The 105,280-nt window shown below is 36.6% G+C and overlaps 3 protein-coding genes across 4 annotated transcripts; 1 reads left to right on the top strand and 2 right to left on the bottom strand.

Annotated features, from left to right (window-relative positions):
* Positions 1-7,634: 7,634 nt before the first annotated feature.
* On the bottom strand, positions 7,635-35,655 carry kuz (zinc-dependent metalloprotease kuz). The gene is made up of 14 exons (XM_089237697.1): positions 35,365-35,655; positions 28,004-28,142; positions 26,748-26,869; positions 23,586-23,866; positions 23,166-23,474; positions 22,830-23,022; positions 21,570-21,754; positions 21,181-21,358; positions 19,705-19,879; positions 17,496-17,594; positions 16,019-16,212; positions 13,250-13,464; positions 11,165-11,329; positions 7,635-9,866 (listed from the first exon to the last, which is right to left on the bottom strand). The coding sequence occupies exons 1-14, from the start codon at positions 35,426-35,428 to the stop codon at positions 9,564-9,566; spliced, it is 2,622 nt and encodes an 873-aa protein (XP_089093823.1). The 5' UTR covers positions 35,429-35,655; the 3' UTR covers positions 7,635-9,563.
* A 10,820-nt stretch (positions 35,656-46,475) lies between these two features.
* eff (ubiquitin-conjugating enzyme E2 eff) lies at positions 46,476-69,717 on the top strand. Of its 2 annotated transcripts, XM_089237696.1 has the most exons (7): positions 46,488-46,766; positions 46,866-46,934; positions 58,470-58,533; positions 62,835-62,866; positions 64,048-64,125; positions 66,572-66,677; positions 68,853-69,717. In XM_089237696.1, the coding sequence occupies exons 2-7, from the start codon at positions 46,911-46,913 to the stop codon at positions 68,990-68,992; spliced, it is 444 nt and encodes a 147-aa protein (XP_089093822.1). In that variant the 5' UTR covers positions 46,488-46,766; positions 46,866-46,910; the 3' UTR covers positions 68,993-69,717. The 2 variants fall into 2 exon arrangements, with proteins under 2 accessions (XP_089093821.1, XP_089093822.1); XM_089237695.1 differs by having other exon boundaries at positions 46,476-46,934.
* An 8,182-nt stretch (positions 69,718-77,899) lies between these two features.
* On the bottom strand, positions 77,900-84,052 carry LOC149080973 (uncharacterized). The gene is made up of 3 exons (XM_089237694.1): positions 83,847-84,052; positions 83,009-83,235; positions 77,900-81,826 (listed from the first exon to the last, which is right to left on the bottom strand). The coding sequence occupies exons 1-3, from the start codon at positions 83,869-83,871 to the stop codon at positions 81,101-81,103; spliced, it is 978 nt and encodes a 325-aa protein (XP_089093820.1). The 5' UTR covers positions 83,872-84,052; the 3' UTR covers positions 77,900-81,100.
* Between the last annotated feature and the right edge of the window lie 21,228 nt (positions 84,053-105,280).

The following is a 105,280-nucleotide window of genomic DNA, read 5'->3' as shown; positions in this document are numbered from 1 at the left end:
GGTTACCATGGGGACTAAAAAATTAAAATTGCCGCCTAATGTTTTATGTATGATAGCTTAATTGAAGTCGAAGGACAGCATAAAATTATTGGAAATCATGCCAGTGTGTGTGAGCTAGCATGTAAAGGGGTCCCTAATTCCTTGGACAAGTCAAAAAATATACTAATTTGGATTTTGTCTAGAAAAAAACTGCTTGGCGCCTTAATTTTTTTTTTATTTGTCAAGCCCTGAATATATTATTAGTTTCTTCTTTTACTATAGTAATACCGACTTACGTCATCCCACATTTACATTGTCTCGTCCTAAAAAAAATTTTTAATTAGATGCATTTTGAGAACAGCTTAAAGGCTTTTTCACATTTTCAGGGAAAAATGTTTCAGAGAGGTAGAGTCCCATAAAAAAAAAAGACGAGTAGATAATAAAAAAAGAAAATCTTCAAATTCACCTCCTAGGGGGTATCAACGTTGATTGGGTCTTCCAGCCACAAGGTGAGACTTGGCCATGGCATGCCATGTCAGCCGATTAAATTCTTTTCTAAAAGGACATGCCAAAAATAAAAGTTCAGTTGCTGACAAGCTATTCTTGATGCGTAATTGTTTCAGCAAAAATAATTGAATATAATCCTCTGACGTGATGTGGCATAAAGTAACCAAGTCTCATCTCGTGGTTGGAGAAAGAAATAGTTGAACTAACATCTTCATTTGCATAGTTGAAGGATTGAAGAATCAATTTCTATTAATCACATTTTTGACGCACAACATGGATCCTGAGTTGACCACACCCATTACTCCAGTTCAGCGGACCAGAGGAGACTTATTCGAGCGTTGTAATTGATTTTGATAACACCCATACTAGTTCAAATAAAATTATACCTCCACCATGTATCAGAGACGAATGTGGGAAATTACAATCTTAAATACGGAATATCACTAAATTTTACCAAAAATTTTAATTTATTGCTTTAAATGCAATTTGCTAAATATTGCTGAAGGGTGTGGAAATAAGGGGCTGCTACAAATCGCAGAAAACAAAAATGTATTTCACGAAAAAAATATTCAAATAATCCGATGATTTCTCAATACATACAGAGGAAAACTTCACCAATAAGCGATTCAACAGCCAACCAACATGTTAAATGACAGGAACCATTTAGAGTTAATCAGTGCAATCAGATTTTTGTGAGTCTCGATAGCCTGGTTAGGAAGCGCTAGACTTGCAATAGGTGTAAACGAGACAGGAAAACACATTACATCGTTTAAATATATATGAAACCTATCAATTAAATGCAATTATAGAAAGTTTTGAGATATACCAAAAAAATTTTTGTGAGCGAAATTGTAAAAATTTACACATGCACATTGATACCCAGAGATATCATCACACACACATTTGGTTTTTTCTCCATGAAATTAATGCGATTCATACAAAAGACGATATTGGGGATTATTTATACACATTCGCTACAAAGAATTTACATACATAATAAATATACGAGATTTTTCACAAGGTATGTTTTTCCGGGTAGTTGAGTGCAAAAAGAAATACAGCTCCATGAGCAATAGGATGGCCCTTAGCTATTGGTAACTTTCAGAATGTTAAAATTTTGCTGCTTCCACCCTTTAGTGCACTTGGGTATTTTTTAGTCTTTGGCAATAATTTGTTTCACAGATTGTTGCCAAAGACAAATTTTTCAGAGAAATTGGATTCAGAATGTTTTTAAACAATAGCTGGGGTTTGGATGTGCCCTCATAAATTTCCGTAAAAAGAAAAAAATAGTCGAGATAGGGCACAGAGTCTGCCGCTTTTGAACAGAATATAAATCATTAAGTATAGGAAATTAACATTGCTTGCTTTGTTGAACTTTAAAGCAAAGCAGTTGAGGGCGCAGTTTTTTTGTTGTTGATTGGAAGAAGATAGAAGGGTAGGCAACATATATTTCTGCACTGACTCTCGAACAAAGACTGTTGCTTTTATAACATGTTTTCAATAATCAAACAAATCGGAGACAAATATAACAGAAAAGTTAAATTCGTTCAACAGTTACAAAAATTTGTCACTGATTATATTGAATGCAGAAGATTCTAAATTTATCATATACGTTCGATTTATATTCATTTTTTTTTAAGTATACCAAAGATTTTTTAAGTTAAGTATTGTCTTATGACTTAACATGATTGCTACTGCAACTGATGCTAATTTCGATTTTCTGATAATTTTTATGCAAATAAATCTGTTGATAATTTATAGCGGCTATTAAAAGATTTTATGAGCCCCCACCCAAAAGCCAAATAAATCAAATGCATACAGTACGTAATCACTTAAAAATTATTCAGAACACTCAATGCTCAATAGTAAGAAAAGCAAAACACTATTTCGGCCTATGCCATCGTTCAATCAAAACAAATTAGTCTTCCGTGTGCACAGTACTGACAGATACCCAAGGCTGCAGCATCACTTAGACAATATCTGCCAGTATTGTGCACCAAAGACTCGAAATTCAAAATAAAAGAACTGTACCCTCTTGGTGTGTTTGTGTTTCACTAACTGTCCAATCCAGAGGGAGGGGCAACATTAAAGTGGTGTTACGTTATATAAGCCATTGTTTGCTTAACTTTTGGAAGCCAGTGTATATTTCATTGATGCTTCCATGAAGCAATTTTAATTGGTTGAATTTTTTTTTTCAAATGTGACGAAAATAAAAATAGAGGGGAAAAAAAATTATTCTTAAAAATAAACTTGTTTCTTTCCAATTACTTGGGACGAATTTAATCCTGACTATAGTTACGCCGCAATTTATTTTTATGATGCAATTTCATTTCGAGGCAATCTCACATAAATTGAAAACATATTATCTGAATGTACAGGGTGGGCAAAAAGTTTGTAAAAACTCATAAAAACCGAAGCAAAAAACGGTTTGCAAGGTTAGGTCACTGGAATTTTTTTAAGGTAAGAAATAAAATAAACTGATAGGTGGCACTGATATACACAAGTCAAAGAAAAGATACGCAAATAACAAACAGAATGCCTCCAAATCGTTTATTTGGACATTACATACACAGTATGTGTTCCACATGACCACCACCACAGGGGATAACACATTTCAGGTGAGTCACAGCAACAGCAGAGTGCAGCAGGTCCGGATGTATACATGACACTTCTTGGCAGATTTATGCAAATGCATTCCCCAAACGTGACAGTGTGGTGCAGGTTCACAGGTTCATTCATCATACAACCCTTATTCTTTGAAACACAGTGCCCAGTAAAAAGGTGGAAAATGGCTAAAGTGAACGCACAGTGTTATTTAATGCTTCTACGCGAGAAGGTCACACCATGTTTGCATGAGAGATAAGCTTTCTACCGTCACGTTTGTGCAAGATGGAGCAACTATACACACTATATATATATTCAACTATATATAACACTGCTATTCCCGTCAAGGCATTCCTGATACAGACATTCAGGGAAGACAAAATAATCAGCAGGTTCTCATGGCTTCCTAGATCTCTAGATTTGACACCGGCAGAATTCTGGTTATGGGGATATTTGAAATCTCTGGTGTATCGATCTGGTCCATTCAATCTGCAGAACTGAAAAATGCGATCTGCTGAGAGGTGTCATGTATACATCCGAACCTGCTGCACTCTGCCGATGCTGGATTTGTGACTCACCTGCAATGTGTTATCCCCTGTGGTATGTGGATCACATACTGCTGTAATAAATTATTTGGAAGCATTCTGTTCGTTATTTGCCTATCTCTTTTTTTTACTTATGTACATCAGTGCCACCAATCGGGTGTTTTTTAGTCATTTTTTTCCGGTCTTAAAAAAATTCCAGAGACCTAGCGATGCTAACCCTGCAAACCATTTTTATTTTGGTTATTTTTCCGGTTTTTATAAATTTTTAAAGTTTCTACGGACTTTTTACCCACTGTGTATATGATACATTATTGCAAGTGCCACTGAACCCTACCCTCATAAATAAAGATGGAAACATAAAATACAGAGAGAAAAAAAAATATTCAGGCGGTTTTAAAAATGACGAAAGTATGAACCTTAAAATAAGATAATTACATTTTTGGTGCTCATCGTGCAAGAGAAAGAGATAGCATTGGTGCAGAAATTATGAGAGAAATCTGTCAAAGCCAACGAAGCACTTCAATCGAAAAAAATTCAGACATTTCTTTAAATAGACAAATATATGAATATATATATATAACACTTTTCATCTTATTTGATCGTAGAAGCACCACACTATTTCCTTTACTCTGCAAATTCATTCGTTTACCATAATTTACAATACTCTCCTCTTACGATACTAGAATTTCTACAAAATCGTCCTTAAAAACAGATCGTATATGTACATATAATGTTCAAGTATATCACACACACACACACACATAATTAAATACAATCAAATAAGAATTATAGGTTATGAATGCCTGGGGGGAAGGGGTTAACTGATAACAAACGAGAGCTATATGCAAATTCAAAATACACACGCAAATGCCCGAGAAACCTTGCCGCTTCAACCAGAACATTCAATCGTTAGAGATGGATCTAGTGATTGAGGTTTAAAACAAGTTGATTTCATCTAGCAAGGCATCTTTGGCATGTCAGTACTGCAATCGAAGCAAATAAAATGCACCACACGTACATTTTTATTCAATCACGAGACATGTTTTGTTCAGCGTTCCAGATTCAATAACAATTATGATACTTCTGTGATCAGTGTTAGAGATTCGAAGAGGGGAGAAAATAATCATTCATGAACTAAATCAAGCATCAACTAACAGAACTATATTGAATTCATTGTTTACTCTTATTGTGTGAAATTACGGGCAAACAAAGAATGAGGAAATGAAATCAAACAAATTTGTTCAGCAACTCAATCACATACAAGAGGCTGCCACTTGCGATGTTTTGTTCTAGCTCACACAAATATAATGTTAACACATTGCGAATGGTATAGTGCAAAACGATCCTTCTTACACATTTCTTCTTACCTCAGTTCTTACACATTTTCTGCATATCGTAGAATTACAACATTTCGAAATAAAATATATTGTGTATTTCATTATTTTATTGAAAAAATACAAACATTTTCATATTATCCCATTATATTAAATTATTACTTGGGGGCAGTGTCGTCTAAAGGCATGGCCCAGGGACCTGAAGTGCAGAGGCGGCCTCACGAAAATTCAATCTGGTTAAAATTTTTTGGATTGAGCATGTAAATTGATAGGCAGGCATTTTTAACAAGTAGGGACCCCATAATGCTCTTGAGACAGCTCTGGTGGAGGGTAAACCATGCCATCACCCGCTTGCACCATCTTCTGTGAATGAGAAATAGAAAAACGATTTTTCCCATTCGAACATGTGTTAACAATTGATCTATATATTCAATTTTAGAAGTAAACCCGATATTTCATTTTGTAATATCATATACATTTTTTATATTTTGTTCATGCGTTCTCTGATTTATGGAACTGAAAAAAAATATATAACACAAGCTAGCATGTAACATTCTTCCGTTCTGAACAGGTGAAGCAAATTTTTGATTCAAATTCCAACTACAAAGGATTTTATTTTGGGGCATAGTCAGACAACGATAAATATACCAATTAAGTATGAAATCATTTTATAATGTGTAAATTAGTTGTTCGCCGCATTTACAGTCGACTTCAAATTATCCGCAATGGTTTATCCACATTACTGATTATCTGCAAGTTCTGTAGATTTTCTTCCTGATTATATTATTTTATTTTAAAGAACCTTAATAAACAGGATGTTAATAATTAAATTTGTCATGTTCTCAGCTGTCTGAAGCCTAAACCATGCAAAAAATGACACTTTATGAACATCTTAATGACGGAATAGGGGAGACTTTTCAAACCTGAAAATCATGACATAGGTTTTTGATGCAGAATCACCATGTGTGTGTTTGGAAAAAGAGTTTCAACAGCAAAATGTTCTTGTGAGTTGAACGTCATATGCTTTAGTGAAGAAATAAGAATGGAAATTGTGTTGCTGTGGGAGATGTTTCGATACCCTACCATAAAGCTTGAGAAGTTTGGTCACATGTTTGCAAAAAATTTCTATGTGCACTACAATTGGCAAAGAAAAACCCTCTAGTCCAGGTTTCTTAACCTATTGTGCTCCATGACCAATAAGACGAGATAAAGGCTGATTTTTATGACATCATATTTTGAGCATTTCTGAGCGATCTGTCATAAAATAATAATACTTAAAATAGTATTTCTGAGCAACTGGTAATATTTTAGTAATTTTCAAATAGATCATATTTCGGTCATTGATCATCAAAAATTTGAATCTGTGGGTGTTTTCCTTCTGAAATATAGTACACGTTTACAATGAATTCTTGTCTTTCCTTTCTTTTTGGGAAAAACGTATACATTCCCAGCAGCCATCACTTTGTTCTTGGAGGATCCTCTTGCTACGAGTCTGATAGGAAACTCTGAATAGCATGGCATGCGTGAAAAAGATCATATTCATTCAGACACTCAAAATCTTCGCATTCAATGCATTTTCATCATGCCTAACCAGAGGGTTTTTTGTCAGGAGGGGCAGAATTGGTTTTGCCGCTACTCTCTGTCACTGTAAAACACCAAAGCTCTATAAAAAATTTTTGCATCATTTTTGGAAGCACAAATTTTTTCAATCCCTGAAATTCCCCCTCCCTCAAGTTTAGTAGTTGCACCCGCCCCTTGTCTCTTTCTGTAATTCTGGTGCTGTCTAAAGTTAAATGTTTAGAGTAAAAAGTTACAGAATTTTTTCAAGGACATTGGTGAGAATATTTTCGGCGACGATAGTAGCTGCTGTGTGGTCATGTGGGCATTGTGAGGGATTCTCATCATGAAGACCTGGATTCAAATCCTACCGGTGTCATAGTGGTGGTTGTCTGAAGTTGGTTTTCTGTTGTGTTTTAGCTTTAAGGTACAAAATGTGAGTTGATCTCCCTGTTAAAAAGTCTCCAGACTAATTCTACAACCGGGGCCGCAACCAAAAACAAAAACTGACACTGTGTCTCAGGGAAAGTACCTATTTTAATGCCCCTGTTTGTAATTTTGAAAAAACAAAAAAGCAAACTTGGTGCCATTGGTACATTTCACCAATAAGATAAAAGCCAGGACAACGCAAAACAATATCAAGCACATAGTAGTGTAAAAACAATAGGTTGATTCTCATAAAAACTCATGGATTCCCCTCCCATGAAACCCCACAAAGGACCCCTGGTGAGTCAATAATCATTTCTCTATATCAGTGATTCCCAATGTGGGAGTTAACGCCCCCTGGGGGGGGGGGGCGGTAGAAGCTACGGGTATAACATAGGATCCTATGGGTTGGATTGCGTGGGGGGGGGGGATGGGAGAAAATAATTTCTGAAGAAGGGGGGGATGGGAGAAAATAATTTCTGAAGAAGGGGGCAATGGGACAAAAAAGGTTGGGAAACTATGCTCTATATATAGTTTCCTAACCTTTTTGTCCCATCACCCCCCCCCCTTTCAGAATTTGTTTTTCTCATTGCCCCCCCCCCCCAACGCAATCTAACCCATAGGATCCTATGTTATACCTGTAGCTTCTACCCCCCCCCCCCCGGAACATTCCATCTCCCCCCCCCCCAAGGGGTATTAACACCCACGTTGGGAATCACTGATCTTATATATATATAGTCAAAATCTCTTCCTTTTCTCTCTCATCCCTTCACTAAAATGCTCCCTCGGTTTCATAGCTTTCTGGTGGGTAGTTAAGGCTGTAGAAAGCTCAGAGAACGCAAATGTATAGACACACACCCTTTATTAAAACATTTAAATGAATAAAAATCTTTTTAAATTATTAAGTGAGCAAAGGGAAAAAAATTTGACATCTATCTAAACGAATCTGCAGATTACCCACAGCCCTCAAGCCATCCAACTGCACAGATAACTGTACGGCTGTCTACTGTATTTAGATCCCAAAATATGCAACTAAATAAATATACAAGGGAGAAAAATATTGAGAATAAATTCACAATTAATATAAGCTGATATTTTCTTTGGTTTCGAGATCATGAACCTGTATGTGTGTGAGGGGAAGATAACTCCTTGATTTCACATGGTAAAACAGTGACAGCTATTCCATTAATATAATCAAATGATAGTTTCTTTTAATTTTTCACGAAGTTTCGACATTTTAAATGACTTTCTGCCCATTCTTTCAAACCAAGTAATCCCAACCAATCAAATTTTGCAGAATTAAAAAAATAGAGGGGGAAAAATGTGAATTTCCGTTGATTACTTTTGCAATTGCTCCCATGGTTTTTACAAATATTAGTTTCACTTTGATTGATAATGTGATTGATAGACCAGATATCCGTACGTAAATGCTCCAAGTCAGATGCCTCTCTCTTACCTTACAACGCATAAAATTCTATGATGTATATAGCATAATTAATAGCATATCATCGATAATTGCCAAAGTTATTAAACTGGTTATCGAATCAACATTTAACAAATAATTTTACTTAAACTGTGATTAACAATGGAAAAAATTCTAAAAAAGGAATTTTAAAAATAAACTGTGTGTGATTCCCACTATATAAATATTTCGGGAGGAGGAGGTGGGGGGAAGCCTGATGAAACTTTTTGAGAATCTTTGGATTATTTCATTTTCCAAACATGATATTTGTTCACGTATTTATACCATAGAAGAAATGTAAACATTCATTTTTTTTCTGTTAGACACACGACACAATTCTTTGAAAATATCTGCCATATATGTACACATTCATTACAAAAATTCAATTTCCAATGCAGCTATATGTAACCAAGTCTTTTTTTTTTGTTTACGCTTCTCGATTTCAAAAGTCGCAAATTATATAGGGGTTTGCTTTTTGAACATAGAGAGAAATTTTTAAAAAATATAAAATTTCAAGATGAATGACCTTGATAAAAAAAAACATTTTCACCGATTTAAGACATAAAAACGAAAGCGTTGTCTACGCATTTTCCCCCATCGTACAATCCACATAAAAAACCAAAATGGAAGAACCAGTCACCGCCAGAACAAATAGAATACACATGAAATCAAGAACCGCTTGCGAAAACCAAACGAAAATCTAAAAAAAAAAAAAACGCTATCACATCATAAAATTTCGAAACATCAATTATTAAAAACAAAGCGTGCATAGTTTTCTTTTCCTCTCCACCTTTGCTACCATAGAGGGAAATAAAATTAAAATTTTCTCTCTCTCTCTCTATATATATATATATATAAGTAATTATAATGTTATGTATACATATATATACGTATGCACAAGTGTACATGGTTATAAAAAAATGTCGAAAACTGTCAATACCACATAGATCTCCTTTGTTCACTAGCCTCGCAACAGTTAGTTTTTAACCCATTCTCTCTTAATTTTTAGTTTTTTTTGTGACTAGATAAACCTCGGAGATATAAAGTTCAGTTAGTTTTTTTCACCCACTTTAAGCATTCATGCTGTATACCTCGCTGTTCCATTTACGTCTCTCGAACAGTTCATAAACAGACTAATAACTACATAGGTCAGGCACGAGTATGGTTTTTCATTTCGAAGTCAGTTTTTCGATTGCCGCGGTATGCTCGCGATCTATCGTCCTGACGAGATTTGTTCCTAATAGGTGGCAGTTGCTGCTGCTGTTGTTGTTGTTGCTGCTGCTGCAGTTGCTGTTGCTGCATCCTGTTGTAGTGGCCCCGGCCCTCGCCGTAACCATGGGAAGGTCCCGCGATCGGTGCCACTGGCATGGGTGCAGGCGGAGCCGATGGCCTTGGTCCTGGGTAAGGGGGCGGAGGTCCCGAAGGTGGCCTCTGCTGATGCTGGCGGTGTCGCTGAAATCATATTCATAAGACAGGTATTTTAAAATACGGATTTGAAGTTGTACAGAAAAAATAACGAAAACAATATGGAACAACATATTTGAAATCAGCAGAGATTAGACATCTTTATGAAAAAAAGCAAGGATTCAGCCAGAAATTTCATCAGATAAAGATATATATAGTAAGACCTATTTATAATGAGCCCATATTTACTTACGGCAGTGTGGGTATAACAAGGAAATACTGTATTTTATTTGGTGCATTATTGATTGTATCAAAATGTTTTTGAATTCTTATGAAGGGATTTAACAGGGAAACACTAATTAGCAAAAAATACAGGAAATAAGATAAAGCAAGAAGTAAGTTTAAATTTCTTTTACAATTCTCACAATAAAGATATAATGCACTTGAATAAGGATAAAAGCAGGGTACGATCTGCGTGATCAAATAAGAAAATTTCTCAGGATCCTAAAATTTAATCAACATGGACTATATCTATTTTACTAGCTAAAAATAACGTTCAAACTAAAACACTGAACCCAATCCCAGACTCCAGCTAGATAGCAGGTTACTGATCAAAAAATGACCCAAGTCATAGGCATAAGTAAACATTCATGCCTTCCCTGACTACAATGACCATAAGACCCCCTCCCCCGATCATAAGCGGATACAGGCCCATTTGAGGAGCCTGTATACATTTATGGTCATAGGGATCCCCCACTTTAAAGTAAATTGTAAATATCTTGGGTTAATGCAAAATAACAGCTTCTCACACCTTGACTATTGTTGTAAATTGAGCAGAAACAGTGGGAGGTTCAAGCAAAAGGTTGCACTTCATCCAGAAAAGGGAGAGAGATGAGCACAGCATAAGGAATTTGGCAGGTCCCATGGTAATATTTTTCACCGGCCCCTATCTAGCAAATTTTTTTTGTAAAAAAAAAAAAATCAAGGACTCAATGCAAGCATCCTGTCAGCTTACACTATGTGTGGGCAGTGCTATATAGTAAGAGCTGTTCCATCTCTTTGATGTTGCGCTTGCCGCCTAGGCTCAGTAGGTGAGGTCTCGGAGCTGCTGTGCGATGTTACATCCCTACTACTTTTTCCTGTAGATAACATCAGCTTACAAAATATGCTATATTGAAGAGGATTACTTTAAATTTTACTTGCTTATTTTGCTGGTTTTCAAGTGAGTGATCTCTCATTCATAGTGTTGCTTTAGTTAACTCAAACTGGTACACTCTATATATAACCACAATATTAAATTACCCTCTTTAAATTAAAAAAAAAATTTAACATGACAGACTCCTTACCTTCCTTCTAAGGGTGTCTGCTGGATGCCGTAATGTGTCCTGTATGCGGAGTGGTGGCGCTTTTCTAGGATTACTGCTGGGAGTATGGACGGCAAAGCATTTGATGAAGAGTCCCATGAAGATCGCAAGACCTACCAGCGAAAGCATCACACCCCACCAGCAACTCTACATTAAGAGAACAACTTTTTGAAATTCTATCATAAAGAAAGCAATACTGCACAAAAAATTGTTTCACTAAATATCTGACATTATTTTTGAACTGATTTAATAAACATTGTTTTTAATTACAAAATAATGCTAACGACCTTTCTCAATTCAGAAAATTCACCAATTGGCTCATATTCGATAAATAAGTGAGTAAATCGGGAAAATTTCAGCTGTATATGATGGATAAGGTATAGTAGTTACATGAAATAAAAAAAGGTGTTTATAACACTGGAAAATATTGAAATTACATCCAACATTTGATCATTTTTGTCACACTACTGCCATTTTTGCACATGCAAGCTAATTACACAGGGACCTACAATTTATTGCACATTCCAAACAGCAGCCTTTTTTATACCCACCGAAAGGTTGGTGCACTAACCCCCTCAATGTGGAACTTCCTGTAGTAGCAATATTTTTCATGTCACCGTTTCTGTTGTATTTCTGTGTCACAAAAGTTTCTGACACGGATGTGAACCATGTATCAAACTCGCAACATCTCTAAACATCTTTTGCTACTTTAGGCAAGTATCTTATTGACCTGGGCTACCCCACCATACGTCTGACATGAAAATATACAATTTCAAATGATTTTGGCATGCTGAACACGAATACCACCATGAAAAAGTTTTATTGGTTCTTGTTTTGGAGAGATTACCATGTTAACCCTTTAAGTGGCGTTGATGAGATATCTTGCCTCTTATTTTAGCATTGACAAGTCCAGATATTTTATAAAGTTGACTTCTTAATGGAACACTTTCAGTTCCCTGAATTGAAAAAGTGTTCTATTTCCAGGGAGAACCATATAACAATCGAACTTTTTTTATGGTCAAATTCGTGTTCAGCACATTAAATTATGTAAGAAATTACTATTTTTGTTTCAGATGTAAAAAAATTTGTTGTTCAGTGTAATTAAAGCAGTCTACAGCCTTAAATGTCCATCAGAAAGCTACAAAACTTGGAAACGTCTCTATGAAAAGGTGGAAAAGAAATTAAAAGCTTAAAAATTGAGTTCTACCATACTGACTTTGGTATCATTTGATAAAACAAAAAAGTTTAAATCGGTAAATATCAAATTTGGGAAAGCAATTAAACCTCAGTAGGTGAACTTATTTGAATTATTTGAACCCAGTCGAATAGTGTGTGAGTGTAAACTTTATTACATTTTTTTTTCTTTCTAGAAACACTTGCAGATTATTTCGCTTTTGGCAATGTGGAACTACCACCATTTTGCAGATTATTCCATGCTTGGTGATGATGAAGAATATAAATCTGCAGATTATTACATTTCCATATGGAAATGAGTTGGAGGGACTTATTGATAACATTAAACATTGATTTTTCAAAAGTTGTTTTTTTTAGATAATGGTATATGATTTAGATGTTGTGATCTCACACAATGCTTCTTTGTATATTCACTATGGGATACCAATCTGGATTCTTATACATGAATAGTAAAACTTTATGCAAATAAAGTTTATGTATATTAAATTGGATTAATGATACTCTATTAATGAAAAGAACTGTTGGTTTATGGAATGTCACGTCGAAAACAGTCATAAAGATGATTTGTAGTATAGATGAAAAAATGTCCCATTATTTTCAACAAAGTTTGAAGATTCTCCCTGATCTTTCATCAAGGCATTCCCAAAATTTCAGAACTTCCCTCAAGGGTAGTTAAGACTGTATACAGCTCAGAGCACGCCAATTTCAGTTACAGACCCTTATAAGTTATGATTTGACATCCTGCAATGCTCACTGTTCTAGTAAGTGGCATACTCCATTAGATGAGAAATTGTTCTGTTTTTAATTACTCGCCAATACACTTATGTTTCCCATCAGGGGGGACAGAAGAGTAAATTTCATTTAGAAACATACCGTGATCCACTGTTTGATGGTGAGCAAAGTCTTCTGATTGAACAGAAGATTTTTGAGGCGTGCCAGGGGACCCTCTGCATCAACGGCCCTACATTTTTGAAAGACGTCACAGTATCCCTTGAAATCATTACACGGCGATCCAGGTCGAAGCTTTATACCACTGATGTTCTTCATTTTTGAGATCTCGTAAGTGCTTCTACAGGTTTTTTCCAACCCTGAAACAGACAACATACAAAATAAATATAAACACACATTATAAGAAGGTTGCCACATTGATACTACAAAACTCTGATTTCATGTTTGTCACGGCTCGGAATAGCTTGTCTGTCCATGTTGCTCAAATTGAAAGCTTTGCTGCAAAGCTGATACCACTTTTATACAGGTCATTTTGACTGCTTCAATCCTATTAGCCTACTGAAGATTGTTTTTTATTCCTCCTACTCTAAAGATTGAAAACAGTTTTCTTACCACTTATTGTTTTCAAATTAAAAATATCCATGTCGAAATCATAATATACACATGCTTCATCCAGCGTAGCTCACTGAAGTCATCTTGCAAAATTATCGCAACTGCACTTTTCTGATACTTTTTATGTATGGCTTTCTACGATGGGCAGTTACGATAAGATTGCAGCAATGTACACTTCCACACAGACATATGAAATCCTTGTTTCTCATCAAAAGTTTCCATGGTTTTTTGCATTCCATTGAGAAACTTATGATTATCAATATTTATTATGTTATTGGATCGCAATTTATGCCTCGATTTTCTTTTCAAGGGGGAAAAATTTGTTTTTCTTTATTACTTTTTGCTTTCAATCAGATGGCAATTGTTTTTCTAGGTTCGTTGTTAGAAATTTTCAGGCTTTACAACAGAAATGGGCTATTTTCCCTGACTTTTATTTAATAAAAAAATTTTCCCCCCGACATGTATGAATCTTGCAATAATTTTCGAATATTAACTAACACAGCTTGTCATGCAGAAGGATACCAAATTAATATAAGACAATAATGAAAAATTTTATAAATAACTCCGAGGCACAAGCAGAAATATACTTGAACGGCCGGGAGGTCTGCTGGCAATGCAATGTCAACACATACATATTAGATTGGTCTGTCCCATCACTGATGTTCAGGACACTGCCCCCCGCCCGCCTGAGGCAGCTGCACAAGTGCCTTTTCTATAGATACAATTGTGTGTTATGCCCCATTTTTCACCTAAAATTTTGTCAAGATAATAGAATAATTTTTAATAGAAGAAGAAATTTTGTCAAGATTCTCAAATTAATAGAAGATTGAAAATATAAAACATGCTTATTTACTAATAAAATGCTCAGACTAAAATCCCTGTTCAAAAAAGTATTAGTCTGTTATCGTCTTTAACAACCATTAAGGTGCCAACAAACTATATGTGCTGAATTCCTCAAAAGGGGTAATTAAATAAATATGCCTATATATATATATTTTTTTTTTTTCTCTACCCATGCAAAAAAAACCAGTCATAACCACATCACCAAAGTCTTCCTGGCCTCATAATAGTACTGTCTTGTAAAAAATTTATATCATAAGGTCTTGTACACATTACCCAGAAGTTCAGAAAATAACTCAAAGCATGTGAAGTGTGGATGCACTTTTAGAAATATCCTGCAGTAAATATCCTTTTTAATTTGAATGAATACAAATATTCATATGTAATGTTTTTAATTGAAAGTGTTCATTTGTTAAAGCTGATGCATATCACTTCAGTGTAACCTCTTGATAATGAACACCATGGGACAAAGTTTTATCAGCTAATGGAGAGTGTCTAGTAATACGTATACAGATGTGCCAACTTTTGAAATCCAGAAATCCGGAGATTCTCCCGAGGGGGGTACACCCCCCCACTCATAGACTCGATCAAAAAAAAATTCATAACATTTTTTTTCGAAATTTTTTTTTTTTTAATAAATTAAGAAAAAGTTACATTCTCCCCCCCCCCCAAGGCACGTTCTGCATTGCCCCTGAGAAGAATATAATTCTATGCCAGTCTTTCCATGTAGAATAGAGAAATCACATCTACATACTGTTTATAAAGTATGTGTTTCCTTTCGTGGATGCTATCAGTGATTGATAATCTTGGGTATATGAATTCTTAAAAGCTTTATATTTAGCTGTATATAGCTTAAAGTTTTATATTTTCTTTCTGAAGATGTTTAATCGGAAGAAACGATTTAAAAAATTCAAATTACAAAGCTGCGGACGAAAAAACGTGTTTACCGCGCGGCTGTTAATGGAATACGATAACGATTATACAGGAATTTCAGCAACGAAGGTCATGCCCATGATAAATGATTGCCAATAAATGCTACAAAAACAAAGTCGCATCTTTGCCAGTTGCTTAAATGCGGTCACAAAGACTTTTTTTACGGCTGCTCGATGAAAATGACTACGGCTGTCCTCTACAGGTGTTTTCCCTAACGACGACAGTAATTATTGACGCCACGACAACGTGAAATCTAATTTTCTGCCAAAATCCGGAGAAATTTTAACAAATCCGGAGAGCAGGAGGAAGGATGAAAAATCGGGAGAGTTGGCAGGTCTGCGTATAGCAAAATACATTGAAGTCCTATTTCACAGACTTCAAAAGTGCCCCTTAACAGGAGGTGAACCCAACTCCATTATGGACGTTCCACTGTATACATAAATTTTTTTTATACTTGATACTAAGAGTAAAAAAACACTCTACAAAATAAAATAAAAAAATCAATTTCACAAGAGGGAAAAGACTCACCAGGATTCTGACAAGCAACTTCACACATTTGTTCGGGTTTGGCATTCTGTTCTTCTGTCAAGAAACATTCTTCCATGTCATATCTTTGACAAATGGACCCGCTGCATTCGCCATTCCAACAAACCTGTGTTCCTTCATTGCATATGGTCTTGTTTTTCTTTGAAGCCGGAGATGGACATTCTGCTCGATGGCCACTGAATACAGAGTTAAGGTTTCTTTGCAAACATGATTTTTTTTTAATCTATCGACTAATATATTTTTTTTAATCTATATTTCCACTGAAGATATCTTCTTTCTTTTTCAAAAACTGAAGAACAATAATAATGTGTTCTTTCTTTATTGCCTGATTTGCTACAATCAAACATTCAGAGAAATGGTAGGGTTTTTTCCTCCCAATTTTAAGCTTTGGAAAGTTGCTCTTACAAATGACATGTTTCTTACTAAGTATAATAAAAAACAAAAATTAAAATCTGCAGAAGACTCACAAATTGTGTCTTGAGTAAAAAGAAAATTTACCTGCACAAATAATGATCTTTGCTTTATTTTAATTACCATTAAAAAAAGAGGACATGCCTTTTGGCTTTGTTCTTTTGCTTCTTAGTCATGATACGGCAGAAAAAATAGTATTAGAAAGAATGTATGTTTTTACAATCTGTGTCCTAGCAAAAAGATTCTAGTCCAATGAACCATATAACAGAAATTTAGTTGGATTTTCTTTTGGGGAAAACCATTTTATAAGAAAATAAAACAAGTACAGTATAGGGTAGAGATGACCAACCCTTTTCTAGCCTTTGTCAATATTAAGATCATGAATCACTCCAGCACAAATTTTTTCATATGTTACTCTTTTTCCATCATTTCCTCTTATTTATAGTTGCCAGACTTCCTTTTTCTTGAAGGAATGTCCCAGTGTCCCGAAAAATTCCAATTAAATTAAAAATGTGAACAATTCTGTTTGCTGTTAAAAATTATATTTTTGAGGCTTAGAAGATTGTCACTGATTCATTGGAAACTTTAAACTTGAATACAATGGTCTGCACCATAGTGACATTGGAAAAATTGTCATTTCGTCACAACCAAATATTTTTCTTATAGAGAATGATTCAAAACATTATCTCTCTATCTTCAATTACTTTTTTAACATTTCATAAGTTTTTATGGCAAATCTTTACATCCAGGATTGCAACTCCTGGTCTACGCTATTTGATACACAATCATCTAACCTAGAGCTGCACAAGTGGTTATTTGTTGATATAACTTAGTGTATATGACATAGGTGAAACATGATTCAACAAATTTCACTAAAATATTTTGTTATGCAGTTTTTGCTATTGTATGGAAAAAAAATGTAAACATAAAACAAAAACAAGATGAATAAAATTAAAAGAAATCTATTTATGATTATACATATATGGGTATTTATATATAAAAATTACACTAACGTTACCAACCGATACACCTTCATATAAAAGGATACTTGCAATAAGAACGTTCTGTGCAATCTGACTCTGATTTACACAGTGTTCCTCTTCTGACATAATGACATGACTGATTGCAGCATGGTCCTCGGCTCGGGCTGTAATTAAATGATAAGCATTAGTTACACACACACACACACTAAAATTAATGATTAAAAATGCAGGGGGGAAAAGACTCAAATTGCTGATGCAACAAAATAAAAAAAGAAAAGCCCATGCTACCACCAGCTGAAGAAATTTTACAATTTGTTCTTGACAATAATTTTATGTAATTGTAGTGAAAACGTAGAAATTCTCTCTATCTGTTATTTTATTCACTTTAAAGAAAAAAAAATTAAACTTCTCAAAACTCAACATTCAGCTAGTCTTTATAATTGGCTGAGGTTGGTTTTCAGTGGTTCCAAACTTTAAGGTGCAAATGCGAACCAATATCCCATTAAAAAGTCGCACATAGAGAGCAACGGCGCAATTATTCAATCATTACACTTCACTCATAGTTAGAAAAATTGATGGTAGCACTGCACATAAAACATTATACAGAAACAAAGTTTATGGTTAGGTTCACAACACGTACACACACATTCCAACATGCACCAATTCATTAGAAGTTCCGCAGAGGAATATGGACGAGGTCATTGTTGATTTAGTAGTAGCTATTCCTTATGGTGCTAAGTTTAGATAGAGGTTCGAACTTTTTGTTCAAACTTCTCTGATTGTGTCAGTAACAGGGTTGGGTTTTGAAAAACCAGTTCTTGATGTGACAAGCAAGAAAAACAGGTTTAAACTGTCAAAAACCTGTAATCAATGTGTTAAAATATTCTTTTGCCAAGTTGTTGAACAACCATAAACAATTTTTATGCAGATTGCAGTTTGAAATTTATCATAATTATTAAGTAAAAATATTTTCATATTCTAAATTTTTTGGTCTACGCACAAAAGTGTATTCCATAATAAAACTAAATTGCTGCACAACATCCTATAAGAGCAATACATAAGTAATTTTACTCATTTATTCACGCACGTAAGATATCTTGCTATAAATCAAAAAATTGAAAATAATCTCGATTGAAAGTGAGCTAGCGGGACTCGTTAACACAAACATTAATAGTTTTGCAAGTTGAGATACATCATCAATTGGACAAACTATTGCATTCAAGGATTCCCTTCCACTAAATCATAGCAGTAGATATTGTTGCACTAAGAATGAAAAGTGAGAGGGGGAAAGTAGTTTTGTCAGCTTCACATTCAATCAGTACTAACGAGCCTGTGTTAATTTTTCATGTTGCCCAATTTAGAGCCAAATAGTTTTGCATGTTAGTGAGGCTATCAATTTGTATTTGGTTGCAATGTTATGTCCAGTAAGAATATTGTTTTAAAGTATCAAAAATTTTCAACAAAATTTAATAACAAAAATTAACATTCTTTATATAAAGTAAAAGATTATTCTATACACATAATTAGTTTAAAAAAAGAAATGTAAATTATAATGATAATTATATTGCTTAAATAATGCTGTTGAAAGAGTTAATTAATAATTATATTAAGTATTTATTATTGGTATAATATTGTCCTTTTAAACATTATTATGCAACTAGTGTATTTGTTTTCAATGGGAATATATATATTGAAATGCACTATTGAGGATTTTGACAAAAGTTTTTTGACGTGACAGTTTAAACCATCAAAAACCTACCAACCCTGGGTCAGTAATGATTATTATTGTATCAAAGTAAAAATTACGTTAAACCAAAAAAAAAGATTCAATTAGCTTCAAAGATTGGCTTACAGCACCACGATTCATTTACTCTTCACTTGAACAGAACTAAATAACAATCACTAAGAAGAATAACAAGAGATGATTTTAAATCTAGGAAAAACTTGGAGATAAGATGACTAAACTAGAAAAATGAAAAATATCTAATACCTACCTTCCAAAAGTTGAAGTATTTATATTTTTTTCTATCAACATTTTTTAACATTTAGTAGATGTCTTCAAAATAGCCAAAAACACTATTTTTATCATGCCATCTTTTTAGGTAAATTATGACTTCCAAACCCATCATTCATGACCTCATGCTACTATTTCGGTTGGTGATAAGGGACAATACAAATTTGCGGATTATTCAGGTTGTGTATATGAAGAAGTTAATACAAAGCTGATAATACAGAGTTTTAGATAAAAACAAACACAAATATGTGAAACTTTACCTGCACTCATTGCCTTCTCGCAACCTACAAGCAAGTGCAGGTTCTCCTCTTGCAATGAATGTTTCAACTTCTTTCGGGTAACAGCAGTCTTCGGTACATTCTTTCTCATCATAACCACAATCACATTCCTCGCCTTCTTCCACAATTTTATTGCCACAGAATGCACCATCATCTTCTGTATTACAAAAATCGCCATATTATACATATATCTCACCTTTTTTTTTTCAAATCTATAAAATCTAGATAAAGTAAATGAACAGGTTTATCTGTTATATTTTTCTTAGATAAATAGTTTTTCCCCCTTTGCATAGAAATGCTAAGGCATGAACACATAAGTATCACACATACTCATTAAACACTGGTCAAATACTAAATCAGTGATAGCAAACAAATGCAGGCATACACAGACTTAAGCGAACTTGGACTTTCAGTTTTTTGTGAATAATGACCAGTGATTGAATTCAAGTGTGATGCAACAGGGATTATTGCAGAGATAGACAGGATTATGGTGCGGTAATATATTATTAATTGTCTAGTCAATCAGAACACCTTATATAACCAAGTTAAGCTAATTTTGATAGACTAAAAAGTAGAAGCTGGGGAAGTGGTTAGAGAGGATTTTCCTAATAAATAATTTGGAAATGGAATCTTAAAGCTTGGGTGACATCTATTTGTGGAAGACTGGCCAAAACTTCATACTTGAACTCAAAATGTTATTGTCAGTAGCAGAAAATTCTGTCCAAAGTTAGGCTAACCAGACATTTGAGAGTAGAGACTGAGATTTTTTTTGCTCTAGTTGCTACCAACTGTAGTAACTGTAAAAAATGACAGGAATATTTCTTAATTTTTAGCTCTAATTATTGACATCACCCACCTCTGACATAACCAGCTTACTTTTGATTAGCCAAGGCAATGATCTTGTTGATCCAATCAAGCAGTGTCTTCTAAAGAAACACTCAGAAGCATTGCTGTTGCATATTTGCAACTGTAAATATTTTTGCCTGCAATTATATCTTTATTTTCATGGGAGGATTTCAGACTTAAGGATATTTGAGATGATATTGGAAATAGGTTTTATTATCATAATTGTGACAAACAAGTAACACATAATTTGTGTTGACATGTTGAGATTCGAACCTAGGTATCCAGGATGAGAGAGTCAGATATATATCTTGACCACTGGACTACATGGGACGTCCAAGTAATTCCTCTTATTGAAAAAAATTATCACTGAGGAAATCAATGTGGGCCAGATAATCAAGCGAATTCAATTTGTAATTCAAAATAATCATTGCGCAAACTTAATTTTCACCATTAGTGTCATTTTTTTTTAGCTTTAAAATGCAATATTTTTTTTATCAGAATTTTTGGCTATACGAGATAAGTTTGGTCCACATTAGCTTGAATAGTTGAAGCTCTACTATACTTTATAATAGAAAAAAATAAAATAAGCTTCATAATGAAAATCGTGCTTACTTTCAAAGCAGTTTTCTTTTCCTTCATTATTGAAAACAACTCTCAATACAGAGCTTATGTTGTGAACACTGCATTCTGAAAACTTATTATTATGTGGTCTGTCACCAGAAGTTGCACTCGCGTACATTATGTAATTTCCTTTTGGACCACCTGGTCGACATTCCTTTGGATAGTCATGCTGGAAACAAAGATTCAAGAGTTAGACATAGTAATTCAACTGACTTCAAAAATAATCTGGATTTGACATTTAATTGACGGATATTATTCTAATAATTCAAATGTTTTTTGTCTCATATAATATGTATTTCTACCCACACATAAAACGGGAGATGAATCATCAAACTAAACATCTTTTGCATTATGCACACAAAATTAACAATCATACTTACAGGAGAGCCAAAATTATGGCCGATCTCATGAGCCAAAGTCAACTCGGACACTTTAGGAGGAACTCTGCTGTTGTAGTTCACAAAAGTTATCACTCCTGTATTAAGGCTCCTTTTGGTTTGCACCTGACGACCAGCGACATTTTCAGTGTATGACTTGTACTTCTCACATATACCACCCGATGCACCTACAGAACCACAAAATAAGTTCTTTTAAATTGATTCACAAATAATTACTGTAATCTGAATTCCAAAGAAAAAACAAGAGAGGAAATGGTGTATGAAACAAGAAATACCAAATACGGAGATATTTAAACCCCCTAACTATTTGTATATGGGTTATCAAATACAGACAAAAGGTATTCCTTGGCCTAAAAACAATGTTGGAAGGAATGCAATTTTTTTTCGGGGGGGGGGGGGTGTTTTTCATCGCACCACTTGTCACAGCAAGGATCCAGGGAGGGGGCGACCACTCTTCCCAAGAACTGAATAATATGGAAAAAATTGTCATGTCAAGATATTTTTACAGAGCAATCAAACCAATCTACACAATAAATCTCCTACCAAATTTTTGTGGATCCGGCTTGTCAATGTTTGGCACCGCATGACCTTGATGGACTACGCAGGAATAAAAACCAAACTTTGGTTTTACTAGAGTTTAGTTTTTATTAGTGCATATGCACATTTGGATTGGAATTTGGTTTTTATTTGTGTGAGGACCATCAAGGATATGCTGTACCAAACAATGACAAATGGTATAATGTCTTGTGGTAACTTTTGTATTACTCAGGTTTGCAGCATGAGAAGGCCTACCACATTACAATACCCTGCATTTTTGAATGGTTGGTTGCACATCATGGTTTAAGCTACGGTCGCATTTTTCGCAAAATGCAAAAGAAAATTGTAGAATGCTTATCCAGCTTAAACCCTGTTGCACATATTATGGCAAATATGCCAGAAAATATGTTATTTTCTTTGAGTGAAATGTTGTTCTGTACTCCCTGAAAACACCCTCTACCACCTGCTATTGCAATTTGACTACACATTCTATGACCAAAAATGTTTGCTTAGGTGTCATATTACCTTTTAAAGGTTGTCCCATGAATTTAGAATCACCCTGTATGTGTCCAAAGAAATTGATAAATACGCAAAATAAAAATTTGAAATAATGGAAATGCTGTAGATTTTGTGTTTGTTTCCCCATTACATCACAAAATAAATCAACAAAAACATTCAAATAGAAATTTAAAAAAATAACTTTACCTGAGGCAGAAGCCACCCATGCTAAACCCAATGTTCCACCAGAAAAATCTCTGTAGGTGAAAATGTACGCTAAACAAAAATCATCATGATTGAACTGGGAGTTCAGATTTAAAAAATTAGAAACATCAATATTTGGAGAGCAGAATGGATTGTTTCTTTTATGTCTAGGTTCACATGCTCTTGTATCGTTTATCTGAAAGATAACATGTAAATGTTTTGATGAGTTATTTTCATAATCAGATAGCTATAAGAAAGAAAACAAAGTATTTAGAAATATAAACAAATGCCAATCTTATGCTAGATAAAAGTACATACTTCAAGCTACAGTTCACTTACTTTTATCCTTTGAACAACAAATTTGATGCCACGGAAACCATCAAAATCTGTGTTTTCGTAGATATGGTTGACAGCTTTAATATGCTGGGAAACAAGGGAAGTGATTTCCTCCCGAATGTTTGTATCGGAAAGTTCATAATTTCTTATATGGTCCCATAAAAAAGTATCTGTTTGGATGTATAGAGAACAGGCCCGCTTCTCTAGTGATGAATCCTTGGAAGAGTATGAATACTGTTGAGCTTCTTTGGAATAGATGTCATGATAGCCCCATCCCATAGATCTCTTCCGACGACTAGCATCCTGTTGCTCCTGCACATAACATGTAAAATAAGTTATTACATAAAAAATTGCTTAGCTTCATAAAAACCTTGAATATTATATATGACGATATGAGCACAAAATGTGATATCGTGAATTCACCTCTTTAGGTTCTTGGCTCTTTTCCTCGGGAAGAGCAGAACTGCTCACATCTTGCATCCATCGCAGAACATTCCCGGTTGCTCCACAACCACCCACAGCCTCTCTTTTTTTAGAATAAGGATCACGGACATCGTCTTCAGAATAAATTATAGAATGGTAGCTTGGGTCATGCACATTATACTTATGAGGTCGCTCAACAAAATATGTTTTGTTCTTCGTGTGAATTTTCCCCTCGAATATGCCATTTCGCACAGAACCATACACATGGGTTCCTGACTCACCTATTCAAAGACAAAATCAATACATTATTTGCAGGTCACATAAAATTACATTTTTCATAAACTATTACAAAAGCAGGATCAGCTAAAATTACAATCTTACATGCTAACATTGTGTTTGAAAGTTTTTATCATTTTTCATGTTATTTATTTTACCGGTATTCAATACAAAAATAAATACAAGATGCGTACCATAAACACTTGAAGCAAAATCATAAAAAAATCAAGAAATATAGGTAAAGCAAAATATAATTAATTCTTAGCTTTTTTAAAGCATCTTCCTTTAGATGATATGCAATATGATCCCATCACATTCAATCCACTTTTCAAATCTAGTAGAGAAGGCTTTTTCCCAGAAGTTGCCTCAGTGAACCCTACATGCAGATCATACACATTCCTCTGTAGAATTTTTAACAAATTTGTACATCAGAATGTGTTGTGTGAGTGTATGAATACGTATCTGTTCCTAACATGTTCATGTTGTCAGAGTTGTGTTTATTTTATGCTCTTGCTAGTGCTGCCATCTTTCTTTCATATTTTAAAGTGGATATAGTAAATGCTTGAATTTTCCTGTTATGTATCATGTTCAGGGTCTGCTTGCTACTTGCAGAGAGATTTTTTTGAATGGAATACTGACTCGTATTCATGCCTCAAAGTTGGAAAACTGACCTCAGCCAACTACCACTGTGCTGCCAATGTGATTTGAACCTGGATCGCCATAATAAGAGTTCAAAAGACTGCAAGCAGCAGCCCTCAGTGAACCCTGTAAATTTCTACAAGTTCACAACATTTTGTCGATACATGTTGCCGCAAACTTCCAAAGATGCATTACAAAAATCATGCCTACCTTCCCCCCCCCCCTTCAACAGTCCATGCAATTTCCGGCTGTTTCTGACGTTGAAAGAGAAGCTCTGTGGGAGAATTAAGTTATTTCAGTTGCGTAGAGTTCACTGAGGCAACTTACAGAAAACTGCTTTCTTCTGCAACTTCTATACTTGCTTTGAATGGATTGAACGATGGGATATATTTTTTGCTGTACCTGTATTTCCTGATTTCTTTGATTTTACTCCGAGTTCTTATGGAATGCACCTTGTATTACAATATTCTTACAATGGTTTTAGTCAAGCATAGCCGTAGAGTTTGACTGCAATAACTGAACTTTTTCCCCCAAAAATGAATGAGAAAGTTAATTAAAAAAAGCTGTTCAATTAAAAAAATATACATATACACTGCTGGCCACCGTAAATGCAACACCCTGAAGGAAGCATGCAAATAATATGAAATTTACAACATGCATTAGCGGAGGTGAGATATGTAAATGATTAGAATTTCAGCGCAGACGCACATCACGCGCGCCTGTGGCGCCACTTCAAAGCGCTATTTAAGGCTTGGAGATTTCGACGATTTGAAGTACGGCAATTGTGTTTTTCTTGTGGTTTTTTCAAAAAAACGATCAATTATGCCTTGTAGAAAACAGCGATCATCTTTTGATCAAGTATCCGAGTTCGACAGAGGAAGGATAGTGGCCTACCGAGATTGTGGATTATCTTTCAGGGAAATCGGTAGTCGTGTTGGACGAAACCAAACATCTGTAATGCGGATATGTGATCGTTGGATGCAGGAGGGTACGACGGACCGACGTGTTCGATCGCATCCACCTCAGTGCACCACTTCACGTGATGACAGGCGTATTGTGCGTATGGCAGTGACGGATCGCTCAGCCACATCACGAACCATAGCACAGCACATTCAGTCTGTACCGCATCATCCAGTGTCTGCGCGTACCATTCGACGCCGTTTACAGCAGAGTGGTCTGTCCGCAAGACGTCCATTGCTTCGTCTACCCTTGACGCAGAACCACAGACGTCTCCGCCGCCAATGGTGCGATGAAAGAAGGATGTGGACGGCACAATGGAATGAAATTGTCTTTACTGACGAGCCACGCTTCTGTCTGCAGCACCACGATGGTCGGATTCGAGTCTGGAGACACCGTGGAGAGAGGATGCTGAACAGCTGCGTTATGCACCGCCACACTGGCCCTGCACCGGGTATTATGGTATGGGGCGGTATTGGATATCACTCTCTCACTCCTCTAGTACGCATTGCCGGTACTTTAAAAAGCCAGCGCTACATCTCTGAGGTGTTGGAGCCAGTTGTCCTTCCTTACCATCAGGACTTCCCCACAGCCATATTTCAACAGGATAATGCGCGACCACACGTGGCACGCATTGTCCAAAGGTTCTTCGTCAATCGCCAGATTGAATTGCTTCCCTGGCCAGCTCGCTCTCCGGATCTTTCGCCGATAGAAAACATGTGGTCCATGGTTGCTCAACGATTGACCCAGATTACATCCCCAGCTGCCACACCAGATCAACTTTGGCAACGCGTGGAAGCTGCTTGGTCTGCTGTACCCCAAGAACACAACCAAAGTCTCTTTGAATCAATGCCGAGGCGTGTGGCAGCGGTGATCTCCAACAATGGCGGCTACTCTGGCTACTGATTTTGGCAGGAACCACACTTCACAGAAGTCTATAAATTTAATCATTTGATGCTTGGTCAACATGTTATCTACAAAATAAATATTGTTGCGATATCTCTTGTCTTTCTTGGTGTTGCAATTTGGGTGGCCAGCAGTGTACATGAAGCAGAGAATACCACTTTTGAAAAGGGTATGTCCTGACAGGGTCGAAACTAGGAGGAAGGGCATTAGAGGCAATCACCCCATTAAGCAATCTTGTTCAGGGGCACTTGTAAAACTTCTACCTTTACAAGTGAAAAGGGTGGCAAAACTATGTTTGCTACGATATCGCTCTACATTTCACAAATTCTAATCTATAAATTTTCACACAGTAAAAATTGAGCAAAAAAAATGTGAAACATGTACCTGGAATGTGACCAGAATAAATATGAGATGTGTCAAAATCGGTTATTTCACCATCTGGTGTATCTACGATGAGTTTCTTGGAAAACACTGATGTATCACGCTTTAATCGGATGTTGAAATGCCTGGGGAAAAAGAAATATTTTCATGAATACAGAATACCCATCAATAATGCTCAATTCACATTCATATTTTATTCTTAAAAACATATCAATAAATAAAGTTTTTGTTGTATCACTATGTGTTGAAGCGGGGCAGATCCGATCTTTTAATGTTCAATGCATCAATGTGTCTAGAAAGATTCTGGCAAGGCCTGATCTAGCAAACTTGCAAAAGGGTTGATCCATGTGAAATCATTGAAAAACAAAATCACTTTTTGATTTGTAAATTTTTTGTGATAAACTTTCACATGCCACTCGCAAATTTCAATAATATACTTCTGAGAAAATTTGTGAGCCATGAATAGATGTTTCAATAATATAGACCTATCGCTGAAAAACTTGCCATATTCTACCTAAAAATCAAAATTTCACAGCATCATATGCAATGGGTAATTAATTGAAGCAAAAATTGGTCCAAAACCGAAATTCCCATTGCACAAATCAGCATTACAACAAATCTGAACAAAATGTTTCGATTGGTGAAACATTTACTGACCCTTTGTGATTGATGATTTTGCTAACCCTTTCTCCAAGATTCAGCTAAAAATATTATTTTATACAAAAATTACCACGTTTTTAAGACAAATAAATTCAATTGGTTGAATGGTCGACGCGTTTCGGCTCTTCAATGGAGAGCCGTCATCAGGACCTCGTGGTAAGAAATTCACACGAATGAGTCGTGGAGGAGTGATGTTTACGTCTGGTCGTCCGAAGAGTTCGCCTTTGTATTTGCTGCGTCCGAGTGGTCTTTGGATGCGAATTGGGGAGCCATCTGTTGTAAAGTGTTGAAAGTTTTGTCACGACTGAGGTTAATAAAGCCTGTCCAAGCTGACGAAATAGGTGGTGTGTTTCTTCCATCATTAACGTGGCAATTTTTGTATAAATTAAAACCAGGCAAAGTTTCTCATTTTTTGTGATAAAAAATATTATTGTCAGATTAACGGAAATGACAAGCCTGAGGGAACCCTGGTTGCAACTATTAAAAAAAATAATACTGATGGAGAACTCCGTTTAAAAGACAGCATAAATCCAGGTAAGTAAAAACATAAGAAAATTCAATAGTACAAGCAAAGTTGCCATAAAAATTCTCTAACTTACCTTTGTTGAGCAGAAAAATTTATGTACACATATGGATTGGTCGGAGCTGAACGTTTGGCACGTAAGTGATTATCGTGAACTTTTTTGGTGTTGTAGTTCAATTTCTCATAATGAAGGATGTATTCATTGAATTTTTGAGCTGTAAAAAACATTAAAAAACAATGTCTCGATCAAAACCAACTCAAATTATAATTATACAGTATTATTCCATATTGCCTAGTAATACAGTTCAAACCAACTTGTAGCTCACATGGATAAGCCTATATGAATTTTTTTTTTGTCTTTCCATTTTATAATACTCACTTATATAGATTATAATTAACATAATTTCTGCATATAACCTGTGGAAGTGGATGATCCTTACATGCGAATTCTACAATCCACAGTGGCATAAAACCTAATCATAGCACTCCTATCCCCCTACCGATGTCACACCAAATCTGCTAGAAATTTTCAGGGAACAAATTCTTCTATTTATAGGATTTACACATGTTAAACAGTGATTCGATAAAATGCCAAACTCGCTATAATGTTCTGCGAAATGAATGGTGGGGTTAAATCAAGGGTTACTACATACTCAAATTTAATTTACCAATAATGAAATCTCAAGAAATAAAAAAAATATCCAACAAATATTCACAACTGATTCTTATACTTGCACTCTTAAGCCAGAGTTTGACGAATCTGAAAAAAATTATGGAGTCTGATTTCTTAGGAGTCAATCATGTTTTTTTTCATCCTCAAGAGAAACAGCCCAGAATAATGTTTATTCAATTTTTCCAAGACCTAATGACAAATTTGCCATGTTAGAAGACACACTGCCATGGAATCAGAAAATTTTATTTCATCCTTAAACTAAGTTAGCAATTACACATAGAAAATTTCAGGGGTCAATACAGATTTTCTAGTCACCATGACACTTGGGGTTTTTCAAAAGCCCTGCTAAACCTTTTTTTAATTATTTTATTCTAATTTTTAAAAATAATAATAAGCAAAATAAAATGCAGAGATCTATATGCACTGAGAAATACATATGTTTCTTTAAATTTTTGTCATTATCGTGTGAATCACATGTTATATGCAAAAACATATAGTTATAAAAATTCTGGCATTATTCACGTAAATCAATGTGCATCAAAGTTCTCTGCTGAGTGTTTTAATATAAGCCGTTTTTAACTGTATTTTTTATTTCTTTTCGTAAACCTGAAAACACACATAACTGATAACGTACTTCATCTCTAAATCATTTTTAGGGGTCTTTTTTGTATATGCTATTTATTCCCTCCCCCCCTAAAGTTCCCCAATAAAAATGGGAATCAAGCAAGGATTATCTGCGGATGATAGACACATGAGGTCAAATGAAAGATAGATTCTGACTAAGTTGAGGGCATTTAATATATATAGGATACATAAGAATTTTAAAGATGTCGAAAAAAGTCAAAACTCAAATGAAAATGATGAACTGATTTCATGTCTGATGTTAATACAATGAAACCTGTCTAAGACGGACACTGTGAGAGACAGAAACCTGTTTTTAACGGAATCAAAAGACAGTCCCATCAATAATTAGTGCTTTGATATGCACCCTTATAAAATGGAAACCTGTCTAAGCCAGAATATTATTTCAGTCTCTTGGTGTTCTGTTTCATACAGATTTCACTGGATATAGAATATTGCATTACTAAAAAATAACTTATCTTTGAGCCTTAATTTAGCTAATCATCAGTTGAAACTTTTTTTTTTGGGTTAGATTGGATACATTGAAAGTTAATTTTAAGCTCTCGTGACCAATTCAAAACCAGGACTTTCTCATCTAATTTCCCCCTCCCTTAATAGTCCTATTGTGAGGAAATTCGAACCAATATGTTTTACTCTATAATGTTTAATGTTTTATCAATTATATTATAAAATGCACAAAGAAAACAGAAGGTAAGTTTGATATAAAAAATTGAATTCTATTAAAACTTTTGTATTTTTTATTTCTTGCATGAAAACTATGTGAAGCTTCTAAAACGCTATGGCATGTAAAATGCTGCTGCATTTTTATGAAAACATTTTCTTCTGCCATTTTTTATAAATGCAGTTTATACATCTGAATGGCTTCACCAAAAAATATATTAAGTGGAATTGGGTAAAGAAAATAAAAACAAATAATACTGTTTTCTACCTGTTTAAATGTGCTTTGTCACAGGATTTGATAAAAATAATGGAAACTGAACATTTAATATCATTATTTTTACTTACCTATTGCATTCATTTAATAGTACATACATACAATAAAACTTTTACTGTATTATCTTTCTTTGCCAGTTAAGCCCACTACACATGTTCAGGCTTGTCCGTGCAGGTATGCCTGTGTCAGGTAAACCTGAATGAGTGTAGCAACCTTAAGGCACGATTTGTTTGTTCTCTTTGTTACCAGGACCTTTTCATTTTCTTATTTTTACCAAAAATCAGCAAAAATTCTCTCAAGCCGCCTTCACCTATTGAGTTATTATTAATTGTGAAAAATATTGATATATTTTCTGAATTTAGTTAAATCTTTTATCAGTTTTTCAAGCCATGATTCGCTCCATAAATGTTCTCAGTTCCACTAAGCATTTGTTTCCCAATTGTTTTCAATATTTCATCAGCCCTGTATAGTTTTATTTTAAAATTATTTTATTACTTTTTTTGTCCAATTTGTATTTTAAAACACAGTGAATTTTTGAATCCTAATCACTGAAAATACTTACTATTTGACTCTCTGTAAAAATAAAAATGCCAAATATTAGAATTTCTTTGGTAAGCCTACCTAATCATTGATTGCACATTTACTTTGAAAGACTAAAACACATTATTGCTACACACTAGAACCATGCTAATCCAAACATCACCAAAAGGGTGAATGAAAAAGAATGGGGGATATGGTGTATTTCTTATAGGCAAATGAACTCTATTGGATCTCGATTATTGTTAAATGCAGTGATGTCTTGAACCCCTACCAAATGGGTAAATGATGTCAAACAGGAAGTTCCAAATAATTTTGTTTTCTCACAATTTTTCCAGCTTACATTCAATAATATTTTATTTCAATAAAGTTATCTGTTATTTCACACTCAGTGCTTTAATCATCAAAAAACATTTTTGACGAAGTTGGAAAAAGAACCCAAAAAATATTTTAGGCCAGTTTTCCAACACCATGAACTCTTTCAGATGGCCTTGGTTAAATGGAATTGTCAGGTGTGCAAAGCAGATACCAATTGTCATCAAGGGTTTCTAACAGTTTAGGTAATCCGAATGGGTCCCAGTCAGTTCATATATCAGCTGGGTTCTACTGTAAGTGGTCAACATTTTAAGACATGAATAGCCTATATCCAAATTAATAAGCAACTATGGACATTCTTAAGTGGCCAGGGACATACACAGATCCTACTTTTGAGGGAAGGCACACCTTTTAGATTGGACACAGGGAACCTGTTCCAGAGAAATTTTCAAATTATTAACTTTAAAAAAGTAACATTTAAATTTTTTTTTTAATAGCATGATATTTTCTTTTGAAATTTTTAATTTTCTTTATTGCTTTAGGCCATGAGGAGCAAAATGCCTTCCCTTCATTTTTCTTCAATATATTAAAATACTCAGGGCCGACGCTTGGGCAGTGCAGGCGGGTCTGGTGCCCCGGGCACCGGACTAGAGAGGATGCAAATTTCACTCATTAACCTCTCCTTCAACATTATGAGGGCCGCCAAAATGAGTGCTTGCCCCGGCTGACCAAACATGTAGTCGCGGCCCTGCAAATACTTTTATGCCTGCATTGTCCAACTCAATCACAAAAATATTTTTAAAACATTTACACCCACAATAGACCAGACCAGATAAAGACACAGAAAAGTTTTAGGCTTCTTTTCGTCCTTCTTGTTTCAGTTTGAGATACATTTTCAGTAAGGGAAAATAATTTCTTTTATCTCATCCTGTATAATCCATACCAATAACAATACTGAACAACAAATTCAGACAAAGTTCCTACGTCCGAATATAATTTGGTATGCTGAACATGAATTTAAACATAAAAAGGCGGAATTGCTATGGTTTCCTGGGAAATCACATATACAATGATACAATACATTGAAACAAAGTGTAATTGTAAGCCTAGAGAAAACAAAATAAACATACAGAAAAAAATCTCAAATATACAGAAATTGCACCAAATATATAAAGGCACAAAATTGATATACACAAAAATACATAGAAACAACAAAAGTATTACAGCATAATAGATCATTTATCAGCATCTGACATGTTGCTTCCTTTTGCAGTATGCTTGAACCAGCCGCGAGGACCATTTCTTACAATTGTCCAACAATTTTCAGTCAACATCCAGAGATTGACCATTTTCCTTGGTAATGGTCTAAGGTCCTTACCATTTTTTCACTATACAATAATGCTTTTAAAGCACTTTTTCAACTGCTAACAGGTTATATTATCTCAAAAGCAAGAGCCAAAAAACTTTTCCGTGGTCATATTCGTGTTCAGCAGGTCAAAATCATTCGGAATGGTGTATATTGTCAGACACAGTTTCATTGTTGTCTAGTGATACTACTCGGAAAACACTTCAACTGAAAACAAGGACCTGACGGGCTGTTTGGCCGTGATTTTCTAATCATTTCTAACATTTAACCTGCAGCTGTGGCAAGCATCCCCAAAGCAGAATGTTCTGAATTGTTCTATAGCAAGCCCTTGGCATCTTTCTGTGGTAAAAATTCCCATGTTCTCTACACTTTTCTAAATACTCTTTCAGATTGTTCTGCAGTAGCACTGATTGTTCAGTGGTATACATAACAGATTTTGGCATATTCTTCTTTGAGGGAAGCATCTTCAGGGATGACAGAACAAGGTGTCCTCCTTATCAGCTTTTACACCCCTGCTCATTGTAGTTTGTTACAATTGGCTGGATCCCTCCAAAGCAGAATGTTCTGCAACAAACTCTCAGCTTACTGAAAATGTTCTGCAATAAAAATTCCCACAATAGTATTTTCTACACTTTTCTTAAAATTCTTCCAGATTGCCCTGTGATGTACAACACTGTTTGCAGCATATTCTGCTTGGGGACTTGGATTTTTCATGTTCATTTGGGATTAGATGAGAACAGTTATTATTTCGTGATCAGTAGAAGACCCATAGCCATACAGCCTGGTAAGTCCTTGTTCTCTGTGAAAGTCTACATCATGATGTCTTAAACTTTTTGTTTCATTGCCCCCTTCCTCAGAATTTTTTTTTTTTAATCTCATGGTCCCAGACTCAAGGGAAACCTATAGAATCTTATGTTATACTCGTAGCATTTATCGCCGTCCCTCCCCGGACAATTCCATTGCCTACCAGGGGGGCGATCTTGCCCCCCTGGTAGGGAATTACTTTGGGAAACATTGGTTTACATCAACCATGGGAATCTGTCCAAAGCGAGAGCCAATAAAGGTTTTCCATAGTGATATGGGCGTTCGTCGCTTTACACGATTAATTGGCTCTGCAAACTAGTCTCGTACAACGAAATCACGTAAAGTGAGTTGAATTTAACATAGGAAAGATAAGGATAGGGGGGTTGGTTTTCTTTAGAAGGATTTAAAAAAATTTAACAGAATGGCAAAGGAACTTTTTTAATGAATGAATCATTCAAACTTATGGATAAATCTCATCAATTTAGGGAATATGAATGAATTAAATCAATACTTTTTCTGCCTTCGCTACTTCTGATTCTAGTGAGTATGGATGTTTCCTTTTGTGCAGAGCCTTGTATGATAACTAATGAAACAGTTGAGATGCGGCTGACATGCAACATTTTTCGTTCTCTTTATAAAAACTTTAGCAGCAAAGCCAGAGAATTACACACATTTCGCGCAAATGTGAAAATTCTAGTTTCACTTACACCGCTTTTCAGATTAAATTTCTCCTGGAAATGCCAATGCGCTACCAAACGTTCATCAGTGAGATCTGGTGAGTTGTATCTGAGAATTTCTCTCATATCTGTCTCAACTACATCATCAAATCCAACGTACTTCGTCATCAGAGGATTCAACTATGTTATATATCTTCAATTTATAAGACTGTTTCCAAGATTTAAAGTTATAAACTCAAATCCAAAATTTTACAGGTTGCATTTCTAACATCAACTTGTAAGAACTGCGTTATAGTGAAAACGCTTAAAGCAAAACCGCGCAAAGCGAATGATACCTGTATTCATATTCAGCAGGTCAAATTCATGTGAAACTATCCATTTTCATGTCAGACGTAATTTCATTGTTGTTCAGTGTAATGAATGATACCTACCCCCCACCAATTACTCTATTCAGGAACTCCCTTGAGATCAAAGTTGCACTCCGAATATGTTTGAACAGGACCAGACTTAGGCAGGTGCGAAGGGTGCGGCCGCTAAATTTTTGGTCAGCAAAAGGGAATAAAAATGTTTTGATTATTTTGACTTCAACTTTTTAGCAAAGCAATAGCTTAAAATTCAGTCCAAGATAGAGAACCTCTAAAGTTGAGAGCCTAGGTAGATAATTGGTTTTCTAGCCCAGAGAGCCCCAAATCTTCGAGTGCCTGTGGGCGCACTTGCAATTTTTTCACTGGGAAGCGGACACTTTTGTCCATATTAATTGCAAAGTGGCATTTTTTGACTAAGAAGGAGTTTTACAGTCGTTTTCGGGCTACAGAGTACCCATGGACACCCTGGGGTATTAGAAAACCCCTGTTCAGAGGGGCCGCAAATTTTTTTTGCACCGAGACGCAAAATACTTAAGCTCGTCCCTGTGTTTGAATAAAAACCAAAACAAGAAATTGCATTTGCCCAGGGCTTAAAATGTGCACATATTACCCACCTACAAAGCAAACTCCCCCTTCCCCCCCCCAAATCAAAATCGGGCTCTGCATACATGCAAACAATAATAATCTACAAAGATCTCAAAACGAATTGATTCATCCATAGGGAGTGAGTGGGCTAACACGGAATCGCGCCTACACATTCAACCCACCATGCATGTCCTAGCATGTTGTGCACACACACACACACACACAATCACCAACCCATTTCAAAATCGAGTTCAACGTCCAAACTTATAATAATAGAAAATTCAACTGTTTGATAAGCGTTATCTCCGCAACTAATTTAATTTCCCAAAGAGCGATCCGATGCTCACAAACACACAATCAACAAACAAATCTCCGCGAGGTCAACAAACAAACAAATCAAAATGCATTTTCCATGTTTTGCAACAATGCGATGAGTCATATCGCAATAATGGGATCGTTGTAGCTTTCACAACGTTAAACAATATCAAAAAAAACAAAAACAAAAGAGGACGGTAAACACAAAAGTAAATATCACCCACCATTCTGAATTGCACTGCTCCTCGCAACAAAGAACAACAGAAAGAAAAACTTTAAAGATGTCATCTCCTCATGGATGATTTAATATAAAATCGCGACTCCGGAGACGCTTTCCTTTACGAAATAATTGGTCAGGATTCCATTTTTGTGAAATTTAAATTTCGATGATTGCGATTCAAAAATTAAAAAAATGAATACAAAATGCTATTGTTGTTGTGATGCGTTTTTTTTTTCTTCTCAATTCCGTAATTTAAATGGAGGAAATCCGCACCACTGGTTGCAGGCAAGGCATCGAGGAGTTAATACACCTTTCGCCTCAGCGGGTTGCTTTTGTTGATAAGAGGAATCCAGATATGGCGTGTGTTCGCTGTCAGGAAAATAGTATCACGTTGCCAAAGTTTTGTGACTGTGGTTGGAAACAGTCGCCAAATCAGTTACATTGCGATTTTATCAATTTTTGTGTGAGAAGTTGAAAATGATTTCCCATGCTTTTTTAAAATCTGTTGTTTTTGTGTTTGTCATTTTTCAATTTTCTTTTAGTGTTTGTGTTTTTTTTTTCCTTTGAAACTTGACAAAAACAAAGACTTCCGCGCCGCCTGGCGGTCAAATGTTTGGCTCGTCACTTTCCGTTCGTTTGGATTTCAGCTGGAGCACGCATGGTTTTTGCCCAGCTGAGATGCAGTGTCATCATGCCCCCCCCCCCCCACACAAGGGTGGGGCTTACAAGGGCTCCAATCGTAGGACGATTTTCATTTTTTTTTCACGCTATAAATTCAAATATCTCAGCTTAGGGCCCTGCTCCAGGATGTGGGGGGGGGGGGGGCATGAGTGTCGTCTTAAGGCATGGTGCTCACTCACGCACATCGAGAGAAGAGGGGGTGGGGAGCCTCACAAAAATGAGATCTGATTGAAATTTTCGAGAATTTGTCTCGTAGGACCTCAGAAAAATCACTTGGCTCGTGATGCTCTTTAGACGGCCCTGCTGAGATGAAAGATTTCTCCAAAATTTTACAAAATTTTTTTTACAAGGAGATTTTCCTGTTTTTATTTTTGCATAACTAAGGTTTCCTTGATAACCTTGATTGACCTGCATACATAAACAGGTTTTCCTGTTTTAATTTTTTATGTGCATAAAATTTGCATTATAATATTTCAAGAAGAAAAAAAAAGGGAAGACGAAAATAACTGCGCAATCGGCATTAGGCTGATCACATAGTACACATGTGTCAATAATTACGTTTCTTGCGTCAAATATTTATACAAATAAGGCTATTCGAGCCATCGAGGAGAATATTTCTCCTCTAAGTATTCGAGCGGGGGAAAATTTTTCACTTCTACCCTTCCGCCTATGCTACTAATGCAAATTTAAACGGTAGAGGGGCTTTGATAAACTAGATATTTCTCTCAATTTTTTATTCATAAATTTAATAGAAAATTAGAAAATATAACTTATTTTATTTTTTGAAAAGTACTCGCGCTCAAGTGCGAGGAGAAAAGCGACCAAACCATGAGTGGAATATTTCCGTAGCGACCAAAATATGAGGAATATTTCCGTAGTTATATTTAAAAATAACGATATTCACACAACACTATTATTTCCAAACTGTTGTCTGAGCAATGGTTTTTATAATTATGAAATTTTTAAGCATTCTTTAATTAAAAAAAAAACTAAGCTGATTGTGAGTTTCTATTCGATACTCTGCTATATTAAACGCCCCCACTATGTGTGCTATGTTCCTTGCTCGCAGCTACAGTCGGCCCCCCGTATTCGCGGTTTTTTCCCTTTATTGGAATTTTTTTCTGAAATACTCAGCAATCGTCGTTCACGTGTTTTGTTTACAAAATTTGAGTTGTGCTTGTTTAGGATGGACCATTCTTCTAATGTTACTGATAATGCTTTGAAAAGGTGAATAAAAGTAAAAACTTGACAAGAAAAATTTGATATATTGACTGCTTGGCGAAGTCAATACCTTCTGTGGTCCGCCATTACGGAATCAACGAATGTTCGGTGAGATATATCAAGAAAATGGAATCTGAAATTCGTTCAGCCGTAGCTGACCTGTGGCAGTCAAAACTTTGCAGCTCCTATGGGATCCGTGTGTTTCACATACAGAAAATGCTGTTTTTTGTGGGTACAAGACTGACACAAAAAGGTATTTCAATTGATCGTAATATTATAACAGAAAATGCGAAAAAATTTGACTCTTCCATAAGGAAAGGGCTGGTGAAACGCCTATTTCATAAGAATCTTATGCAAGTAAAGGTTGTTTCATAGGTTTAAGAAACGATTCGGATTGCGAAATCCGAATCGTTTGGCGATCACTGGCGATCAAGCCTCTTTCGACCAGGAGGCAGCTAGAAAATTTCGAAAGACTTTGTAGAAAATTATTGAAGAGAAATGTTATGCACCTCACCAGGTATTTAACGCTGACGAAACTACACTATTTTGGAAGAAAATGCCACAAAGAAGTTAAGCAAGAGAAAAAAAGCGAGCTCTTGGTTTTAAGGCAAGTAGAGATGGACTAACTATGTTGTTTTGCGCAAATGCGTATGAGTACCTGTGGCAGTCAAAACTTTGCAGCTCCTATGGGATCCGTGTTACATGATAAAGCCCAAGGGCGTAGCCAGGGGGGGGGGACTTGGGGGTCTGGTCCCCCCCCCCGAAATGTGAGAAAATGACCGAAAAAAGGGAAAAAGATGGCCAAATCCATTGTTCTGTCACTTTGGTCCCCCCCCCGAAATGAAAGTGGTTCCCCCCCCAAACGAAATTTCTGGCTACGCCCCTGATAAAGCCCACCATCATTTTCAAATCTGCGAATCCGCGAGCGTTGAAGGGAAGGATAAGCCAAAGTTCCCAGTATTTTGGACGAACAATAAAAAGGCTTGGACTATGAAAACACTTTTCCTGGATTGGTTTAAACGGTTTTTTGTTTCGGAAGTCAGGAGGTACCTTGAGAGTGAATACATGCAATTCTCAAAGTTCTTTTGATATTGGGTTGACCGAGGAGTATTTAATGCAGCTAACTGGTACTGAAACTGAAGCAGTACCAGATGAAGAAGATCGAGATAAAGAAGTAGAAGACAAGTTCATCACAAGTAACATAGCGGAAGAGATTCGCAAGCTGAAATCAGCAATAGATTATTTTCATTACATATATCCCTCTATTTTACGTTCTTCACACGTAGAAAAATTGGTAGAGGAAGCCTTGTCAACATATTCTAGCATATTTGATGATATGAAGAAGACACGGCAAACAGAAAAATCACAACGTTCCTTCAGAAAACACCGCCAACAATCTTTCTCTCGCTGCAACCTCTTTTACATTCGCTTCTACCTCTGCGTCACCCTGCTCTTTCTCATGGTATTCAATAAACGAGGTATACAATAAAAAACCTATGGTTTCTGTTATTCGCAGATTTCCGTATTCGCGGTCACTCCCGGAACGTAACCCCTGCGAATACGGGGGGCCGACTGTATATATATATTCTCATCTCGCTTCTCTTCCTTTTCATTCGTCGCTTTGCTCGCCGCTCCGAGATCCGAGCAGCGAAATCGAACACACTGATTCTAATGCGCCTGCGTATAGTGGCGCGCACCGCATCAGGGTGGGAACTCCGCGACAAGCGATAAGAGCAACGCAATCAAGATATTTTGTTTTCGCTGCTCTGTCAACACCTTCTAGAACAGAAAGTACCTTCTGCTAGAAGGTGGCTTGTTTTCGCTATTAAAAAAGCGGTAGTGAGGTCAAAAATGTCACCAGAATCGTTGATGTTGAGCGCTCGACCTACTTCAAAATGGTGTCGTCGATCAAATAGAAACATCAAGTACCGAATAATTTTCACGTATTCCCCGTCAAACTTTTTTCGTGCGCACGTGCTTAACCAAACCTGAAAATGATTTATATTTTGAGTTTATAATATTTATATTTTAAATTTTAAGCTAATTTATCATGCACCGTGTGTGAGAAAATGTATTTGAGTAGTCTGAATTAAAAATCACATGTATGTTTCTACGGAAAAATTGGGTTTTATTTGTTTGTTTATTTTCTGTGTACCCAGGGCCGCAACTAGGGGGGAGCAGGTGGGTCTCGTGCCCCGGGCGCTGGACCCGAGGGGGCGCAAATTTCATTCTGAAACCTCTCCTTCAACATTACAATGGGGTCTCAAAATGCGAGCTTGCCCCGCGTGACCAAGCATCTAGTTGCGGCCCTGTGTGTACCATCAACATTTACATACTCGGACCTGTCAACCTGAAAAACGCACAGGTCTTGTAATTTTCTGCAAAAATCCCATAATTTCCTGCAACCATACCGTAATTTACCGTGAATAACCTTACCTAGCCCTTCCCAGTGAACCCGATTAAAAAAAAAATTGCGGTTTTTTAATCAATTGAGAAAAAGTACACCTCCCCCTTCTTCCCTAAGCAGGTCCTACGTAGCCCCTAAGCAGAATATAATAATCTTGGATGCTATTAGTGATGGATAGAGCCCAGATTATATTTATTTGTCCTTTTTTAGCATTAACGCATATCAATGCATAAAATCAAAGAATTTTCAGTATAAGTGCATATTTTTGAAGGTTTATTTATGCTCACTCAATTTTTTTATAATTTTTTAAAGAAATATTGTTCATAATATTTTCACAGCATCGGTTTTTTTTCTCGCAGGGGAAATTTAGTGAATTAATACATATTTATAAAGTATTTTACGAATATTAACCGTTTTATTGTAAGGCTATTTCTAGAGATATGTCAGTGTTAATTTTTATTTTTAGAAATAGCGTCGAAATTCTTTTGTTGCTGATATTTTCGTTATTGAGCAGCTACAACAAACTGAAAATTAAAAAAATTCCTGAATAAAAAATATGTATAAGTTATTTGCATATGCGGTATATAATGTATATATATATATATGAGGGGATATTTTTATTTAAATGAATACGTATGCACTAAGAAATAGAAGAGATGCCTTTTAAAAAACACATTCTGTTTTTCACATGTTTTGTGCATATTTCGGAATTTTTGACTTTTCAAGATCTCATATATACATATTTTTGCATTTTTAAGGGCATATTTTGGATTAATAAGTGCATATTTGCATATTTTGCCACTTTTTTAGTGCATATAATCCGGGCTCTAGTGATTGATAATCTTTGGCATACGAAGTCATTGATGTCATGACATCCTGAAAGCTCAGGGAAAATCTAAAAAAAATCCGATCTAAATGAAATCGAAAACAATTTTCTTCCAAATCTGATTTAAAATTCGGAGAAATTTTAAAGAAATCCGGAGGAAGGGCAAAATACCCGGAGTCTCCGGCTTTTAATCCGGAGAGTTGGCAGGTCTGCATACTGGAAGCGTACCGAATGTTTTATACGCTGGATTTTTGTGTGTCAATAATTACGTTTCTTGTGTAAAAAAAATTAAACCAACAAATATTTATACAAATAAAGCTATTCGAGCGGGGGGATTTCATACTTCTACCCTCCTGCCTATGATAATAATACAAATTTAAACGGCAGGGGATGGGGGGGGGGGGACTTTGATAAACTTGATATTTTTCTCAATTTTTTACTCATAAATTTAGTAGAAAATATCATTGATCTTCCGAGAAGTGATCGCAAAATCAAGTGCCGCGGGAAAAGATGTAGTGAGAAAAGCGACCAAAATATGAGAAATATTTCCGTAGTTATATTTAAAAATAGCGATATTCACACAACACTATTATTTCCAAACTGTTGTCTGAGCAATGCGCCGCTTTGCTCGCCGCTCCCATTTTGTCCTTAGCCTTAACAATAACGGAGAAAATTAATACGTCATTGCTTGTAAACTCGTTAAAATAGCGCCATATTTGCTATGCTAGAGTGTTTAGTATAGGCGTTAATCGCGGACGAGCCCTTTGAACGACTCAATGGATTAGAGGAGGTATAGGGAGGACTTTAATACCTCCTCTAAGGGAGAACCCCCTCCCACAAGGGCGAGGCTAACAGGGCTCTAGCCTTGTGGTCCAGGACAATTATCATCATTTTCTGCTTTTTCACGTTATGAATTAACTATAGAAGGTCCCGTGGAAAGTCTGACAGGGGATGGGGGTGCGCAGAAGATCCCAGCCTAGGGCCTTGCTCCATGCCCATCCTGCCTGGGTTCGAATCTGAATAGCACGGCAGAATTCATGCTTTTCTCTCTCGTAGAGTAGCGCTATCTATGTTCTCCGAAAGTCGAAGTACAGTCAACCCTCGGTTTACGGCAACGGAAGCGATTCGGTTTACGAACACTAAAAAAGGACTTTCTTTCACACAACCAACAGGACTATTGTTGGCACAACTCAGGTCTATCACCATCTATGGGCAATTTACTACCCAGTGAGTCGTGCTGGAAATGTAAGTGTGTGTACCTAACAGTCCGAGTGAGTATCTAGTATCTGATTTTTCAGTGCTGCCATCTACATTTCAGAAGTGAAGTGAAATTATTGAATACATTTGTATCGTTTGTTTCTCTCTGTGGCGAGACTTTCTAAAGGGGAGATCGGCTCGCATTCACTCCTCGAAGTTGGGAACCACAGTAAACAAACTGCAGCCGACCACCACTGTGGGGACAGAGGGGTTCGAATCCGGTACCTCAGGGCAGGCGAGCATTTTGACGCCCCCTTGTAATGTTGGAGGAGAGGTTTCAGAATGAAATTTGTGCCCCCTCGGGTCCAGCGCCCGGGCACGAGACCCGCCTGCTGCCCCCTAGTTGTGGCCTGCGGTACCTTGCGATGTGAATCGTCACCATGACCACTCCAGTGGCACAAAAAAATGACTAAATCTCAAGGAAGAGAGATGATAAACTAAATTTTTATTTTGAGCATCTCGAGTTAACTGTAACGAAGAGTTACAGTTAACTCGAGTCCAGTTGCGAAGTTTGTTGAATTGTGTTTCATAAAGTTTAAAACGCTTATTTTTAATAGGGCGTATCTACAAACTATAATAGAACCTCGTTCATACGTCGCTCAGTTATATGACTTTCACGTTTATACGATGCTTTGCTTCAGTTGCAATATTGGTTCCTATAAATTTTAATGTTAAAATAATTCACATTCATTTATTCAACTCAAAACCTCAATTATTCGACTTTTCACGTCGATTCGAGCTCGGAATCTTTTGAAAAAAAAACCCCGTCATTTATATCCATCGAATGCGCACAAAATTTTTTTGTATGCAGTGAAAACGCACTGGTGAAACAGTTCTTCTTGAATATTGTCAACGCAAAAGTCATAAATTTTAGGGTGATTTCTGACGTACGCAAAAGTTGCCAGTGAGATGGCAGATGACCATTTAGAGTGGACACTTAAGTGATTTGTTTATTGCTCGTTTCTGAGAATACACAGATGTGGCGATTCCCGAAGAAATGGGTTTCAATTGTTTTGACGGCCATATATCCTTTCAGAATCTTTTTCTCCCAATGTTTTCAGCATTATCCCGAGAGGGTAAGGAAGTCCTTTGGAGGGTACAAGTTTGCCGAAAAGAGACATATACGGTACACGTGCACGGTAAGTTCCTTCGATGATTTCCTGTAGAATCTTCTTTCGATGTAGTGCTTTGCTTGCTGTTTGCTGACTGTCAAATCCGCCATTCGTAATGTCGAAAAAACAAAAAACGCTCTTTCTTTAAAAAAACTGGAAATTTTTGAACAATTAAACAAGAATTTTAAATTAATAAAGCTCCTGGTCGAAAATCACCTACTGCCAAAAAAAAAGAAAAAAAAAGCGAGTCTAAGGCCAGTATTACACTGTAAAAGTTTTGTAAAAGTGCTTTGATAAAACTTGAAAAATACAACCAATAAACTGATCGGTTGGATAAGCTTGAATGTAACCCATCAGCTTATTCGTTGTATTTTTCAAGTTTTATACAAGCACTTTTATAAAACTTGTATAGTGCAATACCGGCCCAAGAGAAAGAATTTTTTTCAAGTCGAAAATATTTTGTTGCAATTTTGTACCCAATGTCGTGCCCAAAGGTAATATACTAAATTTTATTTCTTAATGTGATTTGAAATGCGATTTAATTTCTTCTCAAGTATGAAATGATATTTTTTAGAACAGAATTGAAATGCAATATCAAACACATTAAATTTTATAACATTTTATATGTGGGGAGGGGGAATCGTTTTTTTTAAAAGTTTCAGTTATTCGACTTCGAAATTTATACGACGTTTTGACTCGGTCTCTTGAACGTCGTATACGACTGTGACAGAATTGGCAAGTTGCTCAGTTGAATAGTTGGAGTGAACATAAATACACTGTACACGTCGGTTAATGAACTTAATTCGTTCCACCAACGTGCTCATATACGAATCGCTCGTTATTCGAATCAAACTTCTCCATAGAAAATAATGGAAACTCGCATAATTCGTTCCAAAATTATTCATCCACATAAAAGTGACTAATGAAAATGGCTTCATTCAATAATACAACACAATAATAATATAATACAGGGGGTGGCCAACTTTTTTCTGTTCGCAGGCCAATATAACGGTCAGCTATAGCGTCGCGGGCCGCATCATTGGTGCAACTTCGGTGTATAAGCCACTCCATTATTAATTGAATTAATTAGTTAGTTATTAAGTTAATTTCGTCACTAGAAATAAGAAGTTTGTAAGCAATTTGTTAATCAAGAAATCTGCTGTTGGAATCGATAGTTCTAATAATGATCACAAATTATCAATCAAAGCCGCCTGGCAGTCGAGTGGTTAGGGAACTAGCCTCTCATTGTGCAGGTCTGGGTTCGGGCATGGATGTTTACTAACACTAACAAATTCCCTGGACGGATCATGCTGATCCCTTTGGAATACGTGAGGATCACGTTATGATTATTTATAAATTTAATTTTTTCACGATACTTTTTACCTTGTCGCGGGCCGCACAAAATTACTTAACGGGCCAACCGCGGGCCATCTGTTGGCCACCCCTGTTATAATAAATAATACAATAACATGTATATGTGTTATAACAACGCCATAGATAAACATGCAATGCGATAATGTTTACAAAACTTACTATAAACGATGAGAGAGATGAGGAAGTGTTTTGGGCGACTTAGAGACCCACTTTTTTCTGCAAACTTATCCTCTTTGTCCGACTTTGAAAAAAAAGTATCTAATGACACTTGCTTTTGCCTTCTTTTTAGGATTTCTCAAAAATGGAGAATTTGCATTTTTCTTGGACGGATTCATTTCTCGCACACTGCTACAGCTTTATTTGATTGGTTCTTTTCTATAGAATTTTGAGCAGATTCCAACATTTTACACATCTCTCTCATCTATCTTATTTGAAGTGAGACACTTTTCTCTTCCTTAAAAAAGATACCCTCCATAAGATCTTGCTGTTGCAGGAAATGGAGGTCCATCAGTTTGTCTAGTCACCTCCTGGCCAAGCGGAATTTATATTTAAAAAAACAACAACTCTAAGCTCTCATACGCGGGCACGCTGACTGGAGACTGTTGGGGAGATTATTATCCACAATTCCACAGTACACGTGGGGGGGGGGCCGCGAAAAATCCTGGCCCGGGAACCAGGCACTACCATGTGGGGGCCATAGCTACATTACATATTGCATTAGCTATCATTGGCAAAGCTTAGCCGCAAATATTTTACAGAACTATTAATTCGGCTTGAAGGATATGGGCCAGATTGTGTTAAGCGAGTAGAGATTTCGAGGGTTTTAATTCTGAGATTATTGATGATATTGATGAAACCAGACATTGTTTACATTTCGTCATACTGTAGTTATTTATTTAGTATTATTCAAATAATTTTCTCATTAGTTTCACATTATGCACAGGAGCTGCTGCGAAAATACACACGAGAAAACTTTGTGGTGCCAGAAACGAATTAAATCATTTCACAATGATTCTTATGAAGAAAAATGTTTAAAATGTTTCGGTTTACGAACGGACTTCAGGAACGAATTAACGTTCGTAAACCAAGAGTTGACTACTTTTTGTCCCTCTCGTGTAGCACGTCTATCTTCCGGAAGTCGAAGTAATTTGCATATGGTAAATTTTTGACGAAGTGGACATAATGACCACTTTTAAGACAATTTATGATTTACCAAAAACTTTTTTTATTGACGTCAGGCGCAACGTGGGGATTAAATTTGTTTTCATTTGAAAGGAACTAGTCTCAATTGAGCAAATACCTCTCTTGCCCATGTGAAAATCAGGCAGTCTCACACGCACACACAGCCAACATCCCCCTATCCCCCTTTAAAGATTACACGCCCTACCATATCTATGAGGGGGGGGGGGTTGTATCAGCCCAAGTTGTCGTCTGACGCCCTAATTTGTCTCAAAATTGACGTGATAAAAATGGTCATTACGTTTTTTTTTAAAACGTCAACTGGACGTTAAAAAATGACCACATACAAGTCGAGGAGAAATAAAAAAAATTGTAGACATTTGCGATAGGGATTTGAACCCGCACTCTAAACACATAGCCCCCGCAATCTGACGGATTTACCAAACACGCTACCGCAGTAATACTGGTATCGCTGAAATTATCAAAATCATATCGATTATCAAAATCATATCAACAAAATTTTTTTAACTGAATGAAGTATCAATGCTCATCACATTCACGAATTCATATCCTTAAAGTATTCAAGTCATTTTATAACCAAAAAATGACGTCCTGAAATATTAAACATCATTTTATGGTGTAAAAAACACGTGAAACATATATTTATGACATTGCGATTTATCAAAATAACGTAACTTTTTTTCGACCGACAGTAGTAGGACAGAAATTTTCACGTCAGATGTCACCTTAGAGAAGTATGGATATCACCCCAGGTGACCTAGAGTCGGGGAACCCTAAAGTTCCGCGGCACCTCAGTTGAGAAACTTTGCTTCAGGGTGTAGTTAACACACCGGAAATATCACATGACATTAATTTCGAAGGGGGAAAAAAAAAATTCTCAAAATAACAAAAAAAAGTAATAATAATTCAAGAATTGATTACCAATTAAAATTTCAATTTTTTTTTTTGTTGCAAATTGCAATTACCTCATGGGTATTGACCTTGATTGCATGAATAATACATCTCTTGAATGTTATTGGGCAGAAAAACTTGCTTGGAAACCATATAACATATACAAGTAGTATTCGTGTTCGGCAACACTCGCGCAAAAATATAGTGCGGCTCGAAATAACGCTATAAATCAATTTAAAACCGCTCGATAGGCCCTGAATACTAAATTCTTGGACGAAATAAAATCAAACACTAACATTAGGCGCTAAAAATTCCATATAATAGGCTTAACTCTTAGGCGATCGCGGTGCACGTATTAGTGCGCGGTGACACAGTTTACTATCTCTTTTCCAGCTCATTTCGGCTCTCTTCGCAAGGCACTCAATGCAATACCTCTTGTTCGTTGTGTATCATTTGTATAATAATTCCTAGAATTGCCTTTTTAGTTGGGGGTTGTTTTTTTTAATTCTAAAAGTATTATCTTTATTCTAATTTAGCCTTAAGTACAACTCGCCTTAGTTCATCCTAATCAAAGCCCAGTTATGGCCTTGAAACGAATCAATAAGGCAAGTATTATTATTATTTCTCTCCCCCCCCCCTATTTTTCAGGCTTCATTTGTCGCGAAATGTAATAGTAGTTATAATCTCTATGTATTATTGTTATACTTCCCTGTTGAGCTTGTGAAAAAACACACTTCGGGGTAGTTCATTATAATTATAGTATTCGAATTTTCAGTGTTAGTGTTTGAAGCATTTTAGCCTAACTAACCCATTGTGTGTTGTAATGTGTGTGTGTGTGTGTGTAATATACCGAAATGCCCGTCACGTACACGTGAGTGTATGCGTTTTAATAATTGTTTCTTTTAATTGTCCGTTTTGGGGAGGTGGTGTGAAATTCGGGGGGCGGGTGGGGGCGATGAGATTCCGACGTATTTAAATACACTCGTCCCTCCCCCCCATGCAGTGGTTGGGACTGGAACCTGTAGGTACTGGAATTGGTGTATTAACCCTTCATTTTTATTTTCCAGACCTAATGAAGGATGATTTTTATTTATATATTTTTTATTATAGATGGTGTTGTAGGAGAGGACAATGAAAAATCAATTGTTGAACCTATTGTATATCGGGTATATGCAGATTGAGAAAAAAAAATTAATGTATAGAAACAGTTGTAACAATTACCAGTTGCAAGGTTGTTGCTCTGGCCGGGCCAAATTTTAAGAGAAACAAAAACACTTATAAATATATAGTGGTTTCATGGAGGAGGAGGGGGGGAAAAGGACTTTCAAATTGTTTGTCCCCCTCTCCCAAATTCTGTATCAATCGAGTTGTATATACAGTAGAGCCTCGATAATCTGATGATTCGGATGGGACTGAATCCACCTCGTATTACCGAAAAACTCGAATTGTTTGAAAAACAATGAAAAATGTTTTAAGTGCTGGTTTTATTTTAAAAAAAGGCCAAGCAAAAAAAAAAAAACAATAGTACCAGCATACTTACTGTATTTTTTATTCTTGAATAGGATATAAATGCTGTGCTATGCTTTTTAAAAAAGGAATGTGAAAAGGGTGTGAAGATGAGAGAAGAGTTTGTGGGGATGGGATTGATAGTGAAATGACGCTGATGGCTTCCAACTGCCCTTCCAATGATTTTATCTGAACAATTGGGGGACAATGCTGCAATGCCATACATGAAGAAAACAGTCAAACTTGCCTTTTTCTGTGATTTTCCTAAAAGTTAAAAAGTTCTACGTTCATTTGAGTTTAATTTGTTACACCAATTGTACCCATTTGGTTGAGTGCTGCCGTTTCTTTCAAACTGAAATTACTGTACATTATATATGTACTACATATTATTACTGGGGAAAAAATGAAGTTGAGTTCTTGGAAGGGAAAAACCAAGAAAATATTGTCTTGATAAAGAAATTCTAAAATTTCCCATGTCTTGAGAACGAACTTTCGGGGTTCTGATTTTTAAGACTAATGTAACGTGACAATATTTCTCTGATCTTTATAACCCAGAGTTTTTGAAGAATCTTGAGTCCGTTGAAGTACTCGGCAAGTAAAATTATACCAGTTAAGTAGGTGTTTCCAGCATTTTAGCCCAACTAACCCATTGTGTGTATGTTGTATAACGTGTGTAAAATATCAAAATTCCTGTCATGTGTGCTTTATAAATATTACTTTTAATTTTTCTTTAATGGGGTCCCATTAGAATTGGGGGGGGGGGCAGGGTGTAGTCATTGGGACTTAGAGCCATAGATACTGGGATCTGTGCATTTACCCTTTTTATTTTTGGTGACAGATCTGTGGAATATGATTAAAAAAGGTGTAAAGAATTTATTGCACGTTCATCCTGGATTGATCTTTGGGGGGTTACGGAGGTAAACTTTAGGAGAAACAAAAAATGCTTATGAAGTCATTGACTTTTACTGTGGAAGGGACTTCAAAAGTATGCTTGTGCTTCATACAGTAATCTTGACCATGGCTTGATCATCAACACAATCATGACATCTTCAGCCCACGATGATTCTCGTCACTTTTTGTTTTTTCACACTATAAATTCATTTTATAGGGGCCTAGTTAAAAGATTGGCCTAGGGTCCTGTTCTAGGAGGGGGGGGGGAGACATGATCTTGACTGATAAAGCCACACCTAATGTTTCTTGTGTGTAAGCTATATTGAAATTTTTAATACATTGTATATGGTAGTACATTTTTTTTATCCTGCAGAAATACATGGGGTTTAGGGGCAGGGGGTGTACCAATGTCTTCTAATATCTAAGATGTGATTGTGACCTAATGTACATGTGTATATATATTGACATTGTCACCTTCCCCCCCCAGACCTTATTCTATCTCTGCTAATGCACTGATAAATTCTGTGGGCAGAGTAACAAGTGGGTGCAGGTTAGGGACAGGCAAAAAGACATCACTTGGGTTACAATAATGTCATGTTGGCTTTTAAAGTTGGCTTCACGCGTGGTTAAACGAAAAAGATTGAAAACAATGTGAAATTGTTTTGGTGACGTTACATATAACGAGCTGATAGCATGTCTTGGGTCCTTGGAACCCAGTTTTGAAGAACCTCAATCTTTTTCAATAAAGTAAAAATACACAGGGGTTCATGAATTTTACATTTATGAGTCTTTTTCTCTGAAAATTTGGTTATTTTATGTGCTATGCGATGGTCCATTGTTTTATAAATTTCTTGTCACACTGGTGCCTAAAATTTTATGAGCATGTGAAATCTGAGTACGAGGACAATAATTGTTTGATTGAAATTTAACACATGACGAATATAGACTTACAGATACAAACACATATTATACTCTGATATCAACCGAAGGGATCATCTGATCCATCCAAAGTTTAGAAATTATATCCTCAATGTTCTCCGAGATAAGGTAGATTTATATTCCCATGATGAGATTATAAGGGAAAAAACACTTTGGGGGGTAATAAAATATAATGTTGGTATCATTTGAGTTTTCAGTGTTTGTGTTTGAAGCATTTTAGTCTGATCTATTGTGTGTGGGTTGAAATGAAATGTGTGTAACACATCGAATTGCCTGTCATGTAAACGTGAGTATGCATTTTTTAATTATTTTCAGTTGTAATTCGTTTTAAGGATCCCATTAGAAATTCGAGGGGGGTGCAATTCTGGTGTATTACATTCTCCCCTCTATATGTAGTCGGACCCATAGATACTGGAATTGGTGTATTATTTTTTGGTGCACCCTTTAATTTTTTTTTAATTTTTGGTGATATCTATGAAGGATGATTTGAATCATTTGATATTTTTATCATCAGGTGGTGTGAGATAATAAAAGATCAATTGTAGAAACTATCGCACATCTTGGGGTAAATTTAAAAATGGTCTTAAGAATTTGTTGCCCTGGGTGAATCGAGGGGGATTTAGGCAAAACATGAAACACAGGCATTGACTTTTATTACTATTATTAAACCAGACTTGTACCTCCTACACATTCTTTTGTGGAACTTCTAACAAATTGGTAAATGTTGGAATGTACATGTTGTGAACCTATGAAGTTTGTGTAATATTTGTTATGTGTAAGTGCTTTCATCGGCCAACAATTTTTCGGATTAAGTGAAGTGTAATGATTGAATAATTGTAACATTGTAGGTGTGTTGCTCTCTGTGGTGAGATTTTAACAAGAAGATTGGCTTGCCATTGATTTTTATTGCAGAAGGGCTTCAAAATTAAGTTTGTTATTCACAATCTTTACTATTAAACATCAGACATGCACCTTGTCCATATTTGTCTAATAATCTTGACCGCTAGTTACTGTTAATGTTCTCTCTAAGCTGTATCAAAATTCAGTACATGGTAGGCTGTTTTGTCATCTTGCACTGATGCATGGGTGGATATGTCTTGACAAGCAAAGAATGGCTGGTCATCTGAAAGTGTTTTTTCAGTTAGCGAAAAAATGACAATTTCAACAGAAGTTAATAAAATGTTAGACTTATCAAGCAATTTTTTCATCATCCAGATTTTATTAAGTTTGTATCTTTTTTTTTTTTTTTCAACTGTCAAATAACTTATAACAGCAACCCCAAAGTAAGTAGCTTTTTAAAATTTGCAGTTTTGTTTGTGTTTGATTGAGTTGACCCCCAATTTAACAAATAAAACTTACTGTTTCTTCCTATTCGTGAAATCAGGTTGTGACTGTATTAACATAATATATTGCATCCTCTTCCCCTGCAGACCTCAAGTTTCGCAAATGCACAGATAAATTCTGTGGGTAGAGTGACAAGACAGCACAGAGTACGGACAGGTAAAAAGATGACAGCCCTGTCATTTTGGCTTTTTAAGTTGCCTTGCAGGCACTGTTAAATGAGGAAGGTTGAAACAGTTTAAAATTATGTATCCGTGACAATGCATGTAATGTAACAGCATCCTTCTTAGGTCCTTGGAACCTAGTGTTGCTGGCGATCCTTAGTAAGTAAAAAATATAGGTGTATTCGTGAATTCTACTTTCGTTAGTTTTTCTGAAAATTTGGTTATTTATTGTACTATGGTATGTCTGATATCCAGTGTTTTACAAATTCCAGGTCACTAAGGTGACTGAAGAACTGGCATTGCTGCCGAAAATTTTATAACTGCATGATTATAAAATTTGAATGAGGTCTTAAAAAATACATATATTTTTATTACATGAAGATGGTATTTTGAAATTTGAAACATTCAAAAAAGTTATTTCATCTTACCCAGTTGCTTTATCTTTGTTCTCCCATAAAATAATCTAGTTCAGAATATTTTTTGGCTTGGGAAATTTTCTATTGCATAAATGACCCAAAGCAGAATGTCAAAATCTGACATACGTTAGAATAATAAGTATTACTACAGAACAATTGGGAAGAATTTCAAGAAAAGTGTAGTGAAGAAACATTGTTCCGGATAATTTCTCACACGTCATTGAAATGAGCAGAGGACAAAACAATTTGCAAGACGTCAGATTTATTCACTGAAACAGCTATTTACAAAAGCAGATATCTTCATGAAATGCGACGATGTAAATCTCATCTTCAGACTCTAATTTCAACAACTGTTTTTAGTTCTAGAAGTGTCTTCAAGATTTTTCTCCATTTGTACAAAAAAAAGAAGTTTCTGGAAAGGTCTCTTATGGACATGACATCGTCAACTTATTGGAGCTCACGCTTAATTTGCCAAATTTGTCGTAATTTTGAGGGATTTACAACAGATGAATTATAGATTATTTACATGTGGAAGATGACATAATTTTCGTAACATGGGAATTTTTACACCAAACATTTCTACTCAGCCAAGGGCTCGTTGCAGAACAATGCAAAACATTCTGCTTTGGGGTATAAATGCACATTAAATAATTTTGTCTACGTCTGTCTGTCTGTCAATTTTTCTTTTATCTGAAGTCCTGATCTGCGAAGTCACAAAGCTGGCAACATGAGGGGTCAAAACTTTGAAATGAGGCTTATTTTTATTTTATTGATTTTAAAACAAAGCAAGATGTTAAAATCCAGTTACAGCTTGCAGTAAAAATAAAAATTAGCACAATATGAATTACGAATAAATAAAATACATAAAATGCTAATAAAGTAAAGTAAGATGTCGATTAAGCTCATATAATTCAGAAAATCTGTTTACATCACAGTATTTACCAATATTAGGATTGAATGATTTGACGGCAAATAAACGATTTGATCTGCAACAAGAGCAAGTAATCTCTGCATTTTTGTAAACTAATACATTGAAACTTGTGTAGATGAGGGGCAGATAAAATATTGTAAGAACCATGTTTTTTGAAATATATATACCTTAGAAAATTGTTTTGAATAATTTCCACACTCGTAATATGATAAGTGTGAAATGAGTTTCAGATTGAAACCTATTTCAGTTTAGATCTTATAAGGGTATTGAAAAGGGTTATTAAAGTGTTAATATCAAGTTTTTTTGATTGAAAAAAAAATAATATTTTGATGCGATCAGAAATTAAAATTATTACTATAACACCCAAATCATTCAGAGGTTCTAAGCAATTGGCTATTATTGCTATACGTATAAAAGATTGGATTCTTTTTGTGAGTGAATGAAAGGAAACATTTATCAATGTTAAGATTAAACACCATTCATAAAGTAAAGACAATTCATTTTGTAGGCAGTAACATACATCAAGTCAGTACAATTAATACTTTTAAGTCTTTAAATCATTAGCAAAAAGCAGATAATGTTTGAAAAGTGTGGAAAGATCATTGATAAAAATGATAAAAAATAATGAGCATAGGACATCCTTGGAGGTACAACAGAACTAGTACAAAAACGACTTAAATTGGATTCATACAATACATTGTCTTGTAAGATGCTTTAGTGTATTTGTTAACTATTCTGTTTTTTTGGCAATCCTATGTTAAACATTTTTATTTCTGGTAAATTGGTAGCAGAACCTTTTTTAATTTTTCATTCGTTTGGCAAACTTTACTTATCCAGTTATGGGAGGTGTTATTATATTAAGTGCTGAAAAAATGAGTGGAGTCAAACCCTTGCTACAGTAGTCTAATATTTAAAAAAAAAAAAAAATTGTATTTTGAAGCAGGGGGATTGATAAATATGAAAATTTGCTATGCCTAAATATTACTAGGTACCGAATATTCATTTTCCTTTCAAAATAGTGTTATCAGACATAGGAAGCTAATTTTTTTGTTGTTAATTTTTCAGCTTGCCTTTTCGTTGAGTTCTGGCTTTAACCCCCTTCATGTACAGGCTTTTGAAACAAATTTGAATGATCTATATTTGAGGTATTGGCAAAAAAAATTTTTCCTTGTTCTCGTGATAAAAATAGAAGATGAATGAGATTTCTTTCGTGATCTGCCATATCCTTCATCCTACCCCTGTGTTCTCTCCCTCTTTTATATATATATATATAAATAAAGTAGACATACATTTATGTATGGGAAAAAATTAACTTTCGTTTATCGGGTTAGAATGAGTTTTTGTGATGAGAAAGATGAAAACTGCTTGAATGTATTTCTTCTATTTGCATTGGGATAACATCTCATCCCTGATTGTTGAGTCAAGAGTGGCTATGCATACAATGTTTATAAGGTTGATGTAATAACCTTAAATATCTGATATTACAAATTTTATCGCTTGCAGGAAAATTTTATATTTTCCCTCAAGTTTTTCTTTTATTCAAACTGAGCATTGTTCTAGTCTGAATCATTGGTGGTCTGCTGGGCTGAGACCACTGAGAAAAAAATTAGTGTTCTGGGGGATGGAGTAACATTGAAAATCCCTTCCCCTTTGATGCATTGATCACAGAATAATTTCTTATGGGAGACTTGACGATCCTGATTCGTTTCACATTATCTCAGCCAGTTAGATGTCGGATGATAATCGTTTATTTGCTGTAAAAAAATATTTAGAAAATTGCGTCTGCTGAAATTCAAAAATTTATGAGCAAAACTTTGATATTCTGTGCATTGTACAGTATATGTGAATCCCTTAGAATCCATTTGATGAATCAATATTTTCCGGCATTTGCATGTCATCCTAATCTCTTATGCTGTCATCAATTAAATTGAAATTTCATTGAATTTTTGTCTAAAAATAGCCTTCTACTAGAATATCACTGAGTTGTGAATATCGGTTAATTCTCAATCCTTTAGGATTCATCTAATTTTTTATCTTTTTGTTTGACGAAAGTGTGGGTGGTTCCCTTTCGCCCCTTATTTCTGATGGTTCAGAGATTACATTCCAGGGTCCTTTTTTTTTTGTCTTGTCAGCCCAGACACCTGAAAATGTATTTTTTGCTGAATATATTCACAAATGCACGTCTCATTTTAATTTTTGAGATTTCGTTTTAATTACTACTTAACCTTTTAATGACCAATGTCCCGAATTGGAAACATTGATCATTAAAAGGTTATAAAGGTCATTAAGGTCAAAAAAGAATATTTTTCTAATTAATAAAACCAATGTTTACATGAAAACCACTTTTTTTCCCTGAACTCATGAGATTCCAAACTTAATTTACAAAACAAATTTAATTTCAGCACTTATGCCATAAATTTAATTTTTTTTAATCGCCTATTTTTAAGGGAGAATAAAATTTCTTTTTTTAAATTTTAATATTTTCTATGGACATAGGCAAGTCCAAAAACGTACAAAATTTGTTTTATGAATTTTATGGGTGATACCTCTAAATTAAATGATCAGAAGAGGAAATAATAGAAGAAAAAAAAAAGTCAATTTAAATCTTAATTTGGCCAGTAAAAGGTTGTTTTCGTTTGAATCTTAGCAAACAATTTAGTGTATATCTTAGAAGAGAATATCTTCTGCAGAATGTTTTCTGAAAATGTAATTTAAAAAAGAATGTCCTTTTTTTTAAACCTCCACATTTGTTTTTCGATAGAACCGCAGCACAAAATCAACAGTCGTGGTTCATCAGACCAGTCATGATGTCTGTAATTTTATATATAGTGTACTAATACCTTTTATGTTGGAGGAATATGTTCTATTTCTTTTGTCATGGATGACTCTTACTGCATGAAAAATTCATCTTGGAAAACACTTAACAATAGATTTTTAGCAAAGAGATATTGGTGGGTGAAACCTCCTTAATAAACAGTTGATGGTAAATTTAATCATGACTTCACCTACATCATAATATGTTTAGACTCTACCATGAAGCTGGGCTGGAAGAGATCTTGGCAACACAATAAGTCTGGCTTCCGAGTTCTGGCGTTCATTCAGCATAGTATGTTTTAACTTTGTGTATGCAGGAGGTTGTCCCTTCCTCAAGTTCCACTTGGAGCAGGGAGATAACCTATGTTTCTTGGGCTTCTTGTGCCAATAGAATGGAGGCAACGCCTTTTTTAAATATTCGGCATGTAACAGGGCTTGTCAATTTTTTTTTAATTTGTCATCAGCAGAATTTCCTGGGAGCCAAAAACATTTTTTTCCCAAGAAAACTGCCTAAAATTTTTGAGGTTTTTCTGGATTTGGGTGATTTTTCCCATGTAGGTAGAAATTCTCATATGAATTCCAAAATTTGTTCAGTCTTCAGATTTCAAGTTAGTCATCACACAAAAGTTTTAGGTGCCAAAGCCGATCTTTTAGTATGTGCATTGCGACCTAGCACTTGTCGACCCGTGGCTTATATAAGTTTGGAAATTTCCTCGTTGAATTCAAATTTAGCTATCAAACAGAATTTTAGGGGAGCAACAGTGATTTTTTTTTAGTTACCATGGCAACCTGGATGTCGGCAAGCCCTGGTGTATAATACTAAAATCAGTTAGCCTAATTATTTTCTTATTAAATTTTCATTTAGAACAGTTTTCCTCAAAGAAAAACCTTGATTCGACCTTGATACATTCTCATCAGGTTATTTTTCTTAAAACTTATATTTAATGCTATTAATAATTAAAATGTATAATATAATTATATTACTATTGATGTCTCACTTATATGTTGAAATATCTTTATATCACTTTATGTGTAACATGAGAATTTTCCTTTCCTGGTGCAAATGTGTCTATAAAATCTTAGGCCCCATGAAGTTTTTGTTATAATGGATTTTTTTACTGTAATTGAGAAGGTTATGTTAATTTAAATCATAATATTTTAGGTTATAGGTTTTGTATTTAGGTTTTGTTTTTTCTTTACATTACTTCAATGATATTGAAGTAAAAGTAAACAGGTATGGTACAGGGTGATCAGCGAATAAGCCCTTATTTCAAAATTAAATATCTCTACAACAAAGATCAATAGAATTATGCGGTAAACGGTACGTTTATTAGCAAAACTGTAAGAATGTTGCACAGAAATTTTGAAATTTAGTTTTTTTTAAAAATTAAATTAAATTTAATAATTAAAATTTAAATTAAATTTAAATTAAATTAAAATTAAAAAAAAACAAAACTGGAGATTTTGGGGTTCCAAAAATCCTTATTTGTGTGAAGAGAAACCACTGTATTCGCCTAAAGTTACTGCATGGGCTGCTGTATGCGCCAGAGGCATTATCGGCCCCTTCTTCGTGTGAGAAACGATTACTACTGAATGTTACGTTACAATTTTGGAACAATTTGTCAGCACACATGGCGCATACCGCAGCCCACGCAGTAACTTTAGGCGAATACAGTGGTTTCTCTTCACACGAATAAGGATTTTTGGAACCCCAAAATCTCCAGGTTTTTTTTTTTTTAAATTTTAAAAAATTAAAAAAACTAAATTTTCGAAATTTCTGTACAACATTCTTAGTTTTGTTAATAAACGTACCGTTTACCGCATAATTCTATTGATCTTTGTTGTAGATATATTTAATTTTGAAATGAGGGTTTATTCTCTGATCACCCTGTATATATGATGTAAAGTTTATGATTAAAAGAAGTATGTGGAAGATCTTTCTGGTATATATAGACTTGAACTTAGAACAGCTTTCTTTTTGAGCTGTATCTAGGAACTATTTCTCGATTTTTGTGCATGGTCAAAATTGCAGAAAAATATAGGGAGTTAAACTTAGCGCTTATTTAAATTGCACAAGTATTTTCAATGCATTACAATGTGGCAGGGTTTCCCTGATTAAAAAAAAACACACTATTTTTTGTATGAAGCCTTGAATTCTATGTCCTAATTGCAGAATCAAAATAATAGATGTTGTGCCAACATAAATATCGTTAGGCTTTCAACTTTTCGTGTTAAAATTTAGAGTTCACTCATTTTTTAACCAAAACTCTTTAAATCTGTGAAAGAATAAAAATGTGTTGCTTCTCAGCAACATCATGCAAGTCGGAAACACATCCATCAATTGTGCAAGAAACAATCTTGTCAATAGAATGTTTTTTTAGTTGGGGTGTGTGTGTGCGCCGAGTGACCCTTTGGTTGTACATTGAGTGTTTCGACTGATCTGCACCATATGTGTGATACTGAGTTGCCATTACGCATTCATTTTAATGGGAGAGCCCCCATGAATTAAAAACACTTTTCTCTAAGAAAAATATTAATCTGAAGTTTATTTGGACTCAATAACCTTTGTTACATAAACAGATTTTTGGTGTTCATGTTTTTTGATCGTAGTTAGTTTGTTCATTAATGCTTAATTAAATTGGCAAGATTAGAAAAGCAGATATGAAAATATGCATTCTTAATTATTGAAAAGATTAGTTTTATTTAACAAGCAGTCAGATGATTTAAATCGGATTCTTTTGATTTTAATTGAATTTGATTTTAATTTTAATTAGTATTGCCATGTCTATAAGCAAAGAAATGTCTTGCAAATGCTATTAGATCTTAATTTGTCATTTTGTATAATTGTTTCAGTAATACCATAGCTTAAAACCTTGTAAAGCTGCTGAAATTTCAGCAAAACTGTCTTTGTATACAATAAAATTAAGGAGACTAGAGAGATGTGAAATGGTTTACAACTGGAGAATTGTGACAATAGTACCCTGCGTTTTTTTCTGTTAGGAAATTGAATGTGATTAGTTAATTGTAGAAAATATTGCTTATGAATTACCTTACTATAAAGTTGAACATTTTTTTTTTAGTATTTTTTTTAAACAGATCTGCATGTTTGTGTAAATTAACTTTGTGTGTATGTTGCAGGAACTACAAGATCTAGGAAGGGATCCACCTGCACAGTGCTCAGCTGGACCTGTTGGAGATGATTGTAAGTCACGTTTTTTTTTATCGTTCTTAAACGCTTTGGGAATAATATGAGTCAGTGATTGTAGTGTATTTTATCTTGAATGCAGTTCTGAACCAGTGAAGATTGAAAATACCTTTACTTTGCAAAGTTGCTTGCACTACTGCGATTTCTGAGATTTTTAAGTATAATCTTATTTAAATCAGTAAGAATCATTTGCAATTTTTGTATAAGTGCTACTCAGACTTCTGTTAGTAACTGTTAACTGAGACTTCTGTTAGTAACTGTTACGAGGAAGTGAGGTGAAGTAAAATTTCTACTGATTTATTTAATGAGTCAACTGAAAAAGAGAAAGCGGTGAAAATCCAGAAAAGTGCAAGAAATAAGGATCTCAAATACAAGAAAGTGCTTTAAGTCATAAATTCTTGCCAAAAAAGTAACTAACTGTGAAAAAATTGTCTTTGGCAGGCGTCGTAGGTGCTAAATGCTTCCGATTTACCTAGAAAACCTCTGATTTTGTGTAGCCTTATTAAAATCGTACGATCAGAAACTGGAGTGTTCTAATTTTTTCTCGTAATTTTACAGAAAAGTCCTGAAGTTTTACAAAAACAAAAATCTGATTAAAAAAAATCCCTCTATCCTTGAAATCCTAGGCTGAAAATGTTTAAGGAAAATACAGGCTATTAAGATTTCTAATATAGGAAATCACCAATTGTCAAATAGGATTCCAAAAGTGAGCAATGTTGTCAATTATTTGAGATCACTGAAAATTTCCAATAGCAGGAATTGGAGCTCTACTGCAGATCAGTGAACTGCAGATTAAAATTAATTCTCCAAAAATGAAGTTAAATATGACAAATATGCAAGCCAAAATATTTATAGCTATAACACCCGACGCTGCCCGGGTTTTCTTCAATTACTGAAAGGATTGGAAAAGTGGCAAACCATTGTAAAGGCATATGTACGTCCGAAAACCATTGCTAAGAAACCTTGGTAACCAAAGTAACTAGAGATGGGCAAAATAGTTCTTTTTATAGATCTTTTTATTGAACTAATTCAAGTGAACTACATATTCATTTTGAATGTGAAGCTACCAATAAATCAATTTAATTGGCTACGAAAATCAAATGGTCTTCACTCTGGGAATAAACCCAGTGGGGGGGGGGGGACCTTTTTAATTTTCTAAGAACAGATTTTTTTTACGGCATGTAGAATCTTTTTAGAGGATTGGCTGAGGGCTTTTTATTTTCACCCAAGCCTTTCATCTCTGGGTAGTGAGCACCGTTAAAAATGGGTTTAGTCCTATTGTCATCAAGAGCGTTTAACTACTTCTTAACAAGTAAGGTCTAGGAAAAACCAATTCTTATTTGATAGTTCATTGAAATTAATTATGAGACGAGAGACAAAAATATATGGATCAGGTTAAGGTGTGAAAAAAAAAGTTTTTGTGAACAAACATATAAGGGGTGATCAAATGAAAAGGTACGAAACGACACGGTGGGTACAAATGTAGACTTTATTCAAAATATGCACCATAGGCCTGAGCACAACGATCCCACTGATGAACAAGCCGCAGGATTCCTTGTTCCCAGAATTCCTGTGGCCGTGACGAGACCCAGTCCTTCACAGCATCCTTGAGTACGTCGTCCGAGTTGAAGCGCTTCCCTTTCAGGTGTTTCTTCAGTGGACCAAACACATGGAAATCGCAGGGCGACATGTCCGGACTGTAGGGTGGATGGTCCAACGGCTCCCACTTGAACTTGGCCAGTTCCATGTGTGTGACTTTGGAGACGTGTGGACGCGCGTTATCATGGAGCAGAACCACACCCTTGGTGAGCAGCCCCGGTCTTTTGTTCTTGATGGACCTGCGTAGGTGTCGGAGTGTCTCACAGTACACATCGGAGTTAATGGTTTTTCTGTGCTTGAGGAATTCCACAAATAGCGGACCTTGAACGTCAAAAAAGACGGTGAGCAACACCTTGCCTGCTGATGGCACGGCTTTGAACTTTTTAGGGGGAGGTGATGACGCATGCTTCCACTGCATGCTGTCCCGCTTTGTCTCTGGCTTGTAGTGATGGCACCAGGTCTCATCACCTGTGACGATCCGCTCCATGAAAGCGGGGTCTTCCTGATACCGAAACAGATGTTGCAGTGCTAGCCCCATACGCAGTTCCTTTTGCTGGTCGGTGAGCTGCTTCGGAACCCAAGCGGCACACACCTTCCGATATCGCAACCTGTCGTGAACAATTGTCCACACTGTTCCATAGCTGACATACACCTTCACCGCCAACATTCGCACTGTGACACGCCGATCACTTCTCACTAGGTCATCCACCTTGTCGATGAGATCGCTCGTGATGACAGTGTTTGCCTGGCCTGGTCTCGGTTCATCACCCACACTCTCACGGCCTGCACGAAAACGGGCAGATTTTCTGACAGACTTGTCAGAGACACATTTCTCCCCGTAAACTGTCACCATCCGGCGATGAATAGCTGCCGGTTTCTCACCTTCTGCTGTCAGAAATCGGATAACACCTCGCTGCTCCTCAATCGTCGAATTTTGCAACACGAACGCCATCTTGTCCTCATACGGACTGCCGCATCATTTGGACGCCGCTTTTGATAAGAGCCTCTGCTCTCTCCTGCGCATGCGGGCGCATGCTCCAATCCCAGTCAGAGACTCCAATCGCATCCCGAGATGTCTCGCTATGTTCTCCCATGGCGGAATATGCAATATTTAACTGTTACGTTTTTACGTCGTTTCGTACCTTTTTCATTTGATCATCCCTTGTATATATTAAAAATACTGAGAAATTGAATTTTCTAGATGTTATGCCGAAATTGATATTTAAATATCAATTTCGGCATAATATCCAGAAAATTTAAATTTCTCTTGGTATTTTTTTGGCCTGAAATATACATCTCTTCATTTATTAAAAATGTTATAATATGAATTTTACATCACTAATTACTAAAATGATTTAAACTATTTTACACTTACACACTTTCAAACTGTAAGAAGTATATTGGACAAAAAGTATTTTAGTTAGTTTGTAATTTTTTTCTCGGTCATTATTTGACCCACTTTAGAAAAAATGCTTTCCCGAGGAACTGAGATGGCTGGTATGCAAAGCCTTTTCATTGTTATTTTGTACAAATGGGGGTATATTAACTTTATTTGATCCCACCATAAAGGGTCAGACAGAACCTGGGTAAAAGTGGTTCAGATAAGTATTTATTTCCACGATACTAGCCGCTTTAGGGTTTTGTCTTGCCGTTAGAACTGTTTTTTCATCGAATTTCGCCCAAATTTTCGAGCTTGGGGAACCAGAGACAAAGGAAATTTTGAGGTTGAGCGGAAAAGGGGGGGAGATTGTTATGGCCTATGGGTGATTAATGTTTGGATTTTTTTGACTAACCCTTCGTAAACTGTATCAAATTTCCTTGCATTTTTAAACGCAGGCTTTTTTAAAGTGGGTGTCAAACAATGCTGATTCAGGGATTAATTCATGCTCCTTTGATATCAGCTTGTTACCGATTTCTTTTAGCAGCTTATCATACATTTTTTTTTCAATACAATAGAAAAATTTGGCGTTATTGACATGTCTTTGACAAAGTCATACAAATTCTTGGACAAAACCATTGTTTTAGACAAAGTTACTTATAGCAGCATTCAATTCCTTGGTTACATCAAAATTTCTAGAGTATTAATGCTATGTTCAATAATCCAATCACTATATGAAAGTGTTGTTTCGTCATACTGTAAAAGTGGAAGAGTGGATAATATCGGGTCATTATGACTAATAATCTCTAACATTGCATAAGTGGAGTTCTCCAATGTGTTGGTACAGCTTAAATTAATTTTACTCTGGCGATTTAATTTGCTTTTGGGTTTCATGAAGGTTGTACATTGAGTGTTTTGACTGAGCAAATATATGTGGCGTGAATATTTGTATTCATAGTCAGTTATCATAATGCAATTTGTAAGCAATAAAAAATCATTTTCTTTCAGGATTTAAGATTGTAAATTTAAGCTTTGTTGAAAAAGACATTTTGTATAAATAAAGATGGTCAAAATTACGGGGAAAAGTGGTCATCCCATTCTTTATTCATCTTTGATATTTTAATGCTTGCGCAGAAATATAAAGGATCAAATTTTTTTTTTTTGCCTGATGTCTGGTTAAACTTCAACATGTAGCAAGAAAGTGTCTCTAGCGCAATGCAATACGCATTAGCAATGCTTTGAATATTTACTGCTGTTATATATAATTTTTATTCATGCTTAAGGTAAAATCAGTTTTTATATTTCTACATTTTTCTTATAGTATTTCACTGGCAAGCAACCATCATGGGTCCGGTAAGCAATCTTATTCATTGTTGCTGAGTAAAATATGTAATTGCAATTTAAATTAGTGATACGAATTGTTTTTCAAATACTCTTATTTATATCAATATTGAATCACTGCCATATTTTCCATCATTTTATAGACAGTGTACAATGCAGTGTGCCTGCAGCTTGTGATCATATTGGGGGGGGGGGGTTCCTAGGTTTTTGATGACAGTAACAGATTGATAACTATTTGAAACAAACCCAGATGTAAATTTGATGGCGTTGTTTAATGTGAAGGATGGTTAGGAAAAGACAGATTATACTATATCTCTTCATATATTGATCTGTTTTAAAAAAAATGACAGAAAATATACTGCATAAAATATTTCATGCAACATTTTTTTGTCAAGATTGTTTCGTTGAATTATGTACGAAGATTGACAAATAAAAAAAAAAATTCAGCTGGCCTCTAGATTTTAAGAGCCAAACCTGATCGTTTTTTCTGGAATTGTGTTTTTTTTAACTTTTCCTGGACTTTTTGAAACCTTTCCATGTTGGAAGATACTTATAAAATCAAGCTCTAATGTCGTTTCAGGCGCTAATGTCAATTTTCTAGTCAACCAGTTAAATTTTCATTGCCACCTGGGATTTGCCAAGCCCTGATTATGTACGCCTACGATTCATACCAGAATGAATAATTAAATGGAAGTTGTGCTGCAACATATCTAGATATTGAAACAATGCTGTTTTTTTGGGATTTGCCCTGTTTCTTTGATTTTTATTTAATTTTTACATTATATTTGCTTGTGCCCTTAAAGCAGAATATATCAAAAACTGATGTATATATTGCAATCAATACTGGTGCAGAACAATCTAGGAAAGAATCCTCAAGAAAATATTTTTGTGTATAAAACGTTATTACAGGAATTTTTATCTTTGAAAATTGAATCTAACCCTGACATATCGCTAAAGAGTTATATCTGTAAATATTAAGAGTTATGGCAAAATTAATTTGCATAATATAAGGGAATTTCTACTGCAGAAAATTGTCATCTGAAAGCTTGTTACAAAACAATGCAAACCATTTGACTTTGGGGTGCTTGTTAAAGTTCCTTAGTTATTATTTTCCCCCAAAGTATTTATAACGTTTTTTTATCTTAGAATGGATTTTTTGCATTATGGTTATAATTCTTTTTTTTGCATTACAGCCAGATAGCCCATATCAAGGTGGTGTTTTTTTCCTTACCATTCACTTTCCAACAGATTATCCTTTCAAGCCGCCTAAGGTAAGTACCATGTCTATTTTGACATGCATTACTTATTTTAATCTACCTCAGAGCCAATGAAATGCAACTCCAATATTTGGTGTTTTTACAATATTTTACATTAGCACTTCATGTGCAACTGCCGAGTGCAATCGCCGCTGTGGTGGTCGAGTGGTTATAGTGCCGGACTCGTGATGCGAGGATCCGGGTTCGAACCCTACAGTGGTGGTCGGCTGAAGTTGGTTTTCTGTGGTTCCCAACTTCAAGGTGCAAATGCGAGCCGATCTCCCCCTTAAAAAGTCTCGCCACAGAGAGCAACAGTCCTACAACGGTAAATCATTCAACCATAACACTTCACTCATAGTTAGAAAAACTGGGGGCAGATGACAGCACTACACATAACAAGCATTACACAGAAACAAACTTTGTCAGGTTGCACTACACATACACGCACATTCCCGCATGTACCGATTCGTTGGGGGGTTCCGCTGGGGGGGGGGTGTGCATGTGTGGTGTAGCAACAGTAGGTAGGGCCTCCAAAAAAAAAATGGCTCGGGGATCCATGATGTTCTTAAGTCAGCCACCTCGTTGGGCAATTTGCCTGTTGTGGTGTTGTATTTGTATTTGTAACTGAATTCGTTCCACAATAGTAAAAGCCATTTTTGTTACCTTTTGCAATATCAATGCTTGTATGGCAACGTTATAAAGGGCAAGCGCACACCTCCATCTCATTACTTTTTGGCATATAAATTCTGACTTTCCTGACATCGAAATATATATACCGTATATACACTCGTGTATAAGCCATTTCAGGACCACCAAAACTGCAATAAATTGAGAACCTGTGTATAAGCTGACCTTAAAAAATCTGCATTTCAGAGAAAAATTCTTATATTTTCATGCAAATTGAATAGCTTATGGAAATTTACAATACAAAATGATTCGAACTTTTTAAAAATGTTTTTCTCCAAGCTCATGGTAATCAATCAGATCATCATAGGGGGTGCGCATCTTTGTTTTTATCTTCATCTGGGCTGTCATCGCCATTGTCATTTTCAAAGGGGATATCATCTTCAGTTCCATCCATTGCATTGCTGATGCAACACTTTTTGAAGAATCAGATGATAATTTTGGTAGAAACAATTCCACACTTCATGTACCCATTACCACACTAAGCTGATGTCAAATTTCTTCAAGGCACCACTTTTTTTTTGTAGTTTCTTTTTCATTGGAACTCATCCATTCAATCCACAAATTTCTCATAGTCTTTGAGAGGCTTGTTGATGCTCACATCTAAAGGCTGTACAATCAACGTTAGCCACCACCAGCCAATGATGTTTTTGATTTCTTTGCCTCGGCTTTGGCATTATCAGTTCTGTGGGGGGTTTGAACATATCCCATACCAATAATGCCAATTCCTCGAACGCTGCTACAAAAATTACTACTGATTGTAGGGGGGCCAATATTTTCTCATGAAAACTGGCCCCTTTTCCCCCAAGTTTTTAGAGTATAGGCCAACCCCCTCCCTCCCCTCCCCCCACTTGGGGAACGAATTTTTCCATAAACTTGGCTTATACGCAAAGTATATACAGTATTTTTCATACTTGGGCTTAACAAATCATAAATTAAAATTATAAATACAGGGTACCAGCAGAGGTGCAGACATAAAACATTCTTGGGGAGGGAGGGGGGGGGGGACCCTAAACATTGCCTCAAGCAGCAGGAGGGAGAAGGTACATTGCATTGTTCTTTTTTCAGAAATTATTGGGGTTATTACAGGGGATGCTCAAATGGCCTCGTTTTATATTAAGAAGTATTTAAGTCATTATACAGTGTTTGTAACTTTATGTATTTCTTCGACTTGATATCGGATGCATATAAAATAGGTTATTTATGGAGTTACACTGAGATACATTAGTTCATAACAAACGTGTAAATTTGTGTAATGGAACTTCTCTGAAACATTTATTTAGACCACGATTCGATATAGTGTCGAACTCGTAACGGCAAAATTCTTTCGGGTAGTGGCGTTACAATGGGGGTTTGATTGCAGTTTTGTTTTGACACTTCGTAACATTCCATAGCAAGATGACATACATTCCAATTAGACAAGGTGAGACAGGTCTGTCTCTTGCCTTTGTGTTAAATTGTTTAGCTTTTCTATGTTGATAATTAATGTCATGAAACACTAAATGTAATTATCAATTCTTGTTCTCTTGTTGAGCCTAAACTTTTTTTTTGGCTTTTGCTAATTAAGATTTTTGGACTTGCATTGCTTTGGCACTGAGATAGAAGACTGGTGATGATTTATGTATAAAATTTTTATGGAATCGGTATTCAAGTATCTTCAGATATTTTTTTTATAAAGAAAAATTAACATTAAAGTTATTTTATTGTAAATATTTGTATGAATTGTGTTGTGGGAAAATAAAATTTTTAAATAAAGTTTCCTCCTTGGTTCCTGCAGGTAGCATTTACCACTAGAATCTATCACCCAAACATCAACAGCAATGGTAGCATCTGCTTGGATATCTTACGTTCACAATGGTCTCCAGCTCTAACAATATCCAAAGGTAAGCAAAATTGAGAAATGTTTTTATATAGGTACATAGCACTAAAAGAAATACATGTTTGGCTTTATTTTGTATAGAAATTCAGGGTGTATAATTTTATTCATATGATGGTCACATCAAATCTTTTTATTTGATGTGACCTGTGCACATTAGGGATGGGACCACTAGTGATTTGGCCAACTAGTGAATATCGAATATTTAGCAGCTGAATATGAATTTCAATATCAGTTCAATATCAATCATTTAAAATTACCGATAATTTTCTTAAAAATTCATCACAATTCTAAATAAAATCAATGTTTTAAATTGAAAATAAAATTATTGGTAATTTTAAATGATTGATATTGAACTTTAATCATGCAATTAATTATCTAAAATATTTTAAAAAAACTGGTAATTGAAAGATTTTTTATAGCTATAATACTGACAATCACATTTAACGATGATATAAAATATTATCGTTAAATTTGATAAGTAATATTAAGATACAATATATATATTATGTATATTGTATTTTAATATTACTTACCGTATCAATTTTTTTTCCACCCCACACTTGTTACGATTTTACTCAATTAAGAAAATGTCAACCATTATTTACTTTCAACTAAATAATATATCATAAAATTTAGAACTTATTGTTCTATTTTTCCTCTCTAGATATTTTTTGCCCCTGTTGCCTTTTTCGGTAGCTCAATACTTATGTTGTCTAGGTAAATCTTTCAGTTAAGGAACTTTTGTATAATTCATGCTCACTTCCACCATATTGCAGTAGGATTCTATTTTCAGTTTCATGTTTTCCTTATCTTAGAAATTCTCTCACCTGACGTAACCTCTTTCATGTGCAGCACGCAATAAAATATAATCAATATATAAATTTTTAATTTATGGGATAAATTCTAATATTTTTAAAAATTTGTTGTGCTTGAATTTGCATAGATATTTGACTGTACCGAATATTCGGCAAAAGGACATATTACCGAATAGCAACCGAATATTCATTCCATCTCTGGTGCGCATCATAGATGAATCAAAATCTTTATTATATTTATAATTTCTTTCTTGTTAAAAAAGATAGATTTGTACATGAATTCATAGTGCTTGTTCCAAATCCGCTTGTGAAGCATTTCCAATCCAAAAAATAATACCCAAACTAGAAAAATCTGTTATCGCTGAAGGCAATAATTGTGTTGCATTTGGAAAAAGTTCTTAGTTTTCAGAATTTAAATGGATCATTGGTGTGGAGTGAAGCCCATACAATACAAAAACATGCGTGCCTATTGTTCACCTCACCAAAATAGATGTACCCCCCCCCCCCCCAATATGCTGGTATGGGTGGCTAATGCCCAAGTATTTAGGATCTACTAGGCCTGTGGAACAGACTCTATTCTGATGTCTTCAGAATTTCTGCATTGATGGCCTTCCACTTTTCAAAAACTCTGGCAACTGAAAATTTTCCAGCGTCTCTTAAACCACTTGTAACACTGCCATTGGGGTAAGACATCTGAGCAAACACTCCTCAAACAACTTTAAGTAAGTGAGACTATTTCTACCATTTGTACAACACATAGTTTGAATCCTGTTAGAACGCACTCCAAGAGACCGGAGAATTCAGTTCATTATAAAAGAATTCCATGTTTTTGCATTGCTCTTAGGTAAACTTATCTGGGGATTATAAAAGTGTTTGCTAAGACGAGATTTTTTCGCTATAACGGTATTTGTTAAAACAGGATTTGACTATTATATTTCTTGAATGAAATCAAAAGATAGTCAGTTCAATGGTTGGTGCTTTCATGTGCACCTTTATAAAACAGATCTATTTAAAACTGAGTATTATTTCAGTCTCTTAACACCCCTTAATGCCATTTTATGTACCCAGTATGCATGGTTAAATCACTGTACGGTGCTGTCATACGTACTCAGTGTGTCGTGGCGGCCAACTGCATATGTTTGTGAAATTATGCAGTGGATTAAAAAGCTATCTTTGCATATTTGGTATCATTCAAAAGAGGAATAACGTAGCTTTGTACAATCATATTTTCATTAATAAACATATTTTATTGTGAGTGATGAACGCTTACTGCTTAACACGTGAGGATCTGAGATAATATTATAAAGAGTATTTTTTTAGTCCATTCATTATTTAGAAAATAATTCATGAATTGTAATTTGCAGTTCTGCTGTCCATCTGCTCTTTGCTCTGTGATCCCAATCCAGATGATCCCCTGGTTCCAGAAATAGCGAAAATCTACAAAACTGACAGAGAAAAGTACAACGAGTTGGCAAGAGAATGGACCAGGAAATATGCTATGTGATTTGGTTTATGTATTTTTTTTTAAGTATCCAGAAAAAAAAAATAGTTTCTTCCACTCCCTCCCACCACTTAATTATGTTCTGCTTGTTATCACTTTGTTCATTTCCTCCGTGATTATGTCAGGGCCTTCACATGTAACTTTCTTTTTACTTTAATTTTTTTTCCATATGTACATTTTTTTTACGTAAATTATTTAATCGTATAGTGTTTCAGCAGTTTGAAGTATCTGGCTTTTTGCTATTTATGAAGAAAAAAAAATCTAAAAGGGTCGTGAACATTTTTTGCATATTAAGAGTTTAGAAAAAACAGTGGGACAGTAACTGTAGGTTTGGTCTAAACAGTGTTTTTGCTGGACCTCCAGATAATTTTCTTTGATATTATGTTCAATTACACATCGTTTTATTGTTTCTTTTCCCTTTGAATTGTCTGTAGAAAGCTGTGCGTTGAATCTTATAACGATTGCGATCGTTTGTAATGAAATGAGTGTGAAGTGTGTCGCCTGTACAGAATGTCGAGGTGTAATGGCTTTCTCTAAGGCGACGTTAAAAATGTTTCTTTGGCTATTGTAAGGAACTGCTGGGAAAAAAATGTTTTTGCTGTTTAGTGAAAAAAAAATGCATCTTCACGATGGTGTAATCAGTGTACAATTCACTCTATGTATTTCCCTTCTCCACTTATGATGAAAAATGTGCTGTGTAAATAAAACTTTTTACATTTGCCTGCTTATGGAGGAGCATGTGAGATTATTTAAGACTCCCGTAGAACTCTTTGCTTTTTTTTTTGATTGCTTTAATGTACATTCGGATCATGCACTAGGTTCTTGTTTTTGAATATATTTTTAAAATTTTATTCTATTCAGGGCATACATGCTCATCTCATGGTTAGCGGGCCAAATGTGGCCTGAGTTTGCAGGCCATATCAAGCAACTCCAACCTAACACAATAATTACTACAAATTTGAGTTAGGAAACAACTCTCTACCAATCTAAAACAGGTTGAATGTCCCTTTTGCTAAACATAGTCCTTCAGCTATCTTAATTGAAACTTTCCATGCTTCTTTATATTATTGATATCTCGAACCCATAGGCCAAACTCTTTTATGAAGATTGGTCCCGTGCAAAACAATCTTTGTTGTAAAAGCTTATACTATTTAAAAACAAATGTGTGGTTTGTGCTTTCTGAAAGGTGGATCCTCTCTCCCTTAGGGTCCAAAAATTTGAGCACTTTGTATTATGTTGGCGACACTTGACTACTTCAATATTATTTTTAAATATAAAACTTGCACATTTCCTGCTTTTAGTGAAAAGAAATTGAGCCTTGCAAATTTGCTTCAGAGGTTTTTCGTTTGCCTGTGCAGTTTGCTTCATAAATACACATACAGTGATAAACATTTGACCGTGCTCGTCTGAAGGATATTGGAAGGTGCAGGCAAATTATTTGAAGGAAATGAGTTCCGATTCACAAATTAATGGGAGGGGTGGTAAGGACATAAAATAAAGGTGTTGCTTGCACACACACACATTCATGACTCGCCCTATGATATTAATACATAATTATTTTCAATGAAAAAATAAACTTTTTTGCGTTCATGTGGTGACTGTACTTTTAGACTGATTTGTATTTTTTAGCATGAAAAATAAAAAGGGGAATCTTTCGTGCTCCCAGTGAGAATTATATCGGGTACGGGATTGTCATGAATGTGTTGACAAAAAATATATGCTGGAAAAAGTGTCTTTTTATTTGAATTAAAACGAGAGAAAAAAGCTGAACTAATTGTATTTTCTGTTTTTGACTTTCGTTTCTTTATTTGGCTTTTTTTGTTTTGATGATATCGATATTCACATTTGAAATATTCCAAAATCCACTACTTTGTTTCCTCTATCATATTGCCATATGCTCTGTCCACTTTTTAAAATCTAATACGGAAAGAGACCAAGGTTTCTAACTGATAGTCTTGTCTCACCTTGCACTTATACTAGATTTCTGGACAGCAGACGTTCTGCATAATGTAAAATAAGGTTGTCTATGGAAATTGAACTGTTTCTTCAAAACTTGTCTCTAGTTAGAGATAGGCTCCCTGCATCACTCGGCATACCCATGCATACAAACCCCACCATCGCCACGGTGGTCATTATCAAAGTTGGTTCTCAACTTCAAGGCTTGAATGCGGGTTCCATTAAAGTCTTACCACAGTAATTTTCTTCTATTGAAAAAAAAAATATTCATTACACTATACAAGCTTCACAATAATTCATTACACATACACGCACATTTTTCAGCATGGCACAAGACGACCTGCTTTTATCTCTTGAGACCGAGAGGCGGGCCGTGATCTGGTTAGGTGGTGGTATACCCATGCATTAAGACTGCCCATTATTTCCAAAGCCTGCAGTCTCTTCTAGTTTGAAGCCTGACATAAGGTGCGTTGTTTTCCAGGCGGACTCGTTCTAAGTGACGTCTAATCGTTAAAAATAGCTGTTTCCTATGCCATCATCTTTGTTTCCAGCGAAAATACTGACATTGCACAACAATAAGGAATAAGTCAGCCTAGGTTCAGACACTATCTATAGCAGGGAGCCCCGCCCGAAGCTGAAGTCGTCCATTTCACCTGTAGCCATTGGATATAACAGTACGCCGTATGCGAAATCTTTACCATTTTTCGCTGTATATCCAATGAGTATAGGTGAAATGAGCGACTTCAGTGACATGGGCAGAGATGCGTGCATCCCCAGCATCAAAGGTGAAGTCGACTGAGCTAATGCATAGATGAATTGACATCGTGTCCCCCCCCCCAGACTTTCAAGTCTATCCCCGCCTATGTTTAGTGAAGTCACGAGATTCGCGCGGAGGCTTTCTGCTATAGGTGGTGTTGATTCAGAGCTGCCCTTGGGTGATAGCGGCCACGCCGAGGCGCAGATTTCGAGGACAAGTTTTGTGCCCAAAGATTTGCGAGGGTTTTTAAACTGACGATTGATGAAAAGAAATTATACAGCACTTCCCTTCCGTAGGGGGCCGTTCAAGTATTACGTTAGTAAAATTTTAGCCATTTTTGACCCCCCCCCCCCTTGTCAGCAAAATTTCATTAGATCTGCCCCTCTGAATCCTAACTCATATTTTCATAAAGGGTGGTTGATGACGTTAGCATTATCCAATTCCCCCCATCGATGATGACGTAATACTTGAACGGCCCCAGGGAATTTTCAACAACTGTGAGGCCCTCCTAAATCCGAGTTCCTTTGTTAGGCTGTCAGGCCGTTACTAGTCCACGGTATTCAGAAAAGTGTTCACTAATTGGAAACGCTCTTTATTGGAAGTTCCACTTGAGTAGAAAATTAGAGAAAATCATTCGGGTACCGCGAAAGGCACCCCACACAATCAGGACCAGATCTAATTAAGACGCCTTCATATACTAGAGTATTAAGGAGTTCTAGATCTAATTGGAGGGGGGGGGGTGAATGGTATTCTCAAAATGGGTGCGGTTTTCTCGGATTGTATGTTTCATCCTGGGGCAAGATGGGCCCATGCTTTGAATAGCCCTGCTTGGGGGACAACTTGTGTTCTTGAATTCTGGGGATTTTGGCGACGATTGGTCAAAGCGTGTAAATATGTTAAAACAAACCACGAAAACTCATATCAATGAAGAGCTGCTTCCGAATTGAAAAATTTTTCCCCAGGGAAAAAAAAAAATTCCTTGGACAGAAAAGGCGAATTTTTTACAACGTAGGACAGGCACCTTCAACCCGTTGCTCGCGAGCACCACGGTGCTTCCCTGAAGTACCCAGAGTGCTCGATGCATGTGTCCGATTTCGTTCTCGCGAGCACTTGATCAACGTCCCTTGTACAAAATTGGTATGCCAAACTTCACATTAAGGGTGGTGTTCTTTCGATGATTGGTACAGGCAAAGTGCTCGCGACTAGAAAAAGGTTAAAGCTGTCTGACGTAGGATATTTTAAATGACATCAAAAAGAAGGACGTCTGGTAACCCTACCCTTCCGCAAAGTAATTTTTCTGGGGCCCTCGATCTGGACAGAAATACTTGCTATCCAATAATTCACACGCTCATTGTCAAAAATTTTGGCCAGATCGCATTTTTATGAAGCACTTGAGACCTCGGGTAACGCCCGTGTGTTAGGACCGTTCTGCCCTTCCTACTCCTCTTAAGTATTGTACACCCACGTTGAGTTGGCCTCTGGCTACGTCACGATGGGCGGTTCCATTTATCTTTCGGTATGAAGGTCGCAGGTTGGTATTTTTCATTGGCGTCTTTTGCGCTATTTTAGCGAGTTTTTCTCTTCCCCCTTTTTTCTTCTGTTTCTCCCCTCTTTGGAAAATGAACCCTTCCTTCGCACGTCAAGGCCAGAGGCCAACTCAGTATGGGCCATGACCCCCCACTAGGGGTGGGCTGACAAGGCTCCAGCCCCGGGACAATTTTCACAATTTTTTTGCTTTTTCACGCTAAAAATTCATAAAGGGACCCCTGTGCAAGTCTTGTCGGGGGGGCCCTCAAAAGATCCCAGCCTAGGGGGCTCTGCTCCAGGATGTGGGGAGCCATGGTATGGCATACAATACACGATTTTAGCTGTTGGTGAGCAAATTCTCAAAATGATTGTTACAGCGGATTTACTCAAAATGGATTAATAGTTTCTCTTGAAAAACTTTTCCTTATTGTCCTGTAGCAGGCTGGGCCTGGGTTTGAATGGTGGTGTCTGCCCTCTTTGGAGGACACTTGGGTTCTTGTATTCTGGGAATTTAGACGGTGAGCGGTGTGTCAACAAGTGGGGGACACCCACACACACAAACCCTCATGTCTATGAAAAGATGTTTCAGACTGGAAAAAGAAAAGTTAAATAATTCCAGACACCTGAAAAGGAGGGGAAAAGGGCAGTGCCGTCTTAAGGTGTGGGTCCACCCGGGGGCCTGAGATCTAGTTGAAATTTACGGGACTTTGTTTGGTAGGGCCTCAGAAAAAGTGTATCATTGGCCCGGGGGCCCATGATACTCTTAAGACGGCCCTGGAAAAGGGTGAATTTTCTAAAACGTAGGAGGACGTCTGGTAACAATATATTTTAACAACAAAAATCGGTAGGGCCAAAATTACGGGAAAATACGGGTTATAGTGTCACCCATGGCCCCCACAAGGGGTGGGCTGACAAGGCTCCGGCCCGGGAGGATTTTTATCATTTTTTGTTTTTTCACGCTATAAATTCATCTTGGGAGGGCCCGTAAAAGATCCCAGCCTGGGGGCCCTGCTTCAGGATGTGGGGGCCATGGTGTCACCCTATATTGAGGTTACCAACGGGTTTCCTTTTTCATGTCATTTTCAAGCGTCCTCCTTATGGTTTGGAAAATTCACCTTTTTGTCCTCCTCTTCATGTTTCTGGAATTATTTTTCCTTTTTTTCTGGGGAATTTTTTTTCTACACTTTGAAAACATATATATATATATATATATATATATATATATGTATGTATTTTTGTATTTTTTTCCCCCCACACTCATTGACCAATAGGCGTCGAAATTTCCCATAATTTTTCTGTTTCTGCTTTTTTTTAGCGGTTCTATTTTATAGGAGGGGAAAATTATTATCCTAGCCGTTTATTCGTCAGAATAGTGGCGCCATCTGTTGTGGGAATTGGGATAAGTGACGTCACAACGTGCGGACAGGCGTCCTCTTTTCTAAAGGCGCAGTTCAAGTATTACGTAAGCAAATTATTAGAAAATTTTGACCCCCCCTCCCCCCCCCCCTTGTCAGCAAAACGCCGATTCCCCCCCCCCCTCCGTCAGCATAATTTTGTCATCAGCTCTGCCCCTCTGAATCCTAACTCATTTTCATAAAGGGTGGTTGCTGACGTAAGCATTATCCAAACCCCCCCCCCTCCCCCGTGATCAAAAGTCAGCAAATCGGAAACCCCCTTCCCCGTGTGCACTTCCCAGGGGCTCCGCGGCGACTCAAGGAAAATAAATATGCAAATTTGACAGATAAATAAAAAAAAGAGGCCTACGGAGTTCCGCCGTAAAAATTATATACGGAAAAGGCTCCTCGAGTCAAATAGAGCTCCGATAGAAAAATTATGTACTGAAAAGGGCTCCGCGAGTCAAAAATGGTTGAGAACCGCTGGTCTAGAACGTAATCGAACACGATCCATTGAGAGGGAATGGCATTTAAATTAATTTTACAAAATTCATAAATTATTAATAATAATTAGCGCGTGGTCCACCCACCTGCTGACACTTCATCGTGGCTGGAACCATATTGAACAGACATAAATTTTTGTCATACTTTTAAAGCGCTCCATCAATCTCTTTATCAAATATACGTTGCAATTCGATAACTTTGATCATTTTTCGAATTTTTTATTGCTGTTTTTGTTTAATTAATGTAAATTAATAGAAGTAAAGGAATCAAGGACTGGAATTCCATGACTCCCACAAGGGTGGGGCTGACAGGCAGGATAGTCTTAGGAGCATCATGGTCCCCGAGCCAAGGAATTCTTTGGAGGACCTACCTGAAAAATTCAACTACGTCTCGTTTTTCTGAGGCACCTCTTCTCTTGAGGCCCTTCGGGCACGGTCCGGGGTGGGGGAAGCGTGCGTTAAGACGGTATTGCATAAGGTTCGCACCAGGCGTCCTCTTTTTTCAGTTCTGAATCTGGTGACCCTATCCGAAGACCACATAATCAGTATTTTCACTTATTTGCTCGATCATCCATATTGTCCGAATGTTTTTGTGGAAAGAATTTTTTTCTACATAAAAATCGATTACTGCAAATGTACGAATTTTGTTAGTGAATGAATTTTGTCTCATAAAAAAATTTTATGCTAAAAAATAACTCTCTCTCTCTTTTCATCATCGCACGAGTTGCCTGAAATTCCGAGATTAGATGGCGGCACCAACAGTATATAAATCAAGCCTCCATCGAGCTTATGTTACTGGAGAGAGTATGACAGCGGTCTCCACCTTGGCAGTGTTGAAAACTAAGGCGACTGTAGAAGGACAGGGCCCTTATATAGTGGCTATACTGAGACATCATCTTTCGTCGTAACATCACGTGACTCGGTGAAAACAAACACGATCCCCGTTATTTTCTTATGGCATAAATAAGAGTTCAAAACAATAAATAAAAAATAATTTCAGCATCGATGAGATAATTCCAAAATTAATGAAAGAGATAATTTCAGCATTGATAAAAGTGATAATTACAAAATTAATGAAAGAGAGAATTTCAGCATTGATAAAAGTGATAATTACAAAATTAATGAATAATAAAATTTATCAAAGATAATTCCAGAATGAAGGAAAGAGATAATTCCAAAATCAATGAAAAATAGATAATTCCAAATTTAGTGAAAAAGAGATAATTCCAAAATTAATGAAAGAGACAATTCCAGAATTAATGAGATATAATTTCAGAATTAATGAGAAATAATTTCAGCATTAATGAAAGAAATAATTTCAGCATTAATGAAAGAAATAATTTCAGAATCAATGAAAGAAATAATTCCAGCATTGATTCCAGTATATTAATGAAATAAATAATTTTATCTTTTTTCACCTTTATATGAGTTCTTTATCCTTTTTTTTAATCTTTGAAACCTAATATTTACAGACCAAACTGTACATTTCTATGTGCAAATTGCCAGGCGGGAACTTTGTTTTCACCGAGTCTCTACAAGTGGAGTGAAGACTGTGCGAGCCGTCGCCCTACGCGACCGCATCACCCTTTTTGAGCGAGATAGGCAAAACATTTCCTGAACGTGTTAATCCAATGGGGCAATTCCAAATACGAGACCTGTATATTCAGTTTTTTTTTTCACTTTTCGGCCAATAATTACGCATTATTTATCCTAAATTTTTTTTTATAAAAATGAATACTTCCTTTTGTACAAGAAAAATACTTTTTTTTTCAAAAACTTAAGAGGAACTATTTTTTTTTTATAAAAACAACAACAAACATTTCTAACATTATGTTTTGCATTTTCGTGAAGGCTTCCGCTTCGAAAGTTCGTAGCTGCGAATTTTTCCGCGGATTAAGAACTTTCAATGCAAGAAATAAAATAAAAATTAGAGAAAAAAAACTACTTTTAATATTTCTTTCTAACGTTATATATACAGCAATGCACACACACAAGTTTTTCAATAAACAATTTACAAACAGATCCACAGAGAATAATTTGGAATATTAAAATCACATTGCACAAGAGCACTTATAAATGTTTGCTATCAAATAATTATTTAGTTACAATGCAAACTTTTGTCTAGTATTTTATACAAACTCTCTAAATTTGAAGGGATATTTTTTCCTCCAACATATGCAACTATTCACAGCATATAAGAAATTCTTCAACATTTTCATTAGATTTATTTTCATCATGACTACAGCTGTCATGTTTTCCCACATTGCAAAACAGGGGTGCCAGAAACTAACACCTTTTCCTCTAATTAAGACTGTAATATTACATACATAGCTCAGCAGTAATCAACAAATTTTGGAAAATGACTAGGTGGTGGCCCAAAATTTCAATAAAAGATTATTTCACAGGCATAATACATTAGAATTTAAATGAACTTGAAACTATCCAAAAAAAAAATGCATTAAACTGGAATTTTCACAATTATGGAGTCGAAGCTCAAGGAAGACCAGAGGTGCCAACATGAAGAAAACAGGGCATTGTGTATTCATTAATTGGGGAGTTGATATGGAAGAACATGTAAGTCACAAAAAATCTTACACGACAATAAAAATTATATGTAGGAAAGCCATAAACACTCACTGACATCGCCCTCTTTGAAGAGCTGCATAACTAAACTATTTCTTCTAGCGTTTCACTCGCTTTAACATTCCACTGGCACGGCTTCGTATCATTATCTACAAGAAAAATTTTAAATTTTTTGTGACTTTTTTTGGGAGGGGGGGGGGGAAGCTCAAATAACACCTCAGCACCCAGGTTTCAGAGTGAAGGGGACAGCAGTGGAACAGTAGCCCAGGTCAATAAGATACTTGCCTAAAGTACCAAAGGATGTTTAGTGGTATCACAAGTTCAATACCCAGTTTATTATTGTCAGAAAACTTTCCTGACACAGGGGGTACACAAGATACTCCGACATGATAACAGAAAAACACTGCTACCGCAGGAAGTACCACATCAGAAGGTAAATGCACCAACCTCTCAATGAGCATGAAAAAGGTTACTGTTCAGAATTGGCAATAAATTGTAAATCCCAATCTAATTAGCCCTTGTGTGCAGAAAATGATCAATGAAGGGGACAGCAAACACATCTGAATTTTTTTGTCATCATTAAGAGTATGGAAAGTTCAGATTGCATTGTTGTTAATGGAAGTATATTTCCTTGATATTATTAGAATGAATGATGAGCGAAATTGGGCACAGTAGCCCATGTCGATAAGATACTTGCAAAAGTATCAAACTGTCGGGAGTTTGATGCCTGGTTCATTATTCCTCTGTTCTGGAATTAGCATCACTGTAGAATTTCTTGACTTACAGAAACTGATCATCAGTAATGAAACTGCTTCCCAATTATTTATATGGTATTGGCAAAACCTATTTTCATTACAATTCGTTAGAAGAAACTGTTTCCAGAGGTTAAACAACACAATTCATATCAAGTGGTACACAATTTTCACAATGGATTCTGGCTGAACAATTAAAATAGGCATTGAATTATTAAAAAGACTAAAAATTTACAATGATTTGAAAATTTTTAAACTCTTTAACAATTTGTTGTATACCAGGCATATTCACCACAGTGCTCGTGTCTGATTTCACGCTCGTGAGCACTTGATCAACGTCCCAAGTAAACACCTTGTACAAATTGCATTGAAGAGTTGAAATCATACTGATTTCATGCATTGGTATGCCAAACTTGCCATAAGGGTACTCCTTTTTTAATGATGGGTACAGGCAGTGCTTGCGACTAGAAAAAGGTTGAAGACCTCTGTTATATACAGACAGTCATTTCTGAAATTACTCACAAGTCATCCAAAAAAATTTGGTGACTTAATTAAATGAGGATAATTTTTTTTACAAATTTAGATAATGTGGTGTAAAATCATCAAATTTGGTACTTTTTTCTAACCGAGACTCTGAATAATCGTCAATTTCCACCAACTGTCTACATTTGCTCATGCTAACATCATGATTTTTTCCCTTTAAAAACGTTAAACTTTTTATCCGCAAAGGATAGCACATACAATCAAGAACATGTGTAAAAAATTTTAAATGAATCAATAGTTAAATATATAATATAATTTTTAATGATATTTCTATTAGAGCATAGTGTGTTTCACCATGTTAAAGGTATCAAGTTACCTTAAGTTCCACTGTACTAAATAAGAACGTTTAGGTGAAATTTGAACAAACATTCAAATTATTTAGTTTGCTGGCATCTATACATTCTGGAATAGAATGAGTTTAGTCAATTTATGCCTTTTCGTAGTGTTGTTTTTATGAATTTTCTGCAATGTCACTTTGCCAACATAAGACTTTAAACGTAATCTTATATATCTATCGATTATTTGTTTTGTCATCTGAGATTCATGTAGCTCTTCAAATCCCATCTCATTTTCAATTGGATGAAAAAAACTAATCCCTTCATTACACAGATATTCACTAGTTATAATCCTCAACTTAAAATCTATGTTTGTCAAGTTATTACTATCTCCTAGCATTAAAAATTTAAAAGCTCTTTCTGCAACTGAAATAATTTTGAAGACAGCCACAGAGCACAAATTGATACCACCTCTCGAAACAAATAACGAAAATGCTTTTGGATCTTGTGGATTAACAGAACTGTAATCATGTTCACTTTTTTCATATTGATGCAGCAACATGTGCTTGCACGATTGACAACTTATCTTTTTTAGAATGCTTCTAACAATATATCCACCTATGTAATATAGAATATTATTCTGATAATTAGATAGACCTGCAGAGTCTAAATATTTTGAATAAGCGGATAATATTAAACTCTCATTTTCAGAAAACTCTGGTTCAATTAGAGTTCTCTTTGGTGCCCTGAACTCTAGAATTGAAGGAACAAAAATTTTGCTGTCCATACAGTTTGAATTCCTAGTGGATATATTCCCGGCCAGAAGTAATTTTCGCAAAGACCAGCGAAACTGGCATGTGTTGGGATTATTATTAAAGCCTCCACAGGCTCGTACACTATTGAAAAACAATTCAATGTGATCTTGGGATACTTTGTACGTTAGGACATATTTCAATGGATGTTCCTTGTTCCTTCTTTGATAACAATTCTGAAGATAGTGCAGATACAGATTTGGCACTCACTATTAATCCTAAAGCAAACATTTTTCTTGGAGTTTTCAAAATTTCAACTTTTTCCAATGTTATTTTAGACAAATAATCAATGCTATCAGAAAATATACCATTCCACCACACTTGATTACTGAGATAAAGGAGATTTAAATCCTTTACCAAAAGGATTCCTGCAATTTAACAAATCAAATAAGCGGTCAATTACTCTGATGAATTCAATAGTGGCTTCTGATCCAAGGAATGATGCATTTTTTGAATGCAACAGAAATTCCATTGCATCAGCAGTTCCACTGCTCAATGTCTGAGCAGCCAAAGAAACATTCATGATCTTATTTCGAAAATTTACATGGGCAAAACCAAGCTTATTAGCAAACTTGAATCCTACTTCATCTTGAAGAGAATTCAAGGCTTTGATGTAACGCCAATGTAAATTTCCAGTTTCTGAGGCCAACTGCTTCTCTGCCAATGTGTTTCGTGCTAATTTCAACATATGGCATGGATCAAACACTACATACACAGGTGCCCGATTGCTTGGATGCAAGAAGTATGTTTGGTAGTCTTCAACTGAAGTGCCAGAACCAAATTTGCAACCCAAATGCTGAAAAGCACGAACATTGCAGGAAGCACCATCGGCTGTAATTGACCATATTTTGACATTGATGTCGTGAAGTTTTGCCAGACTAACATTTATCAATTGGCATAAAACATCAGAATTGATCTTATCTACAAAAAAGTTGGCAATCGGTACTTTGAAGTTCTTGGTGAAAGACACGATGACAAAAACCAATGCCTCGGAAGCTAGGCAATGCTCTTAGCCATCCACTAACTCAGCACATTCAACATACCCAGAGTATTTATGCTTACTTTTGTCCCACGTAATTTGCTTCCTAATAGACATAGAGTCAATTATTAGGGCACAATCCAGGGGAGTGCTTCCTTGTGCTGCAACATTTTCAACATATGAAAAAGCTTCACTCATGAAACCTGGGTAACATTTGGTAGAGCTCACCCATGATCTCAACATCGCTGGATGGGGAAGGGTAAACTTTCTTCGCAAATAATTATAAGAACGAGGAGAATAAAAATATAATGTGAGAGCAAATTCTTTCATACATGATGTGTATCGTCTCCCACTTGGTTTCACATTTTTATTCCTCAGCTGATGTACTAAGAGTTGAAATGGGGCATCTCCAAAAGTGCCTTTCAATAATGTAGCAGTTTGCGTGGGCATTCCACACACTTTTTGCGATGTTGTTAAAATTGATGTGAGATCTAATATTTTTTTGTCCCTCCGTTTCAATCTTTGCTGGAGAAGTTTTACTTTGCGCCTCAGTTCAGCTTTGGTAGGACTACTTGACTTTGGCACTTCAGAACTGATCTGGCCTGGAAAATTAGTGCTATCCTCCCTGGACAAAGCGACTGTAGCCAGTTCTGATAATGCTGTAGTAGCTGCTTCAAATTCATTTTGGCCAGCTGATTCATCCGTTTCGGCCATGTTGTCACGATGGGGAACAGCAGTTTTCAACCTTTTACAAATCTGGAAAAAAAAATCCTAATTAAAATATTAATTTTTCATATACAGTAAAACCTCTCCTAATCGCCACCTCCGAACTACTGCCACATTTTGTTGAAACCAAAGTAGTCTCCGATCAACTATTTCCAAATGTTCACTTGACACAGAGATGAAAAAATATGCATAACGCAATGAGAAAAATTATTTTCAAGGCAGTCCCCCCGCCCCCAAATTCTATGGGAAGATTATGTGCGTATGCTTTCTTTTCCTGGATATAAATGCTAGATGGGTGTTGAAAGCAGTGGAGAGAGAAAAAAAACAGATTATAGGGACAACAGAAGACATGCTGTCAACACTAATCACAAGGGGGAATATACAAGCTGTTAGATTACTGGAAAAACTTTATTTATGTGGCACTCCCTACTTCTAGGGATGGTTCAATCCGAAAAATATACTTCATAAATAGCGAATGAATAGAAATATCCAGGGTATAAATTTTTTGGGAGGGATGTGTCAATGTTCTTTTCATAAGAACATCTTCAACTATCACACTAAACATAAAAATGCCCTGGAAAGAAGACTTAATTAATTTCGGATGGTCCGATTAGTGGCCATTGTTGGGAGGTTTTACTGTAATTTTCCATTATAGTTTGCAAAATATTAGTTTCTAATTCTGTGGTATTTGGTCAGAACACAACTCCAAAATTACATTTTTAATATATAAGCATCTTCTTTGTCATTTAAAAATAAAAAATAAAGCATATACACAAATACAAATGAAAATATCATACACAAGCGTGTTGTTTAGCTGCACGCACACATTTGTGCATTCATCTCACTTATAACTAGTTACATTTAGCAAAACTTACTTTGATATCGAAAAAGCCATTTTTTGGATATATCATGTTCTCACCAAACACCATAGAATTTCTAGGTGAAAAACAGAATTTACCAAAAATTTTGAAAATTATATATATATTTATAACTATGTATGTCATACATAATTATTATATACATATTTTTTTAAATATAAACGCTGTGTACTACAGTGCACAATGGCTATTTGATTGTTCGCCACATAACAGAATACAGTGGTTAATCAAATATTATGTGCCAGAGCTGTTGATAACCATTTAAGTGAAGTCGATTGTACTTAAAAATTGAAAACCACTTAAACAAGGAAAAAATACCAACTTAATATCTTACCGATGGAGGGCGTTCAATAAGTGATCGGAGTCGTTTCTGCAAAAGTTGTGGAAAATCAAATATAGTAGGAACAGCATCATCTTTCAAATAGCGTTGAGAAGAAGACTTGTAGCTGTCAGTTGTGAAATGTTCAGCACAAAAGAACCGATGCTTAAGTAGGATGCCAAGACTTTCTTTTCCCAGCGTCCACCCATTGTTTAAGAACTTCTGGGTTTCGAAGAGGAAACCTTTATTTTAAAAGAAAAGTGTATTCATTACCAGGCTTCAAGAAAGCAAAGGATCAATCAATCATTGCTCGTAATAGCAGCGTAACAATAATTGTTTGATAATTATAATAATATAATTAGATATTATAATCATAATTAACACTTTGTAATGATTATGATTTTGCATATTTCGCTTTTCATATTTAAGCAAAAACTGATGATGTAAATAATATTAATTGCATTTTACTACTCCTCATTCTCACATTATTTCTCCAACATTGTTTTTACTAGAAATAGACAAGTTCAGGTCCTTTGTTTCTTTAATTTACAAGGGATAATTTTAGTTCTTCGAAGGCATTTTGTTTTTTTTAGGACATAAATGCAATTTTTAATGAAGCATATTTCATCAGTTTTTCCGTCATAAATATTCTAACCCAAATAGTTATAAGCAATTTCTACACGATTTCAAAAAATATTTTGAAGTTTAAAATTCATGTGGCATTAATTTGTTGTTCTGAATTATGCTCATAAAACAAAAATTGAACGCGAAATGAAATCTACATGCATATAATTTTACACAATTGTAGTATAGAAATAAATCCATGTTTTAATATAAAACCACGTGCACTTACTTATGAAACTGAAGTTTATTTCCATCTTCCTCCAATTTTCCCCATCGGTTGGTGCAATTACAGGCTGAACACGATATCACCATTTCTATATGTGCAGATGGACAACTATACTAATGAAATAATATGAAAACAACGGGAAAAAATGCTGAAGATGGAAGTTTCCCCCATTGTTTACATGCTGAAATAAGCAATGTTTTGCCTATTTCGCTCCGTCACGCCCACTTTTGTATTCCTCCGCGGCGGCTCGCGCACGTCTGTATTATTGTATAGCAAAGCTGCATTAACTTACAAGCGGCTTTGTTGTATAGGGAGTCTTCCTTCCAGTTTACTTATAGCTCAGTGCCTCAGGTAATATAAGCTCTACGCAAGCCTCGGAATCTCTGTCGTCTGCTTCTCTCCTGGTTACTTGTTTTGGGCGTCTCCTTGTGTCCTGAAAAAATTACTGAACTGGAAGTTCGAACCTTCAGTTCTGTTTGTGAGCTTAGCTTGTAGGGAACCGGACAAACCGTCTGTCGTCTGCTCATTAAGAGGTTCTTCGTTTTGGACGTTTCCTTATGCTCAAATAAAATAACCGAACTTTCAGTTTGGATTTCCAGTTCAGTTTATGAGCTTTGTTTGTAAGGAACTGAGAGGAATAAAGAATATGGTTTTTTTTACTTTTAACTTCCTTATCACCACATGAGTCGTTTTTAAATTTGAAATAAGATGGCAGCACATTACTGTAAAGTAGAGTGTGGAAAAATTCACTTTTTACGATCTTACCTGTCGTCTGCTTGTGTGGAGGTCCTTTGTTTTGGACAAAGGTTTCCTTGAGTCTTGAAAAAATTACTGATCAAACTGGAAGTTTGATCTTTCAGGTACTAGCGGCTAAAAATCCGACATTCCCTAGTGAACTCGACCAATCACAGAGGAGCGGGAATGAGTTACTCTCGAACCGTAAATTTAGCGGCGTAAACACTGTAAGAGAAGTGTAAACAACAAATTGAAACCTTCCGAGCCGGAGAAAAGTTAAAATAGTTCTAGAAGGAAGTGGTTGGGCCGTAACTATAGACCGTTCAAGTATTACTTAAGCAAAATTTTATGGGATTTTGGACCAAAACCTTCTAGATTTTAGTACCGTTATTAACCAAGGGGGCTTCGGCTGCCCTCCCCATTCTCGAGAGATACGCGGGTGGGGGATATAATGATATATTGTATAATGGGTGACCCCAAGTGACCTCCAAGAGATAAAAATTGAATTTAAAAATTTAAATTCAAATAATTTTAATGAAATATCGTATAAAAATATCTGTACTGTTTTCATTAATTTCTGTAAATTTAAAATGTTTTTTGAGAGCTTGTGATGAGAGGAAATATTTTACCCTGTATCCCCTTCCCCTTTTTAAAGGTAGGTCCTGTGTAAGCCCCCCCCCCTCCCCCGGGCCCTCTTTACTTCTCTTGTTGATCTGAAGCAACCTAGTAGAATAGATCGGGATTTCAGGACATTGCACTGCTGAGGTGAGCACCTCTACCAATCAACAAAACAACCATCAGTTGCCATTGTGCTTTATAATATTTTACTAACATCTTTTTTAGTTTTGCCAGCAAAACTAAAAAAATAACTTTTTGATTCCTTAATAGTGCATGTACATTTTGAATGCCCAGAAGAGCATCGATCAAGTTGGTTTCAAAACCCCTTTCATCTAAACCAGTTTCTTAACCTTTTTCAGCTCATGGCGCCCCCCATGGATCACACGTTTTTCTCGTGGCCCCCTGTCCTATCCAGGGCCCCTCATCCAAGAGTGAGATACTCTCTATTTTTTATTATGAATGAAATTTTAATAAATCAGATCAATCTCTGGAATCCTGGCTAGGCACAGATTCAAATGGTGGATTATCATCTCTCCCAGAAGTCAAATTATATTGTAAAAAACGGTCTGTGTGAAATACAGGATGATTCAACGAACATGCACGATAAATCGACCCTACCAACACATCAACCGTTGTTCTGGCGGCCCTCCATACTTAGCTTTAAGTAACATCTTACATATGAAAATCATAGTAGCAGATCCCATATAGTGCAGTCCCCCTCCCTCCATTATAGACATGAAGATCCGGGTCATGCCCACATAGACCCAAGGGTTAAGACGCCCCCTTCTATGGACGAATCTGATGGATTCTGAAAGTAGTAATATTTTTCAACTATGTTTCACTTTTAAAGCTTTTCTCTTCACAGCTCTCTATGACTTCCTTCACCACCTGTCATGTATCACCTTTCTTTGATTTTCTCCCTTGGCTCCCCCTAGAATATCCCAGGACTGCAAGGGGGCCATAAGGCCCCAGGTTGAGAACCACTGATCTAAACAATAATCTTCAATGCATGGTTTGCTGAGCTGTTTACTAATATGTGTAGCATATCTAAGTGCCCTGTGAGTTTCATTTCATTAAAATGTCAAATGTGGTCAAAATCTGGTCCAAGTACTGATGCATCATTTTCCAAATCACATATCAATGCTTTGATTAAAAGGATGAAAAATGATTCTATTAAAAATCTATATCAGTGCGATGAATGCTCAATTAACAGGAAATTTTTGATAATTATGTCTTTAGTAGTATGAGATACTGTATTAGATTTGGTTGGAAATGAGGACAGGGCTGCAACTGGGGGGGAAGACAGGTGGGTCTGGTGCCCTGGGTGCTGAACCAGAAGGGGCGCCAAATTCACTCTTTAACTGCTTCCTCTACATACAAGGGGCGCCAAAAATTCCAGCTTGCCCTGGGTGACAAAGTATCTAGTTGCAGCTCTGAATGAGGATACAGTACTGTATGAAGAAATTCGCTCCAGAATCACTTTTGTTTGTTGAAACACAATTTCCCATAAGTTTCAATGGAATATTGTTTGATTTATTCCAGGTATGGCTCAAAATTTAAAATACCAAGTTTGTTTTTTAAAATACCAAGGAATGTTATAAAGACGATAAAAACTGACCAAACGCTAAAATGAATAGCTTTGAGAGCTATAAATGAAAATTTATAGGAGTATAAGATACAGACTTTTTATTTTAAACTATGCACACAAACACCAGCTTTATTCTGCTTAAGCCAGTGTTAACACAGTCGAGTGTGTAGGTGTCCCCCATCCATTTGTGTTTTAGTACATCTGGAGAACAGATTACACAAAAGGGGATGTGAGTAAATCAATGCTCAAGTGACATTCTGACAATGATTAGCTTAAATTCATCTCATGATGCAGCTGATTTATGTCATTGCTTGCATTTGTATCAAAGAAAATGTTCATTAATCACATCCGTTAGCCAAGGCAGAAAAACTATGAAAAAAAAAATTGTTAGCCAAGGTACTGTAGTTATATATCCTCGATAAACTGATATATTCAATTTTCTTCAAACCCGATTTGAAGAAAGCCATGCCAATATGTTCTCATCCAAATGCTTAGATAATCTTCATTCCAATCCCTTCCTTCCTTGCTATTAAAAGAAAATATAAAACCCTATTTTTCCCTATTGGTGCTTACGTAATATTTGAACGGTTGTGAGAATAATAGAAATGTACAAATAATTATACACAGTGAGAGGGAAAAAATTTTTGAACATAAAATTTTTTATTAAGTCATATGTTATTGAATGACGTTTAACATAAATAAACAAAGTTGCACACACTATGTCATAGTCCCAAAGGCAATTAGAAATAAACATGATTTTATATATTCTGAAATTTAAATTTTTTTTTTAATTGCGGCTTGTATTTCCATAGATTGAAAATGCTATTTTTCATAGTATTCTGTAATACTGTGCAGATGTACGTGGTGTTTTGAATTTTTATGCATTATAGAATAAGCAATTTCCTGATATAGCAGAGAGGACCAGACCATCAAAATCAATATGAGATCAGACATTCTATAACATTGAAGATAAACATATATATACAGTAGATAAACAGATATAAACTGTAGAATAAACAGATATAAACTGTAGAATAAACAGATATAAACTGTAGAATAAACAGATATAAACTGTAGAATAAACAGATATAAACTGTAGAATAAACAGATATAAACTGTAGAATAAACAGATATAAACTGTAGAATAAACAGATATAAACTGTAGAATAAACAGATATAAACTGTAGAATAAACAGATATAAACTGTAGAATAAACAGATATAAACTGTAGAATAAACAGATATAAACTGTAGAATAAACAGATATAAACTGTAGAATAAACAGATATAAACTGTAGAATAAACAGATATAAACTCTAGAATAAACAATTATTCTAACAGCCGAGCGGATAAGGCCATCAATAAGATATTGCAGACATGATTCTACAATATTAAAAATAAACATGATCATGAATTAAATTTTTAATGTTATAGACCGTGTTGCTCTGCCCAAAGAGACTTTTTTTACCCTTTCAGTGGCAATCCTGAGATATCTTGTCAAACCTGATCTGCTTTATTTCTGTCACCCCAAAATATTTTGTCTTCTATTAAAATGCAGTGAAACTGTTTTTACAATAAAATGTTTTCCATTCCCCTCCAACCAATCAACTGTTAGTGGGCAGAGTTAGCTATTGTTCTAGGTTAGATAAGAAGAAGAAGCGAGAAAAAAAAGAAAAATATATGCTCAATATATAAATAATACAAAAAGGGTTCTCTTCATAGTAAGCCACACACGTAATGGCAAGGTTTTGCAATTTCAAATGTGGCAATTATAATGCTGATCAGGAAAATTTCAAAAACCACTTAAAGGGTTAAATGGGAGTTTGGCTTAGATTTGCACCTTAAAATTGAAGAACCAACTTAATCTGACCATCCCAAACAGCGGGGCTAAAACAACTTTTAATAACTTACCACTAATCATGAGCTAATCCCAAAATATTGGTCTGAGGATGTGTTGTATCCACAGTGTGTACCAAGTCAAGAAAAACCTTAAGGGTTGTGGAAATGATTAGTTTTCTAAATTCAAAAGTCATAAGCTTGTCACAAAAGTTCAGCGATACAAGCAGAAATTGTAGTAAACCACTTTGAAAGTGCTCGAATGTTAATGAATTTAGACAGCTTTATTTATTTTTTTTTTTGGTTTCTTTTTTTTTTCCACATTGAATAAATCATGGAAACGACATGAGCGAAGAGACTTAGACATTGTAAATTCTATTTTATTTCATCCCAAAGATTTCTTTAATTCTATTGATTCATATTTAAAAGGGGTTGACAGAAATTAAACATACAGTTAATTACAGGAAAGCATAGGTGTACGTAGAATTTTCTCAAGGAGAGGATTTTCAGATTTTTTATCCTCCTTTGCAGGAAAGTATACTTACTTTAGAAAATATAATTACAAGAAAATGTACTTAATATGCAGGAAAAATAAGAACATAAAGGTACATGTAATGTAAGAAAAGTAATTACAGGAAAATACACAATGTAGGAAAAATTACAGGAAAATGTACTTTTAATGTAGGAAAAATAATTAAAATATACGTAATGTAGAAAAAATAATAACAGGAAAATGTATTTAATGCAGGAAAAATAAAAACAGAATTATACACAATGTAGGAAAAATAATTATAAAAGAAAAATCAATTAACCTCAAATACATGAACCCAAACCAACAGGAAATTGATGAAAAAAAGAGAACTATGTAGAAAATATTGATGGAAAAAAATAAAGACGAGAGCCAGAAAAAAATGAGAAAAGAGCGCAGAATATTACAAAATTACGGAGAACGCGCTTGCGCATTGTAAGTTCCGAACAGTTTCCGAAGTATTTTACACGAAGTAACGACCGGTTCGAGAGTAACTCACTCCCGCTCCTCTGTGATTGGCCAAGTTCACCAGGTAATGTCGGATTTTTAGCCGCTAGTTTTCAGGTCAGTTTATAAGGAACAAAGCTGAATGAAGAATTTAGTTTTTTATACCTGAGCTTCGTCATCACCACATAAGGCACTTCTGATTTTCAAAGTACCAACAATATCTTTAAAAATGAATGTCCTTCTAGTATTCTAGAGCAGCGGTTCTCAACCGGTGCACCGTGTGCACTTCCCAGGGGCTCCGCGGCCACTCGAGAATAATAAAATAAATCAATAAATTCGATAAACAAACAAAAAAGAGGCCTAAAGGGTACCGCCATATAAATGATATACTAAAAAGGGCTCCTTGAGTTAAACAGGGCTCCGCCAGAGAAATTATTCACTGAAAAGGGCTCCGCGAGTCAGAAAAGGTTGAGAACCGCTGCTCTAAGCCAGTGGTTCTCAACCTTTTTTTGTCCATGGCCCCCTTTCAACCATTTCTCATTCCTATGGCTCCCTCTTGCGAACATGAATAATTTTCTACCCCCCCCCCTCCTCCGCCAGTTTTTCCATTAGAAGATAGTTATTCAAAAATTGTCTGAAGTATGTAAATATATGACATGAATGTCGCTCTTCACTTGTTAATACAAGATATACGGAAGACTGGATGTTGTGAAGATATTTATTATTAGAGATGTTAATTTTTTTAAGGAAGGAAAAACTCATCTCTGCCTCTACCGGGAGTCGAACCCGGGTCCCTCGATTGCCGGACACTCGGTCAGAGCACTCGTCACTAAGAACTCAAAAAAATGAACTAAAATACGTGTGAAAATTTTTTAAATATTTGTTTGAAACATTCATTCCAGAGAAATCATGTGCGCAGTCATCAGGGCCGGATTAACCATTAAGCAAAATAAGCACGTGCTCTGGGCATCAGTACAAAAGGGGCACCACAAAAAGATATCATATGGTATTTTCTTTTTAATGCACGATTTTTTTTCAAACATCGATCATCCGATAGAAGATCCTAAAATTGTAAGAACACTTGATTGTATAGTTGAAGATCATTATCACAAGAATGGCGCGAAAGATGAGAATCTAATAATATTGCAAGCTAGACTTCACATTATTGCCGAGTTTTTCGATTAGCTATTCACAATTTTCATAAAGTACGCCCAGGGCTCTCTTAACATTATCATACGCCCACATACAAAGCGATTTTTCTGAGAGAGGCACTACTACCTTGCTAAAAATTCCTACCTACCTATTTGCATATTTACTTTTGAAAATCGGAACCAGATCTAATTGACACTTGGTTGCCAGAAGTGACCAGATGGGCCCCATGCAGCAAACCAAGTTCTACAGAATAAGGACATGATTTTTGTGGGTCATTAGTGGATCAACTGTGTAGTTTGATCCATAGAAGTAAAAGAAATGCTACCAGGTGTTAATTACAAACTTGAGAATGTATCTAAAAAGAAAAAAATACCCAATATATATAACGGTGAATCGTCAAAAATAAGATACCTATTGGCAGGGCCGCAACTGGATACTTGGTTAGCCGGGGCAACTACTCATTTAGGAACCCCCCCACCCTCGTAATGCTGAAGGATAGGTTGAATGGTTGAATTTGCGCCCCCTTTTGTAATGCGCCTGGTTCACCAGACTCGCCTGCCCTCCCCCCACTAGTTGCGGCCCTGACTATTTGTAATATTATGGCCATTATAAGATTCAATGGTTTCTCCTTGGAGTGTTGGTACAGCCTTTATCCCTCAACCGTTCGTCGTAGTGGTATGGTTATAATCGTAAAAATTCTCAAAATATGACCAAAAATCACCCTGTACGAGTTTTGAGGATGAAAGTACAGTATACACAAAATGAAAAATGTAAATTTTTGTACGATATCCCCCCCCCCCCCGTCCTCTAACTTCCAATCATACAGTTGTTGCTCTTTCTCTTCTGAGCCCAACAAACAAATCATATGTTTTTACCTGCATTATTCCCTGAGATATTTAAATTCAAAATCGGAGACAGGTCCGGGCTCAGGAGAATTTCGCGGCCCAATGCAAAAAAAAATTTTACGGCTCCCTCTAAAAACATTTTATGTAGTTGCTCCCGACTTACAAACTTTTCGAGTTGCGAACATAAATCTCGGAGGGGAATTTTTTTTCAGAGAGAACGCATTTTATTACTCTAATTTTTTTCATTACTTCAGGAACGCGTTGATAGTTTGGATCGTAATCAAACACGATCCATTGAGAGGGAATGACATTTAAATTAATTTTACATAATTCATAAATTGATAATAATTAGCGCGTGGTCCACCTGCTGACACTTACCATATGAACAGACCATATTGAACAGACATAAATTTTTGTCATGGTTTTAAAGCGCTTCATCATCTCTTTATCAAATATACGTTGCAATTCGATAACTTTGATCATTTTTCGAATTTTTTATTGCTATTTTTGTGTAATTAATGTAAATTAATAGTAAAGGAATCAATTACTGGAAATCCATGACTTCCACAAGAGTAGGGCTGACAGGCAGGATCGTCGTAATAGCATCATAGGCCCCCCCGAGCCAAGGGATTTTTTGGAGGCCCTATCTGGAAAATTCTCGAAAAATTCAGGGGCCGTTCAAGTATTACGTAAGCAAATTTTTTTGCCATTTTTGACCCCTTCCCCCCCCCCCCTTGTTAGCAAAACGCTGACCCCCCCCCCCCACTTGTCAGCAAAATTTCGTCATCAGCTCTGCCCCTCTGAAACCTAACGCATATTGGTGGGATCAGAGACGTACACGGGGGGAGGGGCATAGGGGGGTTCTCTAGTGCCCCCTTTCCACGATCAAAAAAAGTTATTTTTTTTAAATTAAAGTTTCGGAAGAAAATACCTTTAAATGTTATTATAATCAATTTCTGTTAATTTCAATGTTATTTGAAGGCTATGAACTCAAAATTTATCTTTAATAAATTCATCGCGACCCTCCCTCCAAGCCATTTTTTCCCCAACCTTTTTTGTCCCATCGCCCCTTCTTCAGAAATTTTTTTCTCCCACCGCCCCTCAACGCAATCTAACCCATAGGATCCTATGTTATACCCGTAGCTTCTACCGCCCCCCTGGAACTTTCCATCGCCCCCAAGGGGGCGTTAACGCCCACGTTGGGAATCACTGCTCTAAGCCATACAATGATAAATCACATAAAGTTCCTTGGCCCGCGGACCAAATATGGCCCCGGGAAGTTATCTGATGCGGCCCTCCTTCCTCAAACCTAATTTTGTAAGAAAATGAGCTAAGCGGCACATCTACAGATCGCTTAAGCGTCCCGTGGTACAATTCCAGAACATTTAAGCGGCCGTGGCACATTTTCAGATCTTTTAAATGACCCCGGACACCGTTCGAGAACACTTAAACGATCCGTGACACATTTAGAGATCCCTTGAGTGACATGTGACGTAGTTTTAGAGCTCTTAAATGGCCCCCAGTGCGGTTCTACATCACTCAAATTACCCGCGGCACATTCTCAGATTATTTAAGTGATGCGTGACACAGTTCCAGAGCCCTTTAGCGTCCCGAACACATTTCCAGAGCACTTAAGCGGCCCGGGCATATTTCCAGAGCACTTAAGCGGCCCGGGCATATTTCCAGAGCACTTAAGCGGCCCGGACACATTTTCAGATCACTTGGATCCGCGAAACATTTAGAGATCACTAAAGTGGCTCTGTAGGGCACTTATCAATAGGAGGGATGTTACTTCAATTACCCACAAACTATCGAAAGAGTTTTCTCGTTTTTGGCGCACCGAGTAAGATGCCATTAAAAATATTTCATATTTTCATAAAAGGTGGTTGATGACGTAAGCATTATCCAAACTCCCCCCCCCCCTGTCATCAAAAGTCAGCAAATCGGAAATCCCTCCCATCGATGATGACGTAATACTTGAACGGCCCCTCAACTACGTCTCGTTTTTCTGAGGCACCTCTTCTCATCATGACCTTCGGGCACGGGCCGGGGTGGGGGAAGCATGCGTTAAGACGGCACTGCCTAAGTTTCGTTTTCAGTTTTGAATTTGGTAACCCTATCTGAAGACCACATAATCCGTGTTTTCACTTATTCTTTCGATCATCCATATTGTCCGAATGTTTTTGTGGAAAGAAATAATTATTTTTTCTACATAAAAAAATCGATTATTGCAAATGTACGAATTTTGTTACCGAAATTTTCGTCTCATAAAAAAAATTTCATGCCAAAAAATGACAAAGAACTCTCCCTATCCCTCTTTCATCATGTCATGGGTTGCTTGAAATTTCGAGATTAGATGGCAGCACCAACAGTATATAAATCAAGCCTCGAGAGAGAGAGGCTTGGCAGTGCTGAGAACTGTGTCCCCCAATATATATTTCGTCGGAACATCACGTGAGTCGGTGAAAACAAACACGGACTCCCCCCCCCCGTTATTTTCTTATGGCATAAATAGGAGTTTAAAACAATAAGTGAAAAAATAATTTCAGCATCGACGAGATAATTCTAAAATTAATGAAAGTTATAATTTCAGCATTAAAAAAAAGATAATTTCAGCATTAATGGAAGAAAATATTCCAGAATTAATGTAAGAGATAATTACAGCATTGATAAAAGTGATGATTCCAAAATTAGTGAAAGAATTAATGAAAGCGGTAATAATAAAATTAATGAAAGATAATTCCAGAATGAAGGAAAGAGATAATTTCAAAATTAATGAAAGAGACAATTCCAGAATTAATGAGATATAATTTCAGAATCAACGACAGAAATAATTCCAGCATTAATAAAAGAAATAATTTCATCATTAATGGAAGAAACAAATCCAGAATTGATGAAAGCAATTATTCCAGAAGTAATGAAAGAAATAATAATTAATAAGGGAAATAATTCCGGAATTAATGAAAGAATATTCAAAAAATAATGAAGGAAATTCAGAGACCGAACTATACATTTGTATGGAAAAATTGCCAGGCGGGAACTTTTGTTTTCACCGGGTCACGTAATTTCCTTGCATTTGATGTCGCTGCAGTCGCGGTGGCTGGATGCTCCCTCTAGTGATAAGTCCGACCAGTAATGTCGTCTGCTTCTCTCCAGGTTACTCGTTTTGGGCGTCTCCTTGTATCCTGAAAAAATTACTGAACTGGCAGTTCTCGAACTTCCATTTCTGTTTGGGAGCTTCGCTTCTAGGGAACCGACTTCTTCTCTGTCGTCTGCTCATTAAGAGGCTCTTTGTTTTGGACGTCTCCTTATGCTCTAATAAAATAACCGAACTTATAGTTCAAATTTCCAGTTCAGTTCACGAGCTCTGTTTAAAAGGAACTGAGCGGAATAAACAATATAGTTTTTTTCACTTTGAACTCCATCATCACCACATGAGCCACTTTTAAATTTGACGTTAGATGGCAGCACATTGCCTATAAAGTGCAGAGTGGAAAAATTCACTTTTTTACGATCTTACCTGTCGTTTGCTTGTGTGGAGGACCTTTGTTTTGAATGTCTCTTTGGGTGTTGAAAAAAATTACTGAACTGGAAGTTTGATCTTTCAGGTCAGTTTATAAGCTTTGAATGAAGAATTTAGTTTTTTTATAGCTGAGCTTCGTCATCACCACATAAGGCACTTCCGATTTTGAAAGTAGGTAGCAGCACCAACAATATTTTTAAAAATGAATGTCTTGAAGTATTCTAGAGTATTAAATTAATTTTAATTCCCTTTTAAAATTGTTAGTGCCATTGTGAGTTCGAGGCAAATGCTACAAGGCAAAAAAAAAACAAACAAACTGCAATTGGCGGACGGCGTAACATTTCGAGTCACCCGGTATATACGGATTTTGTCATTGCGTAACGCAGTGACAAAACTGTTCATGTGAACATAATAATGATTCATTATCAGGATTTCAAGCCCATCGGAATGTATAAATAAGGTTCCATTCAAGTATTACGTAAGCAGATTTTCAGCCATTTTTGACCCCCCCCCCCCGTCAACAGCTTGGAATATTTCATATCTTCAAAAAGGAGTGGTTGATGACGTAAACAACTTTCAAACCCCCCCCCCCCCTTATCATCGAAAGTCAGCAAATCCGAAACCCCCTCCCTTTTCTCGATGCTGACGTAATACTTGAATGATCCCTAATCAGATTTTCAAATAAGAAAATTTTCAATTTCGATACGGTGAAAATCTGATATTTCGTTGGATGACAAGCTGCCTTCAAGTGGCTTTTTAGTTCGTAATATGGCCGCTCTCTCGCAGGCGAACGAAGGAATGTGTGAGTTGGCTTAAACACAACACAATATTTCACATAATAGTCTGTACTATATTTAATATACAGGGCGCATAGGTAACGGGGCATATGGCATTTTACTGGCGAACCATTGGTCCTAGAGGCATACTTCCAGTTGGAAAAAGTACCCGAATAATGTGTAGTACTCAGATATTTGATTCATGTTGCCAGGGCTTACGTAGTTATTAAAATAAAAATGTTAACTTTTTATGCGGACACCCTGTGCCCCAAAACCCAATTGGAAAGTTGTTTCCCGGCCTCCAACAAAAAAATGCATCGTTTCTAAGTGCAATATTCACTGAGATATTCGAAGGAAGATGGAAAAAAAAAATCATTAAATGCGAGGAAACCATTTTATCCGCATTTAATGCTGTTTTTTTCCCCCAAATTTCCTCAATTTTTCGAATTCGCATATCTCGGTGAATATTGCACTTAGAAACGTGCAATTATTTTAGTTGCCATCGGAAAAGACAGAGCGACAACTTCTTAATTGGGTTCTTTGGCACACGAGGATGGTATAAAAAGTTGGTTTTTTTATTTATTTTATAACTATACAGCCCCTTATAACATGAATGACATATCTGAGTTGGTCACGTGATTTGGATACTTTTTCTAGTTGGGTATGTCTGTAAGACTAACGGCTCGCAAGTAGTGCCATACGCCCATGTTACCCATGCAGTCTGCATATACACGTAAAAAAATAGTTTGAGACGAAATGCAGTCGACTCCCGTTTTAACGAATACCGTTATAACGGAAAAAAATATCGTTTTAATGAAAACTTTTCTAATCCCCCCCCCCCCGGATAAGTTTATATAGGAACAATATAAATATCTGAAATTTAACGAAATTTCTTTATTACACTGGTCTCTTGGAGTTCATTATAATGGGGTTTGACTGTATTCCCTACAAAAAAATCTGATATTTTTGCAATTTGATCTGAAACAGTCCTTTTTATAATGATTATGCCCTTTTTACTTTTATAAATTTAGGAAGGAAACAAAAGAAAGAAAGGGTAGGGGGAGGAAAAAAAGAAAAATGGCCAAGGGGCTCGGTTGTGCGTAAATGCCTTGAAATTCCACTTGTGCGCAAGGGGATTCGTGCCTCACAAGGGCGTAGCCGGGGGGGGGGGACTTGGGGGTCTGGTCCCCCCCGAAATGTGAGAAAATGACCGAAAAAAGGGAAAAAGATGGCCAAATTTATTGTTCTGTCACTTTGGTCCCCCCCCCGAAATGAAAGTGGTCCCCCCCCCGAACGAAATTTCTGGCTACGCCCCTGGTGCCTCACTCTCAGTTTTATGACAAAATTCCACATTTATGAGATAGACGTATAGATTAGACGTATGACTATGGGCACGAGATTAATCTCTATATATATAGCTTTCAATATTAAAATATTTCATTTATACGAAGCACAATTTCAATTATTTGGCATTTTCATTTTGACTCGAACTCCAAATCTTTGGCATTTAGACATCATTTCCATCTATCAAATCCACGAGGTTATAGCAGATTGTGAAAAATACGTCGCTGAATTGGTTTTGCATGCGTATTATCAACACTAAAAACCACAAATTTTAGGTTGACAGATACAAAGAAATGCATTGAGCGGATTATGGACATTTCAAAGTGAAGACTTACGTGAGAATTTATTGCACTTTTCTGAGAAATCAGCAGATGCAGTTAGTCTCAAATAAACGGATTTAAATTGCTTTAAATGTGGTCATACGCCATTTTAGAATTATTATTTTTTTCAAATGTCCACAACATTGTTCTTGCAGGATAGGGAAATTGCATTGAAATTACTTGGGATGTTGTAGGCCAGCAGCAGGCTTACGTAGCAGGGCAGTTAATAGGAAGCATTACAGTATAGATTAAAAAATCTCCAAAGAGATGTGGTGTCAATCTTAGAGGAAGTCCCAATCTGCTTGGATTGCTTATAGAAACCAATCAACAAACCAATTGACGTTAAGACCGTCTTAAATATGTTTAAAATTACGTTTTTCCTGTTAAATGGAAAGGAATGACACATGAATACTTGCGATTGAAATCACAGTAATTTTATGCAATTACAGTTTAAGTTATACAGCAATGTAGTTTTAAAAAATTTAATTTCGCGGGTATTTTTCCTCATGTATGATTTGGTCCCTTGGAGTTCGTTATAACGAATTCGACTTTCTTTCTTTTCAGTAGAGGCAATGGATTGGCACACCACTCCCCAAAAATTCATAAAAAAATACCCCATAGCAACCATTCTTTATTCGATTTGTATAAATATATTCCCCATCAGACCACTCAGGTGTAGAGGTGCCGCGAGTTCGATACCCGGTTCGTCCTTGTCAGAAAACTTTCCTGACACGAGGGTACAACAAAAAATGGCGACTTGACTGCAGCAAAAAATTGCTCCCGCAGGGAATCCCCCATCGAGGCGTTAGCGCACCAACCTATCGATGAGTATAAGAAACAAGAATGCCGTTCGGAATCGGCAATAAATTGCAAGTCCCGGTCTAATTATCCCTCGTGTGCAGAAAATGACCGTGGAGCGACAAAAATGATCAATGATCAGACCACTCAGTGCCGGTTGAAGATAGCTTTGTGCTAAACTAGATGGCTATCCGTCTGTAATTGCATGAAAACGATGTTTTTTTTACACACTAGCTTTCAGTTTTCACCCATCTACTTCTTGGATTGCGTTTACTACCAGCACTCAAAAGAATGTCAATGAATGGCCAACAAATCTTTGCCTGCTTTCTTTATGGCAGCCCTCTTTGAATGAAAAGTCTTGGAACACACACAACTTTCTGTCTTTACAGTTACTCCATTTTGCTTTAAACCTCTTCTATAGTTTGTGTCGGGGCTTACTGTCACCCCGAAGTCGTAAACCCACCGAGATTACATGCAGCGCTTTTTTTATTTCCTTCCTCATGTTAATGTCACTTGAATAGCGGAAAAATTGCGAAAAATATATTCTATGCATTTTTTGTTTGAAATTAAATTTTTTTTAGTCAGAGTGACTAAAAAAATTTAATTCCACAAACTTCTTCGTGGGCCCCCGTATCAGTAGCCATGGCTCCCCTTTTGCCAGATTTTCATCCGTGCCCCCCCCCCGTGGAATATCCTAGGGCCCCCCTGAGATCATATGGCCCCCGGTTGAGAACTACTGCCCTAGACCACTAGACTACAGTGGCAACGGATACCTCACTCTTTCCTTAGAGCTCGTGCGCACTGAACGGGACCGTACATGGACGGTCGGTGAGCTTTGGCCTAACTCAGGCCAAAGCTCACAATTGCTGACAATGGCAACTTATCCGAGTCTGATGTCACTCTTCGCTGAATTCCCCGCAGGGGGGGGGGGGGGCAGTTGAATTTTCTCTCTTTCCAAAATATATCTTCGCATCAGCCAGCTGTTCAAAACCTTTATATGTATAGCGAAGAGTGACATCAAATAGTCGGATACAGCATGTATATAATTCCTGCCAGCAATTTATATTAAAATATTTTACAAACATTTCTAGTACAGGTAGGACAATAATTTGACCATAGTTGGACGAAGATAATACGCGAAAATTTAAAAATTCGAAAATGGGATTTTTGGAAAATTCGCGTGCACCAACAACCCCTCCCTTAACTTATGAAAGGGGATTAGGTTGGCATGCAAATGCCGAAAAAAAATATTGATTCATCGAATAGACGCTAAAGGATTGGGGCACCAATTGGTACGCACGTTGATTGTACTATAGGGATCATTCAAGTATTACGTCAGCATCGGGGGGGGGGGGGGTTCGGATTTGCTGACTTTTGATGACAAGGGGAGTTTGAAGGTTGCTTATGTCATCAACCACCCCTTTTTGAAGATATGAAGTATTCTAAGCTGCTGACGAAATTTTGCTGACGGGGAAGGGGGGGGGTCAGTGTTTGCTGACTTTTGCTGACAGGGGAGGGGTTCAAAAATGGCTGAAAATCTCCTTCCGTAATACTTGAATGGCCCCATACGTGCAGCATGTCGAAATCGGTTTCGCTCATGGATTTCAAAATTTAGGCAGAATTTCCTTAATATTTTTTACAGAAATAAGCGTTTATCATTTGACGTTTAAATGGCTGAGACAGCATAAAACGACGAGGATCGATGATTCATTCTTCATTCATTTCAGCTGCTGGTCCCGCGGGGACCGCTACAATTTTTTTTTTCCCCGGGTGGTCTGATTGTTTAGCTAGTGGTCTCGGACCAGCGGACCACCAATAATTTCGAACGCCACAAAGCAACAAACATCTCAAGCTCGTATGCGCTGAACATGGACCGTCGGACCTAACTCGGGTCCAAGCTCAGAATTGCTGACATTGCCCCCCAGATGATGTCAACCAAGCTACTTAACCAAGGATGATGTGACTGTCCGCTATCCATTTCTTCTTCCTTGTCTTTCCTGAATTCATCTTCGCATCAGCCAGCTGTTGGAAAATTTCAAAAGGGCTTAGGCCCGAATTTTCATGTTATGTATGAATAGTGTTGAAGGTATGTATGCCATCTCTCCGAGGAAAGACTTTTTCAAATGCGACACTGGCTCGAAGTTGGAGAACAGCAGAAAACCAACTTCAGCCGACTACCAGTGTTCTAGTAAAGGGGATTTGAATCTGGGTACTCATGATCATAGGCGTACGCAGAATTTTGTAGGAAGGGGGGTTTCCGATTTTTTTCCCTTCTGGGGGGGGGGGGGTTACGTTTTTAATAACACTATAATCTTGGCTCAAGGGGGGGCGGTTAGAACCCCGAACCCCTCTTTGCGTACGCTAATGCTTATGATGCGCTTCGAGCATGATAATCGCATGACTGCACAGTAGCATACAGAAATATTAGCGTACGCAAGGAAGAGCGCGTGGGGGGGGGGGGGCTGCCTATATAACCCCCACGGAGATTACAGTTTTTGTTTTGTAGTAAACGACCCCCCCCCCCGAGAAAATGCTGCATAGTTTACTGTACAAAAATATGCATAAATTAGTGAAAATACAATATAAAAAAAATGTTCATGTAATAATTTTGAGAGGCCTCTGGGAAATTGTCACGGTCTGCCGGGAGACTATTGCCGGTGAATTGAATTGGATTGTTTTCACTCGCAGCAGGACCGCCCTGACCAGACACGGGGCCTGGTGTGAAAATAATTGTGGGGGGGGGGGTCAGAGGTGTCTTAATAATTTCGGCGCCACTCAGCCTCGATTTTAAGTATTCTGTGGGAGAAGGGAACGGGCATTCAAAAATTCACACATCGAAACTACGGAAAATAATTGACAGAGATAATTCCACAGAACCAAAGCACCCATGACAAAGCTCTACAATAAAAAATGGAAGAAGTAACGCCAGTACAGCACCCATGAGAATTCTAGAATGGCTGAAAATTCAGAATTCATGAAAAACCTTAATGTGGCCGTAAGTGAACCACTCCTCCAAAACCACTAGACCAGGTGCGATCGCACCTGTCGCACACCCCTACACCATAGGCAGAGATACGGGGGGGGGCAATCTCCCCCCCCCCGCCCCAGCGTCAAAGGTAAAGCCGACTGATCTAATGTATTTGTGTATATATGAATTCACATCATCATTATGTCTCCCCCCAGCAACCTACACTACACGGGGGGCACCGAAATGTGGGCTTGTCCCGGCTGACAAAGTATCTAGTTGCGGCCCTGTACAGGAGCGAGGTCCAGAGTGGCGCACAGTGCAGCGAATTCAAAGAGTGAGTGAGTCAAAAAGATTAGACCAGAATGGGAGAAGGGCGGCAAAATTCGTTTAGCCCACAAGCGGCAAAACCGTAAATCCTCCTCTGGGTATCCACCAAAAGCTCTGATGCTGGAAACCCCCAGACCCAGCCAAGGAAGCATCCATTTTGATGCCACCGTCCCCTCCCCACCGTCGTTATATTTTTCGTCATACTGTATACAACATACGTAAGTTTCGTCAAATATCGATAGGGAGTTCAACCGAGTGGCTCTCCTCGGTCGTAATCATCCTGTGCATGTTTTGACATCACAACCAAGGAGATTGTAATAAATCAGGGGGGTCGAGAGTACTTATATATAAACACAAAGGTGGTTATTAATATTATTATAAGTCACAGCGCCATCAATCAAAACCAATGTTTGTCTTAACGACCGAAAATAATTTAAAAAAAAAAGACCCCCCCCCCCGGACGTGCCATCTTCCTGGTGGGGAGATGGAGAAAGCGGGGAGACACCCGAACGCGTGTGCGGAGATGCGAGACGTCGGCCGTTGATAAAAACGAAACCAAAAAACATTATTGTAATAATAATAATTATTATTATTATAACGTTAATTTTCGGTCAATTAAACCACTGATAAATAATTAGCGACCGGGGAGAAGGGGGGGAAAAAAAGATCACTAATGTTTTCTTGGTGTGTTCTGATGTATATGATCTTTTCTCTCCCCCCCACCCTTTCCGTGATCGTATGAGGTCCAAAAGGCGTACTTTTTTTTATACCCTCCCTTCCCGTCTTCCCTACTAAACGCAAACCGTTTACGCTCCTATCTAGTAGTACCTGGCACCGTGCCTTCTTGGTAGTAGTAGTAGTGGTGGTGGCTACTGATTTCAGTATTTTTTTTTTTGTTTTGTTTGTGAACGTCGTCGTCGTCGTCTGCTGCTGCCTTGTGTGTGTGTGTGTGTGTGTGTTGCTACTTGGGTGGTCCCACCACAATTAGTGGTCTACTGCGAAGTCGCTGTGGGTGGTCCCGCCTCTCGCGCTCTCTCTCTCTCTCTCTATAATATATATGTATTTTTTTCTGTTCTCTCTCAGAAAAAAAACCAAAACGGTGAGTGCGTTTTTCTTTTCACTTATCCGAATCTGAATCTGTGTGTGTGTGTGAGATTTTTTTGTTATTATTATTTTATTGCTATTTTCCTCTAGACCTCCTGGTGTTAAGCGCCACCTACACCCGGGTACGGGCTCGAGTATTAGTACGCTAGTAGCACCCGAGAACAAGCGCGGATCCAGGAAAGAGGGGCGGTCGCCCCTCAACAGCCGAACAACGTGGGGGCAAGTTTGTCTTTCCCGTGAAATGCGGAATGATCCAATGCACCTACGTAATCAGGGCCTCAACTAGGTAGTTTTGTTGGCCGGGTAGAGAAAGCGTTTTGGCACTCCCGTGTTATGTAGAAGGAGAAGTTAAAGGGTGAATTAGGTGCCTCCTCTATTCTAGCGCCCGGGACTCCAGGCCCGCCTGCTCCCCCCCCCCACCCACCCAGTAGCGGCCCAGTGCATAATAAGTCGCTTCTCTGACACATCGCTCTGTGGATCTGCTTGCCTCCCGCTCCATACGCAGCTGAAGATGCCTGCCTCCCGCTCCATACGCAGCTGAAGATGCCTGCCTCGGCTTCATTTGTAGCTGAAGATACCTACCTCGGCTTCATTCGTAGCTGAAGTTACCTGCCTCGGCTTCATTCGTAGTTGAAGATATCTGTCTCCACACCATCCGCAGCCGAAGATGTCTGCCTTCGTTCCATTCGCAGCTGAAAATATCAGCCTTCTCTTCATTAGAAGCTGCAGATACCTGCCTCGGCTTCTTCCGCAGCTGAAGATATCTGCCTCCGCTCCATTCGCAGCTGAAGATGCCTGCCTGCACTCCATTTGAAGCTATAAATATCTGCCTAGCCTCAGCGCCGGAATTAGAGAGGACCGAGGGTGGGGGAGACTGCCCCTGGCTAAAAAATTTAGTGAGCAGCAGTTTTAGGTGAGAACAGGGAACACCGTAATGAAATTATCGAATTTTAAAGTTAGGCGCAGCGGCGAAAATTCTAGTTACGGATTTTTTTAGGGCTTCATTCAAAGACGAAGATGTCTGCCTCAGCTTCATTCAAAGACGAAGATGTCTGCCTCAGCTTCATTCAAAGACGAAGATGTCTGCCTCAGCTTCATTCAAAGACGAAGATGTCTGCCTGAGCTTTATTCACAGCTTAAGATGCAAGCCTCTACTCCATTCGTAGCTTAAAATGTCTGTCTTCACTCCATTCGAAGATGTCTGCTGTTTCTGGTCCAGCACCTGGGGCATAAAACTCGGGGGGGGGGCGCGTGCGCCCCCCCCCTATCCGTTAGATCGTCCTACATAGCATAAACAGACCTATTTTTCCCATGAAATTGGGCTCTTGGGTGGGATGATCATCCACTTTCTGGATCGGGCCGGGCCTGGCCCGGGGTCCTAGAAATTCATCTTATTTATAAAATTTTTGTTCATCACAAATTTAGTTTTGATCGAATTCAATCGATAAGTAGAAAGGGTCTCGATCTAGGGAGCCCTGGATAAGATTAGGGGGCCCACGAGAGGAAAATATTTTTCAAAAGGGGCTATGGGCTGAAAAAGGTTGAGAAACACTGGACTGGAGGAGGAAATTTCCTTAACGAATTAAAATTTGTTCAAGCAAAATTTAGAAAATCTATTGATGAAAAAAAAATCTAAAACATAGTGGTGACTTGTCAGAAACTGGGATATTAATAATAATGAAGTATTACGTCAGCATCGACGGGGGGGGGGGTCGGATTTGCTGACTTTTGATGACAAGGGGGGGGGAGGGGGTTGAAGGTTGCTGACGTCATCAACCACCCTTTTTTGAAGATATGAAATATTCTAAGCTGCTGACGAAATTTTGCTGACAGGGGGGGGGGGGGTGGGGTCAGTGTTTTGCTGACAAGGAGGGAGGAGGGTAAAAAATGGCTGAGAATCTGCTTACGTAATACTTGAATGGTCCCTAAGTGACGAAATAAAAGTTTTGTTTCAAATATTATTATTTTATGTAAATTGCTGGTGGGGGGGGGGGGGGACACAATTTAGGCCAATTTCGTGAGAATCATCTATTTAAGAATTTTTCTGAATCTGTGATTCGAATTTATGGGTATTCCCGACATGATGGTCCAACCTCGATGGTTCCCAGGCATGCCCGCTAATGCGGGAAATATGGCTATATTTGAAGGAGAACTAATGGTAGTTACAAGCTGAGAGGACTGATTCAAGTTGTTTTTTTAACGGAAGAGGCTGCTGATCTCTCGGCGACACTCGGAGGACCCGGTCCGTTCGATCATTGTTACCCCCCCCCCCCCATTCTATTTTTGAAATTCATTCCACATTCCCGAACGGGTTGTTTATCTTCTTCCCCCCCCCCCTTTCCAACAACTAATAATTCACCAAATTCAAGTTACCATCGCCCCCCGAAGCTAAGTCGATTATATTTCCTTCTCATGATTATTAGGGGCATCAATCTCACGAGAAGAAGCGTTATGCCCGTACATACGCGAGCGCAGCATACCTCGGATTCCATCTCATCATCCATGTAAAAAAAAAAAAAATGTATACA

Source organism: Pholcus phalangioides, unplaced genomic scaffold (assembly GCF_987345545.1).
Source record: "Pholcus phalangioides strain wild (caught in Gottingen) unplaced genomic scaffold, Ppha-v1.0 ptg000010l_1, whole genome shotgun sequence".
NCBI classification, from domain to species: Eukaryota; Metazoa; Arthropoda; class Arachnida; order Araneae; family Pholcidae; genus Pholcus; species Pholcus phalangioides.
This window is presented reverse-complemented; position numbering and strand designations above follow the sequence as displayed.

Coding starts and splice junctions, on each gene's coding strand:
- eff (XM_089237695.1), top strand. CDS start 46,911: ATGGCCTTGAAACGAATCAATAAG. Junction 46,935..58,469: donor CCTTGAAACGAATCAATAAG/GCAAGTATTATT, acceptor TGTATGTTGCAG/GAACTACAAGATCTAGGAAG. Junction 66,678..68,852: donor AGCTCTAACAATATCCAAAG/GTAAGCAAAATT, acceptor TGTAATTTGCAG/TTCTGCTGTCCATCTGCTCT.
- kuz (XM_089237697.1), bottom strand. CDS start 35,428: ATGACATCTTTAAAGTTTTTCTTTCTGTTGTTCTTTGTTGCGAGGAGC. Junction 23,475..23,585: donor AGAGCCAAGAACCTAAAGAG/GTGAATTCACGA, acceptor TGTTATGTGCAG/GAGCAACAGGATGCTAGTCG. Junction 23,023..23,165: donor TTGTTGTTCAAAGGATAAAA/GTAAGTGAACTG, acceptor GTTATCTTTCAG/ATAAACGATACAAGAGCATG.
- LOC149080973 (XM_089237694.1), bottom strand. CDS start 83,871: ATGGAAATAAACTTCAGTTTCATAA. Junction 83,236..83,846: donor AATAAACTTCAGTTTCATAA/GTAAGTGCACGT, acceptor TTTAAAATAAAG/GTTTCCTCTTCGAAACCCAG. Junction 81,827..83,008: donor TTATTGAACGCCCTCCATCG/GTAAGATATTAA, acceptor TTTTTTTTCCAG/ATTTGTAAAAGGTTGAAAAC.